The sequence below is a fragment of the Thamnophis elegans genome, chromosome 13 (assembly GCF_009769535.1).
Source record: "Thamnophis elegans isolate rThaEle1 chromosome 13, rThaEle1.pri, whole genome shotgun sequence".
Classification (NCBI taxonomy): domain Eukaryota; kingdom Metazoa; phylum Chordata; class Lepidosauria; order Squamata; family Colubridae; genus Thamnophis; species Thamnophis elegans.
Window position 1 is genome coordinate 18,945,549 of NC_045553.1, and position 121,896 is coordinate 19,067,444.

The following is a 121,896-nucleotide window of genomic DNA, read 5'->3' on the forward strand; positions in this document are numbered from 1 at the left end:
GAAATAAGGAATGAGATGGAAGTCTTATATGATACATTTGATACTAAGGTCACCAAAATGAATGATGATATGATGGGAATTGTAAATGTAATGGCAGAATATATTTCTGGAATGGAAGACAACTTAGAGATTCTCAATGAAGCTAAGACTAACTTAACATCTAAAACTGAAGTGGTGGAACAAAAAATTGAAAATGCTGAAAAACAAATTATTATGATACAGTATAAGCAGATGGAGCTTGCATTAAGAGTCAGGGGGCTGCGTGAAGAGAAACAGGAGGACTTAAAGCAAATGTTTTCTGAGGCTTTTGACTGCCTGGTGGGAAGACCGGGAACCAATTATGATTGGCAGATTGACAAAAATTTTCGCGTTAATTCTTGGGCGGCAAAACAAAGGCAACTCCCCCGAGATATGGTAATATACTTTGTTACAAGAGAATCTAGAAATATGATATTACAAGAGTCCTATAATACCAAGCTTCAAATTGGCGGGCAGGATCTGATTGTTTTGAAAAAAATACCACCTCAAATGCTAAGAGCCAGAAGAGATTATGCTTTTCTGGTGGAAGAGCTCAGAAAGCGTCAGATACAGTACAGATGGGATGCCCCATTCAGTATCATAGTTACAATGGACAAGCAAAGATATCGTCTCAGCTCTGTATGGAAAGCTCGAGATTTCTATTATAAGATTCTGAAGATGGGACACCCTGAACCATCCGGATATGGAAAAAACCACGAGAAGAACAAGACAAACAGCAAACCATACAACCATCAGATAAAATGTACGATCTCCCCCTCCCGGAAGGGCAAGGGGTCAAGGAAAAAAGACCTAACCGTATGACCACCAGACAAACGGATAAACAAGCTACAATGCAACAACCTCAACAATCGTTGGCCATTGATCAAGGAGCTACAGCAACAAGCTCAGAAGCTGTGGGAGGAGCCAGACCAAAGGCGAGACAGGCCTTGCGGGAGGCTCTAAAAAAGCTTCAGGCAACCAAAAATGACAACTAAGATTTTGACATGGAATGTTAATGGACTGAACTCTCCACAGAAAAGAAAGAAAATATTTCATTATCTCAAACAGTTTAAGAATGATATAATTTGTTTGCAAGAAACTCATATCAAATCAACTGATCAAAAATTTTTGTTTAACCCCAAACTTGGTCAACATTTTGCGACCTCAGCCATGGAAAAGAAAAATGGTATAGTAGTATACTTAAGAAAAGACATTAAAGCCGAGCTAATTGAAGCAGATCCCTTTGGAAGATATATTGCATTAGATTTAATCTTAGAAGGGAAAAAGACATTACTTTTGGGAATTTATGCTCCTAATCAACAAAAAGATGGATTTTATAGAAATCTCCATGCTAAATTAGTACAGTGGGACTTCAAGTCTTGTATACTATTGGGTGACTGGAATGGCGTGATTGATACCAAAAGAGATAAGAAGACATCTCGCCCGAACACCAAACTTCGAGCTAAGTTACCCAAATCCTTTTTTGACATGATGGACGACTTCGAATTGCAAGATGTTTGGCGTGAAAGGCATGCAGCAGAATATGACTTTACCTTCTTTTCCGATAGACATCAATCTCTTTCAAGGATTGATTTTATACTAATTACTAATGATTTACTTTCTAGGGTGAAGAAGACAAAGATTATGGCGAGAGTTCTTTCGGATCATAATCCAGTTTGGATGGAATTGGGAAGGGTAGTCCAGGCAAGAAGGTCTTGGAGGTTGAATGAAAATTTATTTAGATATGAAAAGTATATTAAGGATTGTAAAAAATTGTTATCTGAATATTTTGTTCTTAATATGAATAAGGGTACATCTATGGAATATGTATGGGATGCAAGCAAAGCGTATATGAGAGGAGTACTAATGAACATAAACAAAATACATAGACACAAACAAGGGCAAAAACGAAAAGAATTGGAAGAGGAAATTAAAGGGAAAGAGTTGGAATTAATATTGAACCCAAGTGATATAAAGATTAAAGAAGCAATTTCTATATTAAAATCCCAGTTTGATATGCTGATCTCTGACCAGGTAGCCACCAGTTTATTATATGCCAAACATAATACTTTTTGCAACACAAATAAACCCGGTAGGTGGTTGGCTTATCAGATTAGGAAAAAAAGGAAAGCTCGAAATGTATCCAAATTGTGTTATAGAGGGAAGGAAGTTTTTCAACAGGAAGAGATCCAAAAGGCATTTCGAGAATTTTTTACAGAGTTGTACAAAGGGGATAAAATTAGGGACGTAGACATAGATAAATACTTAGATAAAGAGAAAATCCCCCTAGTTAGAGAAGAACATAGTCACAAGCTGAATCAACCAATAACCTCTGGGGAAATACTGCAGGCAATTAAACAATTAAAGTTAGGGAAAGCACCAGGTACAGATGGTTTAACAGCTGTTTACTATAAAAACCTACAGTTAGAAATGGTAGAACCTCTCAGAGAATTATTCAATAAAATTCAATCGGGAGGGAAAGTGCCCCCTTCGTGGAAGACAGCGTTCATATTGTTGATACCCAAAGAAGATCAAGATCTTACTCAGCCCAAAAATTATAGACCCATTTCATTACTCAATGTAGATTATAAAATTTTCACTAAAATATTAGCAAATAGGCTAATGGTGGTTATTCAACAATTGATACATACCGATCAAACTGGTTTTATACAGGTCAGACAGATGAAGAGCAATGTTAGATTAATTATTAATGCTTTAGAATACCTGGGGAAGAACGAACAAATCCCGGCCGCATTTATATTTTTGGATGCTGAGAAAGCCTTTGATCGAGTTAATTGGCAATTCCTGCTGAAGATATTGCAAAAAATGCAGATAGGAGATGGCTTTTTATGGTCAATTGGTGCAATATATCAGCAGCAAACAGCCCAGATCATAGTCAATGGAAGTCTAACAGACTCCTTTCAAATTGAAAAAGGTACAAGACAGGGCTGCCCTCTGTCCCCATTATTGTTTATTATAACCTTGGAAGTATTGTTGAATAAGATACGGGGCTTGAGCGGTCTAAAAGGGATTAAGATTAGACAGCAAGAATACAGAGTCCGCGCATTTGCGGGTGACCTGGTTATAATATTGGAACAACCGCAGGAATCCAGTAGGGTCTTAATGAATACGATCAATCAATATGGTCAAGTCTCGGGATTTAAAATAAACTTAGGAAAAACCAAAATATTAGCTATAAATATGAATATCAAGCAGAAGGAAGAACTGGGAGCGATGTTAAGATGTAAGGTAGTTTAAAAAGTTAACTATCTTGGAGTTAATATTTTAACCTCAAATGGAAAATTATATAAGCATAATTATGAACCACTTTGGCATAGTATACAGTTGGAGTTGAAAAGGTGGGAGAAACTGCATTTGTCTTTGCTGGGTAGGATAGTGGCAGTGAAAATGAACATTTTACCAAAAATTTTATTTCTTTTTCAAATGTTACCAATACTTAAAAGAGATGTGAATCTTTTAGAATGGCAGAAGGGTATCAACAAATTTGTATGGGCAGGAAAGAAGCCGAGGGTAAAGATGAAAATAATGCAAGATACATGTGAAAGAGGAGGATTGAAATTACCTAATTTAAAATTATACTATGATGCAGTGGCATTATCTGCAATTAGTGATTGGACTCATTTAACCAATGATAGAATATTGAATATCGAGGGACACGACTTGGTATATGGTTGGCATGCTTACTTGTTATTTAACAAAAAACTGGATAAGAATTTTAAAAATCATATTTTAAGAAATGCTTTATTGCGGGTCTGGAAAAAATACCAACACAAACTAAATGATAAATTGCCCATGTGGGCAATTCCTAGACATGCAATTGAAAATATGAATACAGAACAAAAACACGATAGAACCACCTATAGACAACTTCTTATTTTAGAAAGAGGGGTGTTGCAATTAAAATCTTTAGAGGTACTTAAAGAAGAGAAGGTAGTTCAAACATGGTTTCAGTATGGTCAACTACAGGCCAGGTGGAAAACAGATCAAAAAATTGGCTTTGTAAAAGTTGAGGATAATTTGTTTAAACAAATAAGAGATCAAAGCTCAATGCATATAAAGAGGATATACAATGTATTAATACAGATGGATTCTGAAACGGAACTGATTAAGGATTGTATGATAAAATGGGCTCAGAATATTGAGGAACCAATAATGCTGGACACATGGGAAAGAATTTGGGTAAGAAATGTGAAATTTACACAAGCACAAAATCTGAGAGAAAATTTTTATAAGATGTTTTATAGATGGCACTTAGATCCCAAAAAGCTTGCTTCTATGTATCCGAATGTTCAGCCTAAATGTTGGAGATGTGGTTCTCTTGATGCTACATATTTTCATATATGGTGGACATGTCGTAATGTTAAGGCATTTTGGATAAAAATATGGTGGATCCTGCAAAATATCTTCAAAAGAAGGATAAAATTCACCCCCCAGCTGTTTTTACTAGGTATATGTATTGACTTTACGGCAGCAGAGATTAATTTGGTTCTGTACTTAATAACGGCAGCAAGACTCTTGGTGGCGCAATATTGGAAGAAGAAAGACTTGCCTACAACTCAAGAATGGACTTTGAAAGTTATAAACTTAGCCGAAATGGCAAAAATTTCAGCAAATCTCAAAGAACATTCAAACGAGAGATATAAACGAGACTGGAAAAAATGGATTGATTATATACAAAGTAAACATGGGATTAAGAAACTCCAGATAGCTTATGCTTAGCATCAGTAAGAACTTAAACTGTTTAAAATTTGGGTAACAGTAAGAAGCTGAGATCAATGTAGAGATATTTTAGACTGTGATTGTCAAAAAGTTATACCATGTATGGGCTCTGGGAAGTCGGGGGGGAGGGAAGGGAGGTGGGGATCTAGGGGGAGGGGGGGAGGGGGGAAACATAATATGTGTTAAACTTTAAGGTACATGATTGCACTTGTATACTGTGGCTTTATAATGTTAGTGTTAAAACAGAACAAACCGAATATATTGGAAGGTAATAGAACAGGGGTGGGTTTCGACTGGTTCGCACCGGTCCCTGCAATCCGGTTGGTCGCCGAACCCGGAAGTAAGTAACTTCCGGGAACGGCAAAGCCCCCCCCCGCGCGCCCGCGCGCGCCCGCACACCCGCGCCCGCTCCTTACCCGGTTTTTACGAATTCTGCGCTTTCCACGCATGCGCAGAACGCATACAGCGCCTGCGCGATCCTACAGGAGCAGCTGGAGCATCGCGCAGACGCTAGTACGCACGCATGCACCGCGTGCGTGTGCGAGGACGCCGCGTGCGTGCGCGAGGACGCCGCGTGCGTGCGCGAGGACGCCGCGTGCGTGCGCGAGGACGCCGCGTGCGTGCGCGAGGACGCCGCCTGCGTGCGCGAGGACGCCGCCGGCCTCGTTCCAACCGAACCGGTTGGAACAGGGCGAGAAACCCACCCCTGTAATAGAAGTATACCGAAGGGAGGAGTTGAGTGAAAGAAGAAGGAGGGTGGAGAGAGTGAGAGAGAGGAGGAGGAGAAGGAAGGGAGGGAATGGATTAAGAGAGGGAGTGATAGGGTTAGGGTTAGATAGAGGGGGAGGGGAAGTAGGTGTAGAGGGGTATGTGAGAAGGAAGAATGAAAGTTGGAGGGGGTTGAAAGAGGGTGTATGGTGGGTCAAGGTGGTATATTTGGTTTGTATTGTAGGGGGCATTTTCTATATAAGTGAGGGTTGTGTTTATTACTCAATGTTATATGCCCCGGTTATGCACAGTAAACATGTGATTGTATAGAATGAAACGGAAATAAAAAAATATTATGCAGAGAAAAAAAAAACAAGTGTTCAAGTACACAAGTTTGGCCTATGCTGACTGGGGAATTCTGGGTGTTGACGTCTACAAGTGTTCAAGTACACAAGTTTCTCCTGTGCCGTGTGGGGGAATCCTGGGAGTTGAAGTCCAAAAGTATTCATGTACCCAAGTTTGGTCTGTGCCGGCTGAGGGAATTTTGGGAATTGTAGTCCACAATTGTAGTCCACAATTCAAGTGTGCAAGTTTGGCCTCTGCCAGCTTGGGATTTTTGGGAGTTGACGTCTACAAGTTTTAAGGTTTAAGGTTTATTAAAATTTGTATGCTGCCCACTCCCATCGGGAGTCTGGGCGGCTCACAGCAAGACAGAAACAGTTTAAATTTAAAGATAGAAAAATACAATATTAAAAATTCACATCATCCATTACATCTAAGCGGGGGTTGGATATCCAACAACAGCCCCAGGCCTGCCGGAACAACCAGGTCTTAACAGCTTTACGGAAGGCCAGGAGAGTGGTAAGGGTCTGGATCTCTGTGGGTAGATCGTTCCACAGGGCCAGCGCAGCAACAGAGAAGGCCCTCCCCCGGGGAGCCGCCAACCGGCATTGTCCCGTTGACGGCACCCAGAGAAGGCCCAGCCTGTGCGATCTTATTGGTCGTTGGGAAGTGAGTGGCAGGAGGCGGTCTCTCAGGTAGCCAGGTCCTAAACCACATAGGGCTTTAAAAGTAACGACTAGCACCTTGAAGCGAGTCCGGAGACCAATGGGGAGCTAGTGCAGCTCGCGGAGGATTGGTGTAACATGGGTGTATCTAGATACACCCCATATCGCTCGTGCGGCTGCGTTCTGGACCAACTGTAGTCTTCGAACACTCTTCAGGGGCAGCCCCATGTAGAGCGCGTTATAGTAATCCAGTCTTGAGGTGACGAGGGCATGAGTGACTATTCGAAGTGCCTCCCGGTCCAGGTAGGGCCGCAACTGGTGCATTAGGTGAACCTGGGCGAAAGCCCCCCTGGTCACAGCTGACAGGTGGTGCTCTAACATCAGCTGCGGGTCCAGGAGGACACCCAAATTGCGGGCCCTCTCTGAGGGGTGTATAATTTCACTCCCCAGGATAAGAGGTGGAATATCTTGAGTAACCTTGGGAGGCAACATCAATAGCCACTCGGTCTTGTCTGGATTGAGTGCAAGCTTGTTCGCTCCCATCCAGACCCTGACAGCCTCCAGGCACTGGCACATCACTTCCACTGCTTCGCTGAGCTGGCACGGGGCGGACCGATACAATTGGGTATCGTCCACTTATTGATGACATTTGATCCTGTGCCAGCATATGATCTCACCCAGCGGCTTCATGTAGATGTTAAATAGGAGGGGGGGGGACAGGACCGAACCCTGCGGCACCCCATATTTGAGGAGCCTAGGGGTCGACCTCTGTCCTCCAACCAACACCGACTGTGACCTGTCCGAGAGGTAGGAGGAGAACCACCTTAGGACGGTGCCTCCCACTCCCACCTCCCGTAACCATCGCAGAAGGATACCATGGTCGATGGTATCGAAGGCCGCTGAGAGGTCAAGGAGCACCAGGATAGAGGAATGACCTCTATCCCTGGCCCGCCAGAGATCATCGATCAGCGCGACCAAAGCAGTGACCAGGTCTGAAACCGGACTGAAAGGGATCCAGATAATCTTTTAAGACTTGCGTGCTTCAAATGCCAGAGTTTCTGGGCCAACATTTTGGTTGCTAAGCAAGAGTGTTGTTAAGTGAGTTTCACCACATTTTACAAGTTGGCCACGCCCACCCAGTCACATGGCTGCCAAGCTACTCCCACCTGGTCACATGGCCAGCAAGCCACTCCCACAAAGCAGGCCACACCTACCGAAGAGGTTCTAAATTTTTTTGAAACCCATCACTGAATCAATCTTACAGTGATTTTCTAAGTTTAGGTGACAGTTATGTTTATTCCTATTTAATTTAGTACACAGTTTTAAGGTGTAATCGACATTTATAGTTATTTCTAATGTTGCATTTTACATGACACAACGCTAATTTCACGTCATACTCCGAAGGTGAAGGAGGCTCCGGTGCGGTAGGGGAGGGAGCGGGGTCTGCACATGCGCAGAACCCTCCTCACCAGGCGGACCCATGGCGGGCGCAGGAGAGTCAGGTAAACACTCCTTCTGGGCCGGAGACTGAGGTTAATCTGGGAGGTCAGAGTAGGAATAGTGGTGTGGCCTCAAGATTTACCTCAGTCTCCAGGGCAAAAGGGCTGTGTTAATACCCATGTGTGACTCCTCCCACGCCTCACTTCGGAAACGAAACAAGAATCAATGAAGGAATACAACAAAACTCAATAATAATAGTTATGAGTAAAATAAGAGGGTTAAGATTGGTGAAATCCAAATGAAATACAGTAGAAGGGGAAATAATATAAGTTGAGCGGTATCGATTGATAATTGCTATTATAACGAACAGGAAGCTCCTGTTTGTATTGTATTGTGTAAATGTGGTGTACGTCTAAGTTTTGTGTGTGTGTATTTTATGTTTGTTAATAAAAAATAAATAAATAAAAATAAAATAAAAAAGAGAAGGATGGATAGGAAGTTGGCCCATAGATCACATTACAATCACACAATCTGGATACTAGCAGTGAACATTAACACAATTTCAGGAAAACTGAAAGTGGCAGTTTTTGATGGAATTTCTCCCATACGCATCTCTCAGGTTTCATTTCTGGGTGGGGAGGGAGTAAAAAAGATTGCAGAGGCCATCATGGCAGCATGTGAGAAAGCCAGAAGGGGCTGGTTAGTCAGCCCAACTGGTGCGTTACACTGGTGGCGGTGCCAGAATAGAGGCATGCGGGTGCTGAGATCCTTCCCTACTAGGGCCAGATTCAGCTTCCCACCATGACTCCAGGCTCCACTGCTATATTATCTACTCTCCCCCCCCCCCATTGCACTCAATTGTTTTTCCAGGGCACCAGGAAAGAAGCATATTTCTTCTTCAGGTGTGTCAAAGCTCTTTCTCGGGTTCCTTCATAGCAGCAGCAACAAGGTCACTCCATCTGCAGTGACGTAGAGCAGCTCTTTCCTTAATCTTAAAGGTGTAATCGACGTTTATAGTTATTTCTAATGTTGCATTTTACATGACACGACGCTAATTTCACGTCATACGCCGAAGGTGAAGGAGGCTCTGGCGCGGTAGGGGAGGGAGCGGAGTCTGCACATGCGCAGACCCTCCTCGCCAGGCGGATCCATGGCGAGCGCGGCGGGGAGGCTCCCGCGGACGGCGGCCAAGAGGCTCTCGGTGGAGGGGAACATCGGTGAGAGGAGGAAGGAGGGGGCGGCGGGGAGGGGTGGCCGGGCGGCCTTTGACGCCTCTCCTCCTCTCCGCAGCGGCGGGCAAGTCGACCTTCGTGGGGCTGCTGCGCAGAGCCTTCCCCGCGTGGCGCCTGACGGCCGAGCCGGTAGCCAAGTGGCAGGACGTCCGAGCCACCCGCCAGGTAGGCTGCACGTGGAGGGAGCTGCCCGCGGAAGCGACCCTCTTGGCTCTCCCGGCCAGCACGAGGTGCCCGAGCCTGTGCCGCTTTGGCCATTGCTCGGGCCGCGGCTGCCTGCTTGGAGCCTGCCCGCCCTGGGGAAAGGAGACGGAGGGAGAGGGTCGGTCTCCCTCCGCCTCCCTCTCCCCCGAGCGGGCGGGTGAAGACTAGGAGGGCCGCTCTTCCTTCTCCTCAGGGCTCCGCTTCCCCCTCCTTCGGGAACCTGCTGCAGATGATCTACCGGGAGCCTTCGCGCTGGTCCTACACCTTCCAGAGCTACTCGTGCCTGAGCCGGCTGAAGGCACAGCTGGACTCCCTGGCTCCCGCCCAGAGCCCGCAGAGCCCGGAAGCGGCGCTGGTCTTCGAGAGGTCGGTCTACAGCGACAGGTATGGCAGGGAGGCGGTTGGCTTTCTCTGCCTTCACCCTCCCACCCACCCACCCCGTGGTCGCAGGTAAAAGGAAAGTGGGGGTGGGAAGGATACTGCCCCCCCCCCCCGAAAGCATAACCCCAGGAGAAACTCTGTTCCCCTGACTCCTTCCCTGAAGAGCAACAAAAAATCCAGGAAAGAAGCCCCAGATAATAAAAATGCTCCCTCCTCCTGTTTCCTTTCTCTTCAGAGAAAATCCCCATGGCAGGCTAATGGTCTCTGCACAAGCCCCGCTCACAAAATAGATTCCGTTTTCCTCTGTAAACTGAACAGCTCAGTTACAATAACAACATCTTGGGCTGGCTGACTCAACGAGAAAATCCGGCTAGAAATAAAAACAGATATACCACTTAATAGGATTAAGGTCACATTATCTGACAGGATTAGAACCAGGGCCAAAACCATCCCTCTTGAGTTCCAGCGGGGGGGGGGGGGGGGGCGCAAAAAACCAAAGGAATACAAAAGCAAATCTCAGAGTTTGCAACACTGAAGGGTATAAAAATCTCTGTACTCACTGAGTCAATTGTCCAGCTGACCCCGAAGCCACTGCCTTACCAGCACCATTGGATTCTATCCTAAAATCTCCTTTCCAAATAGCCTGCTTCCCAGTTCTTTTTTTTCTCACCAGCGCTTATCCCTCCATCCCGACTAGAGAGAAGGAAGCAGAGAGGAACTTTTTCCTTCTAACAGGGAAGAGGAGGCCTGCTCTTAAAAGGGAATTGGTGTCCAGCCTTCCTCTATTGCTACAATCTGATAAACAAAAAGGTTTTCTTAAAAACGGAAGATTTTGATTTGGTATGTTTTTTAGTAATGACTACCAAATTTCACAATTCATTAAAAGAAAAGAGTGGGGATTTAAAGAAACAAATATAAAAGGAGCACTGACTGATTGATCCATCCATCCATGCATCTCTAGAAATCATAATTCACTAAATTTTGTGAATTATTGTTTATGAGATACAGTATAAAGTTGGCAGCAGGCACAAGCTGCAATTATTTTACAAGCGCTGTAAGCAGTGGAAGGCAGGGGTCCCAAACCCCTGGGCCTCAGCCTGTTCAGAATCCGGGCCACGCAGCTCAATTTCTGCAAGTGACGGGCATGCACGTGAGCAAGTGCCTGCTGCTCATGAACATTGAGCTGCATGCACAAGCACCTGGCCCTTGTGCTGAACCATTTCCTCTTTGCCCCCTTTCAGTGGTCCACACAGCAGCTTCAAATTATCAGGAAAAATATTTTGGGAAATATTCTTGGAATTGGCCAAGAAGGGGCTCGCACATGAACATTGGAATGGTTCTATAACAGGCAGGGGGAGCCTGCACCCTTCAATATGTGCATAAGGTTAGATAACTGAATCCTTGCCTACTTCAAGGTGGTATCTCTGGCTTGTGTCTCCTGTCTCAGGTATATCTTTGCAAAAAATCTCTTTGAGATTGGCCACATGACTGAGATTGAGTGGATCATTTACCAGGATTGGCACACTTTCCTCCTGCAAACCTTTGGGGACCAACTTGCCCTCCATGGCTTTCTTTATCTCCAGGCCCCTCCAGAGGTAACGGAAAGGAACTGTTTTATGTTCTGTTCCAAGCTTTCTCTCTTCTCATTACTGTTCTTTGCTAGTCTTTGGTGTACTTTCATAATGATGTGTCTCCTGTTTGAGCTCTTCTTCCTAGCTGACGCCTGTTTCAACCGCCTTCAACCCATGTTCTGTGCCAGGCATTAAAAACAAACAAACCTCAGGTTCCTCCAATTCCTGCATTTCTGTTCTAACTCAAAATCTGGTAGAATAAATGCTAGACTGTGAAACCAGCAGTACATACCTACCCCCACCCCCACCCCTCGTTAGGTTTTTAGCAAATTGGACCTGGCAGGAGCAACAGCCAGTCTTGTGAGAAACTCAGCAATCCAGTTAGAGCCCCTTGCAGAAGAGATCCCTTCTGTTCCTTTTCTTCGAAGCAGCTGTAGGGTGGGGGGAGCTTAGTACCCTGGCAGGAAGCCTCCAGTAATTGGTTGGGCAAAAATCCCCAGAACTTTGGGGCATCTTGGAATGGTTAGCAAGGTTGTTTTCTCATTTCTAGGTGTGCTTTGAGAGACTGCGCTGCCGATCCAGGCCTGAAGAGAAGGAGGTCCAGCTATCTTACCTGGAGCAGCTTCACGTCCAGCATGAAAACTGGCTTGTAAAAAAGACTTCTGTGTGGGTCCCAGCAGGGGCTATTCTCCACCATGGCTGACATGACCATGGCCTGCTTTCTGGGAAGGATGTTCATGGAGGCAGCGGGGGAAGAGTCCTAGGAATAGTGCCATGGGAGAGGGTTGTAAATGGGGGAGGGGAGGAAGGTTGGGGGAGAAGGACCACGGCAATGTGAAAAAGAAGGGACTACCTGAAAAGAGCTTGGAAGTAGGGTCTGGAAGGCCACCCAAACTCTGCTTATGCCAGCTGAAAGGGGAAGGACTTTTCCACTCCGGACCCGAGACTCTGCAGGGAAACCTGCATGTCCAGCTGAGCCCCACGATGGGCACAGTGTTCTTGGCCAAGAGCTGTGATCACAAGTGAACATGATTTTGGCTTAGGACATGAAGAGACACTCAGCAGTCCACACAGGCATCAATTAAATCAAAAATATTTTCATTAGTGAATATATTTTTATTCCCGTAGGAGCCATTCTGGAGCTCTAAGAGATGTGCCTGTCTTGATTCTGGATGTCACAAAGGATTTTGAGAATGATCCAAATGAACAAAGCAAGCTTATAGGCCAGGTAAGACATGTTGGTTAAAATAAGAAAGAATTGGTAGAGCATGAAAAGGGGACTAATTCATTGGGTTTTTTTTAATCAATGCACGTTATTCATTAAACCAAACAGAACAGTGGCCAGCTGGACACCTTGAACAGGATGAAACGGCCTGCTTGAATGTGGTTTAAAGCTTGCTGTCTCCATGCCAGACATGTGGCAAATCATTTCTTTTTTAAATAACCCTACAGTTCAGCTTGTCAGAAGTGGCCATCTTGTATAGGGAACACCAACTTCCTCTCCAATCAGTGCATTTATTTCATCCACAACATGGGTGAAAGAAATGGGGAACAACAGAGATGTTGCATTTGGAAATCCCCCACTTTGAAACTATTCCTGCTTCACACCTGGGTGTCCAGAGGCCATTAATGCCCCCATTCTCTGTTTGATATGAACAGAACTATGGCTAAGAGAAGTTTGGAGTTGGAGTTTGGAGTTTATTCAATTTGTAGGCCGCCCTATTCCCTGAAGGGACTCACTACAAGCCATAATTAAGGCTCTGCCTCATATTCTCATTGTAACATACGGGTTTGCAAACTTGTCAGTTCTGGTTTCCCTAAGTTCTTTTTAAAGGGTCTTTCTCTTTTTCACAGGTGAAATTTTTTATGAAAACTCTCTGTTCCAATTCTTCACCTTCTATCTCTACCACAGTCTGCAACTGAAGGGAGTTGGATTCTGCAACTGAGAGCTGCTTGCTTAATACTAAGGAAGCCATGTGAGTGGTCTGCCTCTTTCCATCCAGGCAGATACCAAACTCCAGGCAGGTCAGAGAGCCTAGCAAAGGCTGCTGGCCCCAGTAGGAAGAAGAAGCCTTTTGGAGCTATCCTATGGCCAAAGGCGGGGGACCGTCCTGGGCCCAGCAGAGGGCCTTAGATGCATTCCTCAGGCTGCCTGGGACTGCAAGAAAGGTGGGCAACGTCTTTGATGGACCTGCTATCTGTCCTGCTGAACTCTGCCCACAGGAGTCAAACTGCAGCTGTGGACCAGCTTTGCCTGATTAGCTCCCTCCCTTCTGCTGCTGAATTTCTGGCACCCATCTGACATGGAGTTACATCATTACCTCTTGTGCCCTTTAGCTCACTATCATCTCATGAGTCCTGCTCCCAAACGTCTTTTCAAACATCTCTTTTCCCAAGTCTTGAATGCTTCTTGAGTGCAAGTGTGGCTCCTCACTTCCCTCTCTTGTGGCTTCAGCCAAATTGGCATGTCTATTGCATTCTCATAGTAAAGGGAGAAATCATTTACAAATAGGTTTTCTGGGTCAGGGTTTGTAAACTTACATCTGATTGAATGCTTTGTTGGAAGTGATGCTGCCGCATGTTCCTGTAAGACTACTGAGTCACTCATAGGCTTGCAGGGCAGCGTCTTCCCTCCCCTGCCTCATCATACTGATGACTTGTTGGTTTTCTTTTTGTAGGCCACACTGACTTCCTGTTTGGTCTTTATCAGGAGTGGTAACTGGGCATTTATTTTCCCTGTGGATCATGACAAAACACTACACGTCCTGAAGTTCTTTTTGACTCAATCTTGGGCTTTTGCTACACCTGGCAGTTGTTTTCTGATCCAAATATTTGCACTGTCCCAGACCTACCTAGTACACAATCTGTGGGGTTTTGTGGACAATTCTGAAGAACAATTGGCCCCACCCTGTTGCTTTCTTCAAAGGCCCTAAAGATGTGGTCTTGTCAGTGAGTCCAGGGACCACAAATTAATTGCTTTTTTAGCCAAACGCTGCCTTTGTTAGGCACTGCTCTTGATTAGGAAAGCAGGGCTGTTTTTCTGAATTTCATGTCCTGGGTAATAAAATGAACTGACTGAAAGTGTCCAGTTCACTGATGCCTAAGATCATGATGTGTACAGGTAGTCCTCGACTTAAGACCATTCATTTGAAATTACTGTGGTGGGGAAGAAAGGGGCTTACAACCCGTGCTCAAAGCTGCAGCCATTGTAGCACCCCTGCGGCCACATGATGGTGATCAGGGGTCTTGGCAACCCACAACCCAGGGGGTTGGACTAGATAACCTCTAAGCTCCCTTCCAACTCTGGTACTGTTACTATCTTACCTGAAAGCTCAGAAAGTCGATAGGGAAGGGACCTTTCTCTATGCTGCCTGCTGCCTCCCCTCCCTACCCTGGGCTAGAGGGAAGGCTTTCTGCCTGGAGGAACAAAGCATCTCTGCATAGCTGCTGCCTCCCCCACCCCCTTGGGCTAGAGAAAAAGAATGGCTAACTTTCTAGTGCACCGCAGGAAGGAAGCCAGTAAACTGGACCAGTGCAAGGAAGCTTGGATCATTGGAATGACCCTTTCCCTGGCCCAGCAGGATGGCTCTGCATGGAGGGAAGCTGCCTGCCCCTTTCAGCAGCAGCTCCTTCCTTCAGTTTAACCACCATGCAGTCACTTAGCTACTGCACCTGCGAGGGCAGGGCCTATTACAGCTTAGGACTGTTATTTGGCATGTTCCATTATGGTCATAACCTGAGAACTATCTAAATCCATTCTTCACAACGCTGAGTTTTCCCATACAAGCATACAAGTCCTTGACTTACAACCATTTAATGACTTCAAAGTTATGACTATATTAAAAAAGTGATTTACTACTGGTCTTTGCACATGGTCACATGATCAAATTTGGCTAGCTGGCAAATGACATGCATTTATGAGGGTCCCTAGGGCCTCCCAAGAAGCAAAGTCAGTTGGGAAAGCCAGGTTCGCTTAACAATCATAATTCATTTAATGACCACAATAAAAAAGCTTGTAAAATTAGATACGACTTACTTAACCGCATCATTGGCAACAGAAATGCCAGTACGATTGTCATTGTAAATCAAGAACTGCTGTTTCTTGCCTGCCATATTCCCACTGTAATTCTGTCTGCAGCTTTTGGGGAGGGGTTTTTCCTGCAGAGCAACATGACGGGCAGACCTCTAAAAAGCTTTAATCTAGCCCCATCATAAATGCCAAAAGATCCTCTGCTCTTCTTCAATGATGTGTTGAATGCCATCTGACCAGAGGGATCCATTCATTGCTTTATTTGTCCATTTGGTTAATGCAGGGGCTCAACCCCCGGGGCCATGGCTCATTCGGAACCAGGCTGTGCAAGCGGCAGGTGAGTGTGCACACATAGCTCCATTATTTGCTTGAGTGGCAGGCATTCATGTGCCCACCGTTTGCGCAAATGGGCCCCTGTTGCTCACACACAGCCATTTCCCCCCACACACCAGTCCGCAAAGCTGGAAAGGTATTATACTCATTACAAAATAGATAGAAACCCATCTATCATATGGCATACTGTCACCTATCATACTGTCAATCACTTCTCAATTCCCATGGTTTTGTTAGTAAAAAAGAAAGGTTTGAAAAGCCATCTAGTGAGTTTATCTTTATTCCTGAATAAAAGATATTAAATATAAGAATTTAAAGAATGAGAAAAAGCTAAATAAGACACTTCTAAGAAAGTTTCAAATAAGGAATAAGAAAAATTCAAAATATTGAGACTTTACTATAAGATTTTGGAAATAATTACATAAAAACAGCTTTTCATGGGAACTACATTTTTTGTTCTATTGTAAATCAAAACAGGAATTCAACTTTATGATTTAAGAAAATTGAACACTAGAGGTCACTAAAGATTCCAGACCAGTAAAAAGAAAAAAAAAAGTTTGTCAATTGTTTTTGGTTAGTAGCAAAGTTTATAAAATGACACAAAATGTCAGCACATCTTCCGGAGATATTTGAAGAATGGGATCAGAAATTAATAGCTATATTGTCAGCAGAAATGTTTGCTTTTATAGACTATATTCCAGTGGTGAAATTCAACACTTTTTACTACTGTCTGTGGGCATGGCAGGGGAAGGGTACTGCAAATCCCCACCCCTGGGGGAAAGATATTGCAAAATCTCCATTCCCACCCCACACGGGGGCCAGCCAGAGGTGGTATTTGCCCATTCTCTGAACCACTCAAAATTTCCGCTACCAATTCTCCAGAACCTGTCAACTTACTGAATTTCGCCCTTGCTATATTCAAAAGACGTTAACAAAAGAATGACAAGTATGAAAGAGTAAGAGATTACAGGATAAATTACAGGAACAAAATTTGCTCAATGCAGAATTATTAGAACCATAAATATTGGAAAATTGGAAAACCATGGACTGGAAGAGAAGACGACTAATGTAGACACATAAATTATAAGCCAAGAGAATGACTTGTTAAGGACTTACTACTGGATATACAAAAAGACTTACTAATTAAAATATAAATGATAAACAAAGAGAATGACCTGGATAATGACTTTTTATGAATTTACCAAAGAGATTTGTTGAAGCCTTTGGGATAAGACAAAGAAAAATTGAAGAGAGATCAAGTCTTATGACAACATCGGAATAAATTAAAGATTAAGATTGTTAGAAGTGCTTTTATTAGTTTATAAAAACATAAAATACAAAGAAAGATTAAAATAATGGGAAAATAAGAGGAAAAGGGGAAGAGGAAAAAGTGTAGGGTAAAAATGGGAAAAGAAAGAGAAGCATTGACTTTGATTCTTCTTTGCACAGTAGAATAAGATAACATAGAGCCTTAGCTTTTTGCTTTTACTGAGAATATATATTAGCCATTTCTATAACAAACCTATCTAATTGGCAAAACCCAAAATCAAAGTGTCATTTTACTCCCACCTCAAGCATAAATTCCAGAAATGGTTTTCACTTCTTGTCGTTAATTAAAGCAGTCAATTTAGCCATCTCTGCTAACTCCATCAGCTTTTGCAGCCATTCATCCATTGTGGGAATTAGAGTATCTTTTCATTTTTGTGTACAGAACATTATTGCTGCTGTCAACATATAACACCAAAGGTCCATTTTTTTCAAGTTCTTTGTCTATTAAATTCTGGTAACCTTTTACAGATTTTTGCTTACATTTGGACCAGTGGTGGGATTCAAAAATTTTTACTACTGATTCTGTGTGCATGGCTTTATGGGCATGGCATGACTTGATGGGTGTGGCTTGATGGGCGTGGCAGGGGATGGATACTGTAAAATCTCCATTCCCACCCCACTCCAGGGAAAGGTTACTGTAAAATCCCCATTTCCTCCTGATCAGCTGAGACTCAAGAGGCAGAGAATAGATAGGGGCGGGGCCAGTCAGAGGTGGTATTTACCGGTTCTCTGAACTACTCAAAATTTCCACTACCGGTTCTCCAGAACTGGTCAGAACCTGCTGAATCCCACCTCTGATCTGGAAAAGTTATTGGCTTATGGATCTGCATGTAGATAAGAGACAGGTAGTAGAAAGAAGATATGTTTTTTGTAACATTGCAGGGTTGAAGAATTACTAACTTGTTTAGTTTTAGAATTGTTTGTACTTATGATGAAGATCAGAAGTAACTTCTTTAAATATTTCTTTTCCTTTTTTTCCCTACAGTTAGTCCTCAACTTAAGACCACAATTAAGCCCCAGATTTCTATTGTTAAGCAAGATACTTGCTCCATTGCTCCATTTTACAGCCTTACTTGCCATAGCTGTTAAGTGAATCACTGCAGTTGTTAAATTATTAACACAGATGTTATGTGGATCTGGCTTTCCCATTGACTTTGCTTTCAGAAGGTCACAAAAAGTGATCACAGTCCCTGAGAGACTGGAACCGTCATAAGTACATGCCAGTTGCCAAGTGTCTGAATGCTGATCACATGACCATGTAGATGCTGTGGAGGTTGTAAATGTGAAAAATGGTCACAAGTCCCTTTTCCTCAGTGCCATTGTAACATCAAACAACCACTAAATTGTAAGTTGAGGACTCCCCATCCTTTCTTTTTCTTTTCTCGCCTTTTTTTCTCCTTTCTTTTTTTCTCTGAGTTTAATTTATATTTGCTTTTGTCATTCTAATAAAATTTTCAATACAAAATGAAACATAATTAAAACATGATTAAAAATGAACAGAATGAAGATTGTCATGGAGAAATATAAAGCCCTGTGTCTGAGTAGGAAAAATGAAAACAAGATATGAAAATGAATTGGACATTCTTGTCGACTGCAAGTTAAACCAGAGCCAGCAAAGCAATGCTCTGGCTCAAAAGACCAATGCTGTTTTGGGCTGCGGTAACAGGAGAAGTGTGGTGAAATTAGTCTGGATTCCTAGGAGGGAGGGGCTGGTTTCTGGTGGTCAAAGAGAATGTGGAGCCTGGAAATTTTGATCTGCAGAAAGAGAGTAAAATAGTGATTGATTCCCCTTAGTGATTCCCAGAATCCTTCTGTGAGGGCAATGGGTGGTTTTAAAATTAATTAAATAAACATCTGTAGTTATGCAAATAGTTGTTTTGTCAGGCAAGTTTCTGTCTATAGGTGAAAAACGAGAAGCAAAACTACTCAGAAGTAACTCCATGCGTTGTTCCTCGTTTCCTTGTTCTTGGGGCCTGAGGAGAATGGAGGTTTAGCTAATTCAACAAACAAGTAGCTGTTTACCAGATTTATTTTTCACTCCTCACAAGACAGGACATAAACCCTGAGAATGCACAACTTCCCTGGTCCTTTTCTTGCTTCCTTTTTGCACCACCCAGGTAAACCCTTGTTAGTAATGGTATAAGGCTGCTGTCATCCATAATCTGGTTGTGGATGAGGAGAGGTGACATACCTGAGACTTGGGTGGGTCAGAAGGGGGAGTTCCCCTCTCAGAGCTACGCTCAGATTTGGCACCAGCTGCAAACTCAGGCCAGGGCATTTGCTGGCAGTTATCATTTGGGAGAGTTTCATGGTTTCCGGGGGCCCTTTTCCATGGATGACCAGATGTGAGGCCCTCCAGCTGAAGTTGGGCGGTACGAAGCAGGTGGTGGGTTGCCGCTGCTGCAATACCATTTCTGCCTGCTTGTTTCCTTCAGGTGAGTTGGTAGTAAAAGCTCCAAGGCTTATCATGCTTGTAGATTGTAGTCTGCCTCCAAATGGCCTGGAGTCTGGGACAGCTCAGGAGTTTATGATCACCATAGCAACTGTGGACCTGTCTAAAGTCACTACTAGGGGTTGCATATCTATATTAATAAAAATGTAATGGTTGTTTGTTCAAAATCGCTAATCTCTGAAAGTGCTTCGCCGATTGCTTTGAAATTTTGACACAACGTTGCATTCGAATACGCGAATGTTTTTATATACGTATATTACATAGATGTCACACCTGTGACAGGTAAAAACATGATTTTTTGTTAAAAATGCTTTTTTAAAAAAACCAGCGCCATCTGGTGGACATAAAAGCAACAAAAGCTATACTAAATATTTCATGATTCCATTTCAATGTTTCTGATTGCATTGTTATATTGAATTTTCATAGATTTCGATTTATTTTCATTTTGATTTAATTATTTCTTGTGACATTGTGTTGGAATTGAGCTGTGTCATTTACCATAACGTTCATTTAGTGAGTATAATATATTCGGAACAGTTCGGCCTCTCTCCAGCTTCGTCCCGACCGTCCCTTTATATGTGTGGCTGGGCTGCGGCCGCACCCTTTCCCCTTTCTGCCCCTCCTCTGATGAGCTTTGGCCATTTCCGCCAAGGGGAGCCAAAGCCCTTCGGCCTCCCCCTCCCCTCTCTCCCCTCCCCTCCTGCTGGGCCTTTGCTGTCTGCGGTGGGGCACCACCTGCGCCATCCCTCGGCCACCTCCCCTCGCCCTTAAGCCGGCCTACCTCCGGCCAGCCCAGCGGAGCTCCAGAGGAGGCGGAAGCGGAGCGTCTCCTCAGCCTGGCCGGCTGCATGCACTCTCCACCCCCCCTCACTGCGAGCCAGCTACAGCCTCGCCAAGGAGGCTCCGATGGGACAGCGGTAGCAGTGTCAGCCTGAGGTGCAGTGGGACTGGGGCGACCCCTGGGTGCCCCGTGAGGCGACACACCAAAGACTTCTCCTCCTCCAAGATCCTGGACATCTCACTCTTCTGGGCCACCAACTTGGGGGAGCCTGAGCACAGCTCCTCCGAGGAGATGCTCAACAACTTCCACGAGGTCAACAGCCCCAGTGCCGTCTCCCCCAACCAGCCTCGCCCGGCCCAGCAGCCCCGAGTCCTGACCAATGGCAGCACCCACCCACCACCCCACTACACCCAGACTGGGCCACAGCAACGCGTGGCCGGGTACAGCTAGTTGTTGTAATAAGAGTGGTGGAACACACCTATTTTACACTCTTATGTCTACCCAGCAGCCTGTTTCAAAGTGTCCCATTTCTTGATGGTGAGAGACAAGTCACAGGACCATCTGCCCAGGTTCTATGAAGAATATTCTAAACATTTGATGGATGACTTGGTTATGTTGTCGTCTTTTGAGTTTGGTTTAGTTTGGTTTCGTTTCATTTGGTTTATTGGATTTATATGCCGTTTGAAGATGCCGTGTTGTGCAATTCATCTGTGGACACAGAGGCGGCTCTGTAGTCTCTGCCTGGAAGCCCAGAGTTTCCTCAGTGGGGCACTGGAAGTCCATTGATGTTTTAGCTGTGGATGTTATTCTGTGATGAAATTCATGGCTTTCTATCAGTTTCTGGGGCTGCCTATCTACAAAGCTGGTGAAGACTTCCTAGCCCAGGGGCCACCAGCGGGTTCTGTCAGCAGCTGCAGGGTCCCTTGGCTAAAGATCATTGGCGTAGGGTTCTTTCACAGTAGCTTTGTAGTCTTGGCATGGTCGGTCGGCAGGGGCCAGAAAAGGCAAGCAGTGTTGTGTCAAGCTTCGTCCCTTTTCCCCACACATTGTAAAGTTTCACTCCCGCCAGATGATGGAATGGCAGCGGGATGCTACTTTTGCCTGATGGTGAGACCTCTGGAGATGCTCTCTTCTGAGAGGCAAATCAAGAAAATCTCCCAAGGATGGAGAGGCAGCTTTTTATTTGGGAGTTGGAAAAGCACCAACTGAGGCCAACTCTTCCCTGCAACCCATCTTCTCTCTTGTTTTGGGTACAAAAATGGATATGGAGTGAGGGGAAAAGTTTCCACGAAGGCAAGGCTGCGGCCCATGCTGAGGGAGGGTCCCTGTTTCTCAGGGAAAATAAATACCCTGGGTGGTTTTTTCTCCCTTGGCAGCCAGGGGGGGTGCCCTCCGTGCCAGATGGTGACTAATTTCCCAGTCTCTGCATGTTGTGTTCATGTTGCTGGAGGAAAGTGACTGCATAATCAGATGTCTGACTCACGCCGTTTCACTTCTGAAGACAGTCGATGCAGGAGGCCTTGCAACAACGTCACACCATCTATTTGGAGGCGGCACCTGCTGGAGTCCTGCCCTGCTGCCTCAGCGGGGAAAAGGGGGGGAAGTCCCCCCCATCGCCTGTCGAGCGCACCTCACTCAGCACCTGTCTGCTTCTCAGCTGCTGGGGCTCTCCAGAGTTGGTGGCTGGGAGGGACAGCTGCCCAGGCTAGGGGGACCTCCTTCCTGCTGCTTGGCAGGCATAGATGTGAGCAGAATGAAAACAGTTTTTTCCCTGTGGTTTGATGCAGGAGAACAGAGCTTCTTTTTGCGCAGGAAAGGGGAAGGTTTACGTGCTCCAAGAAGAGCTCCCCGCCTCCCCTGTCTCATTCAGCATGAGTCACTCAAGCAACACCTGGGAGTGGGCTTGTCTTCCAATTTCACTTCAAGCATTTGGAGACCGGAGGGGTGGAAAGACAGCCCAGTTTCTTTAACAGAGCCTGAGAAAAAGCACATGATTGCAGTGTCTTGCCAGCACATCACCCCGCACTTACTAAGCATACTGTCTTCTTTTTCTTCTTCTTCATTGTCAGAAACACACTTAGCTCACCGCCTACGCCGTCAGTTGCCAAATCCACCCACATGGTAGCAGCAGCAGCAGTGGCTCTTTGAGCAAGTCAGCACTTGCTTTTACCAGCTTTGCTTTCTTTGTGATGGAAGATGCTGCCTCTTCCCTCGGTCATGGGAGCCACAGAGCTCCCCTTTCTTCCTGGGAGGGAGAAAACCCAAAAGTCACCTCCCACCTTGTGGTGGCTGTAGCTCGGTGGCGCGTCAAGCCTGACTTTGCAGCAAGTGACAAACCTCCCCACCTGGGCAGAGGAAGCCCAGAGGGAGCTGCCCTCAGAAATGGTTCCATCCCAGGCTGGTCTCTATGAATCTGTCCGGCAGCCACAACCCCATGGGCCGGGGAGAGGGGAGTCTGGGGTCTGGCTTGTTCCAAGCACTCCATTTCCTCTCCAACCTGTTGGGGCTCAAATGGATGGCTTCACTGGACAGTTTTCCCCAAGATTCTGAACAGTGGGGGCCAGACAGGCAAGACCATCAAATAGCAAAGTACATTTTTATCCCTAGTGTTAATACGGGGAGTCTGTGGCTTACAACCATTTCTTTAGTGACTATTCAGTTACAATGGCACTGAAAGAAGTGACCTATGACCAGTTTTCACACTTACGACCATTACAGCATCCCTGTGGTCACATGATCAAAACTTGTGTGCTTGTCAGTGGTCTGTTGCATCGCTCTGAAAGTCATGTGATCACGTTTGTAACCTTCCCAGATGGCTTCTGACAAGCAAAGTCAATGGGGGTAGATATGCTTAACAGCTGCATGATTCACTTAACAACTGAAGTGATTTGTTTAACAATTGTGGCAAAAAAGGTCCTAAAATGAGACAAAACTCACTTAACAACGCTCCTGCTTAGCAATGGAAATGTTGGGCTCAAATTTGGTCGCAAGTCAAGGACTACCTGTTTCTTGCTTCCATTTCTCACTACCAAGCTTAACAGTATAACAGAACTGGAAGGGAGCATGGAGACTCCAGCTCAAGCAGGAGTCTCTATCCTACTTCAGACAAGTGGCTGTCCAATCTCTGCTTAAAATCCCCAGTGATGGGACACCCCCAGCTTCTGGAGGGAAGCTGCTCCACTCATTAATTGTTCTCACTGTCAGGAAATTTCTCCTTAGTTCTAAGGTTGCTTCACTCCTTGATTAGTTACCATCCGGTGCTTCTTGCCCTGCTTTTTGGTGCTTTTTTTGACTCCCTCTTCTTTTGGATACACTATTGGAACTCTTCCCACAACCCAGTCCTTCTTTTCACTAGAGTAGACGTAGCCAATTCCTGCAACCGTTCTTCACGTTTTAGCCTTCGGTTCCTAATGATCTTTGTTACTCTTCTCTGCACTCTTTCCAGAGTCTCAACATTTTTTTGATATTTTGATAAGATGTTTCCTAATTAATACCACTACCTTTAGAATAGTTTTATTTTGAGACATTCTTTGCAGAAATAAATTGTCTGCATAAAGAAGAATAAAGATGGGGCAGTTAATTTAATCTTGGGGGAATGGACCCAGGAAACTGAAGGGCTCAGTGGCATGTGTGGCTCTAGCTACGTGAACATTGGACATGACTCCTCGTTCAAGTTCTAAACTTCAGTTGGGTCCTAAATAATGTCTTTGTCTTGATGCAGGCAGGTTTTCTATCCTTTCTACTCCCTTTTGGGAAGGATCAGGAATGATCATTTCATATCTGCTCAATCCATGAAAACAACTTGTAATTCTTTTATTTATTTATTTATTTTAAATACTTTTTTATTTTCCATTTTCATAACATATAATCACATGTATACTATTACATAGCCAATATCATATTGTATTAATTAATAATTACATCAGTTCATCTTGCCATCAACTCCCAGAAAAAAAAAACTAAAAAAGATAAAAAAACAATTATTGGCTCTTCTGCTCTCCATACACCACTTTCTTCTGCCTCTCTCCTCCCCCTCCTTACCTCCTTTCTTCCCTCCATCATCCTTTTCTACTCTACTTCCTTTCTCCTTCTCCTCTCTACTCTCTCCTCTTTCTACTCCTCTTTATTCTCATCTTCCCCCCTTACCCTCTCTCCTATCCCACTCTTCCTATCTTTCTTCTCTCCTCTGCTTCTCACTCTTCCTTTCATTCACTTGGTGTATTTCAGCTTCTGAGCAAACTCCATTCTGCGTTGATGGTATTTATACTTCCATATCAATATACTTAACATATCTTAGTTTTAAAGAAAAAATAAGAGAAAACAGTATACATGTACAATCATATTACTTTAAAATCTAACACCCCTCGTCAAGCCTAATATACTTCCCTCCTTCCCACCCTCCCCCCCAACCCCCCCAACCTTCCCTCCCCTGACTTCCCAGAACCCATACACGGTATAAATCTTTAACAAAAACAGTCTAAAATATATTTGAAAAAAGAGTAGGAAATTGATAACATCTTTAAATTGAACTTAGCTCCTCCTTGCTAGGCTAACTTTAAACAATTTATATCATTCCCGATCTTAATCATAAGCTATCTTGAATTTCTTAGTCCAATATTTATTTTGAGTATAATCAATCCATTTTTTCCAGTCTTGTTTATATCTCTCATTTGAGTAGTCCATAAGATATGCAGATATTTTAGCCATCTCGGCTAAATTTGTGACTTTCAATGTCCATTCTTGAATAGTAGGCAAATCTTCCTTCTTCCAGTATTGCGCCACCAACAATCTAGCTGCAATTATTAAGTGCAAAATCAATCTCTACAGCTGTACAATCAGTAATTATACCTAACAGAAATAACTGAGGGGTAAACTTTATCCTTTTTTAAAGAACATTTTGCATAATCCACCATATTTTTATCCAAAATGCCTTAACCTTTTTGCAAGTCCACCATATATGAAAATATGTAGCGTCCAGAGAATCACATCTCCAGCATTTAGGTTGTAAGTTCAGATACATAGAAGCCAACTTTTTAGGATCTAAATGCCATCTATAAAGCATCTTGTAAAAGTTTTCTCTCAAGTTTTGGGCTTGTGTAAATTTTACATTTCTTATCCAAATCCTTTCCCATGTATCCAGCATTATTGGTTCTTCAATATTTTGATTTCCGGTGGGGGAGGGGCTTGCCGTGGCAGCTGGTCGTTACAGCTCCGGAATCCTGGTCGCGTTAAACTGTCTGATGAGCAATCCATCAGCTGTCTGACAGCTTGTTTACCTTTTCTTCCGGCTAAGAAGATAAGGTGAGCTAATTGTGCTGGGCATCGCACCAACTAACTCTCTCAGATCGACTCTGGGAGGGCAGGAAGGGCACCCGAGAGCAGAATTATCTCCGTGCCAGGAATTCCTGCTGTTTTTTTAGCAGCACAAAGCAAACCACCCATCCTCAGAACAAAAATTTGATTTACTGAATTCAAGACGAGCAGACCCTATACACGTGAACTTTTAATTGTTTGTCATACAGGCTTTAAGTAATTCTGTTTCGGAGTCCATCTGTATTAATACATTATATAATCTCTTTATATACATTAAAATAAATAAATAAATAAATAAATAAATAAATAAATAAATAAATAAATAAATAAATAAACTTTGATCTCTTATTTGTTTAAGTAAATTATCCTCGACTTGCATAAAACCAATTTTTTGATCTGTTTTCCACCTGGCCTGTAGCTGCCCATACTGAAACCATGTTTGGATTACCTTTTCCTCTTTTAATTAATCCAAGGATTTTAGTTGTAATACACCCCTTTCTAGGGTAAGAAGCTGTCTGTAAGTAATTATATCCTGTTTTTGTACTATGTTCATATTTTCTATTGCCTGTCTAGGAATTGCCCACATGGGTATCTTATCATTTAATTTGTATTGATATTTTTTTCCAGACCCGCAGTAGAGCATTCCTTAAAATATGACTTTTAAAATTCTTGTCCACTTTTTTGTTATATAGCAAGTAAGCATGCCATCCATATACCAGATCATGCCCCTCGATATTAAGTATTCTATCATTTGTTAAATTAGTCCAATCACTAATTACAAATAAAACTACTGCGTCATAGTATAGTTTTAAATTGGGTAATTTCAAACCTCCCCTCTCGCGTACATCTTGCATTATTTTTAGTTTTACTCTTGGCTTCTTCTCTGCCCATACAAATTTATTAATACCCTTCTGCCATTCTAACAGGTTCACATCTTTTTTAAGTATTGGTAGCATTTGGAAAAGAAATAAAAATTTCAGTAAAATATTCATTTTCACTGCTGCTATTCTTCCCAACAAAGATAACTGTAACTTCTCCCATTTTTTCATCTCTGTCTGTATACTATGCCAAAGTGGTTCATAATTATACTTATATAACTTCACGTTTGAGCTTGAAATATGAACTCCTAAATATTTGACCTTTTTAACTATTTCACATCCTATCATTCCTTCTAGTTCTTCCTTTTGTTTAGTGTTCATATTTGTAGCTAATATTTTTGTTTTCCCTAGATTTATTTTAAATCCTGACACTTGACCATATTGATCAATCATATTCATTAAGATCATACTAGATTCCTGCGGTTGGGTTAATATTATAACCAAATCATCTGCAAAAGCACGCACTCTATATTCTTGCTGCCTAATCTTAATTCCCTTTAGGTCCTCCAAGCCCCGTATTTTATTCAACAATATTTCCAAAGTTATAATAAACAGTAATGGGGACAAGGGACAACCCTGTCTTGTACCTTTTTCAGTTTGAAAAGAATCTGTTAAAGTTCCATTAACTATAATTTGAGCTGTTTGCTGTTGATATATTGCTTTAACTGATTGTAAGAAACGTTCTCCTATTTGCATTTTTTGCAGTGTTTTCAACAGGAATTGCCAGTTAACTCGATCAAAGGCTTTCTCAGCATCCAGAAATATGAACGCAGCAGGAATTTGGTTATTCTTTCCCAAATATTCTAGTGCATTAACAATTAATCTTACGCTCCTTCTCATTTGTCTCCCTTGAATAAAACCTGTTTGATCATTATGAATCAATTGATGCATAACCAACATTAACCTATTTGCTAGTATTTTGGTAAAGATTTTATAATCTACATTAAGTAATGATATAGGTCTATAATTTTTTGGTTGAGTAACATCTTGGTCTTCTTTGGGTATCAGGGATATAAAAGCTGTCTTCCAAAATGGAGGTACCTTACCTTCCATTTGAATCTTATTAAATAATTCCTTACGAGGTTCTATCATTTCTAATCGTAGATTTTTATAATAAGCCGCTGTCAAGCCACCTGTACCTGGTGCCTTCCTTGCCTTTAACTGCTTGATTATCTGTAGAATTTCCCCCGAAGTTATTGGTTGATTCATTCTTTCCCTCTGCTCTTCTTTAACTATGGGTATTTTTTCTTTATCCAAGTATCTCTCTATATCTAAGACCCTTATCACCCTTGTACAATGCTATAAAGAATTCACGAAAGACCTTTTGAATCTCATCCTGTTGATACACTTCTTTCCCTCTGTAGTGTAATTTGGCTACGTTACGAGACTTTTGTTTTTTCCTAATCAGATATGCTAACCATCTACCAGATTTATTTGCATTGCAGAAAGTGTTATGTTTTGCATATAACAGACTGGTAGCTACCTGGTCTGAGATCAGCATATTAAATTGGTCTTTTAATAAGGTAATTGCTTCTTTAATCTTTATATCTCCTGGTTTTAAAATTAACTCTTGCTCTTTCTTCCTAATTTCATCTTCCAGTTCAGTTTGCTTTTCCCTCTGTTTACGTCTATGTAATCTATTTAGATTTATCAAAGCTCCTCTCATATATGCTTTACTTGCATCCCATACAATTTCCATAGATGTACCCTTATTCATTTTAAAAACAAAGTATTCTGTTAACAATTTTTTACATTCATTAGTATATTTCTCATATCTAAATAAATTTTCATTCAATCTCCAAGACCTTCTTGCTTGCGTCACCCCTCCCAACTCCATCCAAACCGGATTATGATCTGATAAAATTCTGGCACATATCTTTGTCTTCTTCACCCTAGAAAGCAAATCATTGGTATTTAGTATGAAATCAATTCTGGAAAAGGATTGATGTCTATCAGAAAAGAAGGTAAAATCATATTCTTCTGCATTTCTTTCTCGCCAAATATCTCTCAGTTCGAAATCATCCATCATATCAAAAAAAGACTTAGGTAGTTTCGCTCATATTTGAGTATTTGGGCGAGAAGCCTTCTTATCTTTCTTAGTGTCCATAACACCGTTCCAGTCACCCAATAGTATGCAGGACCTATAATCCCACTGTACTAATTTGGCATGAAGCTTTCTATAAAATCCATCTTGTCGTTGATTGGGAGCATATATTCCCAGTAGCAATGTCCTTTTCCCTTCTAATACCAAGTCTATTGCAATATATCTTCCGTGGGGAACTGCTTTGATTAATTCAGCTTTCATATCCTTCCTTAAGTATATAACTATATCATTTTTCTTCTCTGTAGCAGAAGCTATAAAATGTTGTCCAAGTCTTGTATTAATCAGATATTTTTGATCAGTTGATCTAATGCGAGTTTCTTGCAAACAAATTATATCATTCTTGAACTGTTTAAGATAGTGATATATTTTCTTTCTTTTCTGTGGAGAGTTTAATCCATTGACGTTCCACGTTAGAAACTTAGTTGTCATCTTTGGCTCCCAGAAGTTTTTTTAGAGCCATCTGAACATCCTGGAATTTAACCTTTGGTTTGGCTCCTCCCACTGCTTCTAAGCTGGTAACTGTAGCATCTTGACCGGTAACAGGTGTTTGTTGTGATTGTTCCTTTTTTAATTGTTGGTCCATTCGTCTAGTAATCACACGGGTTTGTCTTTGTTCCTTGGCTCCTTATGCTTCTGAGAGAGAAAGATGATCCATCCTTGTTGATAATTGTGTAGTTTGCTGTCTATCTTGTCCTTCTTGTTCTCTTCCTCTAGGTCCAGGTGGGGCGGGGTGTCCGGCCTTCAAGATATTATGGTAAAAATCTCGGGCCTTCCATAGTGAATTAAGGCGGTATCTTTGCCCCTCAAAAATGAGTGCTAACCCAACTGGTGCATCCCATCTGAACTGTAGCTGACTATTTTTAAGCTCTTCGACTAAAAAGGCGTAGTCTTTCCTAGAGCTTAGCATTTGAGGTGGTATCTCTTTCAAAACAGTCACTTCCTGACCCCCAATTTGAAGCTTGGTTTTATAGGACTCTTGCAATATCATATTCCTCTCTTGTGGTAAAGTAAAGCACAATATCTCTTGGAAGTTGCTTCTGTCTGGCAAGCCAGGAGTTAACACGATAAACCTTTTCAATTTGCCAATCAAAATTCCCCCCTGACCTTCCCATCAGATTATCGAAGGCTTCTGAAAGAATCTGTTCAAATTTTCCTGGTTATTTTCACGTAAATCTCTTATTCTTAATGCAAGTTCCATTTGTCTATATTGTAACATAATAATTTCTTTTTCAGCATCTACAACTTTTTGAACCACATCCATTTTCGATACCAAATTAATATTAGCGTCACTAAGATCTTCTAATCTATTTTCAATTCCGGACACATATTCTGATAACGAATTAAAAAACCCCAACATATCATCCCTGTTCTTCTGAACCCGAGTCTCAAGTTTATCAGACAGTTCTTTATGAGCAACGGTTATCTCTTCCTTAATTTTTGTTTCCATCGTAACTGCATGATTTTTAAAGGCTTCAGCCAGTTCTTTCTGAAAAATTTCTTTAGTCAACTGCTCCCCTACAACAATGGGGGGAGGAAGTAATGACTGTAGTTTCGTGCCAGGAGCGGGGGGGGGGGGCTGCCCGTACTTTTTGAAACAGGGGGGGAACCTTTTGCTTAGAAGCCATTCCAAGTTTAATCTTCTTCAGCCAATTAATAAATCTATGCTGGTCGATTGTAGAACAATTGCTGTTTAGTTTAGTAATAAATCACTTCCTTTTCTTTGAAGTTTTAAGCTCGATGGAGATTCAAAGCCCGATCAGTACTACGAAGCTGCTCGGCGCCATTTTGTATATGTCTTTAACAAGTAAGTTATCAGAAGGAATTCTTGTAAAAATGAAGCTAAGGATTAATACAAACAATTAAAAGTTCACGTGTATAGGCTCTGCTCATCCTGGATTCAGTAGATCAAATTTTGTGCTGAGGATGGGTGGGTTGCTTTGTGCTGCTAATAAAAGCAGCAGGAGTTCCTGGCATGGAGAGAATTCTGCTTTCGGGTGCCCTTCCTCCCTTCCCAGATTTGGTCTGGGAAAGTTAGTTGGTGCGCTGCCCAAGCACAATTAGGTCACCTTATCTCCTAAGCCCGAAGAAAAGGTAAACAAGCTGTCAAACGACTGATGAATTGCTGTTCAGACAGTTTAACGTAACCAGGAATCCGGAGCCGTTAAGAACCAGCTCCCACCGGCAACCCCCTCCCCACCGGAAGTCGAAATTGTAATTCTTAATGGGATGCAAACATTATTAACTGAAGGGAGTGTAATCTTATTAAATGTATCTTCTTAAAATTTAATTCTAAATAATCTGATATTATTCATGTCTACTTGGAAGTAAGAAGTAGGGTACTGCAGCTTGGGGTGAGTTGAAAGGGGACATGGATTAAAGTTTTTCTGACAACAGCTGTCCAGAAATACTCTATGCTGTGTTAATTTCTCTAGGGCAGTAGTCCCCAACCTTTCATCAGACATCAGTTTCATGAAAAACAATTTTTCCACGAACTATGGATGGAGAATAGTCTCTGTTTTGCTAGTTTACCCTCTGCTCACCTCCAGCTGGGTGACCTAGTTTCTAACAGGCCACAGAGAGGTAGCTGTCCATGGCTTGGAGGTTGACTCCTGTTCTAGGGAACTGGCTCCTTTATAGAGCTAGGCTTACCCTGGGAAAGCTTTGTAGTTGTGGTAGTACCTAGATATCCAGATGGAATCCAAAGCAAGGCAGGAACTAAGACTGGGGAGTCCTTGAATGGGCTGCAAACTACACTGGAAAAGTGGAAAAAATAATAATTGGAAGAAGGCTGGGGCAAGCCATCTTGAAATCCTTGTGTGTAAGTAGTTCAAAGAAGAAAATGGGAGTGGAATTTTAAACCTGTATATAAATTAATTTTTAGTTCGGTAAAGATGGAAAGTAACGTCACCCAGCTGAAAATCTTTCATCTTTCCCTCTGTGAAGTTCAAGCCCTATAGAAACTCCTTTTAATGAAATCTGTGGTCATCTATTAAATAGTCTTTTGCCTTTTAAAATTCTGGAACATGCAGAGCTACAGACTTTTGCTCTTCTAAAGGGAACACCATAAATAGAATAGGCTCTTCTCTTAGCACTTCATGAAATTTTAGGAAAATCTTGAAAGTTTGACAAGCTTTCATCAAGCCATAAAGAACAGCAGCAATTAATACGGAGCACAGGAGAAATCAGTATTTCTTGGTCATTCTGGTTGTACACTGGCTGCTTGTTGATCAGCCTACTGCTGGATGCTGGCACTGAATACGAGGAAAAGTCTTCCACCACCCCTGCTGCTGATACTAGCAGCTGGAGAGTTATGACTATGACAATTAGAGACACTCCTCATCTTGCTAGTGACCATGTAGTGCACGTATTATGAGTGATACGTCAGGTGCACCTCCATTCATGCAGCCCTCAGAGAGGAGGGTATGAACACCTCCAGTTTCCCATCCCTACACTACAGATTGTGGCAACAATTTCTTCTGTGTTGCGTTCAATCCAATCCATGTACAAATAAGCTTTGCAAATGGTTCATAGGCATCTGCTGATCCCCCAAATGGCCAAGATTGGCTTGGACAATTGGTTTCAGTCTAGGAAGTCTGAATCTGCATAGAGTAGAAAGGGCTCAGCCATGCCTTTCCCCTACTTGACCGAGGGACCTGATCTGGGAATAAGAAAAACTCCGTCCTACACAGTAATGGCTTCCCAGCTAGGAGCCATCTGCCCTGCTATTGAAATCCCTCCAGCTGCCTTTGGGAGCAACACACATTGTGCTTCTGGACAAACCAAATGGGTTCTGCGGCTCCCGCCTGCAAAGTGGTCTGTAGGGCTAAGAGCGGATTCACAGATGGCACTGGGCCACGATGGGTTATTAATCATTGTTTGTATAATAAATCCCAGTTGGCTAGGTTCATCCATCAGACTAAGCCAAAAGCCATTGCTGACAAGTTTAGGGCCTGGATTCACATATTAAACCAAACTGATAGTCTTTCTGTTGGCTTTTATGTGTATCCTACACCCTATGCAGCATTCTCTGCTATCAGCTTCAGCAGGTAGAGTGATTTTGCACCTATTGATTTCATTTATGTTTTCATAGGATTATTAATCACTGTCACCTATGAATGTATGTTAACCCTTGAAGAAAGAGATGCAGTTGATCCATGTTGGGGTATATTTGAACCCGGAGTATATTAATCGCTGACAGAATGTAGCCTGCATTAAAACCATCACTAGTAAAAAGAACCAGTAATGAAGGCTTTTACACAGCAAACAACACGTTACTTTCGGGGGGGGGGGGGTTTGTCACAGTCGCTGCAGGCACATTTGACGTGGGGCGGCCTGCCTTGCCGCCCGTGGGACCCGAAAGAGAGAAGCCTTCGTCCTCAGGACCGCCTGGGTGGGTAGCGCCGTGTTGCTGGGGGCGCTTTCTCTTCTCCTGCAATCCCAGCCCCTTGGAGGATGGAGCCGCAGAAGGCCGCCACGGCGGGGCTCTCCGCTCTGCCGGGGGAGCTTCGGACGGGCCGGTCCAGGAGAGGCGCGGGCGACGGCTGCCCATGGCCTGCCCCTGGCAGCTGAGCCCCCCGAGAGGAGGGGACGCGAGGCCTGCCCTGCTACTCCGCGTCGGCTGGCCCGGGGCTGGGCTGGGCTGGGCTGAGCCGGCGTCGCTTCCCCTCCCCTTCCCTCCCCTCCGTCGGGCGTGCGGGCGCGAGAAGGCGGAGGGCCGGGCATGTATGTCACGTCCCCCCTGTTCGCTTCTTGGGGAGGGGGAAACGGGCTACGCGCTTGGCAGTGTGATAATGATTGGGGTGTCTGGCAGGAGAAAAGCCCCCGCTTGCACCCGGGTGTCTGTCACGCCGCTTCAAGGAGAAGGAGGCAAGATGGCTGCGCGGTAGCGGCGGAGGCTCGCCGGCGCTGAGGAGGGCTGGGGCGGACGCGGGGGAGCGAGGAGAAGGCGCGGGAGGCCCCTGGCTGGCGGCGCCCAAGGGCTGAAGAGGACTCGCGCTCGCCCGCTCGCCAGGTAACCCGTCCCTCCCTTCTTGCCTGCCTTTCTTGCCTTGCCAGGCAGCCTTCTCCCCCGTCTCCTTCGCCTTCCAGGGAGATTCATCTGAATAGAGGAGGGACCTTTAAATTGTGCGCGACGGGTCCTTTCCAGGAGCAAATCCTCCTCTTCGAGGTCTTTGGCTTCCTCGGCTTTTAAACGTCACTTTCGGTAGTTTTAAAAACCTTCCTCTTTACACCTGGAAGCATAGGAGGAAAAAGAAATTGAGGCATAGGCGCCAGAGCCAGGAGCGGAGGAACCGTGGCTTTCCCCCTTTCTTTTCCAAGACAAAAGCCTGGAGAAAAAGGGGTGGGGGTGCGACGAAGGGAGCATGCCTGACTCCAGAGAAAGACAAAACACTCCTTGGGAAATTGTTGTAAGGCCTGCCTGTGTGTATGTGTGTGTGTGTGTGTGGGTGTTATATTTCTGCGCAAGTTTCCTTTCTGAGCTTTTCTAAACCTGAAAAACGTCTGAAATGGTCTTTCCTCCCGTCCTTAGCGTGGACTGACTGTCTGCTCCGTCCTTTGCTCCCCCCACCCCATTGTTGCTGAAATTAGCAAAGGAGTCAGACTCTTCCTTAAGGCAACAGCAGTGACATCACCCTGATGTCACTCAGTAACTGCCCTAACTTTTTTGCGATGCAGCCTCTATCTCGTGGTGGTGGAAAAGGACATTGGGTGTCTTAATTTGGTGAGGTGCCAGATGCTTCGCATAGTTTGGTCATTTATTGCTTCACAGCCAAATGCCACTTTCTTTCTGTGCTGTGCTTTCTTTCAAGAGTAATTAGCTTGCTACCCAGGCGTACCAAACTGATTTGTATCTCAGAACTGGGAGCAGCTCCATGGGAAAATCCCTAGGAGGAGTAGGCAGTTAGTGATGATGAAACTCTTAACTCAGCATTGCAGCTTGTGGTGGTTGGAGGTTCTTGAGGAAGCTGGGGGGAGGGGACTGAACTCTGGGGAGAGAATTTTGCTATAAGCAAGACAACAGATCCTGCGGAAACCCAGACTAGAGCTGAAGCAAAAACCAGGAATTCATCAGCTGTCCATCAAGTCGTGACCATCAAGTGACTGCGCAGAAGAGCTGGATGTTTCTTTAAGCATTGGCAGCCATGTTACTTGGTGGGCTGGAGGGGGACATCCAGATCCCATGGTAGCAGCAGTCAGCCACAGAGGCTAATATGCAAAAGGCAGGGGAGAGGCAAGTTCTGAATTTGCAGCATGAACTAGAGTGTATTGCCCACTCTGTATTCATTCAATCTCTTGAGATGCCAGGAGGGTTGTGGGATACACCTATGGCAAGTCTTTGGGCATCAAAGACAAAGTTGATTCTCAATGTTTTAAAATTATAAAACCTAATGTTCACTTAGGCTCACATGCTACTTAGAATGTGGAGGGAGACATGTTAACAAAGCTAGGAATTAATATTAAAATAATTAGGACCCATATCAACCAGAATAGTTCCTTGATTTGAAAGCATGTGATTCTCCTCCCCTCTTTTCCCCAATCTCATTTTAGCTGTAGAAAATTGACTTTCAGGATCTTTCTTTTGAACAGCTTCATAGTGCTGCTCTTAAATTGCCCCTTTGACCATTGTTAACATAACCCCATAACTTCCATTCCACAATGGAAGACCTCCGTTGTTGGTTCACTGTATTGTAACTTCTACGTTTTTAACAAAACAATTTCTCCACAGTTTCAATATTGCTTTATTTTTAATTAATTGCTCTTCTGTGTTTTCAACTTACTTTATTTAAGAAGTAAGTTATTCTTTAGAAGGGAAACCAAGACATATTTTGAAAATACAGAATAAGGGAATCCTACAGTTGCAAGGGGCAAATCCCCTGCTTGGAACAGAACCCAATAGCTTCTTTTTGAATGGAAGCCAAGGGTCTCTCCAGGTTTTCCAGCCTCCCACCCCCCATGTTTTCTGCTTGTTATGTCTGGAGATTCACCCCTTATGTGATGGTGGGACTTGGCCTCTGATTTTAGCCTTATAATATTGGTGAATGGGGATGGTGGTACTTGAGTTTTATATCTTTGTTAATCTTGTTTGTTTTTTGTTTGTTTGCCCTAAGTTTTCATGCCTCTTTAGAATTAGTTGAAACATACAGTACTAAGTGGTGTTCTGTAATTGTCAACAAGTTGGAATTGGAGGAATGAGAAGATTCAACTTCTAGTCACTGCCTCACTGGGGAACTTTGGGGAAGTTATACTGAACCCCAACATCCCTCACAGGGTTGTTACTATGGGGAAAAATAGAAGGAGGTAGTATTTCTATATGTTACTTTGAGGTTCTGAATTAAAAAAAAAATGATTGCAGGTAGTCTGAGAAGTCCTTGACCTACAACGGCTCCTTTGAAAAAAGTGACTTATAACTGTTTTTCACACAACCATTGCAGCATCCCATGGTTGTATGATTAAATTCAGATGCTTGGCAACTGGTTCATATTTATGACAGTTGCAGTATCTTAGGGTTGTGGGATCAGATTTTGTGACCTTCTGACAAGCAAAGTCAATGGGGAATCCAGAGTCACTTAACCATGTGAATTTAACAAATGCAGTAGTGGCAAAAAAAATCATAAAATGGTGCAAACTCACTTAACTAATGTTTCACTTAGCAACATAAATTTTGGGCTCAATTGCGAGGACTATCCATATAGTATACATTTAAGAAACGAACAGTAAAACAGTGATAATGTTCTTCAGAAGCCCAAAATGCTTCATGTCAGTTACTGCAGTATCAGTCCTGGTGGACAGGGCCAGCTTGCCCCCCTGGGCTTGGACCCTCCTGTTGAAGTATCAGTTTTCTGATTTTAATTGTAAGATTTGCAATTTGATGCCCTTTCTTTCTTTCTTGACAGCAGGAGAGCTGAAAAGTTAATTAAATATTGCAGTTAAATACCTAGATTTTAAATGTTGTAATTGATTGGAAGATTGTTTCCTATTTTTTGCCCAACTCCCAGTCTGTCCTGTGGCATTAGAGTTCCCCAAACATACCGTGTTCAGCATAACAGGTTTATACATATTTCCACTTTGTTCTTTTTCATTGCAAAAGTGTAAAACAGAAGATGTATAACCAACAGGTTAATTTCAGTTGTTGTGTACAGTTGCCAGGAGACAGAATACAAGAAGGGCAAGTCAACTTAGACTTCGAATAAGTGCAATAAGTGCAGGGCTGGCTATTGAGGGTCAGCGTCACTGATTCATAGTGCAGTTAAAAATTATTTGCATGTTTGAGAAAAGTTACTTTTGCTAAAATTGTGCTATTGGTAATATTTGTCATCCTACATTTTTAGAGGCTCATTACAATTCTAACACTGAAATCAGCAATCTCAGAATATTCATAAATGTTAACACATTTGCTGCTATAATTTGTCACAAAACCTTCCTTAAAGAAAAATAATCTCACGCATATTGCCCACCCTGTGTGAAACTGGCCTTTCCTGATCTTTCCTCTGGAGGCCCTTCATTAATTGGGATACATATGTAAAAAAGTGCTTGCCCCACATGGCTTACAGACCTTCTGCTATGAAATCCTGCAGGCAGCTAACTGAGGCAAGGCAAAACGCAAGTAAAGAAACAAAAAGAAGTTATTGAATGCCCTGATTATTTTGGGAGGGAAGGAAAAGCAGAGAGGGGTGTTCTAAGATTAATGCCTTGGTTCTGTGGCAGAAATTCTTCTGGAGGCCAACTCCGCTTTATCCATGGAAAGAGCCACCTACTAGATTTCTTCATGAAGGACAAAGATACTTGTGTGCTATGTCAAGGTGTGTGTACGTGCTTCTTAAATGGCCCTTGGTCTAGTCTGGGGATCACAGGCGTACCCTCTCTGTGGTAGAAGTGAAAAAAATATTTGGGAGGTATTTGTGTTTATTTTCATGGAGTATAAATTATACCAGTAAGGCATCTCTATTTCCTTCATTCCTTCCCAGCAAATCCAAGTTGGGTTAAACTTTTATTTCCTTTTGTTAGCCTTGTTTTATGGGTCTAGGACAACTCAGCACAGCCAGCTCAGTGTGGTTGGCTCACTGCTGCTGGCTCGCCACCACCGCATCTGCTAACTCACTGATGCGAAGCCCCTGCAGGACAATGCCACACAGCCAATTCACCATGGGGGCAACGTTGCGGCAGCCAGAGGGAGAGCCAGCCGAACAGGTGGGCACATAAGCAAGCAGGTAGGCAGAGCGCAGAGCAATGCTGGCTCTCCACCAGAGGCAGAGCTGGGCAGATGGGTGAACAAGTGGGTGGGCAGAGTGTAGAATGGTGGCAGCAGCTGGGGGCTTCCCATTTTCATGCATCCGCTGTAGTGCTATACACCAGGGCCTTTCGGGGTTCGGACTGTTTGGTGACCATAGTGTTTGACTGTTCGGTGGTGACAGCGGGTGGGTCGGGGGGGGGCTGGAGATGCGGCCAGGCACATACCCCACCACTGCTCGGAATTCCAGATTTGGTGCAGTGGCAGCAAGTTGGCAGGAAACTTGGGGGCAGAGGAAGAATTAAAAAAAAAAAAGTATTACCCGTCAGCTAAAATTAAAGTGATATAGTTGTAAATTTTACCATCTCATATTAAGATATATTGCCTAGCTCTGAACTTCCTTTTTTCCCCTTTAAACATGTTAGACATTCTCGATGCATTCCATGCAACTCTCTTTGCTTTACCTGTACTTTGAGCACATTTTTGGTGGCCAGCTCTGCTCTCCTTCCTTGAGAAAAAAAATATCTAAAGCTGTGCTATAATGAAGCAGCTGTAATTTACTGTTTTGGCATAAAAGACATGGTGTTCTAATGAACTCACTTCCTCCTCACTATCTCCCTGCCGGTGATGCAAATGAAGGTACCGAGCTACTTTTAGACCACTAGGCTGGCTCTCCTAGGTCAGCCTTTCGCTCTTGGCTTGGAGCTGCATGTCATGCTAGTTTTTCAGTGCCACAAATCTGGCTGCGTCTACAGGATTGAAGGATCCTGGAGATGACTGTGACTAATTTTAAAGCACTGGGCTGTGGAAAGAGCACTCCTCATCTCCTCCCACCAGTTTAGGACCGTGGCCTCCTAGCGGGGCTGGCACTCTTGACTGGCTTCTGCTGCCCGCCTGCCCACCCGCCTGCCTGCACGTGGCTTGGTAGGTTTACAAACATTGCTGGCCTTGCATGTGTGCCTATTCCTCTCTGACTCAGCAGACTCCGGCTCAGTCCCAGGCTAGGCAACAGGAAGCGGAGCAACATTTTCTACCTCCTGGTCCTCCTGAGGCCTGTGTGGTGGCCACATCAGGGCTCCTTTATTGATTCATTTGGAGAAACTCTGTAAAGCCTGCAATTTTCAGCTTTGGATGTCCAGACCCTTGCCAATTATGATTATCCGCATGGTCCACAAATGACCTGTGATCTTGCAGGGAAAAGGGCTGCTAACAAGTTACATTGTTTGTGGAATAGGATGTTTGGAACAGAGGGACAAATGTGGGGGCTAACTTAGCAAAAATGCGGATTGCTATGTGGGGGAGGAAGGACAGTGCTTGGGGTTTTTTTGTTTGTTTGTTTTTGCTGAGAGTAGGGTTATTTTCGTTAATTGTGCTGGAATGGATGGCACTATAGTTTTTCAGCACTGTATAGTTTCCTCCAGCTGTTTTTTATATTGTACCTGGAAAAAGGGAATGAGATAAATTAGATCAAATCTGATGAACTGTGATAACAATAGATCATTCTAGTCTTTCTCTTCCCTGATGCTGGGATCTCTAACTGGAATGCTGAGAGAGCTTGTGGGATCCTTTGCAAAACTGGCTGCCATTGAGGTCAGTCATAGAACACTGAGCCTTCCTCCCCCCACCCTTGGGATTCTGCTCCAAGGGCCCCCCCCACATGGCCAGCCTTCCTTCCTCCCACCAGCCCCCACCTCCTTCCCTAAGTAAACTGGGACAAATTGACCTTGAAAAACATTCACAGGTTTTAGAAAAAGTTTTATATAGGGAATACCAAGATAAGCCCTAGTTCAGCCTTGTTAACAGCATTTTGAGAATGCAAATGAAACATTGCTGCATAAAGACTTATATTTTTGTTAATGACTGTTAGAGACTTTACAGCCCATGTTTGATACAGCAACGTTATCAAAGTGCCCTAATAGAGAAACTGCAGTGTGGGGCAACTTGCTTGATATAGCTGACTTTCTAGCACCTTGGTATAGCTGTACTGAACATGCAAAACGTGGCACCAGGTTATATACTTCTCCTAATAATTTATGGTCTGGTATTTATTAAAAAGCACCCAGTCCTGTACAGTTATTCTATAATAGTTCATTAGCATAAAAGATGTTTTATTGTAGAGTAGCTAAATTAGCTCACTGTTCTAGGGAACAAAATTTTATATTTAAATAAAAAAGGGAACCCGCTGGCTTGGGGAAACCACTGTTAGGACCAGTCCATTAAGAGAGGGATGCAGGGGGAGTGTTTGGAAGAGAAATGGTTGCTGGAAAGGAAGGGTGTGCCAGAATCCCCCTCGGTTCATCTCCTCCACCCACACAGGCTCCGGGGTTTTTCCTGAAGCCTGGGGAGGGCAAAAATGATGTCAGGGGCTGGCCATGCCCACCCCCATTTTAGCAAAGGGGGGAAAGTTGTGATACGTCAAGTGACAACAATGTAACTCCGCGGGTTTGACACCCCTGCCATTAGGCAGTTATGGGTAACTGAATCAAGCCAGACTAGACTTCAACAAACTAATTGAGAGATTATGAAGGATTCCATGAATGGAATTCCTAAATAGAAAAACAATATAAAGACTCTTAGAAAACCTGAAAAATGATATAATGAAGGCCCAAGCAAAAACAATGCCATAGAGAAAGAGGACCAAGAGATATGAAATGAGATCAGCATAGTTGCACAAAGAGCTCTCTGACAAATTGAAAACAAAACCAAAAAAAAGAAATATAAAAAAAAATTGAAAGATGAGCCCATATCTAAAACAGAATACCAGCAAATAATCCAAATCTGCAAGGTGGGAGCCAGGAAAGCTAAAGCCCAGAATGAGCTAAAACTGGCCAAAATAATAAAAGTTTCATTCAATATGTAAGAAAAAAGGTGACAGGCAGCAGAGAGAAAGCAGATCTGCTTAATTCTTTCTTTGCGTTTGTTTTTACACAAAGGGAAGAAATATCCCAATTTATCAAAAACAGCATTAAGGGAAATAGAACAGGTACATAAATCAAAATAGGCAAGGAATTAATAAGAGAATAACTAGCCACCCTGGGATGAGTAGAAATCACCTGGACTGCACGGTTAACATCCCAGTGCTCTGAAGGAACTCTTATCTCAGAGCCACTGAATGCAATCTTTCAAAGCTCTTGTAATACAGGGGAAGTACCAGAGAACCGGAAAAGAGCTAATGTGTTTTTAATCTACCAAATGGGGAAAGATGGACCCAGGAAATTATAGGCCAATCAGCTTGATATCAATACCTGGGAAAATCCTGGAAAGGGTAATCAAGCAGAGGATTTGTGAGCACCTAGAAATGAAACAAAATAATTACTAGAAGCCAGCATGGGTTTGTTAAAAACAGATCATGAAGAGAAACCGTATGCCTTATTTAATAAAGTGACTAAATTAGCGGACCAGCAAAATACTGTGGACATAGTTTCTTTGGACTTCAGTAAAATATTTGGGAAAGACGTTCAGTCTAATTGTTGGTATTGTTGGATAGAGAGTAGCACCACCAGATGGATTTGCATTGGCTTACCAACCACACTGAGCGTGTAGTTCTCAATGGAATTACATCAACATGGAAGCATGCAGTGGGGGCACCTCAAGGTTCTGTCTTGGTCTCAGCACTCTTCAGCCTCACTTGTGTCCCATTTCAGCTGGTGTTCCCCTTTCTTTGCATCCTTGGCTATGTCCCGGGAGTTCCAATCCACAGGGACTGCAGGGCTTTGCTTGGTATAGCACCATCTTCCAGGCCAAAATTCCAGACCTAGGGCTGGAGGCCCTGTGGTGTTTCTCTGTGTTCTCTGCATGTGCTTTTGGCCCTCCACCAACCTCTTGGATACCTAATTTTCTCCAGGGCACCAGGGCTGCCCTCTCACTTCCATACCAGGGTGGCTGATGGCACAAGGAAATAAATTGCCCCTAAATTTTCCCTCTGGGGAGCTAAGCTGACCATGAGTAGTACGTTTGGCTGGCACTTAATTCTGCACGAAGCATTTAAAAAAGGTGAGGCGGGCCCCCGCTCTCCTGGCCAATTGGCATGAGGCTCTAAGAATGGCATGTAACCTTGGGGGTGGTTGGTGGGTTAAGGGCTCGCTGCTTTTTAAAAGTTTTTTAACGTGCAATTTTTAAGTCTATTTTAACGGTTTACGGTTTATTAGGATTTGTATGCCGCCCACTCTCGAGAGACTCAGGGCGGCTTACAGATAAAAGCAGGAAGGGGGAACATATAAAATTAAAGAGAACAAACATTAAAAATCCTCCATGTATTGGTGGTATTTAATCCCGTGCCGGTGTATGATCTCACCCAGCGGCTTCATGTAGATGTTAAATAGGAGGGGGGACAGGACCGAGCCCTGTGGCACCCCATAATTGAGGGGCCTGGGGTCGATCTCTGTCCTCCAACCAACACCGACTGCGACCTGTCCGAGAGGTAGGAGGAGAACCACCGTAAAACGGTGCCTCCCACTCCCACCTCTCGCAACCGTCGCAGAAGGATACCATGGTCGATGGTATCGAAGGCCGCTGAGAGGTCAAGAAGCACTAGGATAGAGGAGTGACCCCTATCCCTGGCTCGCCATAGATCATCGATCAGTGCGACCAAAGCAGTTTCCATGCTGCAACCAGGCCTGAAACCCAACTGAAAGGGATCCAGGTAATCAGTTTCATCCAAGGTCCGTCGGAGTTGAAAGGCCACCACCTTCTCAACAACCTTCTCTACGAAGGGGAGGTTGGAGACTGGACGATAGTTGTTCAAGATGGCTGGGTCCAGAGAAGGTTTCTTCAGGAGGGGTCTTACCACCGCATTCTTTAGGAGGTGCGGGAAGGATCCCTCCCGGAGAGAGGTGTTAACAATCGTCTGGAGCCAGCCACGTGTCACCTCCCTGCTGGTCAAGACCAGCCAGGAGGGGCACGGGTCCAGTATACAGGTGGAGGCAATATTTTAATATTTTTAATTATGTTGCTTTTCATGGTTATCAATTTATATAAAATTATATAATATATACTTTGTGTGTATATACTGTACAGTGGTGGGATTCAATTTTTTTACTACTGGTTCTATGGGCGTGGCTTGGTGGGCATGGCAGGGGAAGGATACTGCAAAATCCCAATTTCCTCCCAATCAGGTGGGAGGCAGAGAATAGATGGGGATGGGGCCAGTCAGAGGTAGTATTTAACGGTTCTCCAAACTACTCAAAATTTCTGCTATCGGTTCTCCAGAACTGGTCAGAACCTGCTGAATACCATCTCTGATACTGTATGTATGTGTATATACTTACACACACACACACATATACATACATACACTGCTCCCGTTACCACCTTGACTCTTTTTAACCTCCTCCCCATGGCTGCCCCCTTTTCTAATAGATTAATTGGTTCACCCATTCACAGGCCTAAATTTGACTCCTGTGCTGTTTCTTTCTGCATTTTTGTCTCCATGTAGTATCAAAACTGGCTGGTGCACTCCAGCCTATTGTGCTATTTAATTTTCTTTTGTTTTATTTTGGGGAGATGGTTATTTGGCTCTTAATAGACTTGGAACCTGCTGAGCCAGCTCTAACCTCCCTCTCTCCCTCCCTGCCACTCTATGCTCCATAATCCAGTATTGGCACTTCCCATTACACAAAATAAAATAAGTGAGCTATTAACCAACTTGGTTCAGCGACAGTTCCAAGGTTGCTCTTGTTGATAAGCACAGGAAGGAGGAGGGAATTCTTTCAAAGCTACTAATTCAAGCCCTTTGGAAGAAGTTCTGAAGCCAGCTTCTTCCAAATTTCTCATGAAAATTATGTAGACCAAACTTTTTTAAAATAACATTTTGTAACTCTGAGGCTTAGAATGCAGTGTTTTATTTGAGCAAGGCAAAAGATTTGAGAGGGGGGCATTGTGTCACTGTGTCTGTCTCCAGGTTCTCTTCTGCTTTTCAGGTTTAGCATGTTTGTATTTCAGAAATCTGGGACAAAAGCAACACAGATGATAGATCATATTCTGGGAAGAGAAGCTTCTCTTCTCCAGCTGTTCCTACCCTACACGATTGCCACCTCTGGTCTTGTACTCATTTACAATGGAAGCTGTTGCTTCCCAACCTTTCCGGCCTTTGGACTGGTGGGGAGGGGAGGGGATATTTCCACGCGAGAGGCAGATGAACGGGCAGGTCCATTTGAGTGAGCAGGAAGCACTCATACATGCACGTGAAGCCCCATTTGTGTGAGTGGTAGGTGCACCCGCTGCTCACACAGGTGGAGCTTCACACACATGCCCAAGTGGCTGCTGCTCACACAAATGGACACTCTGCCACTTATGTGGTCTGGTCCCAAACAGGCCACAGCCCAGTACTGGTCTGCCTCCATTGGAGGACACCCCTTCCCTGATATAAGCAACTGATTGAATCTGCTTTCCACCACATTCTGATACACAGACACAGACACACACATACACACACTGACTGCTGATACTACCACCCTAACGAAGATGAAAAACTTTGTTGTTTTATATCGACCACGCAGCCACACACACACTATTCTCAGGGGAGGTGACTATGAAGGCTACAGATGATTATGTGCATATCCTCCATTCAGCTCCATGTCAGACAGAGTTGAAGGGGTCTGGCGTCAATGGACTACATAGGGTTGTGGGTGTGTCACTCCAAGTTTCTTGGAAATTGCAAAGGGGCAGAGATATTGGATTTGCAAAAAGCCAGAGCTGGTTGCTTTGGACCCGTGCCTTGTTAAGTTTTGGAAAGAGACCGAAGAGGGATAATCAACCTTCTTTAAAATCTGAAAGAAAATAATGAAGGTGATCCAAACCTGAGCAGAATGCAACATAATGGATTTAACAGATTCAGTCAAATATCGGATTCGCTGTGTATCCATTGACCTCAATAACAATGGAACTAATTCTCCATAGACATGCTGGACTTCTCTTCATTCAGTGTTTAGGCAAATGCTGGACAACGTCTGATACATTTGAATCTGGGTTCCTGTCCTCAGAGGGTTGGATTTGTTATCTTTTGAGGTTCTTTCAACTCCAGGATTGCAGGCTGAGCCATATTGCCTAAAGAATTGTATTTAAGATACAATGGTCAGTTGGAGAAAAATGTGAACAAGGATATGCCAGCATTGGGAGGATAATTCTCTTTTCCCTCTTCTCTTTTATAACCAGGAGATAAATAAAATAGAGGTTAAATTCCCTTCAACAGATTTGTGGATTGACATTATGTATAAAGAAGGAATTTTGATTAAAAGAAATGTTAAAGAAATTTTGGCTTACTTCTCTATTTCAGCATAATTGAACTCCAGATTTCCAGACCAGAAGGCACTGATTTCTTACAGTAAAATTGCTCTAGTAGTGCCACACTAGCCATTTTCTTGGGTCAGGCGCATGGAAGAAATCATGACAACATTGGATTCAATGCTTCTTGCATCCTATTTCCTGCATCCTTGGAGAGATCTCCACAATTGGGATTTCAAAAACTCAGAAATAACCAGTCATGGGATGGAAAGCAGCATCTAAGATAGGGTGCCTCACCTCTAGATGAGGGTATAGTTCACAGGACAGTCTAAGATTGCTTTTAAATCATAATTCCTGGCTCTTTTGCAATGAATCTCTACAGTGAAATGAAAGTCTGTTCTAGTTATCTTTCTGGTTACATGAGGAAAGCAGAGGGATAGTACATGAGGCATTATGCAAATTCACTTACTCGTTTACAAAATTGAAAATTGACATGATGTACAAATTGTAACAGTCATTGAGTTGTGTATTATATATTTCATATTGATAGTACTGCATAATGACTAGACTGCTTACCTGCGTGGTTGATTATTGAGGATTGTGTTAAATAGCATGAAAATATCCCTGCAATGCACATTTTAGAAAGCACTCTTGAAAGGAGAGTGGGGATCACTCCCAACCTCAAAGTGAATATTCTGCAGCTTGGGACAGTATCAGAGCAGGGACGTGCAGTCACTAGAGGCAGGGGAGGCGGGGCCTCACCAGTCTCCTCAGGAAAAGGAAAGAATTTTAAAGAATTTTTTAAAAATAATTAAAGCCAAGGTAGTTGCTACCAGACTCCAAGTCACAGTGGCTTGGAGTCTGCTTAGTGTTAACTATAGGAGGAGGCGAGAGAACTAGGGGCTTCTTTTGCATAAGGAATTTTTCACCTTTTAAAAGTTAAAAAGCGAAACATTTCGTATGCAAAGGAGGCACTGATTCTCCCGCCTCCTGTTCTGGGAGCAGCGAATCATGCCTTGCACTTGAGCGACTGCGCAATTTAGCAGCAGGAGCCTTGCTTGTAAAACGCGCCTGTGTGAGCAAGTTCAACTCTCCACTTTGCATCGTGGGAGCCGCCAAGAGCAGAACCATCAGAAGACTTAGAGGTCAATATCTATTTTAGTTTAAATTAATATTTGCAGAGAATGATTCTCAAAGTATTCATACAACTATGGCTATGGAAAATGATAAGATGTTAGAATGTATTCCAAATAATTGTCTGGCAGGTCACTTTGCATTGCGTGAGCCGCCAAGACCCGGGTCTGCAGCAAAGGCGCTTGGCGGCTCCCGCGATGTAAAGTTCCCCACCGCCGCCGACATTCACGCCGCCGATGCCGCGGGCGGGCGGCGGCATCGGCGGCAGCATGAATGTCAGCCTCGGCAGGGCACTTTGCATCGCTGCAGACCCGGGTATGGTGCTGGGCTGGCCCAGGTCTGCAGCAAAGGCACTTGGCGGCTCCCGCGATGCAAAGTGCCCCACCGCCACCGAGGCCGACATTCACGACGACGCCAATGCTGCCGCCCGCCTGCTGCCCTGGCCTGCAGCCAGCCCAGCACCGTGCCTCACCAGCCATAAGCTTCACCGCACGTCATTGTATCAGAGAAAGCAGTTTCAAAGGAAGGAAGGAAGTGTTGAAAGAAATGTCCTTCTGGGTTCGGCCCCAAGTGGGGAAAAAGACACTGGAGACATGGAGACTGTTTGGAGAGATGGTTTATTGGTGGGCAGGACCACATGGCTTGAGTCCTGAACAGAAAAGGTGATCACATGTTTCAATGTTGGTGGAGAAGAAGAGAAGGAAAGACTGAGATGCCGAGTCCCTGGTTTTATGCCCTCTCTGGCCTTTGATCTTGAGCTTGTATTCTGATTGGTTGTCAGACTCCCATGGGGACATGCGGGGCATCTCTCTAGGCTGCGTTTTGAATCCAGGTTTGGTTGAGTTCTCAGATGCCATGTGGTGAGTTGGGTAAAGTGCCAATATTATCATGCTTTAATCCCATCCCCTGGAGCTGAAGGGGAGAAGTCTTTATTACGTTAAGGGACTAGCTTGGCCTTCTTAATGGCCCATTGACAAAGTGGCAGGAAGCTACAGGCAGCTATTCTGTCTTTTAAAACATGTTTCTTTCTTTTCACATCCAGAGAAATATTCTGCCTTTTCAATATTTCCTAGGATACTTCATTTTTCTGGCAGAGTGCTGGGTGATAACTTCCTACAATGCCTCCTTTTTTCCCCCAAAACATGTGCATGGAACGCACATGTTCTTGACAAAAGATTAAAATTGGTCAGATCAGGGAGACTTAAATTCTTCTGATGAAAGGCATTGAGAGAGACAGCAGAAGGATCCCTTCAGTGGCTCCCAGAGAGCTTTCAACCATGAAGGTCTAGCAACCAGGGCACAATTTCTGGAAAGAAATTTACAGTATCCAATTTTACATGCCAATTAGTATCAGATATCACTTTCTGAAAGCTTCCAGACAGGTTTCAAGCAAGCAGAAGTCCCAAAATTCTTCACAGCCATGCTTTTCCTTTAAGTTACAGGCTGCCCTAGGGATGGTTCTTGAACCTGCCTAGCTCTTATTTTAGTGAGGACAAATTGAGTTTAGCTAGTGTGCAATCCAGGCTATTTAGTATTTTTAAAATTACACACAATGAGCCCAGGGACTCATACTCATGAGACCCACCAGTGCAACATATCCTGCTTTACTGGACAATGGGGCAGCATCATTTTTGAGTTAGTCAGGGCTCAGGTTTTGAAGATCCTTTCTGCTACTCTTCAAGTGGGGGAATTATCTGAGGAGAATTGACATTCCCCCATGGGTTTAAAAGGGAGACATCACTGCTTAGGCTTTTTTGTCAGGGCAAAAATCAACCTAGGAAAAGCTTTGTGTGGAGTTAAGTCAAGGAGATAGTTTCAATCTAATTCTGAATGGGGTCTGTGTGTGTGTGTGTGTGTGTGTGTGTGTGTGTGTGTGCGCGCGCGCGCGTGCGCTGCTTCTACAATACAGAAAATACAGACATTTTGGACAAACTTTCTGTGCTAGCCATTCTCAAATACAACTCTTACATGAATACATTAAAGTGATTACAATATAAATGAGACAAGAAAGAAAACGTTACAATGAATTTCCCCCATAGTCTTTACAGCTGCCTTCTGGGGATAGAAGAGAGTCTTGTGGTCTTTCTTGTGCATTTTAGGGTTCTTTCTTTCATGTCTGCTGGATGGCATTAGGCTTGGCCTGCTGGTAAGAGTGGTCAGTCAGACTTGGTAGAGTCTGTCCTAGGCTTGGCTAAGTTTTTTTCCCTCATGTCAGGTTTAAACAGGATGCAATCACCAGCAGCCAATTCAAGAGTTATGGTTTGAGCTAGCAGTTCTTTGTTTCTGAGGTGAAGAAAAAGAGAGACCAAGAATACAGTTCTTTACAGACATATCTTTAGTCTCATGTTGTGGAATCTCACCCATTCTGTCCAAGAAGAACAGCTTTAAAAAAATTGCAATTAAAAAATATACTTTGAGTCAACACTCCAAAATATCAGTTCTCCATAGTGAGGGGGGAGGAGTATCCAGAATGGGCTGACGTTGTTCTCTCATGATTGGATGAGTCAGATGAGCTCTTTGGGCAACGCCCCCTGGCCACCAGATATTCCCCTTATTTGACTCATCCACTCACTGGAAAGGTCGCACCACTCTGGACCTCCAGTAATTTACAAAGGATTAAGGAAAATAAACTTGGACCCGGCGAATCCTGCCTCCCTACATCGCGCACAGCCTCCTCCTGCAAGGACTGGACTGCCACAAGGCCCCTAGGGCGGCACACTGCCCTGGCCACTGAGTGAGATGGAGTCACTCAGTGAGGACCTTTGCCGGGCAAGCAGGAGGACAGGGCACATGCTTCCTAGAGGCAAGCCCTTGCCACAGAGGCTTCTCAGGAGCAGGAGTGCTCCTCTGCTCCCCTCAGGGGTTGAGCCACGAACCGCGGGTTGTTAAAACGCCCTGGAAAGCCTGCGTTGGCAGCTATCACCAGTGAACAAGGTAAGAGCCGGAGAGGCTCAGAAAGAGCTGTGGGAGGCGAGGGAGAGAGAGAGCCTCCAGCGGCAGCCACATGGCAGCCTGCAAAGGCACAAGTCATTTCCATGAGCTCCAGCAAAGAGGAGCCTTTTGAATTTGGAGCCAGGGGCCATCTTGAAACCACGTGGTCCAAGATAGCAGCCCCCAGCAGCTCAGAGGAGGCCGGCAGGAGCCCAGCTCTCAGCCCTCCAGGAACAACCACCACCAGAGTCTCTGAGGAGCCGTTAAAAAGGTGAGAGACCATCGCAGAGGCATTAGCCAAGGGCAGGGGAGGCAGCAAAGGGCCAAAAGGAGTCTTATCTCCATCAAGGAGGTTAAAGAGGCAGGCGGTGGATCAATCCCCCCCACTCCAAGCCTACCTTCTACATGAATCACACAGGCAGCTGCCACAAGGCCTGCAGCAGGAAGAACACTCCCCCCAACCTGAGAACTCCTCCCCCCAGGGGAGGATCCCCTTCGGCTTGTCCTCCGGTGTTACAGTAACCTTGCCTCACGATGTATGCAAGCCTGTTTCTGTCCCTTTTCTGACTGCCAAGTAACAGGAGAATTCCAGAGGCTTCTCCTTTAAGATCACTCTCCTTTAAGTAGGAGAAAGAGGGGGTTGGGTGAGAAGGCTCTCAGCAGGAGGCCACAGTTAACAGCACAACTCTTAATAGCACAAGCTGTGTTTTTGTTGCTAATTCTTGAGGGCGGGGCTATGGTATTTGCCCCGCAGAGCCATTTGGGAAGAAGGGGGAGGAGAGGCCCCACGTGGCCCAAGATGGCAGCTCCCTGCAGCTGGAAAAACACAAGCAGAGGGGGAAGGAGTAATCAGCCTTAGCTGCTAAAGGCTGCAGCTCTCAATGGAGGGACAGAAGAGCCTCCAATCAGGTTAGAGATTACCCCTGAAGGCCTTCCAAGCGTGGGGGCGACTAGGCAAAGAGCAAAATACAATGCAATACAATACTATGCAATACAATAGCAGAGTGGGAAGTGACCTTGGAGGTCTTCTAGCCCAACCCCCTGCCTAGGCAGGAAATCCTATACCATTTCAGACAAATGGCTATCCAACAGCTTAAAGACTCCAGTGTTGGGGCATTCACAACATCTGGGAGAAAGTTGTTCTCAGTTCTAAGTTGCTTCTCTCCTTGATTAGTTTCCACCCATTGCTTCTTGTTCTGCACTGAAGGGCCTTGGAGGATAGTTGGGCTGCCTCTTCTCTGTGGCAACCCCTGAGATATTGGAATACTGCTATCACATCTCCCCTAGTCCTTCCTTTCAGTAAACTAGACCTACCCAGTTCCTGCAACCGTTCTTCATAGGCTTTAGCCTCCAGTCCCTTGATCCCCTCTGTTGCTCTTCTCTGCACTCTTCCTAGAGTCTCCACATCCTTTCTACATCATGGTGACCAAACTGAATGCAGAATTCCAAGTGTGGCCTTGCCAAGGCCTTATAAAGTGGGATTAACACTTCATGGGAGCTTGATTCTATTCCTTGGTTTATGCAGCCAAAAAGTGTGTTGGTCTTTCTGGCAACTGCTGCACACTGCTGGCTCATATTTAAATGAGGACTCCAAGATCCCCTTCACGTTACTTCTATGGAGCAAGGTATTCTGTACCTGTGCATTTCGTTTTCATTGCCTAAAGGTAGAACCTTCATTGAATCTCATTTTCTTAGACAGTGCCCAATGTTCAAGTGTATCAAGATCCTTCTGTATCTTTAGCCTGTATTTTGGAGTGTTGGCTATTTCTGCCAGCTTGGGGTCATCTGCAAATCTGATGAGTCCCCCCCACCGATCAGCATTTAACAAACAGAGAGCTAACAGTCATTCTGGCTCCTTCTTATGACCGCTTGAGATAACAGCAGTGCTTAAAGAAACAGCACTACTATCATGACATATATAGTGTTACCCCAACTGTTAGCTTACATACCTAACACCCTCATCCAAATCATTGATGAAGATGTTGAAGAGTATTGGGCCCAACATAGAGCCTTGGGGTACTCCACTGCATTCTTCCCTCCATGAAGAGGCAGTTCCATCAAGGAGTACAGGTGTGTGCGGTTGGTCAACCAGTTACAAAGCCATCTGGTGTGACAATGTCTAACCCACATTCTTCTACTTTATCTAGTAGTAGGTTATGGTCTACCTTATCAGGACTTGCTGAAGTCCAAGTAAACTATATCGATGGCATTCCTATGGTCCTCTAGTGTTGTCACTGTATCTAAGAAGGCAATATGGCATGATCTGTTTTTGACAAACCCTTGTTGGCTTTGGGCTCTTGATCTGTTTTCTCCCTTTCTGAAGAGGGGAACCACATCAGCAATCCTATGGTAGTTCTCCGGTACTCCAGGATCTCTGAAAGATATAGTTCAGTTGTTTGGAGATCTCGTCTGCCAGTTCCTTCAGATCCCTGGGGTGTAACCCATCTGGTCCTGGGAATTGGAATTGGCTAAAGGTAGACAGGTGCTGACTTATCATTTCTTCCCTATCTCATCTTGGGTTCCTAATCTGATTTTTGGGGTGCTGTTCTTGATAGGTTGGACTGTTTTATCCTTTTGGGTAAAGACAGATGCCAAACATGAGTTAAATAGTTCTGCTTTACCTCTGCTGCTTGTCACCTTCTGGCCACTTTCTCCCAGCAAGGGACCAATCGTTTCCTTAATCTTTCTTGTTTTTAACATGTGGGAAGATGCCCCCTTTTGTATTTTATTTTATGATGATGATGATGATGATGATTGTTGTTGTTATTGTTATTATCATTATTATTATTTTACCTTTGTGGCAGGCCTTTCTTTATTGTGAGCCTTAGCTTCCCTCACTTCATCTTTACACGCACTCTAGTGGCTGACCATTGAACTCCGTCTGGGCTTACATTCAGAATATCTCTGCGCTAATCCTAGTCATAGAATCATAGCACCCTTATGGCCGGGGAAAAAGGGTCAGACAGGCCAGTCCCCATGCCAAAACCCACCACAAACTCAGAATGGGATGTCCGACTATGAGAAATTGCAGAAGCACCTCAGATAGCCTATGATCTTAGACAGCATTCGCTGAGGGCAGAACATATAGCAGGAGTAAAGAACATCAGAGCCAACTGGCTCAGCTGGACTGAGGTGGACAATTTGGAGCAGAAGCTGCAGCCAGCAATCTTCAAGGAGCTGGTGGAGTGCTTCGGACGGACGGAGGTCGACCTATTCGCCACGCCCCTCAACGCTCAGCTCCTGAGGTTCTTCTCCAGGTACCAGACACGGGGAGCAGAAGGGGTGGACGCTCTGCGAAGCCCCTGGCCCAGGGGTCGTCAGTATGCCTTTCCGCCCTTACCCCTGATCCCCAGGGTCATATGGAAAATCCTTCGGGAGGGGGCAGAAGAGGTTCTGTTGGCGCCTCACTGGCCCCGGAGGCCGTGGTTTGCAGATCTCCAGTTGCTTTCAGGGGAGAGGCCCTTGAGAATCCCCCAGGAAGGGATATCTCTTAACCAGGGGTCGCTGGAGCACCCAGACCCTCAATGGCTCCAGCTGACCGCTTAGCTCTTGAGTGGAGCATCCTGGGGAAAGGCCTCTTCCCCCCAGGGTGATGCAGACTATCCAGACTGCCCGCGCACCCTCCACAGAGCGTATCTATGGCTCCATGTGGCGGGCCTTTGCCTCATGGTGTAACTCCCTGGGGTACAATCCTATCCAGGCCTCAGTGCCTCAGATTCTGGACTTCCTCCAGGCAGGCCGGGACAGAGGGTTAGCTCCTAACATGATTAGGAGACAGATTTCAGCCATTTCGTCAGTTCTCCTGCGTGTCAGGAACCAGAGCTTGACTCATCCATCCTATGGTCAGGCAATTGCTCAAGCGGGCTTCCAACCCCAAACCGCACGCGGTATTCAGGTACCCTTCCTGGGACTTACATAGGGTAGGGGACGCTCCAACAGGCGCTCCATTTGAGCCTTTACGAACAGTTTCCCTTAAGTTCCTGACTCTTAAGGTGGCCTTTCTGGTGGCCATCACCTCCGCCAGGCGGATATCTGAACTGCAAGCTCTGTCCACCAGGGAGGATCTCTGCATCTTCCACCAAGACAGGGTGGGGTTACGACTGGATCCATCCTTCATCCCCAAGGTGGGCCCCTGCTTCCATCGAGCCCAGGAACTGATTTGCCCAACTCCTGTCCAGACCCTTCTCACCCGTTGGAGAAGAAGTGGCACATTCTGGGCGTAAGGAGGGCTCTGAGGATTTACCTCAGGAGAACCAGGCCAAACAGGAAATCCGAAGCTCTGTTTGTCTCCTTCCAACCAGGTCCTGGGTAACGAGGTGACTTCCACCACAATAGGCAGGTGGTTGCGGACCTGCATTGCCACTGCATACCAATCGCAGGGCTTACAGACATCAATCATATCACAGCTCACTCCATGTGGAGTGCAGCCACATCCACGGCCTGGGCCACGCAGACATCCCTGGCTGAAATCTGCAGGGTAGCCACATGGGCTTTCCTCTCTCCCTTTGCTAGGAACTATAAACTGATTCTTTTGCCTCGGCAGAAGCCTCTTTGGCCGCAGGGTATTGCAGGCGGTTCACAGGGCGGGGCCCACGCCTCAACTGGCATGAGGGGGAGACATGGGGCCTCAGGGGTCTCCCTCCTTAGGGACGTGCAGGCTTTGGTACGTCCCATTCTGGATGCTCCTCCCCCTCACTATGTAGAGAGGGCGTTGGTACTTACCTGATACGCCTCTTCTCATAGTGGGGGGAGGAGTATCCAGTCCCTCCCTGGCTATGTTTGAACGACTAAGTGTTATGTTCACTGTTTTCTGAAGTTATATAAATATTGATGTTGAAGACGATAAAAGCTAAGAACTGAATTAAGAGTCTGGAGTGAATGATGCAACGAATCGGATAGAGCTCTTTGTCAAATATGGGGAATATCTGGTGGCCAGGGGGCGTTGCCCAAAGAGCTTATCTGACTCATCCAATCATGAGAGGACAAGGTCAACCCATTCTGGATACTCCTCCCCCCACTATGAGAAGAGGCATATCAGGTAAGTACCAACGCCCTATTTCATTCAGATGGAAGCAAATTCTCATTAAGTATGTTAAAACATTTACAAATGTAAGCAAAATATTCAAAATCATTAATTAATTAAGCATTTTAAACCTCAAAATTTTCCAGAAGAAAAAAAATCAAAATTGTATTCAGAGCAGACAAGGAACTGTAACTGCATAGCTTTTATATGCAGATGAAAAGATCACAACAGTGAAAGGTAAAGGTGCAGGAGCAGGTCACCCATTTACTCCAAATTTCTCAGAAGACAGAGAGAGAAAAAGTGGTTAAAGTGAGCAGAAAAACTGTAGCCACCTTTAATGACCCAGAAGGAAGGAGGGAAAGAAGGAGGGGGGGATGCACAGAGGCATTCACATGTATCACTGGGGGCATCTCATACACACACTCATGGTAAAAATGAGCAGACACACACATTCCCCCCCTTTCCTGCTTCCTCCAAAGAATGACCCAGAAGGAAGAAGGGGGGAAATTCATGCAGGCAATCACAGGTCTCTGGATCCCTTCACTTATCAATTCCTGGGGCATCGGTGACACACACTCATATTCATACTGCAATCAGACGTTCATGCTTGCTCATGCCAACCAATCATGATAACTATTTTAGGAAGCTTTTTTCACAAGCCACCAAGCTTAATTTTCTTTTATTAGAGGATCTCACCCTCCCTTTAGGTTTGGAAATGATAACACACATGCATATACACACATACCATTAAACAACCTTGCAACTTACTGTTTCTTTACATGAAAGGGAATCAAAGTACATTCACACCAACTTTTATCATCATTTGCACTGCAATCAGACTGCTTGTGTAAATTAATTACACATACAAAAATCCCATTTCATTCTTTCTTCATGCAAAGCAGTTATTACTGCTTTGGAGCTGTACATAAGCCAATGAGCTCCATTTTCTATTATTAAGGGATTTCAACTTCCCTCCAGGTCTGGAAATGATCACACACACACATACACATAAATGCACAAATACCATGGAACAACACTTTCAGGCCTGGGGGAGGTTCTGTCCCTTTAAATCTTCAATTTTCTTTCCTTAGGGAACATGTGGCTCATTCTCCAAGCATGGGAAAACTCAGAGAGCAGTTTAAATCCTAACTACACTCCCCGTCACCCTCCATGTAGATGTAGCTCCATTGAGACCAATATGCTGGGTGCAGTTGATCAGCCAGTTGGAAATCCATCTGGTGATGCTAATGGCTATCCCACATTGTTCTACCTTACCATGTGGCTGACTGTGGTGTACTTTATCAAATGCTGAAGTCCAAGTATATTATGTCGGCAGCGTTTTGCTGATCCACTAATTTAGCCACTTTATCAAAGAAGGTAATAAAATTTATCAGGCATGATCTGTTTTTAACAAACCCATAGCAGCTTCTTGTAATCACCTTATTTGTAGGTGCTCACAAATCCTCGGCTTGATTACCCTTTCCATGATTTTCTCAGGTATTGATGTCAAGCTGATTGGCCTATAATTTCCTGGGTCTATCTTTCCCCCATTTGTAGACTGAAAACACATTAGCTCTTTTCCACTTCTCTGGTAGTTCCCCTGTGATATAAGAGCTTTGATAGATTGCATTCAGCAGCTCCAGTGGTAGGTTTCAATTTTTTTTACTACCGGTTCTGTGGATGTGGCTTGGTGGGTGTGGCAGGGGAAGGATACTGTAAAATCTCCATTTCCTCCTGATCAGCTGGGACTCTGGAGGCAGAGAATAGATGGGGGCGGGGCCAGTCAGAGGTGGTATTTTCCGGTTCTCCAAACTATTCAAAATTTCCACTACCTGTTCTCCAGAACTGGTCAGAAGGCATTGAATACCACCTGTAAGCGGCTCTGATTTAACACGTGCCAGTTCCTTTAGAATGGTAGGATGTTAACCGTGTTGTCCAGGTGATTTCTTCTCATCCCAGGGTGGTTAAGTATTCCCTTATTAATTCCTTGCCTATTTTAACTTGCATAGCTGTTTTATATCCCTCGGTGCTCTTTTGATATGTTGGGTATTTCTTTCCTTTAAACAGTTGCAAAGAAGGAATTAAGCAGTTCTGATTTCTTCCTAGTGCTTGTCACCTTCTTGCCATCTGCTGCCATTAGTAGACATTGTTTCCTCAGTTTAGTTTTCCTGACTCTCCTCTCCTTGCAGATTCAGGCTATTTGCTAGTATTCTGTTTTAATTATGTATCCTGCTTTTCCTTTTTTATATTTGATCTTATCATCCCACAATTTAACAGAGAGCTTTTGTGCAACCATGCTAGTCCCATGTAGGCCCCTCCCCTTTCTCTGTTATTGTTTTTGCTTGGGCCTTCATTCAGTGGTGTATTAATCATTAAGCAGACTAAGCATGTGCTTAGGGCACCAGGCCCAAGGGGCACCACAAAGTTGAAAAAGAAAAAAATAAAGATTTTTACAGGATGTACAAAGGAAGGGGGCACCAAGATTTGTCAGTGTTTAGGGCACTACTGAGCCTTAATCCACCACTGCCTTCATTATCTCATTTTTCAGGGTTCCAAGCATGTTGAAATATTTTTCATCCATAGTCATTCTCTTCCAAAGTTCCTATAACTTCTACTCCCTCAGCTATTTTGTCCCTATTCATAAGAATTAAGTCCTGCATAGCTCTCCCTCTAGTCTAGTTCCTATTTCCACCTTTAGGGAGACAAAGTTGTCAGCTGGGCACATCAGGAACTTCTTTAAGCTCAGGGTTGACTCAGCCTTCCATCCTTCCGAGGTGGGTAAAATGAGGACCCAGATTGTTGGGGGCAATATGCTGACTCTCTGTAAACCGCTTAGAGAGGGCTGAAAGCCCTATGAAGCGGTATATAAGTCTACTGCTATTTAAGCTCCCCCTCCCTGCAGAGTTTGGGAGTTTTGCAGAATTCAGAGTTTTAACCGGAATGGGGAAGAATCACAAGCCTGCACCTTCCAGCATTGCTCCTGGGATGCAAGAGCATGTTCCCAAGCCCATGTACTCAACTCCACTGAGGCTTTTTTTTTGTTTTCCCCACTTGAAAATTTTGATGGAACTTGCTACCATGATGAATGTCAGTACGCTTTTGTTAGCACTGACAATTTTTCTGATTTTTTTTCTCATGGACTTGTACTTGCTAGTGCTAGAGCTGAGCCGATGTGGTGCAGTGGTTAGGGTGCAGTACTGCAGGCCACTTCAGCTGACTGTTATCTGCAGTTCAGCGGTTCAAATCTCACCGGCTCAAGGTTGACTCAGCCTTCCATCCTTCCGAGGTGGGTGAAATGAGGACCCAGACTGTGGGGGCAATTTGCTGACTCAATTTGCTAAAAATCTGTAAACTGCTTAGAGAGGGCTGAAAGCTCTATGAAGCGGTATATAAGTCTAATTAATAAATAAATAAATAGTGGTACTTATCTAGCAGGGATGATACTTTCTGCTGGTGCTTTCCCAACTGTTCCATCTTACTTTCCTGTTTTTGACTTTGGGAATGCTTGTTAATGTTCACTTATAGTGAACTGCCCCTGTTTCAACCCCAAACCTCCAAAGCCGAATGTTTAGGCATTTCTCAAGGGCACATAAATGGGCACTCGGCTTGCCATTTTAATTTTGAGGTTGTTATTGATATGGTGATCAAAGATCAGCATTTTTTTCTGCTGGTAACTGGGAATTATCCCCATAGACATCCAATGCATCTGATCTTGCAGCTGCCACTCCAATGTCTTTAGACCAGCTTAAATATTTCACTGGGTCAAGCACACGCAGGACTCCATAGGCCAGCGCTTCTAGGGTTTTGTTACCTCTCTTGCCTGCTTGGAGAGCTTTGCAAGGTAGGGTGAGAGTCGAGACAGCCCCACAGCTTCAGCATTGACACTCTCTGAGCTGCAGTGGGGCCTGGAGTTGGCCAGCCCCACTGCAGAAAGGATTCCAGCAACCCATTTGGGAATATGAGTACTATATGGTATAAATCCCAGATCAGTATAAATGTTGCTCATTGAGCATTAGACAGCATTGCCAAACAAAGCCCTCTCAGATATGGGTGAGATAGTACTAACCAAAGTGTGTATATCTTCTGTGCCACAAATAATTGAGGTGATCCAGATGTTAAAAGCACCTTATTGTCATCTATCAAATGGAGAAAGGTGGCTTCATTTTGTAGCAGTCAACTAGAGTTTTGAAATACGTGTCTAGTAACATGCAATTGTTGGATGCGTCAAACTTACATCCCTGCCATAAAAACTTTGGGTTGCAATCAGATAGAAGGGGAAAGGGCCTTTCTCTTGCCTTAAGAACAAAGACTTCTGCCACCTTAGACCTTGCTTGGCTTCTTTCCACCAGCGGAGTCTGGAGTCCTGACCCACCACTTACTTCTCAGCCCTGGGAATGTGATTGGAGGCTTGACTGGGAAGATGTCTGGGTGGAGCAATTCCACAACTCGAGGCTTCCAAGTTGGATCAGAAAGAGAAGGTCAAAAGTAGGAGGCGGTGGTGGTGGCTGATGTTGGCTGACCCTGGCCGGGGGCTGGCAGGCGGGCGAGAAAAGGAGTCTTGCCCCTGGCTGCCAACGACGCTCCCAGAGCCGGCGCTGCAGATGGCCGCCGCCGTGGCCGCGGGGGTCACCCGAGGGGCTCTTGGAGGCACCTGCGGCGCTGGGATTTGGGGAACGGCGGGCGCGGGCCAGGTTCCGCAGGCGGAGGCGCCCAGAGGCGCAGGCCTTCCTCCTTGCAGGCTGCCGGGGTGTGGCTCCCTCCCCTTCCAGGGGGGAAGCCCGTCTTCCTGCCTCCTGCAGCAGGCCAGCCCGCTCCCACTCCATGCAGTACCGCAGCCGTCCTGGCGATGTACGTGCAATGTGCGGGAGGCATCATGGCCCCCACAGCTGTTAGGGGAGGGGGGGGTCTGTGTCGGCTGAGTCCCTAGCCCAGCGCTGCCTCCGCGGCGACCGTCCCTCGGCCGGGTTGGAGAGCCTTGCCTTCGCCGCTCCTCCATGCCCGCCTCCCTGGGCGCGCTTCCCGCCAGGCGGCTTCGGCAACCGTAAGTGCTTCCTTTGGCGCCCTTCCCCCACCTGCAACTTTCCAAGATGTCCGTCCGCCTCCTTTGTGTTCCCGGAGCTGCTCTGGGAGGGCCGGCGCGGGGAGCGAGCGCTTGGCCGGATGCACTCGCCGCCTGCCCGCCGCCGAAAGTCTCGCTGGCCCGGCCAGTCGGCCGCCCTCCCACGGAGGGAGCCCAGCTCGGGAAGGAGCCCTGCCAAATGGGGAGCTTTGGTTTTCTCCGGCCCCATTGGGCTTGCGTGAAGACCCAAAGGGGGGGGGGGATTCCGAATGCCGGACGTCAATGAGGGGGGGGGGAGGGCAGACGGGCCCTTTGGGAGTACGAAAGTGACCCTGTCTCGCTCTTTGGGTGGGAGGTCCGGGGCGACGGAGCGGGGCTGCCTATGAAGACGTTCGGCCACAAAGGACTTGTAACTTTCTGGAGCTGAATTCAGAACCATCGCATCGCCCAAACCGAGCGGGCCTTCCTAGTAGTGTGACCGTCCAGTTTTCATATTAGGAAGGGATCGCCTGGCCGCCTCTGTTTCAATCTGCCTTGTGTACTTCCTTGTTTCTCGGAAGGATCCAGTGGAGCGCAGGGCTTTCTTTGAAAGAGAGAAGGAGTCTCTTTGTCTGCTTGAGAGATCTGGGACCGTTTAGGCAAGGGGAAAATCCAGGGCACAACTGGCCTTTGCCAGCCCATCTAGTTTCCGTCTCGGCAGAACTTTGTCTGCAGAGGAGGAGGAGAAGGAGGAGCCCAGGTGGTGCTGAGGTGTGTGTGTGTGGGGGGGGGGGGCTTTTCTTGCCGGGACGGGAGAGAGATGAACGCACAAAGGCTCCGAAGGCTGCTTCTGCTCCTGGCTTAAGGAGGAACAAAGAGACAGATCACAAAAATTACATGAATATCCAACAGATGTGAATGGTGACTTTATGTACTATATAACAATGATTAAAAACTACTGGCTCAGAAATAACGCTGTGTTTAGTATTTGGGGAGCTAAAGTTGAATTGTAATTCTAAGGCTACAAATACTTGCTTCGTTCTGTTACCAGCTCTGCTCTCTAGATTGCAATTTTGTTGCAGCTAAATGCATCTTTAGAACAACAGTGATTTGTTTCTCCTCCTCTGCTATTGCTTCAGCTCAAATGCTCAAAGGAGAAAATAATTTTAAAGATACAGTTGCCTCCTTTTGAGGCACGAAGTCGTAGAGCAGGTCCTGCAGACTTGTAGAGCACGATTCAAAAATTTTGAGGCTGCTGTGTACAGAGAACATATTGGTACTGAATTAAAATGCAGTGTACGATCTGCACTGCGATCCATCTTTTGTCTACAGACTGAGTTTTCATGGAACATTCAAAACACATGTAAATTGATGTGCAAACGCAAAACCCTTTGTGTATAGCCCAGTGTTATGCCGCATGGTAGCAGGTTTGGGGAAACCCTGTTGTGATTCATTTAAAATGAAATTATATACTTCTCCGCAAAATAGAATTGCTATTGGCATAGCTGGCTAGATGTGACCAAGGTGGACAAATTATGAGTTTGGATTGGATAGTGTTACTGAAGAAGCCTGCAATTTTTTTAAAATGGATTTTTCATGTTCCTGGTTTACAATGAATTTCAAAAGCAGTTGGATTCTTCCCAGAAAGCACCTCAAATCTCCAAATTACAGGGTCATCAGGAAGCCTCTGGAGGCTTCTTAGCACATGCTTGCTAAGAAGGAGCATGACCATGGGGATCAGTTGGTGGAACCTCTTCATCTTGGATCTGTCAATTCAGGTTAGTTTTGCTCCCATTTTGAATCTGAGTCATTGAAACAGAAGACAATTGCTTTTCTAAAAGATTTCCCTTTGAGTTTGGGGGTTTGAATTGAGGCCTTTCAGATTGAGTCATAGCTAATAGTTGTATTTTCTCAGAGAGGGAAATTCTACAAAAAATGTCTTGGGACTGGTGTTTTCCAAATGTGCATAAATGGGCTGTACTTGGGCAACTGGTGAGTTGGCCAAGGTTGCAGATGAAATCAGGGTGGTTAAAAACCAAAGTCATTGTGAGGCGTTCCAGAATAATATTTTAGAGGGATGGTCAGCCATAGGGCAGATGTATTGCATTTGTGATGTATATTGGGGCAAACATTCCTTCATATATAGAGTGAAGACATTCAAAGCATCTGTAATTAATCAGGAAAAAAAAATCTCACATTGTAGTTAGCTCATTATGAGTGTCAAGTCTGCATGTAGCATCTGAAAAAAGTGAATTCCGTTTTGGGGACAATTAAGAATGGGATTCAAAACAAAGCTGCAAAGACTATAATGCTGTTAAACAAGTCTACAGTATGCGTCTGGAATATGTACATTTTTGGTGTCCATGTTTGAAAAAAGGATAGAAAAGACCTGGAACAAGTACAGGGACAATCAAAATTTTGGGGGATTCTAACAACTTCCCTACAACAAAAAGATAGAACATTGGACATGACTGAGGTGTATAAATTTTCCCATGGCCTGGAGAAAATTGACAGAGTTTTTCTTCCTCTCTCCAAACATCAGGGCAAGGACCACCAGTGAGGTTGATTAGAAGTAAATTTAGAAAAAAAATAAAACATTTCACTCTGCACAGAATTAATCTGTAGAATCTATTCCCACAAGATCTGAAGCTGGTCACTCAATTGGATGGCATTAAAAAAGGATTTTGTAGACCCAGTTTTATGTAGAGGGTAAGACATCAGATCAGAAATCAGGAGACAATGACTCAAAGATGCTTTTTCAAGAAGCAACTGGATGTTCTTTGTTTGTCTGAGTTGTTCGCCGCCCTGAGTCCCTCCCAGAGAAGGGCGGCATACAAATAAACTAAACCTGAAACCTTTTCCTTGAAGATGTTTTGCTGCAAGGAATATAAATCCTTGCATTGGCCACCATTCACTCAGAACCAAAGAAGCTTCTTGGATGAGAAACAAAACATCTTCAAGGAAAAACAAAGTCCAGTTGCCTCTTGAAAAAGCACCTTTGGGACAACCAGGATTTGGATGACTGAGAATCTCCATAGATAGGAGACAGTGAGTTCTAATACCGGTTCCACCACAAATGCGCACACAACAAAAGCGCGCCTGACTAAACCGCAGTGTCTAAAGCGCGGTGACAAAACCGCGTGACGAATGAGCGACGAATTAGCCCTAAAGCGCGCCGACAAAAGCGCGCCGACAGAAGCGCGCTGTAACGTAACCCTAAACCTAACCCTAAACCTAACCGTAAATCTTACCTTAAATTAAATCGCGCTTCCGCCGGCGCGCTGTTTTTTTTTTTTTTTTTAAATACATTTTATTTATTTCATTTTCATTTTCATTTTATACAATCACTTATATACTGTGCGTAAAAAAAAAGAGAAAAAAAAACCCCAACATGACACTTCATTCCCCCATACACCCTCTCTTCTCCCCCTCCAACTTTCATTTCACCCCTCCAGCATTCCCCTCTTCTACTTCCCTTCCCCCTCAGACATCTCCCCCTCCCTCCATCTCACCCTCCTTACATTCCCTCTCACTCCCTCTTTACTTCTCCCTCCTCTTTCCCTTTTCTCCTCGCTTTGGTGTATCCATACATTTCAGTTTGTTTTAAAAAAATAAAAATAAAAAAAATAAAAGAGAAAAAGAAAAAAAGAAAAAAGAAAAACGAGCCGCAGTATACAAGTGAATTCTTATTGTTCTAAGAATTGAAACTGTAATTCCACCCTCCCCCCTCCCCCCTATAATCCCCCCTCCCTAACCCCCTTACGGCTTCGCAGGTCCCATACCCGGCATAATTCTTTAACAAGCATTTGAGTATAATAAGGCCAGCTAACTTTAAAATTAAAAAAATAAAATAAAAGTAAAGCCAAAGAAAAAAAAAGAGAATAGTAAAAAATACAAAATAAAAAAAAACACACACACACACAAAAAGAAAGGAGAAACAAGAAGGGTCAATAAACCCACTACGTTAACACAGCTTCCCATTATCTATAAATCTTAAACAATGTAGCTCATTCCAAATTTCGGTTATTTTACTACTTGCAGGGTTTCAAACTGTATTAGAGCCAGGTAAGTTGATCAATTAGGATTCCCCAACTAAAAGTCTCATTGCTTTGTCTATCTATTCAGACCTTTAATTTATCTCTTTTTTATCCGAATATCCAAACCTTTCTATAAAACCATTAAACTCAAGTACTTCTTTCATTTTTCATTTCCAACACCTCCCTTTCTATCCTTACCCACCTCCACATGTAAATTTTTTTACCTTCCACCCTGCCTTTATCCATATCCACATATATATTTTATCCGCATCCATTGCTCCTCCCATATTTACTCCATTTTCCTGAAGACTCTCCGACCAATCTTTCTTGACCTTATATTGAAATAGCAACTCAAACAAACATCAGCTTGCATTCTAGCCCCAGGTAGTCTAATTAAGCTTTCGCTACCCTTCCCTCTCCCACGCGCCTCCCAACTCCGTTCGTCCCAGACCACAACTCAAAAAGATCGCAATCTCCGCTCTCCTCGCCTAGGAAAATAATTCATGCGCAATTTGAGTTAGAGTTCAGACAAATCTTATATACAATATGTGTCCACAATCAGCAACGCTTCTTTCAGTCTCCATGTCTCATCATCGATATACAACTTTTCCATTTTATCCCAGACGGAAATCATAAAGCTTTAAGAACATCGCTAAGTCTTTATTCTTTAGTCTTCTGCCCTTCCGGAAGAGGAAAGCAACACCCTCCGCCTTGTAGCCACGTGTCTCGCTGTTTGTCTTCTCCTTCTCCTTGTCTCTCTCCAGGTCCGGATGAATCAGGAAGTCCCGCCTTCAGGGTCTCGTAGTAAAATTCTCGGGCTTCACAGACAGAATTAATGCGGTGTTTTTGGTTGCCAAATGTAACTGTAATACCAGCTGGGACTTCCCATTTGTATGGAATCTCAGAATTTCTGAGTTCTTCGGTTAAGAAAGCGTACTCTCTCCTTGTTCTTAATATTTGAGATGGTATCTCTTTAAAAACAATCAAGTCCTGTCCATCAATTCTCAACCTCTTGCTGTAAAGCCTCTGTATTATCTCATTTCTGGATTCCCTTGTGGTAAAGTATATAATTATGTCCCTCGGAAGCTGTCGCTGTTTTGCTACCCACGAATTCTGGCGGTAAATTCTTTGAATCTGCCAATCAAAGTTAAATCCCGGACTTCCCACCAAGCGGCTGAAAGCCTCAAAGAAGATCTGTTTCAAATTCTCCTGTTGGTTTTCACGCAATCCTCTAACTCTTATTGCAAAGGCAGTCTTATTATAATTTATCATGACAAGTTGTTTTTGAGCATTTTCAATTTCCTGTTGTAACGTTTGAATTTTGGATATCAAATTAAGATTAGTTTCTTCCAAAAGTTCCAATTTGTCCTCCGTTTCAGCAATATAATCTGTCATGACTGTCATTACTCCGATCATATCCTTCTTTGCCTGAGCAATTTTAGCATCAAATTGATCATATAAATCCGATATCAGTTGATTAATTTCCTGTCTGAAATCATTAAGCGTTTTGAGAAGAAATTCTTGTGTTAACAAATCTCCCGTGGAGGGTGTAGGAGGCAAGGGTAGTGGCTTCATAGCAGTTTTTGGAGATATGTTATTAAGGAAGCGCTTCTGTTTAGATTTGGGAGCCATTCCAGAGTAAAAATAAAAGACAAGCAATCAAGCGAGCCAAAAATCAAAGTCTCTGCTCCCCTCAGTTAATCTTTTAGCAATTAGTACGGAGAAGCCTTCAGGAGGGTAGGGCTGACTAAGTACGTCACATCAAACACAAAAGCTACGAGATCGCCATCTTGTGACGCAGCTAAAAAAGAAAGGGAGCCTTTTGCGAAATTGAAGCTGGTATTTTAGATAGTAATAGAAGAAATTCCTCAGGAATGGTCCCCGCCTGGATTGACTTTTAAATAGCTTAGCTTTGTCCTGGGGGGGGGGGGGGGCAATCTGCCTAGGGCTGCAAAAAAGGCAGCGCGGAAAACTGGCCGGAGTAAAGGCTCAGCTAATGTTGAACCTCTTCTCCATTCACAGCAAAAAAAAGCTATGAATTACAAAGAGATCCTAACGACTGACCTTCTCCCTGCCCCTTTCTGCCAGAAAGGGGAGATATCTATAGATCTTATAAGATATACGAACCAGAATCCTGACAGGAGCTTCGTTGAGCTCCCGACGGCGGCAGGCTCCTCCCCCCGAAGCCCCGCCGGCGCGCTGTTGTCAGCGCGTTGTCGGCGCGCTTTTGACATCGCGGTTTTAGCGCCGTGGTGTTGTCGGTGCGCTTATGACGTTCGCGCTTTTGTTGGGTCACGCTAATACCACCTTAGGCATGAAAGGTGGCTTCTGGCCAGTCCCTCTTTCAACCTAACCCTTCTCACAGGATAGTAGTTGTGGGAAATGGAGGAGGAGGGGGGAAAAGTATTAAGCATGTTTGCCACCTTGAATTTTTTTATAATAATAAAGATGGGATAAAAATAAATAGATGAATAAATAGCACAAATTCACAGTGCTTGAAGATTTTGGGTCAGTCTGGCTTGGGGGACACCATTCCCTGAAATCCCAATTGCAGCAGAAGAGTGGTGGGAGAGGCCTTTCTTCCTTGTTGATCAAGCACTTTGGGAAACCAGAGGTAGTTTACACAGCGCCCCAGCTTCAACCATCCCTTTCATCCCCTCCCTGAACTTATGGTATTCCTTCTGTCAAGCCTGTTTAGTGCTGTTGTCTACTATGGGAGGCCCTTCATCCCATGTGGGATGGAGCTCCCTCTTGGGCTAACCTACCAGTAGGGTTTCCTGGTGCCAGAGGTTGTGCTCTGCCTCTGGAAAAGGATTCTTCAGAAACATGCCACGCATGATGGAGAGGCTCTTTGCTACTCTTGGTTCCTTGAGACGTACTCACAAGCTACCTCCGTCTTATGCCCCATAACTGCTGAAGCCAAGACCTGCATATCGGTAACTGAAACCAATAGCCCTTCTTTCCCTGCTCCTGCTCTATCATCTGCTCTCAGCTTAATTTTAAGATCACAAAAAACTTATGCCATGTAGATAACCCAGTGTGAATCCTAAGTAACACTTTTCTGTTACTTTTGGCTTTGTGGACACCTCTGTGCAGAAGAGGAGAAAAAACAGCAAGAAATACTGTCATTTCTCACTCCTTTGTGAGATGTAAGTCACTCTTTCTCCAATGTAAAAAACAGGTAACTCTCTGTCTTTTTGGCTACATGGAGAAGACACAAATGAGACTGGATGGAAGAACTAGACATTTGGCATCCTTGCAGTGAAGAAATAAAAAAATGGGTTTGAGCTAGGAAAATCCGACTTTTTCTCACGATTCAACTCTCTTCCTTCATTCTTAATCTGGGAGCTCCCTGCTCTGCGATGCTATAATCCCCTAATAGTATAACTTTTCTGGGAAATCCCCCCCCAACTAATTTTTTCATTGGGATTAGGGTTAATAATATACTATTATTAATAGTTGAATCTATACAGCAAATATAACAAGTGAAAGCTGAATGAAAAGCTTTTCACTGAAACAATAAAGCAATTATATGTCAAAGTGCTTCTTAATGGAAGGGTTGAGCTGGCTTAATTTTGCATAATTTAGGAGTTCTCAAATTAGGAGTCACAAGCAGATTTGATGGTATTGTGGATTGGGGGAGTGTTCCTCTACAGAGAGCTCAGCTGGAACTTATTCCAGATCTACCTGGATAAACCAGCCATCGGGTTGTCCAAGTCAAGGGAATGATCTGATGGGGCTCTGGGTCTGCATGTATTTCTGTGGGCAAATCTGCAAATTCAGCAGAGGGATTTGCTTCCAAATTGTGGACTTCTAAGAGTCCCACCTGCAGGAACACTGTGTGAGTCAGAGAAGGAGTGTTACCTAGCCAGTTTAGCAGGTATGTGCTGAGCAATTGTGAAATTCTGTTTGGAAAAGCAGGCAATGAAAAACAATTAGATTTCACACACTCTGCCTTTGTGTAATTCACACACACAGACATTTTCCCACTGGTCAGTGGTCTCTGGAACTAAAATAACTGGTCTTTTTTCCGTTTCTCGGTCTTAAAAGCCTAAAGTCCATCTGATTGCTTCCCTTTGCTGCTAGTGTTCCTGCAGCAACTGAGTTGGCTCATGGTTAGCCCTCTGTGGGGCAAAGGACCCCTTGAGCTCCACAGTATCCAAAGTACAGCAGGCCAGGGGTGGGGAGGGGCTGGGATGCCTCCGCCACTGCCAGCAGAAGCTTAGGAAGTCAGTGCAGAGACAAGAGGACCTGTCTTCTTTTGGGGTTGGTTTATTCCTCCTCCTCTTAAGCTTTGCGTTCCTCTCACTCCAGAAGAACCACTTTTACTTTTCAGGAACAATGGGTAAAATATTTTTGGGGGTGTTAACACATAATAAGCATTTGGGAACTGGCAGAAAGGAAGGAAATATCTTGGAAATAAAGGACTCTGTTCTTAAGAACTTTCCTTAACATTTAATGAGAAGTGCAGAAAGTCATTTATGTTTTGGATAGCCTCCAGATGTACTTATAGATGCTTTCATCAAAATAATCACAGCAGAATCATAAAAGTTCTAATTTATGTATTTATTTAATTAAAGGTGTGTGTGTGCGTGTACGCGTGTCTGTGTGGGCAGTGCATAAAAGGGATAAAGTTTATAACACAAATCTCTGCACCATTTGCTCCCCCCACAACCCTACTACGGACACAGCTGAAGGTTTTCTAATTTCCTAACTTGATATTTTCTCCCAGGTTGGAATTTTCCTGTGCAAATGGGTATGATCCCAATTATCCTACTCATTTCATATAATCTGTGCAGGCACTTGAGTGACATGCTTTGTTATGTGGGAGAAGAGCTGTGAAATCCCTCCTGTTTTAAAACAGTATCACTTGAAAGGCAAACATGTAATTTTGAAACTGCCAGTGGTGGCAATTTTCTAACCAAAGGAAAATTTAATCCAACTAGCTGGACATTCCTCTGTTATTAGTTCATAGAAGACCCTCCTCCAGCAGGAGCCCTGAGCCAGAAAAAGAGCACCCCAGGAACCTGAGAGAGAAATTAGGTTCTGCAGGAAAAGCACTCCAAAAGCACCCGAGAGCCTCAATAAATTTTGGTACAGAGAGAATCTTGCTTTGGGAGGGTGCGGGAGGAAGAGCTTTACCATACCAGCTTTCCTGAACTGAAATTTTCTGGCTTCTATCTTTGGTTGTGCCCCCAGGTGTTATATTGTCACGGAATATGGGACCATTTTGAGTTGGAGACCCCTGATCCAAATAATATTTTTGTTATTTTTGTTGCTAACATTTAAAATTCAAGTTATGTCATATGAATGGTCAATCTTCCAAAACCTTCAACTATCAAACTCCTTTGCGGCGATTCGTGTTTCCCTGCTGGGAGAAGTCTTATCTTCGACTGTGGTTTTTGGACAGCAACACCCACCATCCATGCTGGAGACCTTTTGATAGATGTGGGCATAGTGCATGAGCACTTAGAGATGCAGTCATTGGTATACAGAGAGAAGAGCAATGGAGAGAGTACACGCCTAGGGGCGCCTGTGCTAATTGTACAGGTTCTCTATGTGATTTTCCCTAGCTTCACCTGCTGTTTTTTTATCTGTCAGAAAGCTTATAATCCACCTACAAGTGTATACAGGCACAACTACCAGTAGCTGAGTCAGTTTAAAGTAAAGAATTTCAGGAATGATGAGACTGAATGCCAAGCTGAAGTCTATAAAAAGGACCCTTGCATAGGTCCTTGGGGATTCAAGAGGTTGCAAGATGCAGTGCAGGGCCCTATTGACAGCATCATCTGCCGATCTGTACAGCAGGCAAACTGCAACGGGTTTAACAGCAGATCTGAGATGATTTTCAGGTGGGCCAGTACTAACCTTTCAAAGGTTTTTATAACTACAGAAGTCAGAGCAATCTGTCTGTAGTCATTCAACTCCCTGATGGAGAATTTATTGGGAACTGGGATGACAGTGGAGCATTTGAAGCAAGAAGAGGCGTAACACATCTCCAGGGATTTTTTAAAGATGTGGGTGAAGATGGGGCCAGTTGTTCATCATAGGTTTTCCAGCAAGGAGGAGTTGTTCCACATGGGCCTAGTGTTTTTCCGATATTTGTCTATGAAATAGACCCTGCACATCTTTTTCTAGGATCACCAGAGGGAGGGGGTGTCAGGTATAGGAGATATGGCTATTGTTGGTGTGTTTGAGATGGGGAGGGTAGCAATATTTGGCAGTGATCTCCTCTTAAACCTCTGAATATAGGAACACACTCAGGCCACCTGGCAGGTTGATGTTTCTCTTCAATAATAGCAGTTAGCAATAGCAATAGCAGTTAGACTTATATACCACTTCATAGGGCTTTCAGCCCTCTCTAAGCGGTTTACAGAGTCAGCATATCGCCCCCAACAACAATCCGGGTCCTCATTTTACCCACCTCGGAAGGATGGAAGGCTGAGTCAACCCTGAGCCGGTGAGATTTGAACAGCCGAACTGTAGAACTACAGTCAGCTGAAGTAGCCTGCAGTGCTGCATTTAACCACTGCGCCACCTTGGCTCATAATAAGGGAGAGAGGTCTGCTCCAGCCAAGTTTCTTCCAACATATTAATAACCTTCTCTTGTGGGAAGTTGGGTTTGGTAGTGGAGCACCTGGTTAGTATGGGTGGTTTTTCTGTAGACTTGCATTTCTAGTTTGCCGTTGTGATAAGCATCTTTTAATGTTGAGTAGCAGTGGTCTAAAATATTCTTGCCCCCAGTGAGACAGCTGACATGCTGAGTATATTGGCAGTTCCTGATTTAGAATATCACTGTTAAAATCTCCTAAGAGAATGAGTAGGGAGTCTGGATATCTCTGTTCAGCCCACAGGATTTGGTCAGCTAAGGTTTGCAATGAGTTGTTTATGCCTATAAGGAGTTGGTATATAGACCCCAACTAATATAAATGAAGAGAAACCTCAAGGGGCATGAAAGTGTCTGCAATTAATGAATAGTGTTTCTCATCACAAAATTTCTTTAGTACAGTAACATTTTTACATCAGTGATTGTTAACATAGGAGGAGATACCTCCTCTCTTTTTCTTTTTCTCTAATCCCTGTTTGTACTGTAGACTGCACTTTCCTCTCCACTCAGATAAGCTGAAAGGCAGCTGCTCCATGCAGAGTGGGGGCAGTTTGTGACCCTCTCAGGTTTGGTTTATGGCTGCCCGACATGTCACAAGACCCACGGTTGAAGACCCTTGGATGAGCCAGTAATTTATTTTATAAGAGTTCCTGTCAAAAGCTCTTCTTTATGTTACTGACTGAACAGTGGAGGCAGTGGGAAACTTGGTTAGAATTGTGAAAGCAACAAGGATAGTCCTAGTAGAGCCAAGAAATATTGTTTGAAATTGTTACATAAAATAGTTCTCCAGCCCTTGATGGGTTTCCCCTGCATGTTAACTTTACACATTCACCCACACAATGGTTTTTCTAGCAGTTTCCTCTCAGCTTGCCCCTCCCATTTGAGAAAAAAATTAAAGTCCTTTGAAGTCACAGACTTCAGTAGAAGGGAGTGTCTTTTGCTGGTTCCCCAGCAAGCTTCTCTTAGGGGTGATTGCTTTCAGATGTCTCCCTGCAGCGCCTTGGTAGACACAATGGGCTTCTTGTGCCACTAATATTGGCTTACAGTATTAACAAAGGCGCAAGCCTTTCTAGCTTCCCAGCACTCTTGTGCATAATTTTTTAGAGTAAACAAAAATCAGCTCTTTGGTCAGAGTCTGAAATAGGATTCCCTTAACAGGCACTGAAGATTCCTTTTCTGGTGGCAGCCAGCTTTGGACCTCAAGCTGAAGTAGCAATAGCAATTAAACTTATATAAGTTTAAACTTCACAGTGCCTTACAGCCCTCTCTAGGTGATTCACAGAGTCAGCCTCTGGCCCCCAACAATCTGGATTCTCATTTTACCGACCTTGGAAGGATGAAAGGCTGAGTCAACCTTGAGCTGCTCAGAATCGAACTTCTGGCATAAGCAGTGAGTTTGCTTGCAGTACTGCATTCTAACCACTGCGCCACCAAGGCTCCTGAGTCGCTGCATAGAATGAGAATGACTGTATATGCAGTGAGACATTAGCTACGGGGCTGCTGTTATTTGGTTTCCTGGGGAAGATCACATATTTCTTTGTTACTTGTGAAAATAAGATTGAAAGTAGAACAGAGAATAATAGAGTTGGGAGGGAGATTGGAGATCTTTGGTCCAACCCCCTACCCATGGGAGGAGATCCTACAGCTTTGTGGACTTTCTTTGCACTTGATGGGGTGGATACAGAATAACGGAACAGAATAATAGAATTGGAAGGAACCCTGAAGTTCCTCCAGTCCAACCCCTCCTCCTGAAGCTGGAGACCTTATGCCAGTTCAGGTAAATGGTTGTCCAGTCTCTTCTTAAAATGCATCCACAACTTCTGGAGGCAGGATGTTCCCCTGATTAATTGTTCTCACTGTCCAGAAATTTTTCTTTTTCTAGGTTGCTTCTCTCCTTGTTTAGTTTCCATCCATTGCTTCTTGTCCTGCCTTCAGGATCTAGTCTTTCAGTTTATCAGAGAGTTCTTTGTGTAACCATGCTGCTTTCTTCTTAGATTTCTTGTTTTTCTTTTTCAGTGGTATTGTGCTGAACTGGGCATCTATAATAATATTTTTCAGAGTTTCTCAAACTTCTTGAGTTGTTTTCCTCTTTAATATTTTCATCCATGGAACTTCCCGAGCTCTCTCTGAGTTTGTTGGAATCAGCTCTTTTAAACTCTAAGACACTGTTTTTTTCTATTGCCTGTGTTTGTTTCATATTCCATTCCAATATATCATGGTCACCCTTCCCCCAATGTTCTGGCAACTTCAACCTGCTCTATCATTTCATCTCTTTTAGTAAGAATTAAGTCCGATAAAGTTGACCCTCTAATTCCTCCTCTACCTTTTGGATGACAAATTGTCAGCTAAGTTGGTCAGGAACCTGGATTTCTCAGTCTATCCCATGTCGCAGGATTGTTATTGTGGGAATAAGAAGAGGAGGATGGAGGTTTGCTACCTTGAGTTATTTATTAAGTATAAAAGGTGGAATAAAAAAATGCAATAAATAAACTGGAGTGTACTGTGAGAAAAACATCCAAGACAATAAGAGGTCTGGAAAGAAAAAGTTACAAAGAATGGTTAGACCCACTGGATATGGCTGACCTGGAAAAGACAAGTCTAAGGAGATAAATAAGGAGTTCAAGTCCCTAAAGGACTGTCAGAAGATGGGATAGGCCGGTTCCTGATGGCTTCAGAAGAGAGGACAGGAAAGAAAGGGGTTAAACAGCAAGGAAATAAATTTTGGCCAAACATCAGGAAGGAATTCTGAAGGTTAAAACATGTTAACCCATGAAATGATCTTCCTCAGAATTTACTGGAGGGCTTGGAACAAAAATAGATGATCAGCGCTCAGGGATGCTGATAGGGAGGATACCAGCACTGGTCAGGGAGTTGGACCAAATGATGCTTCCATCTCTTTGGTTTCCTAATTCTATACTGCTGTGGTCTGTTCAAGATCAGCATGGGCACTCCCACCCCAGCAATCTGGCTTTTGCAGACCTGCTGAGGAAAAGTAGAACTTTTGTCTCTTTCAAGTCCCCCCATCCCGCCCCACCTCCAAATTTACTTGTCCTGGGTCTTTTATGCAATGAAGAGGTGTGCAAAACAGTAACATAAAAAGTAGATAACCATTGAAAGCCTGAAGAGATTCTCAGTCATCCGGGTCATAGTTGTCCCAAAGGTGCTTTTTCAGGAGGCAACTGGACTTTTTGGTTTTTCTTTGGTAGACATTTCTCTTCTCTTCTAAGAAGCTTCTTCAGCTCTGACAGGATAGTGGGGAATGGAAGGATTTATATTGGTAATTTGCATCCTTTTAAATAGAATAGAATAAATAGAATAACAGAGCAGGAAGAGACCTTGGAGGTCTTCTAGTCCAACCCCCTGCTTACTCAGGACACCCTACACCACTTCAGACAAATGGTTATCCAATCTCTTCTTAAAAACTTCCAGTGTTGGAGCATTTAAAACTTCTGGAGGCAAGTTGTTCCACTGATCAATTGTTCTAACTGTCAGGACATTTCTCCTTGGTTCTAAGTTGCTTCTCTCCTTGATTAGTTTCCACCCATTGCTTCTTGTCCTGCCCTCAGGTGCTTTGGATAATACCTTGACTCCCTCTTCTTCGTGGCGTGATCCTCTTCTTTAGAGGGTCCTTGAAGCACTTGGAGGTAACCTTTGACTCTGTTTGAAAATGGAATTTTGGAGTCTGTTGGTATTGCTTAGCGCTAATATCCCCCTCTCCCCCAATGCGGAGACTACAGCAACTGGTAATCAGGATAGAAAAGCAGGAAATTCAATTGTTTGAAGAACTGCTGATAAAGTACAATCGTTTATAAATTTGTTTCAAAATTTATAAAGCAGCCCAGCTCAGTTTCTCTGCCTTTTTAAAGTTATTTATTTTTAATTGAAAAGACAGTGACATATCAGGATAATAATTACATATAAAGCAAAGCCAATGAAAAGTTAATAGTAAATCTTAACACACAAGCTAGTAACTATAATAATAATATAATAACAGTTATTATAGTAGTATGACCAAAAAGAGTAAAGAAAAAGAGCTTTAACTAAATTTCTACTTACATTAGCCTATTTACAATTTACCCTTAACTATAGTTAGTTTTATACATCTTTGTTTTCCATACTAACAATTATTGACATTTGTAAACGTATTTTCCCGCTCATTTCTACCTCTTGTCTCTAGCCATTCATAAAATTTATTCCATGTCTCATAATATTTTGAGTCTTCTTTATCTTTATTTTTTAAGATTATCCATTTTGGCACAATCCCAAATTTTCCTAATTATATCCTCGTCCATTGGGGTATTCACATTTTTTCAATATTTAGTGTATATAATTCTTGCTGCCGTCAGTATATGTAGCACTAAGTATATGGTTGCTTTATCGTAACTTTCCGATAGTATACCTAGGAGGCATGTTTCTGGCTTAAACTCAATATGTTGCTCAGTTATCATTTCCAACCAATTATGATTTTTTTCCAGTAATTCCTTGCTTTTCTACATGTCCATCACACGTAGTAGTAGGTTCCTGAAATCTGGTTGCATTTTCAACATTTGACGGAGGAATTCTTATACATTTTTGCCAATCTAGCAGGTGGCAGGCACCACCTGTAAAACATTTTATACAGGTTTTCTTTATAGGCTGAAGCCATAGTCAGTTTGTAGTTTCTTTTCCAAATTTTTAACCATTTCTCTAATTCTATGTTGTATCTGAAATTCTTTGCCCAAGCAATCATCGTTTCTTTAACTATCAGTAAATAATTATATATATTTTAAATCAATTTTTCATCTGTCCCCATTAAAATTTTATCCATATTTTAACATCTATTTTGTATAAGGTGACCAGACGTCCCGCTTTTGGCGGGACAGTCATGATTTCTCACAATTTGTCCCGTGTCCCGCAGCGTTCTTAAAAAGTCCCGATTTTTTAAAAAAATTTTTATCTTTACCAATGTAAAGAGGCTGCAAGGGCAAGGCCGTGGCAGATACGGGCCGCCAGCGGGTCTTACTGATTTTCTAGGATTCATACAAGTTGCCCACTACATCCTCCATATTCGGGGAGAGATACTCGCTCCCGCACAGCATGATCACGCAGCAGGTTTTCAAAGCCACACTCTTGATTGGCTTGCAAACGTCACAAGAGACGGCTTCCAAAGGAGGACAAAAAGTGCTGTAGCTGCACCTAAAGAATAGCTATCTCTGTAAGAACGAGAATGTCACTGATCCCGGAAACTTGCATGGCCTGTTTCCTAGGACCTGCTAGGTGTGGTACGGACAGTATTTTGCACCGGCCGCACTTGGTCCCCGAGCCGTCCCGTGCCGCGTTCTGCTGGAGCCAGACGGCAGTGGCAACAGCAGCAGGAGAAAGCCTGAGCTTGTCGAGCCACCGCGGCGAAGAGTCCCTGGAGGAGTCGAGAGCCTTGCGAGAGGGTGATTGCGAGCAACTTCCACCTGAGGGAAGGCGAGAAGGCATGGGGAGGGAGCTCAGGCGGCTGCCACAAGTTTGCTGCAGGGGGGGGGAAGAACTATCCCCCACCTCCTCTTTCTCCCTCTTTCTCCTTTTTGTCCTGAGCTTGGTGCAGCAAGGATCCCACTATCCCCCCTACCTCCTCTTAAAGCAGCAAGGATCTCACTACCCCCCCCCACCTCCTCTTTCTCCCTCTCTTTCTCTTTTTGGGGGGAAGGAGGAGAAAGGACAAAAAGGAGAAAGAGGGAGAAAGAGGAGGTGGGGGGATAGTGGGATCCTTGCTGCACCAAGCTCAGAAAGCTGCAAGGATCCCACTATCCCCCCCACCTCCTCTTTCTGAAAGAAAGAGCAAGATCCTTGCTGCTTTATTTTTTGGATTAATTGGTGGAAATGTGCTCTCATTCATGATCCATTCCTATGACTTAGTGTATGTCCTGGAATAAATGTACAATAGTTATTGTTTCTTTTTCCATCATATTTTTCTTAGAAAAAGATGAAAAGGACTGTTGATGGAGCTACCTGGCATTTGGAAGGCAGGATTGCTCAGGTAGTCCTTGACTTATGCCTGGTAACTGAGTGACTGTTCAAAATTATGATAGACCCCTCCCTCCCTCCCAAAAGGTACTTACGACCTGGTTCGAAGTTCTGATGCCTCATGTCTCCCCCTGCAGTCACTCCATAACTGACCCACATTTATAGCCATTTGCAGCATCTTGTGGACATATGACTGTGACTTACATTTTTAAAAATTCTATGCACAATACTTTGAAATGTATTGTGCATAGAATTTTTAAAAATAGTTTTACTTCAATTTATTCTGTTTGGAATAGTTTGAAATGTTTTACTTCAATTTATTCTGTGTGGATTCTTTTTTTAAATTGTCTTGGATTATTTTAAAAAAGATTCTATCCAAAATAAATTGAAATAAACCATTTTTAAAAATTCTATGCACAATGCATTTCAATCTATTATGCATAGAATTTTTAAAAATGGTTTATTTCAATTTATTTTGGATAGAATCTTTTTTTAAATAGTCAGGAGTCATTGACACTGAATTTGCACTTTTAATAATCAGGAAGCACATACTGAGTTTCTTTGAAAGGAAATCCAATAATTTAAAAATCCAATAATTTGTTTCCTAGTATAATTTGATTGCTTATTAGTAACCTATGACTATCACTAAGTGTTGTAGCTTATGATTCTTGATAAATGTATTCTATTTTATTTTTCTTTATGTACACTGAGAGCATATTCACCAAAGACAAATTCCTTGTGTGTCAATCACACTTGGCTAATAAACTATTCTATTCTATTCTATTCTACTCTACTCTACTCTACTCTACTCTACTCTACTCTACTCTACATTTCTATTTCAATTCTAATAAGGAGTTTAGCTTCTCTCTCTTGAAAATGTAAGCTAGCATAAGGCATTATAATGCAAGCTAGCCTTAGCTTTCAAACAGTTCATTTAGTGACCAAAGTTACAATGCCATTGAAAAAAGTGACTGATGACCATTTTTCACACTTAGCAACCGTTGCAGCATCCTCATGGTCACGTGATCAAAATTTTGATTTTTGGCAACAGATTCGTATTTATGATGGTTTCAGTGTCCTGGGGTCATGTAATCGCTTTATGTGACCTTTTGACAAAGTCAAATGGGGAAACCAGATTCACTTATGTTACTAACTTATCAGCTGCAGTTATTCACTTAAAAACTGTGACAAGAAAGATGGTATAATGAGTTTAGTGACCAAAGTTACAATGGCATTGAAAAAAGTGACTGATGACCATTTTTCACACCTAGCGACCCTTGGGACCATTTTTTACACTTAGTGACCGTTGCAGCATCCTCATGGTCACGTGATCAAAATTTTGATGTTTGGCAACAGATTCGTATTTATGATAGTTTCACTGTCCTGGGGTGATGTAATCGCCTTTTGTGACCTTTTGACAAAATAGAAAATTTTTAATCAAGCCTCCCCCCCCCCAAGTCAATGGTGTCCCTCTTTACCAATCTGAAAATCTGGTCACCTTAATTTTGTACCTTGACTGAATCTGAAAATACAGCCACCAAGGTAAGTCCATCCCCTGACTCTGCAGTTGTTGATACCTAAGATATCTTTGTAACATACACTTTCCCCCCCAATTTATAAGATTTGGATCTCTGCCTTTCTATTCAGTGCAATGGTAATGGTGTCATTACTTGAAGGTTTATCTCTTCTTTTTCTTTTGAACAAACCGTCATCCCTGCCTGCTTTCTAGAGGAGGTTTATGTTTCTCGTGGATCAGTGACAAAGCTCGTGAATGGTTTGAATCTGATTCAGTTATTGAGCTGAGATGTTTGAATCATCTATTTTTCCTATGGGTCAGTCAAAAAAACCTCTGGTTGTCTCATAGCGATCTAAATTGCAAGACTAAAAACGCACTGAAACTATTGCCGTTTAGTTTCAGACTTTCAGAAAGATTGGGGGCAGCAAATCCATGTGCATGCATGTGCCCACTGAGGCTGGTTGATATTTTCTGAATCTCTTCTTTCACTGAAGGACAATCGGGGGTGCTGGAATCTACTTAGCCCAGAACAGAATTGTTTTAAGGGTTCTGAATCAATCACCAAAGGGACCCATAAGTCTGTTTTCAGCAGTAATCACAAAATCCTCCCTCCTGTTGCTTGTCACCAAAATCATGATGTATTAGAATTGTTGTCTCATGTCTGAGTTGATCAGTTGAGTTTCATCTGTCATGCCCTGGAGATATGAACAGAAAATCATGGGACCTGGTTTCTTTTTAACATATTTTATTTTATTCAAAAAATTTAAATGCAAATCCAAAAGAAATGATTTTTTTTTAATCAATTAACTGGTAGAAAGTCTTCAACAGTTCCTTATCTACCACAGATCACCCCAATCAGTATCTCTAATCTGTGCAAGATCAGATATCCTCGACTGACTCTTCGTAATAAAACCTTTGCTTAGGATTTTAATTGGAAACTTTCTCAACCATTGAATCTCATGTCCTAAATTCTTCAATCTATATTTTAAATATCTCTTGGCCCTCCCAAGAGTCTAAGATCCCCAGTTTCTGGGTTAAATCTCCCCAAACTCTGTTCCAACAAGGATCCAACCTTTTCTTTCGAGTAAAACGAGCAACTAGGATCACAGCATTCAAAATTCCTGGAAGGTCCTACATTGCTCCCTGCTAGTTTCACATAAGAAACAATATAACTGCCAGGATACAGGGATGGATTCCACAGTGGCTGAGAGAAACAGCATAAGAATCTTGTTGCTCTGGCTGAGAACCTCTTCCGTCAGAGAAATACAAGTGTTGGTCAGGAACACAAGGAAGGCCAGTGCAACAGTCTGGAAACAGTGCAGTTTGTCTCTCAGGAGTGACCAAAAGGGACAAAAAGCTTTTCTGAATGCTTCAATTAATGCTTCAAATTCTATTTGTAAGAATTTTAAAGCAAATAGCAAGCAATGGCTCTTGTGAAACTGAGCTGCTGGCTTCTGTACTATACTATAGTTGCATTCTGTTGTCAAGTTGTGTGATATGTTGATAAGATTTTCCAGGACTCTGAAGCAGAGTTAGGAAGAGCTCAAAAACAACCTTGGAAAGAAAACTAGGGGAGGGTTGAGCTCCTGAAAGTGTACAGTGGAAGTTTGGCCTTTGCTTAGTGCAGTGTTTTTCAACCTTTTTTGTGCAAAGGCACACTTTTTTCATGAAAAAAATCACGAGGCACACCACCATTAGAAAATGTTAAAAAAATTTAACTCTGTGCCTATATTGACTATATATAAAGTGTTTTTCCCACGGCACACCTTACACTATGTCACGGCACACTAGTGTGCCGCGGCACAGTGGTTGAAAAACACTGGCTTAGTGTACCTTTAACTCTTTTCCTACTTTCAACACAAAGGCTGTTCACTCCTGCAGTGCCTCCTCCTCCTCCTCTTCCAAGCCCAACAGCCCTTCCTGGGACCTCCCTGAGATGGCCATGGTTTACAGCCAAGGGTCTCTGAGCAGCAGCTTCTAGCTGTTATCAGTGAAAGTTTTGATGGTGATCATTTGAACCAGGCTTTGGCAAGGGTGCCTGTGGGTACGATATCACATGTGACATCCTCAGATGACATCCCTAAAATCCCAAATTTAATAAGAAATATTTTAATTTTTCTTTGAGTGGCTGAAATCTTGTGAAATTACATGTAATTGTGATTATGGGGTTCCTCCTCAGGTTTTGATAAATCTTGTAGATGCCACTTATGAAAACTTATATTTGTTTTATTTATTAGATTGTTATCCCACCTGTATTGCCTTATAAGTAACTCTAGGACGGAAACATACTTAATGCTCCTTCCTCCTTCTCCTCTTTTCCATACAACAACAACCCTCTGAGTTTGGTTGGGCTGAGAGTGACTTGCCCAAACTCACCCAGCCTAAGGCAGGACTACAACTCATCCTCTCCTGGTTTCTAGGCCAGCATCTTAATCACTACGTCTAAAATTCTCTTGGAAGTTGTGGTGGCTTCATGAAATGGTGACTGTTGGGGGCAAAAATGGCACCCTGCAACACATTTTTGGACCACCCAGGTTGCTGGATCACAGGCTTGGGAACGAGGTCATTGAAATGGGCTGATTGTCAATTCACGGAAATGTATGCCACTCCGTGTGATCATTTTTAAGATGCTGCCGGTGTTTTTTCTTTCTTTTTAGAAAAGACTAAAAGGCAATGTTAGGTAAGCTCCCCGTTGGGAGAGCGAGTGCATTCAGAGAAGCTTTGTGAGAGAGTTGTTGGAGAACACACAAACAAGCATACAGAGATACTGCAGTTTAAATTGGCTTTTACTTTCGTGGAAATAGAGGTATCTGAGTCCATCAAACAGTCCAGGTCATACATGGTTAAGAGAGTCAGTCATCAACTTCTTTCAGTTAAGGGATAATCCAAATAACATAGTCCATAATCATACAAACAGTCCGGTACACAAAGTTTGCTAGCAGTTGCAAAACTTACAATAGCTCACCACACGGCACTTCTAACAGCCAGCTTCCAAACACTCAGATCAGCATCTAACAGTGATTCTGGCTCCATCTCATGGCCGATTGAGGAAACAGCAACCAATCACATTTTACAGCATGATTTAAAGAAACAGGTATAGCATTGTTACATGATTTATGTATTGCCAACCAACCGTTAGATTATATTCCTAACAGGAAACAGCCATTTTCAAACTAATTTTCTTTGTCATTTCCTTTCAAGACAGGTTTGGACAGCAGTTTGGTTGATGGACCCAGAACAGGCCCCATGGAAAAAGAGCCATTCAGCCATGGCGAAGAAGGAAGTTTAAGAGGGACCCTCCCAACTGGCCTGGCCAATGGCGGAGGGAAAGCAGTTGCTGGAGGAGGAGCCATGCTAATGGATCCGGGCATGTGGCTTGGCAGCCCGCGCTCCGAGCAGGAAGTCACCTGGGAGAGCACAGCTGCTGCCCTGAGCCAGGGAGGCTCTTCCAGCAATGCCAATTTGGAGGATGCTCAAAACCTAGTAGCTTTCTCAGCCGCAGCCGAGGCTGCCATGTCCTCCCATGGATTGCCACCTCTCCCATCTCCTTCCACGTTAAGCATGCAGCTGTATGAGAAATTCAATGCCGAGATGAACCATGAGACAGAGGACGGTTTGGCGGTGCCTCCTCCCAACAGCTGCCCTGGGATCAAGGATCTGGATGCCCTCAAAGCTGCGCTCACTTTGGCCAAGCAAGGCATGAAACCACCCAACTGCAACTGTGATGGTCCTGAGTGCCCAGACTACTTGGAATGGCTGGAGAAGAAGATCCAATCAGCCAGTGGAGAAGAGGAGAGCTGCGTTCCCCAGCCCTTCAGCCAAGTTCACCAGCCCCCCTTAGACAGGGATGCTAATGCCAAGCAGGGGCCGGCTGCAGGCGAGCAGGCGCCCCTGTGCCCCCTGGAAGCCCTCCCCCTTTCTCAAAGTGCACTGAACATTGCGAAGGAGAAGAACATTAGTCTCCAGACAGCCATTGCAATCGAAGCCCTCACCCAGCTCTCCACTGTTCTTCCAGAGCCGACCATGCAGGCCCCTCCCCTTCCTGGGAGTCCCATGCAAAGCCGGGCCTTTGGCTCCAAAGAGCAGCCTCCCCTCCTCTCAGCACACAACCCCAGCATGGTGCTACCTGTGTCTAGTGCTGGAATGTGCCAGAGCCACCCCTCCAGATCTGAAGTGGGTCACCACTTGCTCCCGACTCCAGTGGCATCTTCATTGCCCTCCTGGCCACAGGGGGTGAAATGTGCTCAGGATGAAGCCCCCTATTGCCTTGACCGCAGTAATGGCCATCTAGAATCTGATGGCCTGTTTCCTACCTGCAACTCTACCCCGCTGAAGGCAGAGTTCACTGAGCGACAGAGGGAAGATGCTAAGCTCAAGGCCAGAGACTGGGACCTGCACATCAGCACTTCCCCATCCTCCTTGGTCAGTGACACCATGGCAGAGCTGGAGCAGCTGCTGGGCAGTTCTAATGGCTGCATGCGATCGGTCTTTAAGCAGCCGGGAGGAATCCCAGGCAAAGCAAGAGTGGTCAAACCAAAGCAGGAGCACCTCATCCACAAGGATGAAAATGCCCACACTGGCTGTCACAACTCCCCCTCTTCCAGCCCACAGTTGTCCCAGCTCCTGCAGGAGAGCAATTTCCACAAGAAAACCCAGAAGGCCCTGCAGCACCACCTTCATCACAAGCGCAGCCTCTTCCTTGACCAGAAAGGACCTCAGGGAGGGACCGAGGAGCTGCTGCCCCAGTGGTGGGCTCCCAGTGCTCAAACTCAACTGCCTCCAAAGAAGCTGGAGAAGCCAGTCAAGGAGAGGAAGAAGAAGGCTGAAAAGAGTGGCCCCGTGAAGCCATTCCGCAAGCAGATCCAAATCAAGAAGTCCAGGCAGAAGGATTCTCAGCCTCTCTTCTTGCCCATGAGGCAGATCAGCTTGGAGGAGTGTCGTGCAGCTGCCACTCTCAAGTGCCCAAGCAAAGAGCTTCAACCTGAACAGCTCCTCTCTTCCACTCCTACCAAGTATTTGTCTCCCGGTTCAATGGCCACCAGCCTTGCAGAGAAGTCTCCATTGCAGAAGCTACTTGAAAATAGAAGCCCAGCTTCCAACACTCAGGAAACCTGCCATCCTGGCCAGGAGGAGACCCAGCGTTACTTCCCAGAGAATTCTGTCTGTGAAGTTGCACCCCTAACCAGCAACCCTGAGCTGGGCACTGCTCCATGCTCTTCTGCTGTGGCTTGCAGTGGTGGGTGTGAGGAAGCCTTCCACAGCCATTCAACCAACTCAACAGCCCACCCGTTCTTCACCCAGAATCCTACCGCAGTGGATGACAAGCTGGAGGAATTTATCAAAGAGTTTGAGACTGAGTTTGGTGACAATTTCATCTTTCAGAATCCAGATCTTCCGGCCCCACTGCTTCTCAATGAAGGGCCTCTGCCAGCCCAGCCCCCCTCCCCCCTGCTCCCACTCCCTTCTCTGAGCCAGTCTCCAGAGCCACCGGGTGGGTTGGGTGTTGCTCTCCAGCCTTCAGCCCAGGAGGGCACACAACCTTTGGCAGACACTCCCAATACGGGTCTCAAAGGCTGCCTCTTACCAGGGGCCAGTCAATCCTTGGAAAACCCCTTTGTCACTCGGTCCCCAAAACACATTAAGATAGAATCATCTGGTGCTATTACAGTGGTCTCCACCACCTGCTTTTACTCTGATGAAAACCAAAACCCAGACCCAGCAACCCTGGAAGAAACTCCAACCAAGAATCAAGAGCCTTTTATGCCAACTCTCAGTGGATTTTTGGAATCTCCCTTGAAATACTTAGACACCCCAACCAAAAGTTTACTGGACACCCCTGCCAAGCGAGCTCAAGCCGAGTTTCCAACTTGTGACTGTGTGGGTAAGTCAGAGACTCTCCCCCACCTGGGCTTTGTAAAAATGAAGGGAAGGTTGGCCTCCCTTAGCAGAGAGGAGGGAGGATGTGAAGGAAAAGGGAAAGCACATAGGACACTTTTTGTCCTGCAGACCACACTGAATCCAGCAGGGAGAAAATTTTATAGTCTGAGCAAGTAGGTGAGTGTCGCATCCCCTTGTAGGCAAAAAAGGTTTCTCTTTGCTTCTAAATATGGGCTGCAGAATCCTGCTGTCTGGGTGCAGGTGGTTCCTTCATCTTTCAGGCAGCTGCTGCAGTCGCCTTGCTTTGTCCACAGAAAGGGCTGCGGTGCCACTGGCTTCCCCTGAGAATCTCTCTCCTCCTCCTTCTAACCACGTAGGAAGAGCCACCAGGGGAGTAGTCATATGAGGCAGACAACCTGAGGCACAGGTTAAGGTGATGCTGGGTTCGGGCCCTGCATGCCTGTTACTAGAAGCGGGGGGGTCCTGCACCTGTCAGGTAGTAAGCCGGAAAGGGCGCTGAAGTGTCATCCAAGGCGAGAGGCCTATCATTTGTACCAGCTTATTCTCATCTAATTGAGAAGCTGGTGAGCCTATCAACCGCAGAGTCTCTTTTTTTGTAGGTGTGATTAGAAACGTATTGCAGATATTGGCAAATAGCTCAGCCTGAAGAGGCTGAAGAGTCCCAAGTGCAGGCTGCAGCTTTCCACCGGGGAGTCCAGAAAGGGGCTTCTTTAGCATTTGTTTAGCACAGTTGGGAGCACATAAGTTAAATGGCTGGTCTGACTTAGCAGGATGGATGGATGAAGTCTGTGTGTGTATATGATAGAGAGCAAATGAGCATGGGGAGGGACAGCCCTTCCTCCCCTCAGTTTCTTCTACTAGGCCAGGCTTGGAAATACAAGAGGTGTGCTTGTGGGAATGGGAGAGATGCGGCTGCTTTGGTCACTGGTTCTGATAATGTACCTCGCACGCTTGCTGCCTGTGAGCATGTGAGGCCACCGGGAACAAGGGCCACCCTCTCATTTGCAAGTGTTTCTGCACGCTTGGAATAAAAATTAGGGTTGCTTAAGAAGCAGAAGCTGCTCAATGGTGCTTAAAAACAGCTAACCAATAACCAATCACAATTGCAGCTTGCGGAAAGGCGCCTGACCCTCTGGGGGGCCAGCAGTCATTGCAAAGCCTGAGTGAAATGTGACAGTTGGTTCTGGTCATGCCAGAATCTCTAGTCGCCCAGAGTCACTTGATAGTGAGATGGGCAGGGAAGCATATACATGGAATATGCTTCATGCATATTCAACAAGGAGTTTAATGTCTTCGTGCTCTGTACCCCTAAAACTCCTAAAAGTTGCCAGGTCAAATGTGTGACATTGAGGCTTTTAAACAAAGTTCCTCTCTCGAAATACAAGGAAAAGTTTGTGATAGCCAAAATGCTGTGATCATTCAGAGGTTGAATTAAAACTAGTGAATCAGGTTCAAGTCTCCGTTCGGTCACTGAGTTTGATAGGCAGATTGGCCCAGTTACTCTCTTTAAGCAATCCTATCTGACAGGACAATGTGAGGATGAAATAAGGGGAGACCTGGTTTTCTGCAATCCCAGAAGAAAGGCAGTTTATAAATGCAGTCAGCATCAAAGACAACACATTCCTTGCTTCAGGTATTTGGGGTTGGGTGGGGGGAATGTACCCTCCTTTTAGACTACTAACACGTTTAAAAGGCCAAGTTTGCTGCTAAAGAGCAGCAGGGAAAGCACTGCCGATCCTACAAAATCCCTCCCCCCCCCGTACTTCCCCTTGTCTTGTTGCATACTGACGGAGCTGCTACTGAAGAGCAGGTTCCATAAGAAACATTTCCTGGGCAGTCGGCAGCCTCCCTCCCAGCGCAGCCCTTGAATTGATTGCAAACGGCAGGGGCTGCCCCCCGCCCCCTGGGAAGTCTCTTCCAGCTCTAAGGAATGCAAGAGAGAAACAGCATTTGGGGCAGGACTAGTTGCTTCTAACCCTCTGGAATCCATATATAACTGCATCAACAAGGACCTAAAATTTTGCCTAATTCTGATGAAGGAGCCTGGGGGCAGCTTGCAGAGGGACTCTTGCAAAGCAGAGCCTTGGGATGGACAACCATGGGCAAGGAGCAACCTGAAATGTGCCCGATGCCAGTCCCTTGAAATCTGGCAGCAGCGGCTGGAAGCCCTTGGCTACATTGACACTGCCTACTGAATAGCACTTCCTGTTCTATGGAGAGGATCCTGTTTGATCATTGGATGTTGTGCTCTGTTTTTTTTTTTCTTTTGAAATTGAAAAAGGCTTTTTATGTAGATTTATTCCGATTGGAAGGAGAAGTGATAAAACAGCCTGATTTGGGGAGTAGTGGAATACAGGTAAACCCCACTCAGAAATCCACCATTGCTTCCCTGTTTTTCTTTGAGGAGCTCAGCTCTCCATCAGGATTTTCTCCTTCATCTCAGCTACATTGTTTCCATCTTCCCTAGGCCTGGCATCTTTGAGTTCCCTCTCTCTGCTGCCACATAACCCTTTTGTCCTTTGCCCACCCGATTCGGTTTGCTAGCTGCCCAGAGTCTCCTGGGTCTTGGCCTGTTGGCTCCTTGAGACGATCTTATTTACACTGACAGCCACCGCAGGGGCCGCCCTCTGCTTGCCCTGCCGATTCCTCTGGCAAGATCTCTTCTCAGATGCTGTTTGCAGGGAGCCTCTTTAGGGGAACTGCTTCACTGCCAGGAACACAGACACCGGTGCACTCTGCTTGCTCTTTTGGAGGAGGCCACCACCAACCAGAACTTGGCAGGGTGAAATGAGCCCCTGCAGTTTTTATGGCAAGATGTTGGAAGTGGTTGGCCATTGCCGCCTTCTTCCAGAGAGAGGATAAGCTCAAAGTCACTCGGTTGGCATTTGTGCCTAAAATAGGACTGGGACTGACAGCCTCCAGGTGTTTCTAGCCCAGCACTCTATACTCAACATTAACGGAGGCCCACATGTTAACTAGTTGGCATATGGCAGACACCCAGTAATTGTAGGTTGTTTGGTTTACATTGGTGTGTTGCATTAATCAAACCACCGTGGCTAGTCAGTTATGATTTATAATGGCAATCAAATGTAGCTTGTTGGACAAACTATATCTTAATGCAGTGTGTGAACCCAGCCGCTCAGGTGATAGACATTATAAGCCAAGCAGTATGAAGCCCCATCAGGGCCAAGTGTGGTTCCTGTGAAAAAAAGTGGCATCTCATGGCCTTCTTCCAGGGTGGTGCTTGATATTCCAGCCTAACCTGTAGCTTTGGGTTTCCAGGTCCAGTTGTTTTGCTTCCAAGCACAAATGAGGCCAGTCAAGCAACAGTACCTGATTTGACCACGATCTTTGCACTGGTTGAATTCTAGAGAAGTTAGACTTTCTTGCTGGTAACCATACAGTTTACCTCAACAAAGTGGCAGATATCTTTTAGGCCACAGAATCACATTTGGCTAGAGGATCTGTAGTGTTAATGCAGAACAATGATAATTTGCAGAACAGTTTTTAACAGACGGACTCTTAATTGGCAACTAATGGTTTCTCTTGGGTATCAGATCTTAGATCAACCATTTATTTGCATTTCTCCTAGTTGGGGCTTTGACAAAATGAGAATTTATGTACTGTGTCCTTTGGACAGCTGGACATTTGTGGTGGGCTTGGCCTGAGCCAAAACTGGGTCTAATTAACAAACCAGCTGAATTTATACTATGCAGACAGGCAAAAAGAGTAAAGTCTGTTGGTAAGTATCCTGCAGAGCAAAAATGGGAGATCTGGCTCGGATTCTTAAAAGTGCTTTTTCAGGAGGCAAGTGGACTGGGTTTTCTTCCTTGAGGAAGTTTCCCCCCCTTCTTCCTCAAGAAGTTGTCTTTTGAAAATGCACTTTTGAGACAGCTCTGACCTGGATGACTGAGAACCTCCACAGGCGTGGATCAGATTACTTTCTTGGTTCTAAACTTAATCTAGAAAGGAGCAGATGCTTTGCAATTCAGTTTACACCAGTTGTGGAATGAGAGCAGCAGAGCCCAGCATCTCTCAAGGGGCCTTTGAAGTTGTTGGCTGCAAAATGTAAGGCTTTGACTTAAACGCCTTCCCTGCCCAGGCAGACCTTTCTTGGCATGGCAAATGCTGTGGAAACCAGCCCTGGTTTTCCACATCAAGGACTGGATAGGCTTTGTTTTCATTTCAGTGTTCAGTTCCTTTATTTTGGGAATAGGAAGTGAAATAAGGTAGCCCTCCTTCCATTTCTGGCCTCAGGTTGAATTGGAAGAACCAACTTTGAAACTCTGAGCAAGGCTCATTGAAGCTGACTGGCATCGAAGCTAACGACAGTGAACGACAAGCAAATTAAATATGAGTTATGGGGAGAGAGGGGAAAATTCTGAAGCCAGCTGGGTCCCTCATTGATATTCTGAGTATTTAACATAGGCATTAAATCAGGAGCGACAGACTCTGCTCTCTCCAGAGAATCTGGATTCCGGTGTTCTCTGGATCAAGCTGGGAAAGCTGCTATTGCTTTGAACTCACCAAGGAAGGCCTTTCAGCAGGAAAAGCCTTTTCTTACAGCAGGCAATCATCATCCTTAGAGCAAGAAATCGGATTCTGAAATCGAGATTTGCCGGAAGGCAGTTTATGTTAAGCTTGGAAGTTCAAGCTCTTTTTAAAAAAATCTGCCTGCACCCTCATCCCAAAAGTTCTTCCATCAAATTCAGAAGCACTCTGAATTTCGTAGCTCTGTGTGGTCCTTGGAGAGACTAGTCTGGTGATGGAGAGGCCTTAGATGATTCCAGGGAGCTGAGTTCTTTAAAAGTGATTTAAGTTATTTTATGCTACTCTTCTATTTAAAAATGCTCTCTGGCTGGCTTCTCCCCACTTACACTAAGCAAAAATGGAATTGGGCAGCTCATAATTTAGATAAAAAAACTGACTATTATTTTAGCCATCACATTATGCTGGAATAGTCTGTGTGAACACTGCATGAGAGATCAACACAGCGATTATGTTTTATTTATCTGGGTTTAGTGTGCTGTTAGAACCCACACGGCATCTCATCCATTCTTCCTTGTGTTGGGATAAGACTTGGTTATCTTTGGACAACTTTCTGGTTTGGGACTGCAGAAAAGTATTTCTTTTCAACTTCTAACACAGCATTTCTCTTCCTCCAACTTTAGTTCTCAGTCTGTTTAAGACTGTCATACCTTTGTTTTGGTGGTGGGTGGGTTTATGCCCCTCCTGCATTGCTTTTTGGCCTCCCCATGAAATGAAGGTGTTAAGGGGCTTACAATGGGGAGGAGTGATCTGGGGATGGGGGGAGGAGGGAACACGTAGCTTAAGCTTAAGTTTCTCTGGACCCTGTTTAAATGGATCTGACCTGGATAGACCAGCTGTTTTTCTGAGATGGACTAGGTGATTGCAGGCAACAACATCCTTTGATCACCCTTTGATCTTAGAAAGTCATTCATGTGAGGTGTATTTTATGAGCTGGAAGAAGCCCCTCATCCCAAAAGTGCTGCAGGAAAAGGAGAAGGAAGTTTATCTAGGAAGACTGATGTGTTTGTTTCCTTTAGCTTTCTTTGGACTCCTTGGGTTGTTTTCTCCTGTCAAGAGAGTTTTGTCCTGGGGCAGAAAGGAAGCCTCAGTGAACCTCTTGTGGAAACACTCTGGAATGACAGCATCAGAAATCCTTCCCAATGGGGGCTGTGGGATGAAGGGGGCGGTTCAAGGAGGCATCATTTTGCAGCTGCTCGTACAGGCATTAACGCTGCTTGGTCCTTACAGTGGCACTGTCCCAGATGTTTTGTTTTAATCGAAAACATTTTGCTTTAATCCTTTAAACCTCTTTTGTTGACCAGGAGAGGTTTTAAAACAACTGAATACTATTCAGTGCAGCAATTGACTGTCCAATATTTAATTGGTTGAAAGTTGAAAGGAGACAGTGAGTAAAGTGGCCATTAGAAAGCAGTTTCCCTTTGCTGTTGAAATTTCAGCTGCTCTTGAGAAAAGGTTGCAAGGTTTACTTCTTTAAAATATCCCTTGTCTGCCAAACACAGAAAAGTGGGCAACATGGAGAGTCTCCTTTCACTGCTTATGCCAGGAAAAGCACCCACTCCCCAACTTACAAAAGGCATTTAAAGTTTGCTCTAGGTGCTTGTTCAGTATGGAAACAATCCCTTGAGTGACCTGTAATCAGTCAATGATTTCCATTCCTTGGCCACAAAAAGCTAATTGCTTGTTCTTGCTTTCTCAACAGAACAAATAGTTGAAAAAGATGAGGGGCCATATTACACTCATCTGGGATCTGGACCAACTGTGGCATCCATTAGGGAACTTATGGAGGAACGGTAAGCCACGATAGGGATCCTGAAGAATTTGAAAAGAAAATTTCTCCACTGGTATATCAATTTTTCATACCCAGAAATGAAGCAACTGATTTTTTAGCAGAATAAGGAGGACTTATCTTGATCTTGACAGAGAATATGGATTATGATGACAATGATTGCATTTGCATTTTTAGCAGCTGCATCAGGCTGTTGGCTCATGTTCAGTTTGTGATCCACCAAGATAGTCACATCCATTTGTATATATTGCTGTCCACTTTCTCTTCCTGCATCCTATAATTATGACTTTGATTTTTCCTGCTCTACTGTAGGTTTTGCATTTATTCCTATTGAAATTTATCTTGCTGGATCCTCCCCCATCATTGCAGCTTCTCCCCTGAATTTTAGCACTCTCCTTTAATGCATCCCCTCCCCCCACCACATACCATTTCTATGTCATCTGAAAATCTGATGGTTTGAAATATTTTCTAGTCCCTCTTTCAGATCCCTCAATAAAGATGGCCATAGAATATACATTTAGCATTTCCCCTATGCTGATGTGGAGCCCCTGACATTCATTCCCTGTGCATTATGCCCATCCACCTGTATTCTATCCATCTAAGGGTAGTGTTGTCCAGCTCCCTTTAGCATTTTCTTTTATAGGATTTTATGCTTTGCTGAAATCAAGGTGTACCATTTTGCTGAAATTCCCCATGTCAACTAAATTGGTTTGGTAGGAGCATTTCCTCTCCCCTCAGTCCGCATAGCTGGAAAGGTTGGGGACTACGGTTCTAAAGCAGAATGGTGCATTGGGACTGTGAATAGCCCCCATCCTTTCTGCCACCCTTAAGCTGCCCTTAGCCTGACATATGAACTACAGTATGGATCCATTAAGGAATCTTGTCCAGGAGTCCTTGAGGCTTGCACTACAAAGGGAATGCAGGGGATACCTAGACATGGACGTAGATGTAGGAAGTAGGACTTCACAGAAAGAGTAGCAGAAGTTTAGAAGCAACTTCTAGCATAGGTAATGGATCAATGACCAGTAACCTAGTTAAAACATGCTTGGAATAAAACACATGTCCATCACATCTGACAAAAAAAAAATTGGAAAAATAACAAAATAAACGAATTAAAAAGAAAAACAAGTAAGAAAAACCCCTCAACGGCAGAATCGATGGACCCCTCAGTCTTTTTCTGCCATTTCCACATTTCTCTATTTCTCTGGATAGGTTTCTACTTTTACAATTGCCTCATACCCACCCGAGTGCTCCGAGTCATTCCTAAGTGAGCTCTCCCCGAGTTAGCCTTGCATCTCAGGTCAGAGGCACTGCTGGAGATGAGGCAGGAGGGAGGCTGCAGAAGGACCTCCATGTATTGGCGGCGGCAGTGGCTGCTGCTGCAAACTGCTTCCCCTAGAAGAGGAGCCTTCTGAGATGACCTCCCTTCACCCTCCAGGGAAGGGTAGCCATTCCTTCTTTGCTTTTCTCCCAAGGCTGAGGGTCATCCTGTTACCTGATCCTCCAAATCCTTTTTCCTGTTTGCCATAATGAATAAAACTAACTGGGTCAGAATAAGGGACTTTAGCAAGTTGTGGGAATACTAAAACCCAGCCAGCACTAGGGGCAGAAGAGTGCAAAGCAGCCATTTCCTCTTGTTCTGCCCTTTATTCATGTACACATAGCCTCACGGTACACACATAAAAGAGGCCACACTTGCACTATTGTGATTTTTTATTAAAGAAAACCTCTCTGCTAATCTAGAACTTGGAGAGCCAGTTCGGCCTAGTGGTTAAGTCATCAGGCTGGACACAGGAAGACTTGAGGTCTAGTATCTTAGGCCCAAAGTCAGCTGGATGGCCCTGGGCCAGTCACTTTCTCTCAGCCCTGGGAAGGAGGTAATGGCCCTGGGAAGGAGGTAATGGCAAACTTTCCAGAACTGCAGGGACTTGTCCAGGCAGACTCCAAGAAAGGGACATGATTGAACCAAAAGGAGGGGAGGGGGAATCTAAACTTCCTTCTTATAATAGTCAAATATTAACACTTTCACAACTCTTACATTTGGCTATTGATCATGATCATTAGTATTCAATATGCATGAAACCATATTTATGTTATTTTATTTTAATTCAAGTTGATGTATTAAGGTAAAAGTTATATTCTGCAAACTTTTCCGTGCAATGTTTCTGTTATATTTTTATTTTATTTTATTTTAAGTAAGTTTTTAAAAATATTCTTGCTCAGGTAGCCCCATCAATGTCTGTTGTGCTGATGTGGTGCGTTTTTTCCACCAGGTATGGTGAGAAGGGGAAAGCCATCAGAATTGAAAAGGTGGTCTATACCGGGAAGGAAGGAAAGAGCTCCCGCGGTTGTCCTATCGCAAAATGGGTCAGTGAGGAAAATGTAACCCATCCTAGAGCAGGGCTTCTCAACCTCGGCCTCAACTTGAAGATGGGTGGAGTGCTGGCTGGTGAATTCTGGAAGTGGAAGTCCACACATGGCTGAGGTTGAGAAACACTGTCCTAAAGAGTTGAAAAGAGCATTGTTATTTGTGTTTTAGGCTCTCTCTTTTTAACTTCATTTGTGTAAATAGAGTATATAAAACGGTACGTTTTGATTGGACTAGCCTCTAAGCCCTGCAAATAATTAGAAGGAAAGGTGATGATGGGGTGTCTTTCAACTATGATAGCTCAGAGTCCCCATGCTTAGAGAGGGTTGGGGTTAGGTTACTCAGACATTTATTTTTTGCAAGAGCGCAGCCATGGGAGAAGTTCTAGTCTACCAAGCCAGCCTGGCCTTCAGAATAGAGAGCAGGGCCCTAACCAGCCAAGCTTTCGCTTCCTACAGTAGTCCACTGTAGGGAGCCCAACCTTTGTCCTGGCATGGCTTTGTCCAGTTGAGGCTGACTTGCCAAGTTGCCTTGTCCAGGGAGGCAATCCAACCTGCCAAAGGAACAGAAGGGGGTGGGGGAGTCTCTTTTTGGACCAACCAACATCTTTGCTTGCATTCCAGGTCATCAGGAGGCACAACGTGGAAGAAAAACTGCTGTGCCTGGTGAGGCACCGTGCTGGCCACCACTGCCAGAATGCTGTTATTATCATCTTGATCTTGGCTTGGGAGGGGATCCCTCGGTCCCTGGGGGACACCCTCTACCAGGAGCTCACTGACACACTCACAAAATTTGGAAACCCTACCACTCGGCGATGTGGCCTGAATGATGAGTAAGTTTGTCTGGCTCTTCCCTAAAAGCAGGAGAGGAAGGAGAAGGGAAGGCTCTCCCTTGGTTCCAAGGAGTTAAAAACCCTGCTTTGTGTTGGTGTGTTGTAGCCTTCCTGTAATACCTTTGAACTGAGAAGTGAAATGGTTTGCTTCCACATTGTCCATTGCAAGAAAAGCAACAGTCTTGCAGCACAGAGACATTTACTAAAAGAGAACCTTCTGCTGATAAAGGGATTGGAGTTTAGAACCACCACCATCACCCCCGCCCCGGCATTATTATCTTTCTTCTTGTGAATGGAGGCTTGCATTGGGCAGGTAATAACCCGCCTAGAGGGAGGCAGCTGTCTTGGAGGTTTAAAGACCATCAGATAATATCAGGCATTTAAATTTTTTATCCTTGAATTTCTTCTGTTTCCTTATTTCTTTATTTTTTCTTTTTCCTACTTTGTCTCCAGTGGACTCCTTCTCTTAAAAGATGACTGAGGTCTGTGTGTACAGAAGGATAAAGTACTGGCCCTCTGCTAGGCTAGGACATGATCTTCAAACAGAATAATAAGTAATAATAAAGCCCAGATGATACATAGAAAGATTCTGTTAAGTAAACATAAACCTTTAAAAATAATAAAGAGTTTAATTGTAATTTACTTTCATTTTCCAGTGGAAGAGAGGGAGTGGTCACGTGTGGGTATTCTCAAAGCCTGATAAGTCCAAAGACTGAGAGCAAACTCTTAAATACTGGTGCCTTCCAATCCTAGCCCAGTTTCAGTCTCCTTGGTCCAAGCACTGTTGAGAATTGGTTGTAGGTAGGATTAATTTGGTTGCAATCTGGTTTTCTATTTGGTTTAATTGGACATTTTAAATTTGTTAAATTCTAAATTAGCAGCTGCGGCCCCAAGGAACAGTTCTCTGCCTCGGGCGGTTGGGGAGGGCCCTGTGGGGCATTCAGACTCCCCCTTGCGGGCCCGGAGCCTCAGCCCTATCCCCAGGATTGCGGGGGTGCCAGCTCCAGACTCAGCTGCAGGAGCGGCTGCTTTCTTTTAACAAGAACAGTGGAGGAAGCAGCTTCGGCGCCATGTGGAGCGCATGAGCCACCCGCGGAGCCGCCGATTGATCCGGGTGGCTGCCGCTTTGCCTGGCTTCTTATTTGGATTGGGAGGGGCCTCTTGGGGGTGAGGACAGCATGCCTGGGTGCCACGTGGCTCCTCCCGGCTTCGTTGGAGCGGTGCCGGATCCTGGAAGCCCGGCTGAGCCGCTCGGGTTCCCTTGGCTCCTCGCCTACGCACGGAGCTCCAGCGGCCATTTTGGCTGCCGCCACGTGCGTGGGGCCTCTGATCCACTCTGGGATGGTCGTGAGGCCTAGCCAGGGGCATTTGGCCTAGTAACCCATGAGATCAACTGGCCCAGGTCCCGGCGGGGCTTGCAGAGGCCTGTGTTCCTCCTCCACTGGCACGTGAGTGGGGCATGGAGGAGGGATCGGATCTCCCCCAGGGTCAGGTGGCGGGCCCAATGGGGGGTGTGGAGGACCTGGCGCAGGGGTCTGAGGGAGTTCCCCCTCCAAGATCTTACGAGGCCCAGCGCCCATCCAGGGCTCCACTAGAGAGGAGGCCAGGAGGCACAAGGCCATTGAAAAGACCTTTGCAAGGGCAGAAAGACAGGCAAAGGCCTTGAGGCCTACTTCCAGAGACAGGTCCAGGTCACCAATCAGGCCTTTTTCTGGGCATTCTTCTCCCAGAAGTTTCAGCCCCTCTTCTCCCTCGGCCTCTCCTGATAGGGTCCACTTTATTTCCCGGCGGGGGAGGTCTCCCTCTCCTTCAGTGTCTCCAGGTTTCCTAGTAGAGACCCTGCTGATCCTTTGGAGGGTACATCCAGGGGTCCTTGCCCCTCATGCAGGTTGGCTCCCCAGAGGCCTAGTTCCTCCTATGGAGATGTGGAGGATTTGGAGCATCTTCCGGAAGGCATTAAAAGGCTTATTTCTGCAGCCACTTCGCGGGGCATCGGCCAGCGAGACAGGAGCTCTCACTCTTCTAGGCATGGGGGCTTTAGCTGTGCCCAGTATTGGGCTTCCTCTCCTTCCATGGTTAACGAGGCTTTGGTCATGGGGGAGGAGAATTTCCAGGACATGGGTTTCTCTGAGGACGAGGATGCTCCTTCTTCCTCAGGTCTCTTTTCCCCGGTCTTGTTCAAGATACTCCTGAACAAGGTGAGGGACACCACTAAGGTGGGGACTGGGGATCCTTCTGTTCCCCCGTCTAGGGATCCTGACATGGCTATGTTTTCCAACATGGCCATGAACAAGGAGGAGATTCCGGTCCCTCCCTTGTTCATGGAGGTCCTGACCAACCAGTGGGCCCGGCTCTCTAATTTCTCGAACCCTGGGAGTAATGACCACCGCTTCTATAATGTGGAGCAGACCTTTGCCCAGGCCGTTCAGTTGCCCCTCACTGACACTCCGGTGGCTGCCCTGGTTTCTTCCTCTTCGGTGGTGTCAGGGGATGCTGCAGATAAGTTAAAGCCGGAAGATAAACACGCTAAGCTTACCTTGAGAAAAAATTTCAATGCCATTGCATGGGCTATTAAGTCCGCAGCCTCAGCTTCTTATTTCAACCGTGCCACAGTTATGTGGCTTAAGCAGCTCCAGGAGCACATTCCTATCCAGGATGAGCGGCTCCACCAGGATCTAATCAAGATCATGGCGGCTTCCCAGTTTTCCACTGATGCGGCTCTGGACATGGTTAAGTTTGCGTCCAATTCCTTGGCCACTTCAGTTACCTCTCACCGGCTCTTGTGGCTGCATCACTGGCAGATGGATAACAAGGCCAAGTGGAATCTGGTGGCTGCTCCGTTCAAGGGTCCTAATCTTTTTGGGGAGGCCCTCGACCCCATTCTGGTAGAGAATAAAGACAAAAAGAAGGTTCTGTCATCTAATGCTAAGAAGCCCGAGGCTAGGTCTCACCCTTACCATAGGCAGTCTTACAGGGCCTCTGACTATGACCATAACCAACGTTTTTCTTCTTTCCGCTCTGACAGGCAGTTTCCCAGGTGGTCCTTTCAGGACAGAAACCGGTTCCAGCACCAGTCCCAGTGGCCCTTTTGTGGCAGAGGCGGCCGTCTCTACTGCAGAGGGAAGTGACTCGAACCCGAGTCGTCCCATCGGCGGCCGCCTTTCCCTCTATGCGGATCAATGGGACAAGATCACGTCGGACGCATGGGTCCGGTCCACGATATGGCACGGTCTCAGGTTAGAATTTCTCTCCACCCCCCCGAATCTCTCCAGGTCGTTCCCTTCGTCCCGGAGTCTGGAGTGCCGCCGCCTGATGGATCAGGCTATTGCCCACCTTCTCGACGTTCAGGCGGTGGAGGCAGTTCCCCTGGAGGAACGGGGCCTGGGCTACTACTCCAATCTATTCGTGGTTCCGAACAGCTCAGGGGGTTGGAGGGCAATTCTGGACCTCTAGCGCCTGAATCATTTTCTGGTGTACAGGCGCTTTAAGATGTCCTCCCTCAAATCTATCCTTCAGGGCATCCGAAAGGGGGATTTCTTGGCTTTGGTAGACCTCACCAAGGCCTACCTTCACATACCGATTCTGCCCAGTCATCCCAGATTTCTGAGATTCTCGCACGGAGCCAGCCACTACCAGTACAGAGCTCTTCCCTTCAGGCTGGCTTCGGCCCCCCAAGCGCTCACGAAGGTTCTAGCGGCTCTGGCGGCTCATCTGCATTCCATCCCGGTGCGATTCCAATGTTATTTAGACGATGTCCTAGTTCAGGCGGGGTCTCTTTCTCAGGCTGTCTCAGACCTTCGGCTCACCATCCGGAGTCTTCAAAATCTGGGGTTTTCTGTAAACTTCCCCAAGAGCCATCTCTCCCCTTCCACCCGCATTCTTCATCTGGGGACGGACATAGATTCCATGTCGGGGGTGGTCCGTCTGTCCCAGGAGCGTCAGAGGAGTCTGCGCCAGCTGACAGAAAGTGTTCATGGAAGTCGGTTAGTTTTGGTTCTCAGGTTATCGCAGTTGTTAGGCAAGATGGTCTCTTGTATAGGGATAGTCCCTTGGGCCAGACTCCACCTCTGGCCCCTCCAGTGGGAGCTCATCCCGTTCCAGAGGGGGCGACTGAGCAATTCCCTTCGGACTCTCCGCATCCCAGCGGGGGTCAGGTCTTCTCTGGGGTGGTGGCTCTCCCCAGCCATTCAGCGAGGCTGCTGCTTCTGGGAGCTGGACAGGGTGACCGTCACCACGGACGCAAGTCTGTTTGGTTGCGGGGCCATGGTGGGTTCCCGGTTGGCCCAGGGCAGGTAGACGGTCTCGGATCTCCACCACAACATAAATTGGTTGGAGCTGAAGGCGTCCCACAGTTACATCCGGAAGGTGGTAGCGGAGAAGGCACTAGTCATAGTTGTGGCCCCTTATTGGCCCAGGAGGCCCTGGTTCGCGGACCTAGTCCAGTTGTCGGTGGCCCCTCTGTGGAGGATTCCGCAGGAGGATGTGGTCTTGCAGCAGGGGGTCCTGCTTCACCCGGAGCCCCAGTGGCTCCATCTGACCGCCTGGCTCTTGAACAGCGGATACTGAGGGGGGTTAACCTGTCCTCCGGGGTCATTCGTACCATCGAGGCGTCTAGGCGTCCGTCGATGACCCACATCTACAATTCCATCTGGGCGGCCTTTGTCCGGTGATATTCCCCTCTTGGCATTTCCCCCGACAGGGCCACGATTCCCAACATCTTGGACTTCCCGGTCTTGTGGGGGGGTCTTCTTCCCTCTCTCATGTTCCCCTGATCAAGTGTTTTCTGAAGGGGGTGGCTAATCTCAGGCCTCCGCCCGTCCATAGATTCCCCACGTGGGATCTTCCCCTAGTTCTCAGGGCCTTGACGGAGACCCCATTCGAACCTATCCGGTCTGTTCATCTAAGATTGTTTGAGCCCCCTTTGAAGACATTTGTTGGGCAGCCACTTGGGCTTCTCCGACGCCCTTCATCCGACATTATCGCCTGGATGCCTTTGCTTCGGCGGACCATCCTTTGGTCGGAGGGTTTTGCAGAGGGTGGCAGCCGATGCTCCACTTGGGCCTTAGGAGTCTATTTTTCTCCCTCCCTGGGACTAAAGCTTGGGTATGTCCCACACGTGACCACTCCCTCTCTTCCACTGGGAAAAAACGTTGGTCTTACCTGAACTTGTCTTTTAAGGGGAAGAGAGGGAGTAGTCATGACCCGCCCTGAGGGTTTTCTTTTGGAGCCAAGGGGAGGGTTCGGGTGTTTCCCGGGGGGGGGGGTGTTGTTGTTTTTGTTGTTGTTTCAGTTCTACCATTCGCCTTCGAGGAAACTGGGCTAGGATTGGAAGGCACCAGTATTTAAGAGTTTGCTCTCAGTCTTTGGACCAATCAGGCTTTGAGAATACCCACACGTGACCACTCCCTCTCTTCCCCTTAAAGGACATGTTCAGGTAAGACCAACGTTCTTTTCAACTCCAACCTTAACTAAGAACGTTTTTGCACTGCGACCTTAAGCTGCTTGACTCCTCACTGGATGCTGGCTAGAAAAGCTAAGATAACCCCTTTTTAAAAAGAAAAGCTTCAGCCATCCAGCAGTCCGGTGCTTGGCTTATGAAGATAGGAGGTGTTTCTGTTATAGTACCCAGAAACCAACTGAGATGAAGGGCTTGACTTACAATGAAGTGAAGGATAGTAGGGAATCCAATCCATTCCCCCTGAGCCAGCCAGCCTGGAAGGCACCACTGCTGAGCTGGAGCAGGAAAAGTAGACTGAGGGGGACAAAGGGAGGATGGCGTTGTGCGCAGCAAGGCGAACAGGTTATGCAGTCCAGCCCTCAGCTGAGCTCTGACAGATAAGATTCCTGTGGGGCACAAGGAACCTGGACAATTCTAGGAATGGGCTGAATCATAAAGCTGATCCCGTCTGCTACAAGAGTCTCACCAGAGAGGGCTTTGCTTGGGAGCCAGAAGATAAAGGCTTCCCTGGTCTGATCTGTGCCATTTCTTCCCACCAAGGGAGGCCAAGCTGGAATGCCTGCTTACTTACCCCTCTCCTTTAGCCAGTTGTTCCACCACAATTACATAGAACCTCCTCAATATGTGTTAGACAAATTCCACTGCTATAATTTAATTTTTTTTAAGACAGTAAAACATTCTTATTAAACTACAATATCAGTGACTGAAAAGACGACTAGCATTGTGTAATTCATCCTTAATTAAACTAAAGCTATCCATGAATATAACCTCTCTAATAAATTTTCATCGCTTAATTCAATTTATGAAATAAACAGATAAGAAGTGTTTAGAGCATCGCTGGTGCTCCATGGAAGACTTGGGTTAGAGCTACTATTAAGGCCTACCTTGGACAATAAGGGTGGCGAATTTCCCAACCCCTTCTTGGATCTCCATATTGCTGCCCCAGCCCAGACTTGTTGAGGGTGACATGTGACCTCTTTAGTGGAGGGACCCAGAGAGCGTGCAGGGACACGTGGAAGAATTTGTTCAGCATCTATTGGACAAAGTTGCTCCAAATCATTCGGAATTGGACTTGAGCTTTGTTGTAGGAGATGCCTGGGGAGGAATCTTGCCTGTTATCAGGAATCGGTTTCAACCAGTTAGGCCTGAGAAAGTGGACAGCATTTTTAGGGCTGTGGGCTCAGCCACCTGCTCTTGATATACATGCCTCTCCTGGCTCATTAAAGCAGCAATCCAAGATATGTCATATGATAGTATTCCAGAAGTGATGAACTGATCCTTGAATGAGGGGTTGTTCCTTTACCTTTTAAAGAGGACTAAATTTGCCCCCTCCTCAAGAAGCCATCATTGAATCCCACTATAGTGGACAGGTTTTGAAACTATTTCTGGCAAGAATGGGATGAGAGCTGTGCAGTCATCCTTGCCCCCTTTGTAGCCTTTGACACCAGCAACCATGTTGCCCTTCTGGATCAACTCGGGGGGATTTGAGGTAGGGGTAGGGTTCTGTTGTGCTGTTTTGCCTCCCTTATGCAGGCTTGGCTACAGTTGGTGGTGATTGGGAAGGAGAAATCCCGCCCCCAGCCCCTACCATGTGGGGTGTCCCAGGATTTGGTGTTCCTACTCAATATGAGGCATTTAAGTACGATCATCCTTCACCACGGGGTGAGGCATCACCATATGCTGATGATACCCCATTCTATATCTATGCCTCTGGTGAATTAAGCAATGCTATGGGTGTCTTATCCCCATATGGGGAGGCTGTGAAGGTCTGGGGGGAGAACAGGCTTTAGCTGAACAACATCTTCAGCAAGACCGTGTTTTTGGGACTTGGGGCCTGCTGCTTCTGGAACCATGCCATCTGTGGTGCTGGGTAGGGTTATATGACTGCAGATAGACTTGGTGCACAATTGGAGGGCCCTCTTGGACTCGTGATTCCTGCTCAAAGAGCAGATGGCACTGATGCCAAGGCAGGCCTTTTTGCACATCTTACTGTTGTGTGACAGTGTCACCATTCCTGCATTGGGGGGCTCTACTTGTGTCCTGGTCACCTTTAATTGCACTACTTTACTGTACTCTCCATGGAGCTATCTTGGAAGAGTATCTGCAAGCTTTAACTGTTACCATATGCAACGGCATAGGCAGCATGCCTCTGAAATGCCATGTTATGCCTCTGCTCAGTGAGTTGCATTGGTTGCCAGCCTACCTCCAGCTCCAAGTCAAGTACTGGTTTTGACCTTTAAGGTCCTTCATGGTGTAACTAGGTTATTTGCGGGACTCCTCTCCCCAATTACATCTGTTGGCCCCATAAGAGCCCCCAAGAGAGGCACATTGTGGATCCCTCTTGGAACTACACTTAGGCCTTCTGGCTGTGTCGCCCATCTTATGAAACCTTTCCCTTCCTGAAATGGGGTCAGCTCCATCTGCCCTTTTTTTCTCCTTATTTTCTGGATTTTTTTCTGTAATTAAGCATGCGTGACTACAAACAGTCTCAGAACGGATGTGAGTTGGTGCAAAGGCTCTCCTGGTCAAAGTTGCCAGCTATTCCTTGAACAGGGAAGAAATCAAGGGCATCTTTCAAATTGTGCAAGGTTTCTGTTGGGGCAGTGCAACCTTATCTGAACAACATAAAAGGTAGTCCTCACTTAACTACCCTAATTGTGGCTAGACACGCATGGGGTCCCCCTAACTAGCTTGCTCAAACGGAAGAAGCTTTTTTGGATAAGCAGCGAAACGTTTCCAATGAAAAAAAGTCCAGGTGCCATGACTCAGCTTCCAGACAAATTACCTGGATGACTTAGAGTCTTCATGGACTTCATGGCAAGGTGTCTCCCCTCATCAATAACAGCCCTCTCTGGAGGAAGAAAACGAGTGTGATAAGGGACCACTCATTCCTGACCCTGAAGCCGGTCCATAAGGGTATCATGACCAATAGCATCCAGAGGTTTAGTATAAGCCCTACCTATATTGTGTCAATTGCAAGGTAGCCAGCTGCCATTTGCTTAGAAAGCGGCCAACGATGCTGTGCTCTTGGTTCTTTGCTCTTCTGTCCCTGGAATGGGCAGCCTAGGACTCCTTTCTACAGACTTGACTCCCTTTGGATTTGTTGCAGCCGAACCTGTGCGTGTCAAGGCAAGGATCCCAACACCTGTGGTGCTTCCTTCTCCTTTGGCTGCTCTTGGAGCATGTATTTCAACGGGTGCAAATATGCGCGGAGCAAAACTCCCAGGAAATTCAGATTACAGGGAGACAATCCCAAGGAGGTGAGTGTTCTGGTCCTTCTTCTTTTAGAGGGATTTATTGGACTTATCTCCCAATTTAACAGATGGAAGAGTAACAGTGAAGGGCAGTGGTTTTGAGGAGGGGCTTTCCCCCCATGTAGACAGCCTGAAATACCATAGACTGGTTTCTTGCTTCCCTAAGAATCATACAAATAACCATACATTTATTGATTAGTCCAAATATATTTACTTGGAAGGAAGAACCACTTACATTGGATTTTCCCCGATGTCGGTTTCAGTCTTAGTCGTGGAAGAAACTTACATTTTCAGACAAAAAGAAACCACGTTATCTAATTCTAGTTGAGGCTGCGGAATGTATTTTTTAAAGTCTGCATTCTCAGTTGATCCAACCTGTGGCAGCGTTTGGGGAGAGGATTCTCCTAGAGTGAACTGCCTTGAAAACCACATTTTCCTATCAATAAAAGTACCTTTGGGAAGAAGTTGGGGCATTTTATATAAAAGGAAATAATGAGGGATTGACTGCCTGCCTTTTTAAAAAGATTTTGTATTTCATTATTTTTACAAATGGCTCAAGGTAGTGAACTCTCCTCTTATTTTTTCCACAACAATACTGTGAGAGTGACTGGCCTAAAATCACCCAGCTGGTTTTGATGCCTAAAATGGGCCTATTGCTCACTTTCGCTTGCTTTCTAGCCTGCTGCCCTAACCACTAGGTCAAACTGGCTGAGAAAGGGGCCTTCAGAGAAGGAAAAGAGAGGAGTCTGTGAACCTTAATCTCATTCAGTTCTTTTGACTGCCAAATTCTCCTGGGTGTAGAAACAGTTCTATGCATAGCTCATAGCCGTGGAACATGTATCTCAAAAACTTGGGTTAGGAAGATGCGATTGAGTTCATGTTCATTTGCTCCCCCTGAAGAAAGGAAGGCAGTTGCTCTGAGGAAAATCTGTTCAAGTTCAGTTCCTGCAGCAGACTTATTTCCAAAGGAACTTGGGGTAGAGAAAGTATTTCTAGGAGTTGCTACTGACAGCACCAGGCTCACTAGAGACACTAAGGAGCTAATCTTGACCTTCTCTCATTCCAGGAAGAAGTTCTTAGAAGAAGTTTCCAGGACTTAGCTACGGAGGTTGCACCACTTTATAAGAGACTGGCACCCCACGCCTATCAAAACCAGGTGGCTAGATAACTTTTCCATGATTTGATTGGGGCTCTGATAAACATCTACTGACCAAAGTTCTGCAACAGGCAAAATATGGAATCTAGTAGCTGAAATTCTCAAAGGCTCTACAAATAAAATCATGTGACTCCTAGGAAAAGGGTTGTAGTCCCCAAATCTCACCGGAAGAGCTCCATCATAGAGATTGCTTTTTCGCATGGAAGTTGCTATTCCGTTACGCTACAGTGGGGCAAAATTGCTCTCCTTGGGAGATGCAGTACAAAACAAATGGGAGAACATCCATTTGGCCTCCTAGTTTTCCATTTACCAGTTTGTTGTCTTGTAAGAAAGCTGATTTGCAACAAGCTGGAATAGATCTTTCTTGCACGTCAGTTTCAGTGCCTCTTGCATGGGTCCTGCCTGTTCAAAAAATATGCCAGGTATCCGTGAATCTCACTTGCTTGGAAAGAGAATAAAAGCAAGGTTGTTCCTCATCTACTTGCCTATATGGGTTGGGTTTGTACATTGTACTTAGCCACAATGCAGTTTGTGCTTGTGACTGGGGAATCCTGCCATTGTGATAGGTGTGAGTTTCTGAGTTGCCCATCTGCTCTGGAGGAAAGTCTTCCAGTGCTCAGTTAGACTTAGACTTAGAATAACTTTACTGTCACTTTGAATGTACACTAATCAGAATACATTAAAATGAAATTTTGTTGCATACAGCTCTCAAAGGGTCACCACCTCCAGTATACACTATCTAAACATGACAAAATAAATAAATAAATAAGCATATAACCACATATATGACATAGAGAAACAACACTGTCTAGTCTGGATGTAAACATGTACATGGCGAGGAAAACAACTCTTGTGAGTTTACTAGGCGGATGGCGTAGGAAACAAAGCTGCTGCAGAATCTGGTAGTCCTGCTCGAAATATTTTGAAACCTCCTCTCAGAGGGGAGTAACAGAAACGGACTGTAAAGTCGGTTTGTGGGGTCTGTAACAGTGCTTTGAGCTCTAAGCACACAGGAGCCGAGGTGGCGCAGTGGTTAAATGCAGCACTGCAGGCTACTTCACCTGACTGCAGTTCTGTAGTTCAGCTGTTCAAATCTCACCGGCTCAGGGTTGACTCAGCCTTCCATCCTTCCGAGGTGGGTAAAATGAGAACCCGGATTGTTGTTGGGGGCAATATGCTGACTCTGTAAACCGCTTAGAGAGGGCTGAAAGCCCTATGAAGCGGTATATAAGTCTAACTGCTATTGCTATTGCTAGCTTGTAAGCAGTATCCTGAATGACAGGAAGCGAGATTCCTATAATCTTCTCGTCTGCCCTTACCACTCTCTGAATGGACTTTTTATCTGAGGCACTGCTGCCATCAAACCAAACAGTGATGCAGTTTGTTAACACACACTCAATCGTGCCTCTGTAAAATGTGACCAGGACAGAAAAAGAAAAATGTGCTCTCCTCATCCGACGCAGGAAATGCAGACGCTGGTTTGCACACTTCACTAAGGATGACGTGTGGAGAAACCAGTTCAGATCGTTAGTTATTTGCACCCCCAGATACTTAATACTGTTGACCACCTCTGTAGCTGCATCTTTGATACTGAGTGGAGTATGCTGGCTCTTTCTAAAATCTACAATGATCTCCTTTGTTCTATTAACATTTAGAACCAGGTTACTTTTATTGCATCAGTCCCCCAGAGCCTTCACCCCTTTGACCCACCACTGCCATGTCCTCCACATACTTCACAATATGATTTGTAGTAGATTTGGCACAGCAGTCGTGGGTCATCAAAGTGAACAGTAGCGGACTCAAGACACAGCCCTGTGGGGAGCCTGTACTTAAAGAGAAACTTTTCTTCCAACTCGCACAAACTGAGGCCAATCAATAAGGAAATCAGGTATCCAGTTACATAAAGGAGTATTAAAACCTAATAGTTTATTCACCAAATGCTGACAAATGATTGTGTTGAACACCAAACTAAATCAACAACACAGTTGCTTTATCTTTTTTCACATTAAGGCCATAATGTGAAGCATGATGCAATAACACAAATATCTTTTCTTTCCTTTTTATTAGGTTGCAAATGAAGATGTAGCAATAGATTGCCGACTTGGACTGAAAGAGGGACGGCCTTTCTCTGGAGTGACGGCATGCATGGATTTCTGTGCTCATGCACACAAGGACCAGCACAACCTTTACAATGGGTGCACGGTGGTAAGGGCTGCTTTCCTTTTCTTCAGTTCTGCCTGTGAAATATTCCAGAAGGGCCAAAAGTTTCTTAGAGTATCCCAGGAAAGGTAATGAGCCTTAAACATTGAAAAACAAAGCTTTCACAAACCACTTCTCCTTCTCCTTCCAATTCAAGCCTTTGAAATATTGGATAACATGGATTCTAGTCTAGTGACACTTCTGCTATAATTACACTTCGCTGCCATTTTCTAGTGAAAAATATAAATTTTGCCCTTTGCATTTGGAAACCACTTTAGTGCACCTAGTCAGAATGTATTTATACAAAATTGAAAGGTGGCTTTATACCACTAGGCTCAACTGGTTTTATGTGTGGTAGACAGTAGAAGGAAAATTCTTAGAGACTTGGGAAATGCCATTAAACCAGATATGTTAAGAGTGTAGACACAGCTTGAATTAATTTCAAATGTTGGTAGTGGTAGGCTAAAGGTACCATTCTGAGGGTGAAAGATAGGGAACTTTGCAACTGGACTGAAATCAGTTGCTATCACCCTGTGGTTTCTGGTAGGAAGCCGAATTGGGGCAATTCTAAATATGGCTAATAGTTACTTTGGCACATGTCAAGATGTAAGAGGCTTGTGGCTTCTCCCAGAGCTCTGTACATTGGTCATGCTGATTTGGAAACTGAGAGCTGAAATGCAGCTGAGGGCACTGAGGCTACAGACATTAAGGTGCCATTTCATTTTCAGTTGTTTTTGCTACTAAGGAATAACAAGTTTACAATTCTCAAAGTTCATAATATGTAAGTTGATATGACACAAACCATTAATCTTTCCAAAAAGGTTAGAGTAACAACTGACAGAAGAATTGCAAAAATCATAGAAATGTTAATGTATTAGAGAAGCCTTTTAGATATGGATGTATCTCTATCACATTTTTCCATCTTCCCATGGATGAGCTGAACTTGCAAAATCTTTTAGTTCTTCCTCATAGGAAGACCTATAAGATTTTGTTTTCCAGGCGACCTGCCATCCTATTCGCTGCCATCTGTACATCCTCTACCACCAATTTAAAGTATGGTGCTCAGAATTCCCAAGTGTGATCTAATCAGAACTGAGTACAGTGGAATAATGATTGTACTTCTTGCAATTTGGATTAAAGTCTTCTGTCAGTGCAATCCACAAGTGTGTTAGGTTTTTTTAGCTGCTGTATCAAACAGCTTGCTTACATTCAGAGGGAGACTGTTGAATATAATATCCTCATTAGTAGTGTCACCAAGGCAGGTTTTCCCAGTTCTGAACAAGTGGTTCTTCCTACCCAGGCATTTCCATTTGTCTCCATCTGAAAATAAAATTATTTTGATTAGATCTGAAGTTACAAAAGTTTTAAAAGCAGCTGCAGATGCCATCATCAGAGAAAATATTCATTCCCTTCAACTTCAGTGGCTGCAATAATATTCTACTCGTCAATCTCTCCCATCATGCTAGTTTGCAAACCATCAATTTAGAGTAGAAACCTCTGGTTTCAAGCAAAAAGTTTGCTTCTTTTCCTTTTTCACGAGGGCATGCTCTTGATTTGAGTAAGTAGAAAGGTAGGCAAACGAGAAGGAACTCTTCTCCCAAAACCAAAATCAAAATATTGATTTTTCCATTTGCAGTAGCGGTAGGATTCCAGCAGTGCCAAGTAGAGGGAGCTCAGATTTCTGGAGGAAGAAAACCCATTTTCCTGTTTCTTCCTTGCATTTCCTTTGTAGAAATGTGTTTGTAAGCATGAGTACCTGCAGGAGTTTTGATTATCTGAGCGGGACATGGCTGATGTGCATTAATGGGGCTTGGGTAGGAGCATATGAGAAGCAACTCCTGCAACTTTCTCCTTGTTTGACCACAGGCCAGGATGTGGCGATCAGGCATTTTCTGACTATGCAGAGGAACTTTTTAGATCAGCCCTCTCCAGCTGGATGCTCTTTACATGCCACAGCTTCACCTTCCCCTTCCCTGCTCCTCCAGCCAAAGTGCTGGCTGGACATGACAAGCAAGAGCTGAGGCCCGGAAAGGCGGTTGCGGTGTTTTTGCATGTTGGGATTTCACGCATGGCTGACTGTTTTGCTTGCCTTTCCAGGTGTGTACCTTGACAAAAGAAGACAATCGCACCCCTGGGAAGATCCCTGAGGATGAGCAACTGCATGTTCTTCCCTTGTACAAAATGTCCACCACAGATGAGTTTGGCAGTGAGGAGAATCAAGCTGCAAAAATGGGCAGCGGGGCCATCCAGGTCCTCACCTCCTTCCCCAGAGAGGTGAGAAAGCTTCCTGAACCAGCAAAGTCTTGCAGGCAGAGGCAGCTGGAAGCCCGGAAGGCAGCTGCTGAAAAAAAGAAAATGCAGAAAGAGAAACTGATTACACCTGAAAAAATCAAGCAGGACGTCCTGGAGCTCCCAACCCTCCAACAGAATGCAGGTAAGGACAGCAGAGCTTTGTAACAGCCGGTCTTAGTAGCTGCAGAAAGGTTCAGCAAGCCAAGAAGGAAGCCTAGTCACAGGTCTGGCAGTGGTCAGACTGTCCAGGTAGTCCAAGCAGTGCCCTAGCAAGGCGTCTCGGGTGTCGTCCCAATGCTTGAAGGACCCACGTCAAGGCTTCTGTACTGAGAGCTCTTGCTTTCCATACAAGTCCGGTTGGAGTGACCAGCTTAATAAGGAACTGTGGCCTGCTCCCTGTCATTCTCATTGCATTTCCCCCAGCCATTTGTTATTGTTTAGCTTCCTAGCTTAGAAGTAGCTACATTCCTACTTCTGAAGAAGGTAGGAGGGTCAGATGGAAGGACACTGCTAAGAACTGGCCTCAAATCTTACACTCTCTTTCTGCTCCTACTGCACGAAGGGAGACCAATTTAAGAGAGCCATGACAACCCTTCTTTCTTTTTTAACCCTCATCCTGATTCAGATAACTTATGGAGGTTGTCTTCCCACCATCTGTTTTCTACAATCTTCTTATCTGTTATGGCATCTCTCGGTGCTTGTGTAGAAACATGGCCTGTCGCCAGGAATTCCAGAATGCCTTTCAAGTTTTTGTTAGAACAATCACTTGTATAATGTGACGACCTGTTCTAAAACAAGGTCCCCAAGAAGCTATAATCTAGATGGCTCCATTCCATTCTTCCTCAGCTTTTGCAGGTGGTATCAGGTGATGGCAAGCAAAGTATTGGGGCTTCATTACTAACCTTATTCATTTTTGTTTTGTTCTAATTCCTCCAAGTACATATCAGATTATTAATTACCAGTAGTATAGCAGCCTAGAAAAGCGGTAAATGGTTGCCTTGTTTCCTTCTCCGTTGTCTTGGTTTGGTTTGGTTGGTTTGGTTTATTGGATTTATATGCCGCCCTTCTCCCAAGGACTCAGGGCGGCGTACATTAAAAAAAAACATATTACAAAAGTTAAAAAAAATTAGATATAATATCCAAAAAAAACCCCAATTAAAATTAACGATAACATAAAAAATCGATTAAAATTAATAATAATCAATAATTTATTTTGTTTTGTTCAGGCCAGGCTGGCTTGCTGGAAAAGCCAACTTTTTAGGGTGCATCGGAAGGACCGGAGGTCGGGGATTATACAAAGCTCCGGGGGCAGCTCATTCCAGAGGGAAGGCGCTCCCACAGAGAAGGCTCTCCCCCTGGGGGTCGCTAGCCGACACTGTCTGGCCGACGGCACCCTGAGGAAGCCAACTCTGTGGGATCGCACTGGACGGTGGGAAGCTACCGGTGGCAGTACGTGGTCTCGCAGGTATCCTGGACCTAAGCCATGGAGCACTTTAAAGGTCATAATTAGTACCTTGAATCGCACCCGGAAGACAACCGGCAACCAGTGCAGGCCGCCTAAAAGGTGGCCAACATGGGAGCACCTAGGTGCCTCCATGATAACCCGCGCAGCCTCATTTTGGACCAGTTGAAGCCTCCGGGTGCTCTTCAAGGGCAGCCCCGTGTAGAGAGCGTTACAGTAGTCCAGGCGAGAAAGGACGAGGGCATGAGTGACTGTGCACAGAGCATCCCGATCCAGGAAGGGGCGCAACTGATGTACCAGGCGAACCTGGTAAAAGGCTCTCCTGGTCACGGCCGTCAGATGTTCTTCTAAACTAAGCCGCATATCCAGGAGGACTCCCAGATTGCGGGCCCTCTCTGAGGGGGCTAAAATTTCTCCCCCTATCATCAAAGATGGAACAAGATGCACAAATCGGGATGACGGAAACCACAGCCACTCAGTCTTGGAGGGATTGAGTTTGAGCCTGTTCCTCCCCATCCAGATCCGCACAGCTTCCAGGCATCGGGACATCATGTCGAGGGCATCGTTTGGGTGGTTTGGGGTAGAGATGAAAAGTTCAGTATCATCAGCATATTTATGGTACCGTACCCCAAAACCACAGATGTTCTCACCCAGTGGTTTCATATATATGTTGAACAGGAAGTGTGAGAGAACCGACCCCTGCCCCCCCCCACAAGTGACGCGCCTCAGGGTCGATCCCTGCCCTCCAGTCAACACAAACTGCGACCGATTCGACAGGTAGGAGGAGAACCACCGTAAAATGGTGCCCTCCACTCCCACCCACCCCGAGTTGTCGCAGTAGGATACCATGGTCGATGGTATCGAAAGCTGCTGAGAGGTCTAATAGGACCAGGACAGAGGAGCAGCCCCTGTCCCGGGCCCGCCAGAGATCATTGACCAATGCGACCAATGCCGTCTCTGTGCTGTATCCGGGCCTGAAACCCGACTGAAACAGATCCAGGTAGACAGCTTCATCCAGGTACTGGGGAAGCTGACATGCTACCGCACTCTCGATAACCTTTGCTACAAAGCGAAGGTTGGAGACCGGATGATAGTTGGCTAAAGAAGCTGGGTCCAGGGAAGGCTTCTTAAGGAGGAGCCTCACCACCGCTTCCTTCAAGGCGGTGGGAAAGAACCCCTCTTTCAACAAAGCGTTGGTAATCGCCTGGAGCCAGCCTTGTGTCTCCTCCCGGGAAGCCGAGACTAACCAAGAGGGGCACTGATCCAGCACACAAGTGGCAGCACTGAGTCTCCCCATAATCCTGTCCATGCCCTTGGGGGTCACAGGGTCAAACTCATCCCAGATGGTCTCCACAAGATTCATCCCTGTCGACTCGCCCGAATCTACCCAGTCAGAGTCGAAGCTTTTCCGGATCTGAGTGATTTTATCCTGCAGATACTGAACAAATTCTTCAGCCCTACCCTGCAAGGGGTCTTTCCAAGTTCCTTGGTTAAGTAAGGAGCGGGTCACCCTAAACAGGGCGGCTGGGCAGTTATCTGCGGACGCGATAAGAGCGGAAAAATGTCGCTTTTATCGCCACTAAGTAGGATTTAATATGAATTCTTACTAGTGTTCGATCAGATTCGGACCGGCTGGCCCTCCAACCACTCTCTAGGCGTCTTTTCCGGCGTTTCATCTCCCGGAGCTCCTCGGTAAACCAGGCAGCTACCCGGGATTGACACCGGGTCAGAGGCCGCAAAGGCACAACATGATCCAAAGCCCCAGTGGCTGCCCTATCCCAGGCTTCCACTAGGGTCGAGTTGTGAGCAAGGGATTCAGGAAAAGTCCCAAGCTCCATCAGGAACCTTTCAAGGTCCATCAGGCGCCTGGGGCGGAAGCATCTAGTCGGATCCGCCTCCCTGCGGTGAGGGGTAGCAGTATGGAAGTCAAGCCTGATGAGGAAATGATCCGACCGTGACAAGGGTTGGATAGAAATATCCCCTAAATCTAGATCATTCATCCACTGCCCAGAGACAAAAATCAGGTCGAGCGTGGAGTGGAGTCTTGAATTAACTGAATTAACTGAGTTAGGTCCATAGCCGTCATGGAAGCCATGAACTCCCGAGCTGACTCGGATGTCTTGCCAATGGAAGGCAGATTGAAATCCCCCAGGATCATAAGCCTGGGGAAATCAACCGCCAATCCAGCTAACACATTCAGCAGCTCCGACAGGGCCAATAAAATGTAGCAAGGAGACAGGTACGTAACAAAAAGGTCCACCTGAGGTCCGAGACTTTCCCTAATAACCATTGCCACACACACACACACACACGCCCCTGCCCTGGGCTCTCAGCTGGTAAAACGCCCGGAAGCCTGGTGGGCATAATTCACTAAGGGGAACACCCCCCCTCCCATGGCCCAACCAGGTCTCTGTAATGGACACCAGGTTCGCTCTACCCTCTTGTATGAGGTTGTAAATGAGGGGAGCCTTATATACTTGTCATATCAACTCATGAAATAGGTTAGGTTGAAAGAGAGCTTCTTAGCTTTGTGGGTAAGCTTGATTGCTGATTTGAACTACAGTCTCTTTCAGTGTTTAATAATTTAAAAGATGTTCCCAGAATTCCTCAGCCAAGTCCATGGCCCAGATCTTCAGTGCTTGTGCTAAGGAAGCCAAGGTGACTCTGCAAATTCACATTGATTCCTTTTGTTCATCTGCAGATACAGCTTTGAAAAGTGGATTCTCCCAGCCAGCCATCAAATCTTCCATCAAGGTGGAACCTCAGAGTCATTATAATGCATTGAAGTACAATGGGAATGCAGTGGTGGAGAGCTACTCAGTGCTTGGCAATTGCAGACCCTCCGACCCATACAGCATGAACAGTGTTTATTCTTATCATTCATACTATGCACAACCAAATCTGCCTTCCATGAATGGGTTGCATTCGAAGTTCTCTCTTCCATCTTTTGGGTATTATGGATTTTCCAGCAACCATATGTTCCACTCCCAGTTTTTGAATTACAGTGAGAACAAGAGTGCACCGTGGATAAGCAGCCCCTATGAGAAGAAGCCTGATGTCCAAAACCTACAAGATAATTTGAGCCATGCTTACAGAAATACTGAACTACTGGATGACACACCACCCACTGTACGGAGCAAAAATCACCATCAGCGCACCTACGAGAAAGCCAGCAGACATGCAAGCAAGACCCCAGTGGTGCCCCAGAGATGTCACTCAGTCCCTGCAGAGGCCTTGTCATTTGCACAAAACACAAATTGTTTCAGCAACCGAACAATCAAGCAAGAACCAATTGATTCCTTGGCACCCACAGAGTCCCTTTCTCAACCATCTGCTCTCAATGGCCTGCATTCAAACCTGAGCCCATCTGATTTATCCAGGTTATCTCAGAATGCTGGTCCAGAGCAACAATGGAGCCCTTATAAAGTCAACAGAAATCAGTCCCAACCTGAGAGAAATAGTAATGCTGAAAGCTCATGGAACATGTTTACACCAAACGACAGTGCCAGCATGCTTAATGCAAGAACCCAGAATAAATCAAATTTGTTTGGTTCTCATTCAAATGTTAGCAGGTTATCCCAATCCTACCTTTTGGAGAAACAGTGGAATTTGTTTCCTGGGGAGGGGCAGAATCTGTCACCTAGCCCTGATCTTCTAGGGAAGTCGTGGAGCCCTTGCAAAGTGGATGAAAGCCCATCCCTGTTTTCTGCCAATCCAGACCTTCAGGAGAAAGCCTGGGGCCTCGGGCAATTGGACTTTAGTTCCATCAAAGGGAGCTCCAGACTTCAAGATGAACTCTGGCATCCTAGTAAAGGAGAGGAGAGGAGAACTCCAACACCAAACACAGGTTTACAGAGCAGATCATGGACTTCCTTTGCATCGTTGCCCTCTACAACCTCAAGTGTTTGTGGGGAGAAGCCCCCATTTGCTTCCTTGAAAGAAGAAGGAAGTGCATCATTGCTGGGGGCTGAAAGACCCTGGGATTCATTCAGTTTGGATGACAGCATGGAAGAAACACCCGAGAAGAACATCAAGGAAGAAGAAGATGATGAAGAGGTCTGGTCAGACAGTGAACACAACTTTTTGGATGAAAACATTGGTGGGGTGGCAGTAGCTCCAGCCCACGGCTCCATCCTCATTGAGTGTGCAAGGCGAGAGCTGCATGCCACCACCCCACTGAAGAAACCGAACCGATGTCACCCCACACGCATCTCTCTGGTATTCTACCAGCACAAAAACTTGAACCAGCCCAGTCACGGACTTGCCCTTTGGGAAGCAAAAATGAAACAGCTGGCAGAAAGGGCAAGGGCGAGGCAAGAGGAGGCAGCCAGGCTCGGCCTTCAGCAAGACATCAAAAACCTTGGCAAGAAGCGGAAGTGGGGAGGCAACTTGGCCGTTGAGCCCCAACATAAGGAGAAGAAAGACTGGGTCCCGAAGAGGCAGGCTTTAGCCATTCCCACCAACTCAGCGGTCACTGTGTCCTCTTATGCTTACACCAAGGTAACGGGACCGTACAGCTGCTGGATATGAGAAGAGGACAGCTCTCCGGGGCCATTTTACCTCAACGCGGGCAGCACTGAAATGTAGTGCTGGTCTGTGGTGCTTTTTCCTTTGGAGAGGAACAGAATATCAAGCCAGATGTGAAGTTTCTGTACTTTCACTTGGGAGTTGAGTTAAAGACTTATTGCTGTCAACCTTTTTCAGTAATCTCGTATTTATATCTTTGCATTTTAAATATGTATATCACAGTAATGGCAAAAGAAATTTATAGTGTCCTTTTAAAAAGGACAACTTTTTAATTCCATGTCCAATACTTCTGTATATTGGATTTTTAACTGCAATTATTACAACTCTGAAGCAGATTATTTGATTAACAAAAAAGACAACACCCCACAATAAACCAGGTACAAATTTGCACCTGTTGGGGCTGGTAAATATTTTCCTTTGGAGGTCACCCAGAAAGACGGGTTTCCAATTCAATCAAAGGACTGTTTGATTAAAGTTCAGTGGTTGATGCATGGTGGTTTCTTACTGATTCAGTAGGTTCCAGTGGCTGATAAAATATGGAGAGAAGGCATATGGCGTTCCAGATAAGCAACCATTCCCTGCTCAGTTGTCTGAACAAGATTTAAAAGTGTTCAATTGACATTGCCTTCTCTGCTTCAGATCTCAGTAAGATGAGCTGGACCCTTTCTAGTCTTCTACCAGATCCTGAACAGTAGCATAAATAGTGAAGCTTGAGCAGGAAAAAAAGGAAGGAAAACAGAGGATTATGAGATCTACCAGCAGATACATTTTGCTTTTGTAAATTTCAAGGCACATTTTTTCTCTATCATCAGGTAAAAGAAAAGGATAGTGATTCACACCACAGGCAGTAGTTTTACTGCTCCATTTTAAATAATTTATTCAGTGAGTCCAGTTTAATTTGGAGGGGGGCAGGAAGTTTTTAAAATGAAGTTCTCACAGAGAAGGGGAAAAAGGAAATGAAAGTGGAAGCCAAAAAAATCTAGGGAAAGACAACTTAGGTAAAATAACCTTTGGCATCTTGATTTCTTGCTCTTTATTCCATGAGAATAATGAATGAAACTCCATAGTAAGGACATAAGATTCCTTTTTTTCTTTTGTTAGCAGTGATATTTAACGTAATTTTTAAGTTTGCAGTACTGTACTATATATCCATGCTAGTTTCCTGGGATGGGAAACTAGTTATGCTTATAATAATAGTGACAAGCAATGCTAATAATAAAATGGCAGCTCAAACTACTGTATCTTTAAGAAACCACTCCACAATACCTTTAATGAGCAAATACGCAACCTTTTTTATCATCTCTGGTGCAGTCGGATTAGTAGGGGGACTTCTTACTGTATTTTCCAGTGGTGCAGGCTTACCAAACAAAATAGTTCCCCTTGCAAATAGTTGTCCTAAAATATAAACAAATGTATTGCAAGATTTATTTTACTTTGCCACCTTTGAGAGGAAAGGAGAAGTAAACTTATTTGGTCACTAATTCAGTACAGCATAGCTGGTGCTTTGAAAATGTTGAATCCAGTGTTTAAAACTAATCTGTCATTCTTAGTCTTCTCTTAATAAGATGCCTGATCTTTCTAGGTAACTACAGATCTCTGGCGCTAGATATTCCCTGGCCTAAAGTGATGGTGGGAGAGCATCCTTTCTAAATTAGAATTGAATTCAGTTCAGTCCAGTTTCATCATTTTGCTTAAACTACATGAACAATAGCTTTGGGCATTTCACTTGTTTTATATCACTTATTGATCATAATGACAGAAGTATAAATGTTTTAAATTGCCTATCATGAGTAAGTGGATCCTTGTATGGTTTCCCCCCCAAATCATTTGAATTTCACCCTTTATTAGAAAAGTTCTGAGCGAAAGCATGAAGAGCTATTTGGTTTTTAAATGCTCCCATCGAATCTCTGTGGAAAATACCCATTGAACTCCATGGAAATTGGAGATGGGAGCTCTCAATCCTGGAGGTGGCACCTTTGAAATATTTCCACATTCTCTTTTGTGCCACCTTCAGATTGGGAGGTGGCAACTCTTATGATAAATTTAAGAATCCTTGCCACCTTTTACTACGGGTCTTTCTGTAGAAAAACGGAGATCTCACTCCTTCACCAGGGTAGATCCCCACTGGCTTTAATAAGCCAACACGAGTGGTTTCTCAGTGGTGCAGAAGGCAGAAGAATCAAACCTTTTAAAGATCACCTTCTGAACTTAACCGGTGCCTTTTGAGAAAAGATGGCTTGCAGATCCAACTCTGTACATAACATTTGTTTACTAGGAAACTTTCTCAGTCCTTGCGCCTCGCAGCAGGAGCAATGGGGGGTGGGGGAATCACTGTAGAGCATCCTGCGTGTTTTATGTGGTTCTGATTTTAAACTGTAAATAGCAAAAAAATAATAATTAAAAAGCACTTTCACCAAGATTTAAAAGAAAGAGATACCCAATAACTTGAAGAACAGTATGTTTTAAAGCAGATTATTGTGGGATAAATGTAAATAGAAACAAAATATTTAACAAGCTTTTCCGTCCTTAATTTCTTTTGTTTACTGTATTCTGTAAAATTGCTTATATTTTGCAAGGAGAATCAATGAATTATAATTGATTTTGTACGCATACCTATGAGCATATCATAGCTGTTAAGGCATTTATAGGAAATGTTCTGAGTGTCATAGGATTATACAGACACCAGCCACTAATTTTCCATTGGTGTCAATCAGCCAGGTTTCAGGGCATCTGCACCTGCACTCAGTTAAACCCAAAGTAAAACGGTTAATCATTGGTCCTGAATTGTATCACTTCAGAGTCCAGGTACAATTTAAGAGCCTCTTTGTTTCAAATTAAGATGGTTGGCAGAAGGAGAAGTATTGAGAAGAGATTGCTTTCAAGCAGGGGGAATGAACTGGGCCTTGCAGTCCGTAATGGTTCCATCCAGGAGCCCCCTCTGAACATCCAGTCACGAGACACAATTTCTCTCTCTTGTTAGGCCAACTTCATGCCTGTCTCCCATGGATAGTTTTGAGGTGGATCTATTAACTAGAAAAGAATCTCTTCCACCCCAATATTTTGTATGGTTTGTTTAAGCTTATGTAAATTCCTTGGTTTAGTGTCTCATTTGGTAAATGTTGCTGGGGCGACCTGAAAGCTTCACTTAAATTATTTTAGAGAACAAGAATTTGTAAAAGTATATGGAAAAGAAGGGGCTCCGACACATCTGACTTGTTGAAATAATATTAGTTATTCAAGTTCTGCCTTTGGAACTGTCCAGCCTGGAGATTATAATTTTCTGAGCAGGAAATCTTGTCCACTGGACCTTCCACAAAAGGAGGGTTCCATGTTCTGACTCTTCAAAAACCAGGAACTACCTGAGGGTCAAGAAGTGTTGAGCTGGTAGATCCCAAGATCAGTTTATACACAGAAAAGGAGAAATGCTAATGTAAAGGTCGGCTCCACAGCTGCTTTTATTTTCACTAGTAATCAAAAAGGACCAAATTATGTTCTTTGTTCAAACTTGTGCAAATCCAAAGCAAGTTAAACTGGAATCACTAGTTTTTACTGAAATAGCATACCTTTTGAAGGCCTGAATTACTGTGGTTCAAATATAAAGAAATCTGGTCATGTCAGTATTAAATCTATAGAATGTGAATGCCATCAAAATCTGACACGTTTGTTATTTACTGCAGTTCAAAATCACAAAGTAAACATGTACAATTCAAAATACAAATAGAAAATCACAGAAAACAGAGTTACCATGGATTTCATGGTTGATTATACTTTTTCACATGCCTGATTTAACATAAAGATGTTTTAAGTAAAAACAAGACTGATCCCAGATAAATTTATGTTTTTAATACAAAAAGTCAGCTGCAGTCTGAGGTTTTCATGCTATATATAAAACCTACCTCGTATCTCAGTTGTGAAAAAAAGTTTGCTTCATAATTACATGTGAAAGATAGATCGATGCACGGGATTCTCTGCTTTAGTGTTGTGGATAGAAGTTAGAAATTCTTTTCATTGGCTCTGTCATTTTCTTCTGGTTGGTACAATTCAGAAAATTGTGGGACGCAGTTTATTTGTATTTAGGAGTGTATGGGTAGTTGTCATCTTAAGACTCAAAGATGACAGAGTGAGCTGCTGTTGTGTCAACTCACAAGGAGATCTGTAGGGCTAATGATGCTATTAATTTCTTGCAGTAAGCTTGGTGAGCACTGCCAGTTTGCACTTGTGACTGAATATCCTAAGATGTAGGAAGTCAAGGTGCTAGCCACCCAGGTCATTGCATTGTCTTCTGTAAAAGCATGAATAAATGTTCCAAGAATTGTCTTTTGAACCAACGCGTCAAATATAGCTGAACATTCATAAATCAACAGCAAAATAAATATAATACTGAAATGTATTGGAGGAAGCGTGATGATGGAAAGATGTTATTAAGTGCCATCAAGCTTAACCCTGGTGCTATAGGCAAAAAAAAATCCATAATCCCTGGAAAAGTTCTTGAAATGTTGAATTGTGTTGCACATGAAGACTTGGCTAGTTCTCATTGACTTCTCTGGGAGGAGTTTGAGGTTGTTTGGCTATAGGACACAGCCTCTGCTTTGGGCACTTGAATCTCTTTTTGTCAAATCAGGAGTTGTTCCCATCAGTCATTCTTTATGCACAAAGTATGGGAGGTCAAGTGGCAGATGTACAGTTGACACAAGTCCTTTACCAGTTTTTCAGCTTGACAAAAATGGCTGTTTGTATGCAAAACTTGTTACAAACATTTAATAGGTATGTGTCTCCTTGTTGCTGCTTTGTGATGAGTAGGCAGCTAAGAAGCAGCAAAAGAAGGCATCACAGTGTATGCCTTTTTTGCCCAACATGCCCCCCCCCAGCTCCCTCATGTGCAGGGATTCCATTAGGTCCAACTGAGTGGGGAAGACTGGGAATGCTCACCTAGGCTCAGCTCCCACTCAACTATAGACAAAAGAGGAAGAAACAAAATATTCTGAGATGATTCAGCTGATGGTGCATAATGCCAGGATGTGCTTTGTAGGCTCATTTAAAGGCATATTTTTCATCAAGTAAAATCTTGTAATAAAAAGGTGCTACCTTGATGAGTTCTTTAAAAACAAGTTGCTTTTTAAGGCGAGGGAACAGATTCCATCTTGCTTAGGTGCTATTATCTAACCAGAGAACTCTACAATTAACTAAAAACAGAAAGGTTGAGTATTTAAAATATTTGTAGTTTCTAAAACTTCTATTCTGGATCTAAAATACCTAACTGTATAATCTGATTTCATTTACATATATGTAGATCCTGGACAGATATCTTTGGTTTAAGTGACAGTTCTGCACTCCTAGGGCTGGTTCTGAGAATATAAGATTTGTAGTTTTACAAAATTCACATCTCTGGAAAGGGCTTTTGGGATCAAGCTACAAATTGTTTGATACAAATGGGTAAATGAAAACCTGTTTCTTTAAAATAAAGAAAAGGTACTGCAACCTGTACTCACAGCAACACTTGTGCCAATTTAGCAAGTGTGCATGGTGCAACAATCCATATTACTGTATATTGGTAACTATTATGCAAAACTATGGGTGCTTAATTGAAGTTTTAAGGTCACTCCGAGAGAGCAGCTATTTGTAAAAGCAGCATAGTTGCCACCTTACTTGGCTTGCTGGCTTGCTTGCTTTCATTGTTACCAGCAAACACTTTAGAGCTGTCACCCCAGTGCTGCTTGCCTTGTTGAACCATAGTTAGACATCAGTGTGAGCATATTTATTGAGGTCAATATCAATCAAGAGTCCAGCCTGTTAGCAGGCTAGGTTTGGGCAGGTGGTGTGAATGTGGATTTGATCATACAAGTTTGGCTAATCTTTAGTCTAATAAGTCAGCTTCAACCTGCTATTATGGCTTTGTGTATTTGCTATTTGTAAGTAGATGTGTCTAAAACTTTTACAAAATACTATTTTGGTGCTATTTATTTTCCATTTCTTCAGTCTCTCTTCACTTTGGTTCACAGAATTTGCTTAAAGTGAATAGAATCAGGATTTTCTCATATAAGCTTGCTGTTACCACAATACATTCAAAATACCTCAGAAAACAGAGTATTGTGGCAACCTGTGATTGTTATAAATAATGGCATGGCTGCAAATATTAGAAATAAGATTATGTATTTTATTAATTCAACACTGTACTTGACATCTTAGTAACTGTACAGCCTTTTGCATTCTATTCTTGGGCAATTTCTCACTTTCAATGTTAATGAACTATCTTGAGGAATATTCTAGACTAGAGCATTTAAGAGATGGTGCATTCTTTACAGGGCCTTCCTGAAATAGCTCATAGCAGAATGTGACCCACAAGAGAAAATAGTTTTTGAAGTAACATCTTAAGAAAAATATGGTCAGTAATAAAATAGTTGTTTTAATTAAAAATAAAAAATTGGCATAATTGATGGATTTAAGAAAATTTTTCTCTCTTTTTCTGCAAAATCATTTTTCTTATAAAAGTTTTTGGGGTAGGTTCAACAGGATCCTGATTTTATTATCAGGCACAACCAAAAAAAGGACATGACTTTTCAAAGCTACCATCGAGTGATTCTTATATGGCTGATTAGTAAAATGAAAGCAAGATTAGTGCTGGATGATCATGACAAAATTTAACCCGATATGCAAAACTAGTGATATACCTAAGTGGATTAAACCTTCAGTAAAAATATCTTTAAATGATGCCATTTTACACTTTTAATATCTGGAACATTGCTTTCAAGATGGCAAAATGTAGCTGGTACATTGAAGAGCAAACTAATCTTATTACTGTCCCTTTTAAAAGCAATGAATGCATTGAGACTTTGCATGCAGAAAGATTATTATTACATGGTCAAAACATTTTTTTTAAAGTTTTTATTATTCTTGCCCAAGCATAGTAAAGCAAACTGGCTATGTTTTCTTCTGCTCCAGTTTCAGGGATTTATTGTTATTTTACGATGTTTGGTTGAGCACCTGCTTTTGGAGATTTACTCCCTGCTATTCAGTCTATGGAAATATCTATTTAGCTGGCTTTTGGCATTTATTTTTTATTCATATCTGTCTTCTAAACAAATGTTATATCAGTCTTTTAGATGCTTTTTTTAATTTAAAGAAATGAGGAAAAGACCAGTTTGGATTTGGCAGACTAATTCAGTTAACAGAAGGCTGTGACTACTCAAGGGGTTGGATTTCTTGTCTCCTTGAATTCACATTTGGTAAATGAGACCTCCAGCGGAGGCTACCTTGTGACCCCACGTGAAGATTTCTTTGTTGATTTGACTATGGCTACTTGAAATGAAGTTTTATCTGGGGTTGGTTGACAACAGTAGATTTACAATGTCTCAAGGCAATAGGACTTGTGTATTAAACTGTAGATAACCTTAGTACAGTAAGTCTATGCTGATAATTTTATTTTGTATAATTTCCTTATTTTTTCTTTCATACTTTTCCCCCATCAATGTCTTGGCAAATTTATTTTTAGGATGCAAAAAATGGCAAGTATGAATCTTTCTTTTTTTTAATTTGTATTTTATTATGTTACACAGCCAACTGGTTTGTGAAATGTATTATTCCGGATATCTTAAACTATTGTGGGTGTTTTAATAAATTTTATATTTATTTTTTGCACTCAAATTCAGTGTGTTTTTCTCCTAGTCAACAAATACCGTCCTATTCAGGATACGTGGGTCACAGATCTATCCTCTCAGGCAATCACAATCCATTTTCATTTTAGCTCGGTCTCTCATTTATGTTTCCTCACAACTGAACAAGAAATGGCTCCATTCCATTCCTTCCCTTATCTGAATCCTGCCCAGCCCTTCTTCTGTCACGTGTTGCTGAATTGGTCACCACTATTGCACGGGCACACTGGCTTCCACTCTTGGGTTCATCTTAGTATGTTAGACTCTATTCAACCCATCCCCCTACACAAACACAACCTTTTTGTGTATTTTAAACGGCATTTTGAAATTGAACATTGTAAATATGTCCATTTACTAATCTAAGGGGAGCAAGTTACTAAATGCAGTTGAACTTGATCAGGATCTAGGATAGACTATTTATGAGGCTGTTTTCACCAACTGAATGGCATATTGCAAGGGTGGTTTTAGCTACTTATATGCAAGCAACATCATTTTGTGAAACAGTTCTGAACCAAATATGGGCAATTGATTCCTTAAAGCTAATGGTTAGTCAGTCTGGGATGACCGGATAAGACAAGCCGTAGCATAGTTTGCAAGCTTGTGATTTAGTATGCACTCTGAACTCAGCCAATTGTGATTTCCAGTAAGCCAGTTAATCAAACCATGTGACCCTACTACTTATTTAGTTAATTCCACCCTTGGCTAAAACAGAAACAAGAACAGCCAATTCATCTTCTAATTCTAGCAAAAAAACCACCAAGCCCATGTCTATGGAGATTCATGAGACCAGCCTGCAGCACCTGTGTGACTGCTCAGTTCACGTGACTGATGCACTCAGTTTCCTTTCAGAGAGCTTGAGCCTTTTCCTGAGGGTCCGGTGGACAGTTTGGTTGATGCCCTGGTCATGGCCTAGAATGGGCAAGAGATTGGGTGGTTGGTTTGCATTGCTCCTACATGGCCTCTCCCTGGGCAGCAATCCCAAGCTACATCCTGGTTTACCAAGGAGCTTCAGGAATTGGGAGTGCAAGAAGAGACACAAGGATCACAACTGGAGGAAAATGAACGGTGCATTTGATACAGGCTGAGTAAGACCCCCTATTAGGGATTACATCATGGGGATTACAGTGGTGAAATGTTTTGACTGTCCCCCCTGCGTCTGCCAGTAGCAGTCTGGTAAATATGGTCCTCGATAGCAGTGGTGACAAGCTTGAAT

The 121,896-nt window shown here is 44.4% G+C and overlaps 2 protein-coding genes across 7 annotated transcripts; both read left to right on the forward strand.

Annotated features, from left to right (window-relative positions):
* The first annotated feature begins 9,041 nt into the window (after positions 1 to 9,041).
* Positions 9,042 to 16,173, forward strand: DGUOK (deoxyguanosine kinase). 4 transcript variants are annotated; one of them, XR_004256386.1, is made up of 8 exons: positions 9,042 to 9,130; positions 9,204 to 9,310; positions 9,543 to 9,733; positions 11,178 to 11,325; positions 11,852 to 11,967; positions 12,430 to 12,529; positions 13,156 to 13,470; positions 13,980 to 16,173. XR_004256386.1 is itself a non-coding variant. In XM_032229264.1 (7 exons), exons 1-7 carry the CDS (start codon positions 9,064 to 9,066, stop codon positions 13,222 to 13,224), a joined length of 798 nt encoding a protein of 265 aa, XP_032085155.1. In that variant the 5' UTR covers positions 9,042 to 9,063; the 3' UTR covers positions 13,225 to 16,173. The 4 variants fall into 4 exon arrangements, 2 of the variants coding, with proteins under 2 accessions (XP_032085155.1, XP_032085156.1); XR_004256387.1 differs by having other exon boundaries at positions 13,156 to 13,277; XM_032229264.1 differs by having other exon boundaries at positions 13,156 to 16,173.
* A 17,015-nt stretch (positions 16,174 to 33,188) lies between these two features.
* Positions 33,189 to 119,635, forward strand: TET3 (tet methylcytosine dioxygenase 3). Of its 3 annotated transcripts, none has more exons than XM_032229592.1 (10): positions 33,189 to 33,532; positions 80,457 to 83,132; positions 89,400 to 89,490; positions 91,760 to 91,853; positions 92,478 to 92,686; positions 101,254 to 101,404; positions 102,465 to 102,554; positions 104,622 to 104,759; positions 106,851 to 107,187; positions 111,209 to 119,635. In XM_032229592.1, the coding sequence occupies exons 2-10, from the start codon at positions 80,498 to 80,500 to the stop codon at positions 113,035 to 113,037; spliced, it is 5,574 nt and encodes a 1,857-aa protein (XP_032085483.1). In that variant the 5' UTR covers positions 33,189 to 33,532; positions 80,457 to 80,497; the 3' UTR covers positions 113,038 to 119,635. The 3 variants fall into 3 exon arrangements, with proteins under 3 accessions (XP_032085483.1, XP_032085484.1, XP_032085482.1); XM_032229593.1 differs by lacking the exon at positions 33,189 to 33,532 and adding an exon at positions 57,440 to 59,100; XM_032229591.1 differs by lacking the exon at positions 33,189 to 33,532 and adding an exon at positions 60,790 to 60,875 and having other exon boundaries at positions 80,453 to 83,132.
* The last annotated feature ends 2,261 nt before the right edge of the window (positions 119,636 to 121,896 follow it).

Coding starts and splice junctions, on each gene's coding strand:
- DGUOK (XM_032229264.1), top strand. CDS start 9,064: ATGGCGAGCGCGGCGGGGAGGCTCCCGCGGACGGCGGCCAAGAGGCTC. Junction 9,131..9,203: donor CTCGGTGGAGGGGAACATCG/GTGAGAGGAGGA, acceptor TCCTCTCCGCAG/CGGCGGGCAAGTCGACCTTC. Junction 11,326..11,851: donor ATCTCCAGGCCCCTCCAGAG/GTAACGGAAAGG, acceptor TCTCATTTCTAG/GTGTGCTTTGAGAGACTGCG.
- TET3 (XM_032229591.1), top strand. CDS start 60,822: ATGACCATGGGGATCAGTTGGTGGAACCTCTTCATCTTGGATCTGTCA. Junction 83,133..89,399: donor TCCAACTTGTGACTGTGTGG/GTAAGTCAGAGA, acceptor CTTTCTCAACAG/AACAAATAGTTGAAAAAGAT. Junction 107,188..111,208: donor AACCCTCCAACAGAATGCAG/GTAAGGACAGCA, acceptor GTTCATCTGCAG/ATACAGCTTTGAAAAGTGGA.